Here is a 142,841-nt window from a genome sequence, read left to right as displayed (position 1 = left end):
TCTATTTATAAAGTGCGGTACATCAATATTTCTAATCATGTGCATTTATATTCCTCTCTTTAAAGTGCAGGTTTTTCTGGCTGTCTAACTATATCAGCTCTGACTGAGAAGGGTAAATTTGAGAAATTAGAGAAATAATTACTTGGGTGAAGTGCCTAAGAGAGTTGCTGCAATAAAATTCTCCCTACACCAAAGGACCTGAAATTAACTCCTGGTTAACACACACACACACACACACATTTTCAGAACCGCTTGTCCCATACGGGGTCACGGGGAACCGGAGCCTACCCGGTAACACAGGGCATAAGGCCAAAGGGGGAGGGGAACACACCCAGGAGGGGACGCCAGTCCGCCACAAGGCACCCCAAGCGGGACTCGAACCCCAGACCCACCGGAGAGCAGGACTGTGGTCCAACCCACTGCGCCCCCCTGGTTAACATTATTTTGGAATTTTAGTTTATTAGTTATCATTAATTCTGCTTTGGGGGGCACAATGAGTTGGACCACAGTCCTGCACTCCGGTGGGTCTGGGATTTGAGTCCCGCTTGAGGTGCCTTGTGACGGACTGGCATCCCGTCCTGGGCATGTCCCCTCCAGCCTTGTGCCCTGTGTTGCCGGGTTATGTTCTGGCTCACCACGACCCCGGATGGGACAAGCGTTTCGGTCAATGTGTGTGTGTGTGTGTAATTCTGCTCTGTTGACACTTGTACCCAGAGCAACTTTCAATATAGTATTTGACTCATACTTACAGTTGGGCCTTTTTCCTGAAGCTATTCAGGTACCTTATTCAGAGGTATTAGTGGGACTTGAACCAGTAACCTTTAAAGTACAAATGAACCTCTTTAACATCTGTACTATCTGCTTTTCTGTCTTTGTTGTCATACTGTTGTGATGTTAGTGTTTAGAATGAATGTAAAAGTACATGGGCAAGTTTGTCTATGATGGCCGTATCAGAAGTAGCCAGGCAAGTTTAGTTCCTCTTCCTCTCATGGATTCCATTCTCATCCTGCCTCTGTTATCTCAACTGGCTTCCCCATCGGTTGAAAGGATGGCAGCGTGTCTCATGTTCTTTTCCAACCCTCCGACGGGTCAGAGGTCATGCTGGCAAACCAGTGCCTTAATTGAGCTTACTCACTGAACCGTGACTGAAATTAATGGAAGGACCTAAAGACCAATCTATGCTGCACCTGAAACGGAAAATGCTTAGAGCAGCACATATGTTTTATTTTAAAATTCCTACCCTTCTTGGTGGTTCTGCAAAAAATTACATGCAGTATTACCTTTAATTAGAGGAGCATATTTCCCCTCTCGTGCCTGTGCATTACATGTGTATTTTAGATTCTCCTACACTTTTCATGGACTTCCAGCCTCACCCACACACAGTGTGGAAGATGATGGCTGTGAGCAGATTGCGAATCCTGATCATTTGCATTCCATATGGTCCGACACAAGAGGGCAAGAAAAGGATTGGTTCTTTGTGATGTAGTCCTGTAGTCCTGGCATTTAATTAGAAAAAAAACACCGTTCTGCTCCTCTCTGGTAAAATTGGTAAAATTGGAAAGTCCCCAGCGATCTGAAAGGCTTGATTTTTAATAGTTGTCATTAAGAAAATCGTGGAGATGACAGTTGTTTTTACCACCTGTTTTTGTTTAATCTTTGCTAGTCTTTCTCTTAACATTAGCCTAAAATATGTTTTAGTTTAGTCATTTGACAATAAGATAACACGGTGCAGCAGAGGTGCCGTTCTTAAGGAGCAGCAAAGAAATATTAAGTCACTGTCACCGTTACCACACAGCGAGTAGCGCCTGGGCTGTTTGGATGTACATTTGAATCTGACTCAGTCTGTGTGGAAGTTTGAATGTTCTCCCCGTGTCTGTGTGGGTGTGTTCTGGTCTCTTTCCATAGTACAAAAGCATGCAGTTCAGGTAAACTGGTGATGCTAACTTGTCAGTAGTGTGTGAATGGGTAAGTGAGAGTGTGTGTGGTTACCCTGCGATGGACAAGCAATTACTAAAAATGGATGGATGGATGGGCGGATGAATGGATGGATGTCACCATCGCATTTGTATCCGAATTTGAAATGTATTTGAACATCTTGAAACATTTTTGAACATTCTAACTAGCATTGAAAGTTTATAAATGATACATCTTTATATACACATAAAAAAGAAAGCTTATCTAGTTAGTGTGCCAGCAATATATGGATGTTTTGCTCTCCAGTAACCTTTAAGAAAACCAGGATATTTTGGTTAACTCCATGTGAAGCAGCCACTTAGACATATAAAACATGACAAAGTGTACAAAACCAGCTACTCGAGAGAGTAATTACATCAAAACTCCTTTTGCAGATAGAGTTGTGAAATCATTTTGGTTTCTGGCTATTAAAATGGAAAAAAACTGTCATTTTATGTCTGCATTATACAAATGTGAGTTTACCTAAGAGACAAAAATCTGATTAAGATTAGGTTATATTTGAAAAGCAAACCTTTCAGAGCTATAGTTTCTCAGACTTGAAAAGTTCACTAAATGAGTTTGTTGTTGATCTGCTGTTGATTTCTTGTAATGTCATGTAATAGAGGTACAATTTAAAGTCCACATTGCTGACGTCTTCCCGCAAAACCAGAAATGTCGCGAAAGTAGCTGGAGCTAGTATTCTTTACACTGACTCCTCGCACCACACTACAGTGATATCATGTCATGCATTGAACAGAAAGCATGCCATGTTGTCAGTTCAAATATCCTAAAACCTCTTTCTCATAGATACATAGGTGCCAGGAGCAAGACAAACACCACACATTCCTTGATAGATCTCTTCAGTATTTGCTGTCTTCACGCAAAACAGAAAACGAAATTAGCGCCATTAAAATTTTGCATTGCTCAAGTGAATTCAGATACATGGAACAATAAAACAAAAAAATTATCTTATGAAAGCTTTGAATGTTTTCAAGGTTTACTCAATGATGAAGAGCACAAATGCAAACTACCGTTCAGTTTTTTAATTGGAATAACCTTTTCAGCAGTTGTAATTAAAAAATCTGCTGCATTTCACTTTAATTAAATTTGGGGGGTGGTTGTATTCTGTGGAAGGTTTAAACTGTTGTGTGCTGCAAAGTGTGACTTTTCTTAAGCACAGCAATATATCAAGACTCCTGTTAATGCACACAGCAGCATAATTGTGGTATATAAAATCAAGTAAATTTATTTCATATTTTAATTTTGGGGCCACTAAAACTGGCAGAAAATGATTTTGCTGCATTGCCTCAGCACCCTGTAGCTGTTGTCACAAAGTCTACTATAGGTTCAGAAAAGGAGAAAGGCTTGGGATGTGACCAATGCATGTAGAAATATTACCTTAAAAAGGCAAACAGTATGTCTGACTGTTTTAAATAACTCTCAGGTGAGACTGTAATGACTTACTAATATCAAATTGAAATTTTAGAAAACCCAGAGAACAATGCGGTCTTGAAATGATAGCATATAATCAGGTCTTTTTCAATTAATATTTGGGCTTATGTTGTATTTTAGTGAAGTAAATTAATACCTGTGAGTTGTAATACTTGAGTCTTTCCTCCCTAAATGTAGTTTTTTTTATAAGTCAATGGTGTGGTCCCGCACACGAGAAGTAAGGCACGGAGGTTCTCAGTTCTGGCTCCGTTGTGGTGGAACGACCTCCCTCTTTCACTCAGAACTGCTGAAACTCTGTCCACATTTAAAAAGGGTCTGAAAACTCACCTCTTCCACACTCACTTCGCCCATGATCTCTTACACTCATGTAAGGTGTAAATGTTCATGCACCATAACTTGATGATCGTGTCTGGATAAACCTTTACACAGCCGGTACTCCTGTATTGTGCGTAAATGTTTGCGTATCTCAAAAAAAAAAAAATAGTCGGAATTTGATAAGGATTCGTCTATCCTCAGTTTTATGCAGCTACTCTTGTGATGAACATTTGTGCATATAGTGGAAAGAACCAAACTAACTCTACTTAAGAATCACACATCTGCAACTATGTCTCTCTTTCTCCCAATGTAATGCACAAATTGTATTTCTCTGAGATGTACGATGCTTTGGAGAAAAGCTTCTGTTAAATGAATAAATGGAAATGTAAGTCCTTATATTGTATGTAACTTGAATGTCTGTTAATGGAGTTTAAGATATGAGAATGCTGTTCCAGTGCTGCAAACACGCATAAGTCCAAAGCCCAGAACAAGTTGTTGCAGTAAGGTCTTATATCCAAGGGTTCACCTTTCAGTTGGATGCACTGATGAGTATACTCCTTCTTTTTTCACTGTGACAAAAAAAATTGTGTCTTTCACATGAGGTACGATTTCTTCCAGCTCCACTAAAGTTCTTTCAGCCAGCGAGATGCTGTGAGGCACAGAGAACATTGGTTGGGATGAGGAGTCATTGGTGGGACAATATGGGTGCGAATGCGCTGTTGCTCTGTGCTCAAAAAGCTCCTCCCTTTCTCAACTTCGGAAGGACAGAAACCCCCTGAAGTGAAACCACAGCCAAACTCTCAGACTTTTTTGGGAGCAGGGTGATTCTGTAAGAGGGACTATCCAGTTAAATCAGGACTTGAAGGATCAGTTGTTAATTGTTTGCCTCTTGTTTTGCATGAGCGGACTGGTTTGAGTAGAGTCTCCATCTTGTGTGCCTTTTAGGACTGTCACAGCACCCAGATTCTCTGTTGCCTCCATCAGGGAGCCCTTCTTGTGAAACAACATACCATGCCTAAATCCCACACATTTGCAGTGAGATAAAAAGTAGAAGATGACAGCATGTTAAGTGCTCATTAGGGACGAAGAAAAGAACATGTTTTTCATCAAGTTTCATGCTTAGTTTTTGATTGCTTGTGTGAGAATGTCTTAATTAGGTTTTAATTTCATTGTTTCTTCTACTTCATGAGTCATCATGGACAGAGTGGGCTTGTCGAAATGTCACAAGGCTCAGGTCTGTGTAGAGAGGGACGAAATGGAAGCACCTCTTCACTGAAATGATGGACTTTAACCTTTCCGGCAGCCAGGCCAATTAACCTGATGGCCATTTCCCTTGGCTTAGAAGCCCCTGTTCTTTGCTGACAGCTCCCTGATACTTGGCAACATCCTTTCAAGAAAATGACTTGTCCATTGGCCTCCCTTTTGGACCATTTCCCAGTTGGCCACCGAATTTGTGTTGCATTATTTCCCACTTGGCAAAGCTCCAAATCTAATTTAGATGAATAAAAATGATGGTGTGTGGTTCTGACTTGTGAACTTGCTTGGGTGTAGACACAATATGTTCGTGTAGGAAGATGATTAAAAATCCATTCTATTTGAAGCAGAAAAAAACACACTCCCTTCTGTGGGTACATAATAGAGACTATAAACAGCCTCCTGGAACATCTCATTAGTTTTCAGTATACTAAAACACAAAATAGAAAGCTACATAATTATAATTTCTTTCACACAAAGCATTTCCCAAAGCATATTTTCAAAAGATGTGTCCTGCCTGGAATAAACCCAGGTAGACATGTAGTACTTCCAGCTTACCAACACTCATGTGTAAACTTCATTGAAGGCCTAGGAGTTGTATATGCTCTCCAATCCGCCCAGTATTCCAGTCCGTCATTTGTACTTCTCTGCAGTGACTTCATGTCTTTCACTACATTTATATTAGTTCCTTCAGCTTAAGTATGAATTTTATTCCATTGGTTTTATAATGCATGAAAATTTTTACCATCCTGCTGGTATAGGGTAAGAGAGATAGGGCAGCATCACCTTTAATTTTTCCCAGAGGCTTGCTGGAGTAGGCTCAAAGAGTAGCGCTGCTTCCCCTTTAATTGTTCCTGAAGTCTTGCGGAAGGAGACTCGGAGAATAGTGCCGTTGCACCATGTGCCAGTGGAATCCATCTGGATGTGTTTGCTCAAGATTCATGGGCAACTGAACCAACAGTGAGCCTAATTAAAATGTGGCCCCGATCTGTCCCTCACCCACTAACTTTGTTTACAGGTACCTGTTTAAAAAAAATCACAGCGATGTGTTTCATCACACAGTGGATCACAAACAGGAATTTGCCAGCTTCGCTGTGCTCTAATATCACGCAGTGGAACCCACGGCTGATCTATGAAAATATAATATGCTGGCATAAGTGCATGGTGCAAGGTACCAAGCAGTCACAAGAAGACTTGAAAAGCCATTTGTGTCTGTTGTCACCTTCTTTGCAGTTTGTGGGGAATACCAGTGTGCTTTCAAAATAGCTCCCATACAATTGTGGAATCTCGCTGAGACAACCGTCCCTCCTGCGCCATGTCTAGTTCTTCCTTGTCCCTTGCTTCCTGTCTCTGTTTCCCGGCTCTCAACCCTTCGCTTTGTCCCCAGACCATGTCCTTGAATCTTCACTCTCACTCTGACCGCCGATCAACCGACTGTTCACCCATCCCCAGCAATGAGAACTTGCCTGATCCCTTGGTTCCTGACGACTGAGCCTGCACTTGGGTCCAGCTGCCCCCGTGCCCTCGGTTCCAGGTGACATTTGTGCAGTGCAAATAAAAAATGAGCATATTTAATGTTATTGATTGATCTTAAAGAAAAGTATTTAAGAAACATAGTTGTCGGTTGTAATTTTACATCAGTTAGTTCTATGACTTTAAGCTGTGCCTCCACTTGGAAATGACTTCTATAATAATACCATACACTGATCATTTGTTGAAATTGTAATTGCTGGAAAATGGTAATTAAATGGTTATATTGTAACTGATTATGATACAGTATGCTGCTGATCAACACATTGCTCTCATCGGGATTAGTTTCTCGGACAAATACAGGTATCACTTTTATGGGCGCTGTATGCTGCCTCCTTCACCTGCTTAAAAACAATTAGACATCTGAAAAAAGAGGGGACAGAAAGAATGAAAGAAACAGATCAGTACAGGTATGATTCTTGTGCCACTGTGAGTCAAGACAGCCTGAAGCTGTTAACCTCCACACATCTGGGAATCCAGAAGGCAAGGCTCTCGTCAAGCCTGTTTAATTATCGTCGCGGGACCATGCCGAATAAGACCGCTTGCCGCGACCGTCATCTGCTCTGTCAGTGTAGGTGGCTGAGGGCGGGCGAGGGCCGCCTCGCTCCTGGGTGCTGGCTGATTGAGCCACACTACAGGCACGATGCCGCCCCCACCCCGCCGCCATTGAGGCCAATGCTTCCAAGCACAGTGCCCACACGTGAAGGAGACGGACACCGTTGCACCACAGTGCTGCCGCAGTGTTGGCATCTGTCACTGTCTGGTTCAAAATCGTGATCTGATCAGATTGCAGGTCTCGAGTCTGAAACTTGTCTATTCTGAGTTGGAAGGTTGCACCATGTTGCCAGATACAGGGTGTCTGCACTGCATTTACAAATTATATTCTCTGTATATTATTGCTCTTAATGACCTTTCCTTTTCGTAGAGTACTATTCACATGTCAATGTGTATGGCTATCTGGGTCACATTTGTCCAAACAATGGTCATATTTATTTCTCCCACAAGTCTAATGCTTAATATTATCAGAACATTCTTAATGTTCCCTCTTTAACCTTCATAATGAAACATCAGGTGGCATAATATTTAAGCAACTGGACAAGGACATGAAAATATATCATTGTAAAGAGAAATATTAACTTCTTAGATGTACAAGTCTGGGTACCCAGAAGTATGTACAAGGCTAAAATATTCTGAAAGCAATTTAGACGGTGGTTCTCACTTTGCAGTAGCAAATGAGCTGGGGTATCGCTTGCTCTATGCCGTGTCTCATCAGCAGTCTTGTTCTGAGATGAAATATTTGCATTTGTGGCTCTAAGTTAGATATGTTTGTATATGCTGAAAACTTACTCAGAAAAATGTCTGAATGACTCAGTTAATTGAATATTTCAGTATCTTTCCATTTGAAATGCAGATCCTTAAAATGTTTTGCATGCAGGGTTTCAGATGTAGGCCACTTCTATTATTTACACCTGTGAGCCCACGGAGGCATTTTTCATTAAGATTTTTGAAAATTAGTGGTCTCTGTCTGTGTACCATTCATGTTTTTTTTAAGCCTGTTTCAGGAAGTACAGCCATTCACAGTTAAGATGTTCTGTAAATGGTACTTCTGATGTGTCCTTGGCTTTGCTGGGACTGGAAAGAACACCTTTGCAAATTTATAACTAGCATTAACAAGTTATGCTCCTGCCATATGGTTATTTCTCTGAATCATAAATGGTAGATATCAGCTATAAATGTTTATTATCAGTGTGTGAGTAGCCCTTGTAGATGAAGAGAACAGGGCTCCCGTACACTGCTGTATTGTTTTAAAGAAAAACTGGCATTAGGATCCTAGTCTTGGTCTTTTTCTTAGTCAAAGTATGATGGGTGCAATTACAGCTTTTCAAAGCTCAAAACAACTGCAGTGGAAATGTAAAATGCTTCAGTTCATTCAGTGCAACTGTAAGTTAACCAATCTTCTCAAGTTGTACATGAGCACATAAAAAAGTTAACTGACAATAAATCGAATGCGACAAGCTTGTAAAAAATACTGTGCTGAACCTGACAGAAGTTTATTGTGTTGTCTATTCTTATTGGCATTAAATGTGGCATAGTTAAACTGTTTACACTTAGCGCTAACAAACATAAATAGTTCCTGGTGTTGTTATCGTATGAGTTTGCAAGTCAGACCAATATGAAAGTTAAACTTTCTGGGGTATTGTACTGCATGCTCCTTGAAGAAATGTTGAAAACTTTGAAAAAGGAGTTTGTCTCTTTATCATGTGTAGAGTGACAAATGTAACATATGAAAAATAAAGAAGCAACAGGACAAACAAAGGCATACTTTTGGAGTTCTGTTTGGAAGGTCCTCAGACTTTGCACTTGGGGAGAAAGGGTCTAATGATTTTGTTCCTTGAAAATGTGATGTTACCATAAGGATTTAGCATGTTCTTCCATTCGTTCAGATTTTTGTTTTTTTTTTTTCATCTGTACTGTCACAAATAAAACAAAGTATGGGGGAAACAGTAGCAAAGCATAGAATTGCTGTCAGCCTGGTAACACTGAAACCATGTGTGATATTCAGGTTTGATTTGCAAGGCATCTTCCTGTCAGTCAGCTCCGGTTTTTCTGCAGTTGTAGAAGGCCTTGCCACTGGGATTAGAGCTGACTCATTTCCGGAAAGTTTCTGCATGAGCGGCACATTTAAATATGTATATACATACAGCATATATGGATGTCTTATTCATGCAATGCTGATGGTTGGAAGCCTAGTTTTTCGTTTGGGGCTGTTTGCCCGTCCTTCTGGGCTAGTGGGACATCTTTCACGTTCCAGAAATTTATTCTTTGCGCTTCTTTAAGAAGCTCATCCTATATTTTTCATTCACACAGTAAGACATCATTTTAATAATGATAAAATGGACCCAATACATTCCAAAGCTGTTTGTATGACGGTGACAATTGATACAGTTTAAATTTACTGGCTTGTGCTCAAAAGTAACATACATGCTCAGTTTGTAACATCACATTTTCAATTTTTTCTGTAGCTTCTCAGTCAATAGTACTCATGTTCACAACTCGAGTACAGTGTCGCATGAGATATACTGCATGTCACATTGTCATTTGGAGTCAAACACCAGGTCGAACAGGATTTCACAGGATGAAGCCCTACAAAGGATATGAATAGCAAGATCCTTAAACAAAAATATAAATACTGGATTTTTGGCACTGATGCCTCTGACAAAAATATATAAATAGGGATCAGATGTGTGCTAAAGGAAAGGATGACTCAGTCAGGAAAGGAGGTGATCTGTTTGCAGTGATGTCTTTTCAATTTGAAATTCTTTTATTTCACTCGCTCATTTTTCATTTTTTATCACGGCTTCTGTGGAATTATTTTAGTAAGTCTCCTCAGGTGCAGATGCGGGAGTTGGTGATTAATCATTCCAACAGGCAGCATGGAGAGTTTGCAAATTAATCACTTGGTAATTCACTCACCTTTGACCCTCTCACCTTACCCTACCTTATGTTTGTTTGACCCAGATATAGTTGTTGCCCCATTCAACCCAAGAATACAGGAGACCCTACAGCAATGGTCAGTGTCCTATGTTCAGTGTTCTCATGTGGAAGACCATTTGGTCAGGGTTGATAAGCATCAAGTGTGTTGTTAACAACCCCCTGCTTTTGGAAGAGAGATGAGGACACTTACAAACAACCTCTCCGCCAGCTGTTGCTTTCATAACAACGCCCCCATGAAGCCCACGTTCCGGTCCTCCTGGGGGCTGGACCAAAATAGGTGGGTGCACAGGATGCCGATGCAGGGATGCACAGTTCTTTATTCACGGATGCCACGTATGCTTGTCTGCACCAGGCTGAGCTGCTGTGCGGCATTAGTGTTTACGCTTGAATGGGAACAGGGAAGTGGGGAGAATGGGCTGACATTGCTGTGCTGCACTGCATCAACTTTTTTTAAAAACTAATTTGGTTAGCGGTTTAAATCCTAGGTACCGGCTGGTGTAACTGCTTTCCCAGATTGTTCTTGATGAGAACTCAGAATGGAGTTAATAAGACTAACAGTTCTGTCTTTGACTGGTAGAACAAAATTCTTTAAAATTAAACAATGTGTGATTGAGGTTAAGTTCCAAAAGAAAGTGTCGTTTTTACAACATTGAAACTGGTGCCAGGTATGCTGCTGTGGTAATGACTGGTGTTTGGAAACTGCGTGATGAATGAGTGAAATACATGAGATATTTTGGAAAATACTGTTTTCTGTTATATGCCATAGACTGGGAAAATATAGAGGAATCTGCTTTAGTGAAAAAATCAATTATTTCAAGCTCTTCTTTTAATGGTATGGATGCTGCATCTTCATTTCTATAAAAATAAAGGCAACTGATTGCTTTGCGAAAGAGCTGCAAGAGTTTGCCTTTTTTTCGGTGCTGTGAGATTCTTCTTTTCTGGGAGGAGACATGGGTCGTGATGGTGTTTGCTTGTCATCTAAAGGTGTGAAGAAGGCCCAGCTGTTCTTGCAGGGGCTAAAGCTGGAAACCTGTCAAGTCAAACTGCTCGGGGGTGTGAGCTCTGAGATGAACCAGAGAACATAGGAGCTGCCGACTACAGACTTAACCATAGGAACACATTATTTTTGTGTAGCCAGAAATGCAGCAGAAGGCAATAAAAGTAATTTATTTGAATATGATAAGTCCATGCTAATAATAATACGCCACCATATGCTAGATTAATAATGTGTCAGTGTGTACTGAGTTAAAACATATGTGAGAAGTAATGCGCTTCAGAGTGAAATCGGTATATATTGGAAAAGGCCAAAAAAGGCCATTTTAAGCAAGGAGGAATTCTGCTGGTCAGCAGACTGTCGAGGTCACATCTCCAAGCATTAATTGTGTCCACAAGGGTACCAGTCATCAGGGAAATATGGCCAAGGCACACAGAACCCCCAGGCATGGCCATGTACAAGCAGAAGGGACTGCATTTGTCTGCCTCTGGCCTCTGACTCTGTGAAACTTGCCCTTGTCCACATCTGATCCAAGACCACAGCCTGCCTAAATGCCACTTCTGTCCCCCAGCACCCCCCATTTGCGGAAAACTGCTACCGAAAAGGCATTGCCAATGAAGGGAAAGGGGAATAGACATATGGGTGCTTGTTTTCAATGTAAATAATATCTGCTTGCGTTTGCCTAGCTGCTGACCTGGAAAATGAGCAGAACGTGTTAGAGGAGCTTCTCGGAAATATAGAGAGATCCAGCAAAAAAGCTTGACCGGTTATGAGGGCATCATTCAAAACCTCAGCTTCCAAAATGCTTAGTCAAACAAACCGCGAAATCTTCAAGTGTCACCAAATCGTCAATATGCCTGGGTAAAATGCAATTTTGAAATAGTGGCCTCTTCAGAGTTTAATATGTTAAATTTTCCGTATTTGATGTAGTCCAGTTAATTGCAAAGTGAATGCATTGGAATCAGCCAGGCTGATTTACCTGTCTACTGTAATCAGGTTATTACAATATTAGGATACAGTACTAGGCTGACAATCATATTGTAGGAAATATTTAAGCAGCCATTTTCAACGTGGTGGAAATGAGATGTCACTAAAGGGTGGTTTGTGTCGGACTGATAGGAGGGCGGAGACGGAGCCTGGCTGGTATCCATGTGGGGGGTGGGTACTGCACAGACGGCCTGCGGACTCTGTGGGCTGCTTGGCTCTGCACAAAGACAGATTGGGTTTGACAGGAGGGGCTGACGTGTTAGTGGCACAGGGTGTGCGATGGGGGTCCCTCCAGGCCAGTGTCTAGGAAGGAGGGAAGGGGAGACAGCGAGAATGAGCAAACATTAAACAGCCAAGAAGCACAGAGGCAGCAGGATGGCCGGGGGAGGATGGAGGTGGGAAACACCGAGTGAGCTCTCCACCCAAAACCGGCCCTTCCCAGTGGCTCCTGGTGTCTCGGGTGAGGGAGGAATGCTGAGTATGAGGTTAGACTGACTCTAAAGTCACTGTAAAAGTAAGCAATATGTGTGTGTACAAGATTTCAACAACAGTAAATGATCCACTTGAGTTTGTCAAAAGGTAAATATGCTTTTGGGGTAAACAAAGAGAAGATATGGTCCTGAGCTCCAAGCTATCTTTTTATCCTGTGCAAGGGTAAGGCCTTCCCCGATGTATTTCGTACTGCCGTGTTTAGAAGGATGCTGTAACACAAATATTATTTCACAGGTTCAAATGTCCCATGGACGTGTGTCAAAGGGACTGAAAGAATAAGGATGGGAAACAGCAGGTTAGCCACAATTAAACAGACAACACTGCCCTTGCTGTTTTAAATTAGGTACATTTGCACTAGTTTAGAGCAATTAAAGCAGAAAGTGGATGTGACCTTGCAGTACTATGAGCCCTTTCCCAGTGGGGCCCTCTTAGGAAGCCATTGCCTCTCCCCACCGTTTACGTCCACTGCCAGCGGGGAGCGCAGAAACCACGGGGATGTGATATTTGGCTGATGCCAGCGGATTGAGGCGACAGGAATGCTTAGGTGGAGTTGTTTTGGGGAGGAACATGGAGCAAGCTCAAGGAGAACAGTAAATGACCTTTTATTGAGAGAACTGCAAAATAAAACAAAGGAGTCCTACTTTGTTCAGTTTTCACCATTCAGCACAAGTGTCTTTTTCCAAGGGTATTGTACACCCCATGCCTAAAAACTAGCAAAGCCATATGGCCAGTCATTCATCCATTAGGTCCTCCATAATTAAAGGGGCCATTTCACAACAGCTTGTGTAACGTAAGGTACACCCTTGGCAAAGGTCCACTGCATTTCAGGGTACCTATGTACATAGTAAGAACAAGGCGAGAAAGGTGACAGAGCAACAGTCTCCTCTGAGCTGTCCTGCTTCATGCTCATGGGCACACAAGGTCAGCCTTCCACTGGTTGGTGGTTTTGTGATGATGCAAAAAATATGAGTCTTACACTCAAGAAACAGTTATGGTCACTTATGTAATGCATGGCAGTGTTTCCTGCCACCTCCTTTAAGGTTAGGGTAAGTTGACCTCACTTTTCCACGCACATCTGGACTGCTAAGTATCTGCCATTCGTGAGAAATGTTATGTGGTGTGCAGTGTTCTGTTAGACCATTAATAATAATTTGTAGTCATGAGCTAAAAAATATATTAACATATTATTTAATAATGTGGCTTTTGGCCAAAGTTGCGTGAGTTGTGGAGGTCAGTGTAATGAGAATCAACGCAGAGCCCGTGGCTCGACTTCTTCCCTGAGACGGGTGTATGTGTGGGCTACTGTACGCCTTACTTGCAGAAATCTACTGGTGCTGCAGGAGGTGGAAATGAGGCTCTAAAGCAAGAGCAAGGGTGCAAAAAGCTATTAAGAGCTACTCTGGGCTGGAGGTGGTCTTACACATTTACACACTACCTCAGATCACGCTAATCCTCTAGTGAGTTTTGATTCTGCTCCATATGATCTCAGGCTTTCCGGACTTAAGGAGAAACTCATCTAAATGTACATAATTTGCTCTTCAAGGTATGCACTCAGCCTCAGTGGCCTGTAGGCCTTAGTGAGAAGCAGCAGGGCGAGATTTATTGAAGGATGTCTCCGGTCGTCTGGGAAGACTGGTTCTGTGTCACTTACTGCACTCATTCTCATTTAATAATGTTCAGAGGGATAACTAGAGGCAGGCCAGAACTAGTTGGATCTCTGGCCAAGTTATTTTGCAGCTTTTTCTCTGCAGCTCGCCGGTATTGGGACAACCAGAAAACGGTTGTTCTACGCCGTGTCCTGCATCAGTTGAGTTGCCTGCTTCAGAGGGCGGGAGGCTGGTTGTGGTTTGCACCTGCCTAAGCACCTCAGTCCACACGAGTGTCTGAGTCAGTGCCTGCACTGATTTTTATCAGAAGCGGTGCTGGTACCCCCAGTTGGTACAGCAGTCCACCTGAGACTACCTCCAGAAAGCAGAAATTCACCCAGAGTTTTTTTTTGTAGGTTATTGGATTGTTTCTCTTGTTTAGAGGACTTATTACTGTATATTTATACGAAGATGCTTCAGTCTTTTGTATTCCAGCTGTACTGGTTCCTTTATCATCACCCAGTATCTACATTATATAACTGTCATACTGTAGAAAGCAGACTCTTGGAATGTTTGCTAAGGAAAAGTAAGGTAATAGGACGTGGTGTTTTACGTATGACAACCATTTGCACGGTTTTTGTGGGAAAGGTAAAGAAGTGGTTTACATCTTCTGAGCATGTCTTTGGGTTGTGAACACATGGAGAACATACAAACACCACGCACAGGGAACTGGACTGAAACCTACACCCAAACGTGCAGTTCAACAGTAATGAGGGACTGGCACTGGCCACTGCAGCACAGTGCCACCAAAACTACTTGTGACAGGCAAAGTCTTGATTAAAAGAATAAGGTGCACAGTTGAAAACATGTTTCTTTAGCAATTGCGAGCTTGCTATTCAGTTTTGAGTATTCATCGTTGCAATTATAAACAGCAATTGCTGTCATTTCGTTTTTATGATGGTTGTAGTTTTATATATACGTGTGTGTGTGTGTGTGTGTGTGTGTGTGTGTGTGTGTGTGTGTGTGTGTGTGTGTGTGTGTGTGTGTGTGTGTGTGTGTGTGTGTGTGTGTGTGTGTGTGTGTGTGTGTGTGTGTGTATATAGAGTGGGGTGCGGTGGTGCAGTGGGTTGGACCACAGTCTTGCTCTGCGGTGGGTCTGGGGTTCAAGTCCCGCTTGGGGTGCTTTGCAATGGATTGGCATCCCGTCCTGGGTGTGTCCCCTTACGCCCTGTGTTACCGGGTAGGCTCCAGTTCCCCGTGACCCTGTATGGGACAAGTGGTTCAGAAAATGTGTGTGTGTATATATATATATGTGTGTGTGTTTTGTTTTTTTTTTTTCAGATTTTAATATAACATTGACCTTTGAGCAAAATCTTGAAGATACAAATCATCTGACAATGGATTTAGATGAAAACGGCTCAAATTGATTTCTTTTATTCTAGTTATTTTGATGTAACTCACTGGCAAGCTTGCTGCTTAGAGTGCTTGGAAGAGGAATAAGCAAATCAAAATATTTTACTGGAGTAAACATGTGAGCACACATGTAAATATTGAGATAAGATACAGAAAGTATATTTTAAATTAAATCACAACTTTTTTATGATGTCAAAGTATCACAACTGTCAAAAATTAGCCAGAATCATCTGGATCATTTACAATAAAAAAAAACCCTCAAAACTATTTGTCTGAATACCTTTCCACAATCCTTAATTTGAATATGAATACATTTTCAAATCTTGCTCTTGCAGAGTTTTGTTAATCCATGCACACTATCCCCAGATAACCTGCTACTTTTTCAAGCTTCAGAACACTGATGATTTAAAGGTCAGTGCTCCCTTTGACCCTGCTGCTGTCAGTGGACTTGAGGAGAATATAGAGTATAGTGCTGGGCTACTTTACATTTCAGCGGGACTCTGTCATCCTATCCTAGCCATGGTAGATGGCACAGGCCATGCTTCCCTCTGTTGATATTCATTTCTATGAGCCTTACTCTACAAATGAGGCTTTGTCTGAGTCCTTTTAAAAGAAAATGGTCTGGAAAATGGTCTCAGATGTTGGTCTTTGGGAAGCAACAGGTGTTTTGTGGTTCCAAAATCTTACAAACAGATGTTCTTTACTGCTTCCTGAAGCCTGTTCATCACTCATTAATTGTTCATAAATCCAGTCACTACTTCACTACTTATAATGGAGATTAATTCCTTGATTTATTCACATGTTTGATTCTCTTCTAAGCCATCTCCACAACCTTCTATTCAGTGTATTGTACTGTTTTATCCATGATAATGTTCTTCCTGCCCATCACGTGGTACAAGAGAATGAAACAGCGGAGTAAAAAAGGAGAATGAGGTTGGAGAAAAAATTAAAGAGTGTTTCTACCAAATACGTATCTCATTTGATGCTCAGGACAAAAAAAAAAACTGGCTGGAAGCAGTGACCAATTAAATATACATTTGTTAACAACTGGTTGCTTTTCTGCAGTCAGAAATATATCGTAATAGTCCCATAATACCATAATCTAGCTCTTTGTATTTTCCAGGTAGTTTCTGTAAAGTTCTCTGATACAGCTGTCATAAATAAAAAATAAGATGGCAGAAACTGGGCCGTGAAGCTGCTTGCTCCTTCTCCCCCTCCCTGACAGCAACATCTGAGTTTCAATTCTGGGTGTATTTTGCTGCTGACTAATAGCAGCAGGTAGAAATGCAGACTATTTTTTGATATGCAACAGAGAAACTTTAGAAAGTATAATGGTTAAGAAAATACAATTGAATAAATACACAGACACCCCTCTACTTACGTAAATTTGACTTAAATAAATGTGGACTTGCGTTAAAAATTCCCGGCAGACACGTTATTTATGAATAGTGCTTACGCAAACCATCTGAAATACGTTAAGCGCAAGTCGGCGTAACCAGAGAAGGCAGGAAGCCACATCTTCCTAGTTCCTGTGTGTTTTGATCTCTCCTTAGTGTAGTGCTTTTCTCGCATATTTTTACTCATTTCATTATTCACAATGCCTGGTGGTAAATGAAAAATTTGCTTACTGCTGAATTTCTGTCCACATTTAAGAAGGGTCTTAAAACTCACCTCGTCCGGACTCACTTTGATGATCTACTAAGTTCACGTAACGTGTAAACGTTCATGAACTATAACTTTGAGATAATTCCTGTTAAACAATGGATAAACGGTCATGCAAGTACTCCTGTAATGTAACGTGGAGGGGGAGGGGACACATCCAGGGCGGACACCAGTCCGTCGCAGGGCACCCCAAGCAGAACTCGAACCCCAGACCCACCAGAGAGCAGGCCCCGGCCAAACCCCCGCACCACCGCGCCCCTACACCCCCTATAATGTAATGTAACGTAAGTGTGTATATATACAGGTGGTCCCTGACTTACAATGGGGTTACCTTCCACGAAATCCATTGCAAGTTGAAAATGCATTTAATACACCTAATACACACCTCTGCGTAACAGATTTGGAGATGCAGACCGCTGTCGCTGCCCGGCATCACGAGAAAGTTTCGCACCGCATATTGCTTGCGCAGGAAAAAAAATCTAAATTCAAAATTGAAAGTACGGATTCTACTGAATTTCTATCGCCACCTCACCATTGTAAAGTCAAAATAAATCGTTAGTCGAACCATTGAACCACCTGTATTTATACTGACAAAAAAGAGAAGGAAGGAATCATCGATATTCGGATAGTTTACACCCTTCGTGTGATGTACATATGGTGGAATTATTCATATGGTTAAAGATTCATATGGTGGAAAATAACAAACTAACTGTACTTAAGACTCGCACGTCTGCATCTAAATCTCTCTTTCTGCTTATGTAATGTACATACTGTATTTTCTATGAGATGTATGTCATTTTGGAAAAAAGCGTTTGCTAAATGAATAAATGTAAGCGTACAGCAATCAATTTGGAGATGAAATTGAAAAGATAAGGAAGTATGATGGTGGAGAAAAATTATCGTCTATAGCTCAGGAACCAGGTTTAGTCATATCCACTATAAATACAAAAGGTGAAAGGTGCTGCACGTATAAAGAAGCACGTGAAAGGAACAATTAGCAGGAAAACAATCATAACCAAGAAACGTCAAGGTGCAATAAATGAGATGGAAAAATTATTCATGTTATTATGTTGAATGGTGGGGGAGGAGGAGGGAATCCGACATATGTACATTTTGACTTACGTAAGACCGGGGGTGAAGAACGGTCTATTTGCATAAGTCGAGGGGTGTCTATAGTGGGAAATGTTTGTATCTTTGAAAAATCATCAAGTTTATGCTTTATAGGTTTTACATTTTTTTCATGTAACTTTTTCAACACCATTTGGTGCTATTGCAGCATTCGCTTGAACAAGGTACTCAAAGATATGGCATCTGTTTACTAAGACAATTAAAACCACTAGAACATTTATTATAAAGACATTTACTATTATGAGACCAGTAAACACTGATTATCCAACCTTTTGGAAAATGGCATATCTAGATGTTAAATTTGGCCTTTGCCAAAGTTAGACTGAGCCCTTTTATACAGGAAGATGGGTGAGATTTCTCTGAAAATCATTGGATAGAGCATGGAGATGGATTGTCATCTGGTTGAGATATTGTCTGGCAATGAGACTAGCTCCTAGCTGCACGCAATTCTAGAGAGACTAGCTCCATGGTGATGACCCTGTTAGCACTGAAAAATAACCAAAATATCCAGTATCGCATCAAACCCACATCTATGTAGGTTTTCTTTAAATATTGCATGCTTGCAGATGTAGATAAATTGTGGAAGATAGAAAATCTTCCATTCTTTAACAGGTCTTTACTTCCTTACCTTATAATCTTGAGTAGTTTTTGGTTTATTCCAAGCTCTGATTAATGAGCGAGGACACAAATTCACAGCTCTCACAGTGCCAGAATAAAACACATGGCGTATGAGGAGAGGAGAATGTCCTCGGTAAAGAACATCCTGGATCCTGCTGTCATCCAGCATAAACAGGTCCTGCTGTGTTCCAGAGTCAAATCTAATGTACTAAGTGCATGAAGAGAACATGCCTGTTTCTGTTATCACTATGCAGGCTTTCATGTCATGTCATGTCAGCAGGGAGAAAATACCATGCACTGGCTGAAAGCTTGTACTAAATGTTGATGTGGAACTGGCCTTTAAGGGGTGCTGAGTGACTCTCCTCGTCAGACCCCCAGGCGTGTCTCTATGTCCTCTTGTCACATGCAAGGACTAGATGAATGGTTCACCTTCACGGTCAGTCTGAGAGGTGACCTGCTTCTAGGTGGTGCTCACTGCTAGGGCAGCCCCTCCAGCGCTGTGAGGGGCCAGCCAGCCATGAAGGGTTTCACGTGTTAAAGCACGGCCATGGATAAGCCAGCCTCTCCCTCACACTGTCTGAAGGCGTACACCATCAGCTCTAGGTACAGCCTAATTAAGGGAAATGAAACTTTAGAACAGACTCGGCGAGATAAATTTGCATTATGAGGCCAAGCATTAGACCAAAGGTCGTAAACCTCAGGATGACCTTAAATCAGCATGGACCTCAAACTCAGTTCCTGGATGCCTTTGTGTATAGGGTTTTTCCCCTTAATTAAATAGATTAATCATTTACATATTTGTCTCAAAAATGTTAAATTACATTTTTGTGTTATTTTGCCGTTTAGTCAGATAGTGTTTCCATGTTTTTACAGAAAACATATCTGTGTAAATCGTAGAGTAAATTACCATTCATTACGTACTGGAACAACTAAGCCAGGGTTTAACATGTAAACCAACAGACAGTCAGAGCTGGAACTGAGACCTACAAGCTTCAGGATAACTTTGTCTGGAACCAACTAAGTTAACGTACAGTTCATATCTCACTTCAATAGTGAAAGAGGGTTGCACTACACATGGGTATGCCATCCTTTTTTTGGTTTTAAGCGGTGAATCATTTACTGTAAGAGCCACTTCAGATGAGGAAGGTCAGGGCTTTTCCAGGATTTTGCTTCTGCTAAACAATAAACCCATTGATTTAGCATATTATTTCCCTAATTGAACTAACTTAATCTTCTATTTCAGTGCCGAGGGTTTCGGCCAAGAAAATAGACCCGTACAACCTGCGGCCGTCCAGGCCCTGAATTTTATACCCAATTTGGACTTTGTGCGTACTGTCTCCAAATTCTGCTATTGTGTCAAGATGGACGTATGTTGTTTTGCTTTTTGAAGCAGAATTACATTAGAATGCCACTTACCATTTCCATCAAGTCTCGTCAAGTGTTTAGTGGGCCCTGATTCATGCAGAAGCCCCTCGCACAGATGTGTCTCGCCTGATGGAGGGCTCGAGGTGGTCCTGGGAAGGTCATCGCCTCATAAGGGGATTTTGTGCTTGTGTAACAAACAGGCGGGGGTCTTGGTGGGCCGCAGCTGCAGCAGAGCGTGCTAAAGCAGCAGTCCGCTGTTATGAGCAAAGCCATCAAATCCACGTTTCCTTAGGTTTATGGACTGTGTACCTCTTAGCTGTCTTTTGTAATTCATACTAATAATGTCATTGCTTTGAAGTTCAGACATAACCGGGTCACGATTTGATCACAGTAAGGGGTACAACAGCAGATTGCCGGTTCAAGTTCCAGGAAGAGACCTGATTTCGTAACCCTGAATAAGGCTCTGAATGTTTACATTATATTTATTCATTTAGCTGACACTTTTTTTCTGCAAAGTGTCTTACTGTAATGAGCTACCTAAAATGGTTCACTCATTCTAGCAATTTGGAGGAGGTACCTTGCCAAAGGGTATTACACTTGGAGGTGTGATTCGGATCTCAGTCGAGTTCGAGTCCTAAGACGGTGGCTATGCTACATGTGAATTGCTCCAGTAAAATCAACCACATGCACAAATTGCAGGTGACTTTAAAGAACATTTACTCATTAAGCTGGTGATTTTTGTCCAAAGGGACTTGCAATTAATTACCTATTTATACATCTGGGTAATTTTAATGGAGTAATTTAGGGTAAGTACCTTGCTCAAGGGTACTACAGCTGGAGGCAAGAATGGAACCTGTGGCCTTTGGGTGCAAAGGCAGCAGCTCTAACCACTGCACTACTAGCTGAGCCCGACTAAGGTGTAAGCCAAAAATTTAATATTAGGACCACTTTGACCACATGGTTACAGTACTTAGTAATATTAGGCAAACTAAACTAGAGAAAATGCACTGTTGATCTATATTTGTAGGCACGGACTTTAATTTGTCCAGCTCAGACACAAGAGGCCATGTTGACGGGACTCCAGCCTTGGCAATGTGCCGCTGCAGCAGCATGAGAATGTTGTGGTCCTTCTGGGGTCACGTTAGGGATCAAAGGTGTGACTGGCCCGGCTATTCAAACGCTGCCAAGCTATTACTGCGGCTATCGGTCCTCCAAGCCTGAACTGACTGTAATAATGGGGGAGCTGCGGTACATGGGGCATTGGAATCACTGAATACCCTGTCCGCCTTGCGTATTCTATTTACTTGTAAGGATGGGCACAGCACCGTCTGTGTGTCAGAAAAGATGTGTGGACAAGTGCCACGGAATAAAGACAGACATCACGACGGAGACCTGCTTGTCAAAGGCTTCAGGGTCACCTTTTCCACCAAAGCCCCCATGAATATGGGGTCATGTAAGAATGAGCTCTTCTGCTTCGCTTGACAAAGACCTCTTGCTGATTGTGGCTCAGGATGGACAGGACAGTTTGAAAGTGGCACAATGGCATGTAGGCTGGATTTTGGGAGAGAACATGGTTTTGGAATGGATAGTCCTAGAGAACTGGTGATCCGTTGCAGTGCTAGAGGTTGCACTTTTGTTTTTCATTTTATTTTTGTTATGGATATGACTCCACCGTGTTGGACCTGTAATAGCTCAGTGAAGCTGCACTTTTGTATAGTGGCTTGTTGTGCCATAAACTCCATTTATAAACCATTGCTGGATACAATACAACTGTCTTCATCGGTAATAACATGATTGTTCCGCATGTACATGGAGATTAATTAAGAGCTATAGCTAATTTGGCCTTTCCTGTGACAGCAGAGCACCGCCAAGTCTTTGCCCGCTGCCTTGGCAACCACGACATACTGACATTCTCAACAATGGCATCTCGGCCCCTCTACAATGGGTGACCTTTCTGTGGAGTTTGGGGCACCACAGTGGCCGCTAATACTCTTAACACTTGCCATCAACCACATCTCTGAGCAACACCACCACTCCCCCACCAGTTTGCTCCAAGACTATGTTCATTGCCAGGTTTAGGGCTCATGTTTAATTGAGCACGACCAGATTTAAACGCAGGGACGTATTAATGAGTCTCCGTGCCATTAAGCTTGACACTCGTAATTGAAAACATCGTCAACGGGTGCGGTCCTTGCTTCCGCAGATGGCCTACTCCATTTTTTCTCCCCAACATCACATTTGCCTTCAGCATGTACCCGATGCTGAGAGAGATTCTCCTCTAACATTCATAAAGTGCTTCACCTAATGAGTCCTGCTGAGCCGTGAATACTGGCGGTGATGTTTTATTTCAGCCTAAACAAGCTGTGATAAAGAGTGCAAAGCAGAATCATAATGGCAAAGTATTTGAGAAATTGACTGAGAAATACAATTGCAATCATGAGGTAATATTTCAGACACATTGAACTTTGCACAGGTTGTGCACATGTGCAAAATTTGCATTTCTCACTGTCACTTCTGTTCACTAAGAGGTCTGTATCCATAGTCATTCAAAGCATGTAAATTAGCATTTCTCTGTAAGTGCAGTAATGAGCAGGTAGTCATTAGTCGGTTTAGATTTTCAAAAAGAAATGTGATTTACTGCGTGGTCCTTGATGCAGCTCTCTGTGCTTTCTCTCTAAAAGAATAATTCTAGTTTCTTTTATTTATTCATTATGCTTACGCTTTTATCTAAAGCAATTTACTATGTTAGATTTGTACATTGAGATACTTAAAATGATTTCTACAGTAGGGTAATTCTGAATTTGCATCTTGCAATTCAGCTGCCCCATTGTTATTTTTATTAATATCTGTTGTCATGTTGTATTAAATGATATAATTCTCCAATTGGAGTTGGCTTGTTCAAACTTTTTGATGGTCTGCCAGTAATGCTGCTTATTCTAAGTTATGCACATTGTGTTTAGTTGGAACTGGTCCTTTTTTTACCCATTTCAGTCAGAATGGAAAAGCTCGAAAAAGTAGACGATTGACATTACTTTTAGCCGTGCTTGACTGGAAGTAAGTCTGTTGACATAAGTAAATGCACAATTTCAGGCATCAGGACCCGTCTGGGTAAATGGCCTCGATGGCCTTGATGGCCGTGTTACAACTGGTAGGGTAACAATCACTGCTCCTTTCTGAGTACCTGCTGAAGAGGTAAGGGATGTGTATGTTTACTGCATAACTAAAGCGCAGATTATTCAGAGAGCACTGTGGTGTGTGGGAGAGGAGTTTTAAATGTGTTACTCAGGGTACTGTATGTGCACTTAGTGTTCTTGCACAGGCCCTTCGAGGTGTTTTAGTGAGCCGTGAAGTGCAGGACACCACTATGGAGCGATGCATTGTCACTTGTGTTTGTCTTAATGGTAACATCCATCCCTGCAGAAGCAAGGTCTCGAGTGCCATGGGCAGAAATGTTATTCGCATGGTGTTACACACCACTTTTCAGCCCTTCATTGATCCACCTGTCTGCCTGACTGCCTGTTTACTGGTAACAAGGAGAAGATGGGAGAAGGAAGAGGGTTGGGGGGGCAAGGGTGGCAAACACAGTAGAAATGCATGGTAATCACTTCATGATGATGTGCAATTAGCTAACAGCATCATCCCAAAAGGAGTCAGAGTGTATCTTCTGTGGATTTTAAACTACATTGCTTTTAAAATTACCTAAGAAAATTGTTCAGGCAAGTAGGAAGTAAATGGTGTTCACAGAAATGTTGCAAGCATTACTTTCTGTTACTGTCGGAGCTTTTTTCGAGGTGAAATTGTCCAATTGAACAAGTGAGAAAGACACATTAAAAGTAGTGTTTTTTTTTCATTCTCATTAGTCATTTTGTTGTGCCAGTACTTTTTGTGAGAGTGGCACAGTGGTGTAGTTTGTAGTGCTGTAGCCTCACACCTCTAAAATTTGAGGCTCAAACCTGGCCCTGGTTCTGTTTGTGTGGGTTTCCTGCTGTGTTTTACTGTCCCGTGTTCCAAGGACACTCATGGTAAACATGATTAACTCTCTTTTTTACAATGAATTTCTTCAGACGTATGTGGATTCATTCACACTTGTGTGATTTTAGGACGTGTTCGTGAGGCCTCACAGTGACTGTGTCTCTCGTCTAATGCGTGGGATTTGCACGTAAAAAGGGGAACCGTGGATAACAGCGCTTGCAAGTAGCTGTCAGCCTTTGTAACTCACAGTTATCTACCGGGCGAAGATCAAGATATTGTGCTAATTGAGTTCCTACTCTTTAACCAGATTGGATAATGCATTATGTCAAATTTTCTTTCATTTGAAGTACACGAGTCAGTAAATTCTGGAATTCTCAGTTGTAGTATCTTAATTGTTCGAAAGGATGGGAAGATTACTGTCACTCGGTACTGGCGTCTCCGACTAGCCGAATGCCCAAAATATTAAACAGTACCGTTATTTTATTTAACAGTCAAACAAGCTAATGAGATTTTCAAGGGTTGAGAAACTCATCACTTTTTAATTTCAAATCCTCGCATGTTTTTGGGTTCTTGACATGAATATAAGGAAGTTAAAGGACCAAAATGATTGAAGCTCTCTGTTCATAGGCACTTTCTGCATTGTACTATTAAAACTTCACAAGGATGAAAGGATGAATGCCTTGAATCATCAGCCTTTTAAATGTTTCTGCACTTGTGGGTGTCTTGAAGTGCCTTGAAGCAAGAAAATATCAACCCTGTTTCAAAATGTATCATAGAAAAAATATTTGCATACCGTAATAAGTATTAGGTGGTATAATGAATTAAGACCTGGATTTCAGACCGGAAGGTTGCAGGTTCATATCCTAGGAGTAAAACTACATTTTCACCCTTGAGCAACCTGTCTGACTTGCCTTAGTTCGATGTATTCCTCTGTATAAATGTCTACAAGGACGCAATGTATGCTATGTGAGATAAGACGGATAAAAAGCTTTAGACGATATCCAAAGTTGTTGAATTGTGACAAGTCTTTCTTGAAAAGGAAATGTCAAAATTATGTTTTGGTATTAACTCTGCTTTACAGTAAAGTTTTTGTGCTTCCATACTTGTAGATTTTTTTGGTTACTTGAGAAACTCACGAGAGCGCCCCAGTGGACCAGCGAAGTCTTCCTGCGCTTTCATCCAACCCATAAACAGTCCAGTGGAGGAGGACTTCCTCCCCAGTCACAGTGAGTGCTCGGAAATTGCAGTTGTCCTACTCAGATGATATAACTGCGTGGCAAAGCCCTCGGCACGTTGGTTCATTCCCGCCCCACCCGTCACCGACCTGCCCTCCGGAAGGCTGCACTGAAGAGATGTCGATGAATAGGTACGTGCTTGAGGGCCGTCTAAAATCCACATGCTCTTCTCACCTCCTACTTTTGCGTAGAGTTTATGGCTAAGCACAGCTCACACCTTCACAGCTGAAGGCTGCGTGTTCTGTGACTAACTCACTGGTGGGCTTGCGGGGGGACATATGCATCCCGGTTTTAATTGCTGAGTAATTGGAATATGGCCTTTCCTGAGACTTGAGCTTGAGCTCACAAACCTGAGGGAAACCAGTGGATGAAATGTGGGCATCTTCTGTGCCGTTCTCTTCGTGACTTTGAGCAAATTCTGGAATGAAATGTAGGAAGAGGAGTGAAAACTTGAAACTCTATTGAAACTGTATTGTGTAATCATCAATATTTTTCTGAAGACAACATCTTGTGAAACGAACAGTGTGGGCTTTTTCAGATTAGTTGCGTAACAAGGCCCATGCTGTAGCTCTTAAGGTGTGCAGTCACTTTATGAATGTAGAGCTTTTCAAAGTAAAACTGTTTAACCCTTCCAAGACATTGCAGACCTCTGTCTTTGCACAGTCTTCGGTTAGTAAGATGATATAGAAATGAATGCTGGCAAGTGGGGAGAGGTCTTTCCGGTCTCCCTTCTATATTCCATTACATTAATTTGTTTACATAATGCCTTCATTCAAAGTGACTTAAAATTATTTACCCATTTGTACAGGTGGGTAATTCAAGGCAAGTACCATGCTCAGGGTTACTACAGCCCAAGGTGAGACTTAAACGTACAACCTTTGAGTCCAGAGGCGACAGCTGTAACCGCTATGCTGACCAGCTATCCCTTTTTGTACTCTACTCTCTGACATCTGTACCAGACAAAGAGGGAAAACTGAATAAATGTGTAAATTCACCTCCCAAGTTCTTTCACTCTCAGAGGGTCTAAAGGCTGTCCAGTTCTGAGGGCTTGGGTTTGGTTTAAAAAGCAGCTGTTCTGCTCAGGTATCGAAGCTGGCGAGACCCTTCGGTTGTCAGAGCCATTCTCCCGTGTGTCAGAGCAGCTTCTTTTCAGATGGGTTCAGCTCCATGAAGTAATGTGGCTTGAAGTAAAGATGTGACAAGGAGCTGTAATTATAGCCTTTAAAATGTAACCTTTCAGCCCCCCAGGCAATGCAGAAATTGCATAAGTGCTGAACCCCAAAGGACACGCGACCCAGCAAACCCAATTTCTGCCCCATGTTATATGTGCATTTCATTGTATCACTGGATTTTAATGCCTGCAAATCTTGTAGCATTCTGTTAATTTACCTGAATTTGCTCTGTGTGGCACTGAAAGTGATACAGACTGAATAAGTCAATGGTTATGATACCATTTTCCTGCCTGTCGTCTTCAAAGGTTGTCCTATCAGCGCAGCGTTTCCAATTTTGTCTCCTATCTGTCTCATTACCACCGCGTTAGTCTAATCCCTTTCAGTGCATCGCGCACCCTGACAGGATTTTTATTTCGCTCTCTGAAAACAAGCTTCTCAGTCTGCCAGACACCTCAGCATCACACTTTGGAATCTTTTTTAGCCAAATTGCTCCCTCACAGATGGGTATCTCGTGCTTTTGATTTAGGGAGACTGTCATTTTCTTTCTTGAATCATTTGGCATTTCACGAGAAGTTATATTTTATACCCCCTGTCTTTTTTGATTTTGTCTTACTTTATTGAAGCTGAGATGACTTTATCTGGTCACACACCTTCGCGGTGCGGAAAATGTCCCTCCCACTGGCCGAGGAGTTCTTTTTTTAACCTCTTCCCCGTGTGTATTATTACACAACATATTTAATGGTAAATGGTAAAACAAACTTTTGTTTTATTTGCCTTTATTTGAGCAGCAAGGAGCATGGAGCACACTTTTCATTGAAAATGGTGCTTGGCTTGTGTTCTGAAAAGAAAAAGCATTTACATTTTCTTGAACTCATAAGTAATGATTTCAAAAACTTCAGTCGGCATGTAATATCAAGCGGAATGATTGCACTCTAAACAACAGAATCCTGTGATGCTTTAGGTGGTTTGGGCCATCTGCTCCTGTCTATTTTAATATGGGTTTACATTGAAGATCAAATAAATTGATTTGAGAACTGGAAATATAAAAATTGACTTTAAGACTTTATTATTTTTCAACAATTTCAGAGGATGAACTAAGACAAACGTAACAGTTTGCAAGCTACATCTCGTATTGCCTTCACACGGGCCCCTTTCTGCACTCACAGCAATCTCTTGGGCCAAATGAAAGATCCAAAGCACTTCATGTTACAGGAAACAACAGAAGTAGCCATGGCACATGCTTGCGTTCGCACACACTCACGCAAATACACACACGGAGAAGCATGCACCCACTTTCCACATACATACAAAAGACAGAAAAGGTGAGACGAGACAGACTCTCGAATGCTTATGTTCTGGCCTTGATGGAAAACAAACCGTCTTTCCACTGTTTAGCGATGAAGGCCTAGGTCTGGCACTTTAGCTAAAAGTTTCTCTTGTAACTTGCCCATTTACAATGTGAGCACTTGTTTCCATAATGCACATGCTCTTCTGGATGGCTGAAAAGAATTTAGGTGAAGGCCTTGGAACTGAAATTGCTTTTCATCACTGACATAATTGGCTGGTTCGCTTCTTAACATTCCACAACCCATTTGGTTGAGTCCAGGGGATCGTTGGGTTTCTTCGGCTGTCAGTCTATCAAGCGCGCTACTGTTTCACATCACGCAGCAGCCCAAAACCCACATGATCAGTTACATAACTTCAAGGCTGATAAAGTCTACAGGTCACTGTATATAAACCAGAACATCTAAAACATAGGGAGTCTACCATGAACCCAGGCAGTAATCTCTCATTAAGACACAACAGAACAATCGACAGATGGGTTAACATTGGAAGAGTGGAGGGAAAAGTGCTAATTGACATGTATGTTTTTGAATGACATTGTTATGCAAATAAAACAAAGTTTCTTTGATATGTCCAGCTGGTGTAACATTCAGCCACAGGTCTGCTACCGTTTGCTTGCTGAGATCATATTGAAGGAAAAAGCATCATTGACAACATGCAACCACCAGGTGGCACTGTGCTCAATGCAAATGAGAACAGTTAAATATAGAGGTCCAACAGTTGTGTTTTTTCACAAGGTGAGGGCTTTACACATCTTTATTAACACCTAGCTGCTCATTCTTCCCCTCTCCAGTCTTTAAGCATGCTAATGCCCTCATGAAGAAGTTTATCTTTTTTCACATGGGTCCAGGGAAGGGTACATACAGCAAAACTTGCAATGTTTTTTTTCGGCACATATTAATCGTACATATTTTGACAAAAGAATACCAAAAAGCTAAGGATGACTACATAACAGCGAGATTTCTGTAAAGTCATTCGAAAGAAAGTTTGAACATGGAGGTCTCTCCTGTGAGTGAGAAAGAGGCTGTGTGCCCATTACGTCTGGTGAAGGTGTCTGAAGAAAAAAAGCCTCTGGGAGGGTGAGTCTGTTTGACGGCATCTCTGCAGGTCTTCTCTGACACCCTTGTGACGAGTTCTTTTTTCCCAGAGAGTAGGGGGCCAACAAAGATAAAGAGGTGGAGAGACTGACTGTGACTGATGGGGCTGGCTCAGTCGGCATAAAGGATGAAACCGGAGAAAGTGCTGTACTTGTTGTTGTTGCCACCATGGGCCTTGCCCCCATCCAGCTTGATGTAGACCTCGTCGCCAGCGTCGAGGTGCAAGATGACGCTGTTGCTGGCATAGTCATAGTTTTGGTCGGCATCCTGGGCGATGGCACTGGCCCGAACCTGCGGTGGGAAGTAGAACTGTATTCAGAAAATGTTCAAAGTACCGCTGTAGCATCACCTTAGCCCATTATTCGGCAATAAAATTGGAAGGAATAAAAACACCCAAGATGTCTCTCTTTTCCCTACTGTCTTCTTCTTGTAGGATCTTCCAGAATACCATGACACCGATTCATTGCAGTTCAAACAGTCTAGTAACACTAAATCTTGGGTGGAATTCCTGTCACAGAGAAGCTAACTGAAGCCCTAATCTTTCCTCTATCGAAAAACAGAGGGAAATTGCTTTTCCCTTGGAAGGTTTGCCAAGACCTTCTTTTGAGAGCCTGATCAAGCACAGTTTCTGCCCAGAATGACTACCCTCATGCAAGGTCTACACAAGACACCATGGGCAAAACCCTTTGTAATCCAGCAGACATGAATAGATAATGACGATTGAAAGCCAGTAGTCTGTTCTGCTTGCCGCAGTGATTATTGCAATAATTCAATGATTCTTTGCTCCCTCTGCGCAAATTCAAGGGAACCTCGTTCTTTACTGTAAACATCTGATAGCAGAAGCATAAGGAGGAAATTTAAGTTGAGACTCATTGCTCATGTTTTAATCTACTCTGTGTATCTTATAATATGTTTTGTCAATAAATGGGATCTGTGCCAGCGCATTGTCTCGCTGATTATTCTAATAAATAGTGATAATGAAAACAAACTCTGACATTTATGGTTTATGTTTATTCATAATATAGTGGCCCCAAGTATAAGAAATGCCTAACGTTAATAACGCTACAGTTTGGCTCCTCATGTAAGAATGCGTAATGTCACTCCACTCACCCCTAACGTGTATATTTTCTGAAAAAAATTCAAATGCAGCGTGTTTTAATTTTGAGAGAAACTGTTGTGCTGTTTTAATCCATGCTGTTTCTTGAGTCAGTTTTGGAACACTTGAGCCACAAAATTAAACAAAACAAAAAAAAAATTAATAAGTTGAGATGTGTACCAGCACTTTTCTAAATATTACCACTGCATATTGTTTTTGTATTCATTTGTAGGTTTGGAAACCACCGTAAAACAGTTAAATGCCAATAAAAACTAAAAAAAGAAAAAAAATGTGGAATGTTGTCTCATGGCTAACGTCTTTTAGCAAAATTTTATTATATCCTTGACCCTCAGCAGCATTTCTGACAACACAGAGAGGGGCTGTGTGCTACCTGGGTTAGAGATTCCAGTCTGTACACGCAATGTGAATTTACAGGTCACATAGCATAACTTCTTTTTCCGTGTTGTTTTCTCAATGCAAGCAGTGCACTCTGTAGTCTTTTTTTTTCCACTCTGAACTATGTTAAATGGTTGCCGTGCTGTTTTTTAGCTGCAAACACTTGTGACCTCTGCTTTACTGCTGTTCAGAACAGAGAACCTCAAGGTCATGTGGCTGGACTCTTTCCAAGGCTGGCATTTTCTGTTTAGAAATAAATAACCATACAATAAATAAAAAGTATCCGCTAAATTATGGTCTCTCAGGAGTGCTGGCTTTGAAAAGACACAGAAGCGATCTTACACGGAATATGAATGTGTCGTATCGAATTAAAACAGGCTCAAAATATTAGAAATACACAGCTTGCACTCTGTAATTACTCACCGCGGTATGTGTGTGCGGAAAACAATCTGCTCCTGGTAATAAGTAAGCATGCCCCCAGATTCACAAATAACTAAGCGGACATAAAAATTCACGAGTTGTTTTTGGAACAAATGGTATTGTCGTGTGCTTTGAGTCCTGGACCTGTTTTAGTGAATGGGTTTGGAAAGAGATTCACAAATGAGTAACTGCATTTCTGTGGGTGTGGAAGGGGGGTAATGATCTTTCCGAGCCAACATTTCTCACGCGCCTTCTCCATGGACTAACATACGCAGACACAAGTATGCATAAAGAGTAATTAAATGTCTGAGGAGACCAAATAAGGTAAACAACATAGGATGGCTTTGTATTAGTTTTATGCTATCTTACATTTATTCACTTACCGGACACTTTTGTCCAAAGCAGCTTACAACAGATACTAGGTAGTGTTACTAGCCCACACACCTTATTCACCAAGGTGACTACATCCCTAGATACACTACTTACAAGGGGTTACTCATCCATGCATCAGTGAATCACACTCTAGGGGGGAACCTGAACAGCATGTCTTTGGACTGTGGGAGGAAACCAGAGCACCCACAGGAAACCCACACAGGCACAGTGAGAACATACACACTCCACACAGACTGAGCAGGGATCAAACCCACATTCTCTCACACCACCCAGGCGCTGTGAGACAGCAACGCTACCCACTGTGCCACCATGCCACCCGTCCGCTTTACGTTGCATTTTTAGGGAACAAATTGTGCTACCACATCATATCTCTGTGACCATCGCTGACCTCTTTGTCCGATCCAGCAGTAACAAAAATTGGAAAAAATAAGCTCATTTAATAGAAATTCTTACGCCTAACACCTGGAGACTTTGTAATGTCCACTGAGATGCAGTGCAGGAGTTCCACTGTACATAAACGGGTGTAGAGCATCTCCCTGACTGGTCATCTCCCACACTGCTCATGGCCACACTCCTCTTTCCTCCCCAACGCTGAAATACGTAGAATTCTTTGCTTCCATTTGAAGATCGTTGATTAAACAAGCAAATTCGCTCAAATCAGGTCCAGAGCTCAAAGCCTGTCCCTTGAATGCTGGTAAATGCAATTATGATTCACAAATAAAGGTAGAGGTTTGTAAAGGACCAACGCACAAGGTGCCTTACTGGTTTACTTATACCGGTTTATTTAAGGAAATCAGCTTGTCCCTCTGTGTGAGGGGTTGTACCTCTAGGCAAATCCAGGTGTGTCTGTACAGCTGTTTCTCAAATATAGATTGTATTGTGTCCACAGAGGTTGTTGTATTGGTAGAATGCAAATTGCGCTGTGTATTTTTCGCAATGCAGGCTGTGATTTTATGCAATTTATAACATTTTGAGTGTGTTTTAACTTCACATTGCTGTATCTCCATAGGAACGGGCGCCGTGTGCTGGATGTGTTTGTGAAAATGTTATCATTGCATTAATCCGTTAAGCTGGCAAATCACACTGACCTTTCATAGGTCTCAAACGTGGATGTTGGCATTTATCACAAGTATAAATATAATTCAGAACTTTTTTGGAAGCTTCAATATATATCGTAGTGGACTGAGAGAAGCCTTGGACAGCCTTCCTCAGAGCAGCACACTGTACATCCGAGCCTTCCAGCGAGTTTGTCTTTTCGCACAGGCCATGTGTGGGTGTACAATCTAATGACAGACAGTAGGCCAGCTCTGCTGCAACTTTAAAAGTGGGAAGCGGCACCGGCAGCAGCATGAAATGAAAGCCCAACTATTAAATATAGAACTGAAAAGTTGTGTCTTTTCAACAGACCCGCTGTACTTGAGGATCAAAGGCAGCAATAAAGAATCCACTTTATTAAAGTAATAAAGTAACATAGTGGGAAAATGGATACCACCCACTTCCCCGAGGCTCTAAAATAAAGCTCTAGGTGCCATCGACTCCGTGAGCCCAGCTGGCGGGCCCACACACAGGAGCTCATTGGTCTGTGTCTCCCTCCTCTTCGGCTCTGAGCCCCCACACGAAGGACTCCTGTTTCCATCTCATATGCTCCGAGTGGCAGCATTCCACCCCTCCGTAACTCAAGCTCCTCGATGCCTTCTTAATCGGCAAACGGTCATGGCAGGCCGGCGCCGGAAAGGATCGTGCGGCTCGGCAGCTCTGAAGGCCGTGTGCGCTCCTCTTCCCCAGAAATACCACGTATTCATACTGCTGTGGATCAGACGCATAGTATCGAAAGCAAACCTTAGACAGGATTACAGCTGAATGCACCTGAGTGTGCCGAAAGCCTTCTCGGCTTGGGTGGAGGGAGGGTCGACGCAGCAAATGCCAGCGAGAGACGTGACCTTTGGGAACCTACCTACAAATGAGCTTTTTCTCCGAGCTGTTCTGATTAACAGCCTTGTTACATGGGGCATTTCAGGTAGTTATCAGCTGTTTGTATTTATTCCCATAATTCCTAAACCCTCATACACTTTGGGATTATCAATACAAAAAAGGGGTGAATTTCTACAGTTCCTACAGCTGTATTACATTCGACTCTTTCTTTTGTGTTCCAAGTGTATTTAAATACCATCCACCCATCCATCTATCCATCCATCCTGCGATCCGTTATCAATAACTACTCGAGCAATGCAGGGTCACGGTGCTCCAGAACCTATCCTGGAAACAGAGTGTGAGGCAGGGTACTCCAAATGGTGGGGTGGGATGCCAGTCCATTGCAAAGATTTTAACACCATTTGGCATTAATGCTCTTACTCAGAGAAAAATGATGGATGAAATCCAGAAGTTAATTCAGGAAGCAGAATGTAGGACTCACTGAGTTTTCCGTCTCCAGCTCCAGAGTTGCTATTATTCATTATGCACATCTGCTCTCGCAAGAGTTTGCATCCCGATATTTACATATCTGTGTGTCTGCTAACAAACTGTGAGTGACAGTTGTATGTAAACACGATTTCAGCTGAACTAAAGGTGTCTCGAGGGTCTGGGCACAGACCCAGTTCTTGGTTTCACGGAAGTGTGCCAACAAGCTGGCCCAAACAGGTGGTGTAGTGAAATAGGATAATTAATAGCCCAGTTAAAGAGGACGCACACAGTTGACTTATTGACACATCTGAGCTCCCATAGCCGACATTTGTAAAAACACGTTTTCCAGCGGTTAGCTCCCCGTTATGATTTCCCGTTTATTGATGACTTCAGGTAGGCCCTTAGTGTTTGTGAGATTGATGGGATTTGTTGGCCTGAGCACCACAGTGTCCAGCTGGTGTACAGCTAAGTAGCAACTCAGTTTCAGATGGCATTTTGCTTGTAAAGAACAGCAAACAGGGTTTTTTAAAATATGCTTTATAAAAGTCACATTTTTCCAGTGGACTTGTCCAAGCAGCAAGTGCTGCAGTTGCTGCCGCTGCGAACATTTGGTGAGTTTTTGCGCTTTATTGTACAAGTATAAGCTGAGGAAAAGTTTGTGCAACTTGACGTTGATTGACAGTTCGCCTCGTATCACCAACCCGGTGGACTTCTTCAGAGGCACCTGTAATATGGGAGTGACGTTGAATGTATATGTGTCTGTTCACTTTCCGGAGCATTCTTTTTAAACGGGGACCTGGTGCTCCGTTGCTGGGGTCCGCTGGAAACCTTCGGGCAGAGCCACAGCACCTTCCGCTCTTGATGGACAGTCTTCCCGTTCTTGCGCGAATGCGACAGCGAGAGCGTGTCCCAGGTTCCTAGTGAGTTATTTTCGATTTTCCGACATGCGGCTGAGCCAAAGGCCGTGACAGGAGGGCTCGGCGACAGCCTGAAGTGAAGGCACTATGACGACAGCAGAAACACCGGGTCAGACCCAAATTGATAGCGCTGCTTTTGTTGCTCGTGACGCTCTCCGCTTGCATTCTCTCTTCTCCGAGGGACTGAGGCTCACATCCGCTGCCCTCGGAGGTAGGAACCGATCGATAGTTCGAGGGTCAGCAACTCATGAGGCTGAGAGGAAGACTGTGGCGGGGGCAGATGGAAGACGGAGGCACAGGCCAGACGGCTCGAAATTAGCCTCGGTCCTCTAGGGCAGCGCTTCTGAGTTCCGCGTGGAACTGAATTGTAGCGGCAACTGAAAAGAACGTCTGTTTGTGTCCGTGCTCGTGTGTATACTCTATGTCTAAATATATAATATATAAAGATAAAGGAATTACTCAGTTTAACTATGATTCCATCCTCTCTGCTTTTGTTTATCGTATTCCTCTTTTATGCACACTTGGTGAATTATATTACATTTATTGACTGGTTTATGTATTTCTCAGAGAAGTTAGCAGCTGATGAATATATGTTTCATTAATTTATTATGTGATATATCTGTCTGTATGCGGCTGTCAGCCGAATGTTATTTTCGCAGTGAAGTGCCCCTCTCCACCCCCCAGTTTGCCCTGTGATTCACAGACAGCCTGTTGTTGCTTGCAGCCCAGTATGGTCTCCATCGTTATCATGATTTATATCACAGTCCCAAACAGCAAACACAGCTTCTGGTCAGCTCGCGCTTCGCAAACATTTGTAGGAAATATCCTCGTTTTTAAAACTCCGCTGTTCTTATTTTAAAAAAAATATCAGCATGCCGTTGCCTTGCCAGATATTGCACGCTAATGCAAAATCGAGCTCTAAATGCGGTTGGTACCAGTCTGTGTTAAATGCAGTGGGTGCTCTGTGGAAAAACCGAACTTCATAGCACCCAGCATCTCTTTGGCTTTTGTTATGGTTTTTTGGAATTTGTTCAAATTGAGTTGTCTTCCAAATATTCTGTACTGCGTACGGTTTCCAGCTTACATGCTACACGTATCAAGTCTAGTCTAAGGTCACCTCGGTCAAGCTGGTTAGTCAATGCTTAAAAAAAAAAAAAAAATCCTTTGTTTGTAATGCTTTCTGGAAGATCTAAGATAGCCATTCTTCACCCATGGCTTATTTTCAGCTCGGGTTATTGTGAGATGTAAAGAAGACACTTCAGCTCCCCACTCATACAAATTATTTTGTCTCTGAATAACCGGCACTGGGGTGGATTTTTCGCCGTGTGCGATTTAGATAAAGGGTGACAAACTGCGGGGAAGCGGGTAGTTCAAACTCAGATAAGTGAAAGACGAAAGGAGGAAGAAAAGGCGTGGAGAAAAGTGTAGAGGAGAAACTTTTGCGTGAGAAGTAATTGGTAATCTATGTTGCCGTGGAGACCCGCAGGCATTCATGTTTACCCTCCTGATTAAATCTATCAGGTCTCATATTGATGCGCAAACAGACTGAGTGAATTTGTGGGCCCGTGTGCTGGTCTTTGAGCATGCAGGGATATGAACGGTATCCCCCAGCGCGCAAATGTACGCTGCGCCCGCTTTAAGGAGCCCATTTGCAACGGAGTGTTTCTGGGTTGTGCTCCGTTTCTTCAAAGAGTTTTGTGGCCCTTCTCACAGATTACATCTGAAGATGTTCGGCTGAAAGCAGCTGGAAATGAGTCGCGTGCAAAATGAAAGGAAAGAAGGAGGCTGTCGAGCATGGTAGCGTCCCCTCCTTGTTGTCCTTGTCACAGTCAGAATGTTGGGCACAAAATGGTTCACGTGTAAAGTCCTCTCCTTACGAGGCACAGGCTGCTCGCACGAATGACGCTGTACAGATGAAGCCATTTCACGATTGTGGCGAAAGTGTACCGTAACATTGTTTCATTGCTATCAACAGCGGTGGAAAAAAAGACGTGGTGTTTCTCGAGCTATTATTAGTCCTTGTGCAGCTATATATAGCAGTTTGTTCACACTTGGGATTTCTTAATTACCAGACGAATTCCTACAAACCACATACTGACAAACGAGATGAAATACAACATTGAAACGGTGACACAGATTTCACGTTCGGGAATCGCGCTCGAACTGTACGAATCGGTACAGACGACAAAACCTGGACTGCGTTGTGCAAGCGGTGCATTACCATCATCTGTGATCATGAGGGCTGTGCAAGGGACATAGGTTTACAGCCCTCTCTCCCAACCCCCATGCCATAGGGCAGAAGTCACACCCACATGCTGCTCTTTGGGGGAGACAGGGGCCATCTCTCAAAAGGAAGAAGCCAAGCTCTGTGTGTTTGCCGTGTGCCAGTAGCACAAAGCAACGCTTGATGTCATCTTCTTTGGCTCGTGCACAAGGAGCGGCGAGGTGCGAGGTTAGCGGGTGGTCGTGGGGGTGGTGGAGGTAGGATTCTGGATCCTGTCAGCTCCTGTAAGCCCGTCTTGCAGCCCTCGTGCTGCAGGTAGTGGCTGAGTTGTGTAATGCACTTTCGTGGCTGTGGGAAAACGCGTGTACACGACAAAGAAAATCCCCTGACCGGAGCTTCCGTCTCAAGGATGTTTGCTGACAATCAGTTTTTCACAGCTGTTTACACAGGTCAGGTCTCTGCGGTGCTGATTCACATTGAAAGGAAGCTGGCTCTCCATGGCACAGTGCCGTGTGAAAACGACGATGAGTGCGGATGAATCGATGCGTTTCTTGGTACTTTTCCACATGCTGTGTATTGCAGGGGGGTGCGGTGGCGCAGTGGGTTGGACCACGGTCCTGCTCTCCGGTGGGTCTGGGGTTCGAGTCCCGCTTGGGGTGCCTTGCGGTGGACTGGCGTCCCGTCCTGGGTGTGTCCCCTCCCCCTCCGGCCTTACGCCCTGCGTTGCCGGGTAGGCCCCGGCTCCCCGTGACCCCGTATGGGACAAGCGGTTCTGAAAATGTGTGTGTGTGTGTGTGTGTGTGTGTGTGTGTGTGTGTGTGTGTGTGTATTGCAGGAGGTGCTGAATAGCATTGCCCTGGGCTCTCCGCTTGACCAACAAACAACTTTGTTTGAGAAGGCTCCCTCACCTCAATTAAGTGCATAACCACGCAATGAGAGCCACTCTGATTTCCACTCACTGTTTAAAAACATCCGTCCATTTTCATTAAGAAATTTCGGTTCAGCACCTTAGTCAAAGGTACAAACGCGGCGTCCCTCAACGGAGCTTCGCATGCAGCCTTCAGGTTATAAGTCGGTGGCCTTAACCCTAGTACCGTGTGCTGCCCTTCTCAGCCTTTTCCTCATACCCTTTCGTTCACTTACGGCTCTAGAAGTCAAACTCTATAGACGAGTTACACTGAGAACTCTACTTTCATGTTGATTTTAATGCCTCGGGTTCCAGTTTCCTCATTACGTGCCTGTAATTTGCTGGAGTGGTTTTGTCAGCGATTCGGTGTCCGTGACACCTCCATTTCCCCCGCTTTCTTCCCGTGCGAAATTAACAATTACTGCACAGGGGAGCGTGAGCGCTGTTGTGGAGGAGCCACGGTCCCCATCTGTTTGACAGGGACTCCCTGATTTCAGTTGTTAACCTTTCAGGCTCAAAACCAGTTGTGAGATCAACAGCCAAATTGGAGTGTACAGAGGTCTAATTGTGTTTGAACAGCGAACCGACGGCCGCATGTTAAAGAGGCCCCAAGGTGTTCACCGTTCACTAACGTTGTGAACCTTTCCTGCTGCTTCCATTAATGAAGAAACGGGTCCCGTCAGAATGGCTTTGGGATCCTTTCTTATCAGGGTCCTGTCCCAAAGCGCAGCTTCTCTCGTTTTCATTGTAGAGCAGATGTGACAACATGCACGATTAATTTTATCAAAGTGAAATAAGCAAGAAATGACCCAATTCCACGCCCGTCCTCCAAGCCCTTTCCCATAAGCACACAATTCACGAATACATTTTTAAAACAAATCAGAGCATCTGACTGCCTGCACACAAATGCAGCACTGTAACAATTTGTCACAAGTCAACTCGAAAGGAAACAATTAAGTGAAAAGTTTTTTGGGCGTCCCTCTATTTTTTCGACTTGCAGTCGATATTTTAATAAAAAAATGAATAATTAACGCAAACAGTAGGCAACCCTGTGACGAACCACCTGCGATTGTTTTGGACATTTACATGGTTTCAGCCTGTCGCTTACATACTTGTACAGTTTGGCTTCTTCGAAATACAAATAGAAAGTCGATAACCTCAACTAGAGTGATATCAAAAGTATTGATGACAGAATTAAACTGAACACAATTATAATAATCTTTGTTCTGTTAGAGACACTGCAGGGTAATTCACATGACGCATAGCTCGGCGGGACGCAGAAACAATGTGAGCATAGACGATGGTACAGTGAAGATTACTGCGTTCAAGGGAACAAAGAAGTTGCTGATTTGCGGTGGCGTCAGTCGCTTGTTTAGCGCTCACATTATTCTCGCTGTGCTGCCATTCGGTGTTTACACCTCAGAGGTCGCCAGTAATGACGGGGCACTTTGCTAGCGAAGGGACTGAGCAGCGTTCGGTCTGCAGGCTGGTCATTATGAGAGCTTCTGAGATGTGCGCTCCTCGAACATGCTCGTTCCTCTGAGGAGTGCTGCTAACAAGTCAGTGAGCCCTCCGCAGCACAAATGTCACTCTCGGAGGAAATTATTTGGTAATCCTTCAAAGAAACAACCTCTTAAAAAAAAAAAAAAAACAGGTTTTGCTGCTTTAAAGGGCATATCTCTCAAATGTATTTCAGCAGGGAAAGTAAATTGAGTGACTGATATACAGTAAATGAAATGTCTTCATTTATATTTTTATTTTATAAGGGGGGGTGCTTCAGTTTTTAAGCATTCGTTTGTATGGAATGCATTTAATACACTTATTCATTTGACGTTCCACCCATTTTATATTTTAAGTCAGAGAATTTCTAGCTTTTCAGAGCTGCTGACATTGCTGATGAGTATTCTTTTTTTTAAACTGCTTTAATGTAGTTTTCATTACAATTTACAAGTAAAAATCAATGCTAATATGAAATATAAGTAAGATATACGGAGTGGTTCACAGGATAAATAGTATTGTCTTTTAATAAATGATAAGAACTTGGTGTCCCAAATAATTTTTTCTAAATTAAAAATGTTCCAAGACATGACTGGTCCTTTTTTTCTGTTTTTCAAAGTTTTTGAAATTATTTATTATTGCCAAGATCATGATTTAGGGTTTTTTTAATTAAAAAAATAATGAAATGTGGAAAAAAATCATTAGGTTTCAGGTTATATGCTTTTGCTTTTCTTTGCAACAGGGTGGTGCTGAATTAGTCACTGGAATGACAATATATGAAGTTGTTTACGTAAGAACAGCGCCTTAAGTTGTGTCCCTCCTTATAACGAAGAATGCCCTGTGATTCAGTCGCCCCTGTCATGCTTGAGTCAGCCAGCCTGCCTGAAACTTTTTTGTCCATATGTGCAATGATTATATTGCTAGGAAGACTCCATGTTCACAAAGCCATCCTTGCAGGATGAACAACTGTGTTCCAGTCTGTTTTGGTACAGCTGTTGTGTATTTTGGGAGCGGTGGCTGAATATCTCCACGTACACAACACACAATGGGCTACAGATCAAGAGACTTAGCGGAGGGTTCGGGGCGGTTGCTTAATGCAGCGTATCTACATTCTGAAGACCTTACCGCAAAGTACCTTTAGGACCACCTACTCTTGAGACATCACATGTGAATGTCACAGCTTGGCATTTCCAATCTATTGGTCTTTCTTAACAATGGGGGATCCACGTGTAATAGCCTAGCTGTACGTAATTAGCTTGTCTCTAGTATTCCACTCAGCCGAGTGTCAAATGCACTGTCCAATTATGCGCCAGATCAAGGGTAAAGGTCCGCCTTGGCGCCGTCTCTCCAGATAACGGCGCAAGAGCAATTTAGCGCTTGAGCCTCGCCGTGCCATGCAGCTCCGTTGAATTAGTTACGTGCAGAAGGCGAGACGCCTATCTCTCCCACCTAATGATAATCCAGATGGCTCCTCACTGCACTCTATCGATAGACTGTGCCCACAGAGTTCAAAGGAGGCTTTGAAAGGCATCTGCAGCACTGCGCTGTCCCAGCTACCTTAGCAACCGCAATCAATGACATCTCGGTTCGGAGGGTCACTGATCACGGCAACTGACCAGGCGTCTGGCGCCCAGGAATGCTTTTGTCTAGTCAAGGTCAGCTGGTACTAACAAAGGCAGAAGTTTGCGCAAAACATTTTAAGAATCTCTCCGCATCTGCCTCAGCGCTTGGATTGAAACCAGTTTAATGCACAGCACCATCAATCATGGAGCGTCTCAAGTGTAACCATTGTAAGTCTCCCTCCGTGTCTTGATAATTTGATTGATATCCATATTAAGAGAGTTGCTGAAATTGACACCTTATCCGCTCTATTCAAAGGAACCCTGGGAATCGCGACCTCACTGAACACCTAGCTTTTCCCCATTTGCTTTTTATAGCTGGAATTATGGGTCTTAGAGAAGACTAAATGAAAATACAGAGTGTGTCCCTTGTATGGAAACAATTTAACCTTAACTTTTTTGTTCTTTTTAACCCACTTCCACTATCGATAGTCCAGTAATGTGAGTATTTGGGCTGGATTATGTCAGTTCCCAACCTACTGCTTTCTGACCAACTGAAAGTCAGGACTGCAGAAAGAAAAACGTGGCAAGGGAGACAAGGAAGGACCTGTAATTGCCAATGACGAGACCAGTGCCAAAAAGACAGGCCTTATTAAAGAAGGAGACAGCGTTATTATTCACCTTAGGCCTCTCAGGAGAGAGAGAGAGGCGTCAAAGTCGTCCGTTTTAATTAAGTCTGAAACGGCTTTCAGTTTATTAACAATATTATTAAAAAGGAACAGAGGAGCGAACACAAACATCTCCTGGACCTGGTTCAAGGTTTTTAATTACGACCGAGAAGACTCTCCGGCTCAGCGGAGCCATCTTATTCCCCGGTGCGCAAGAGAGCGGATTTGCTTTTCTGTTGTGCAGCTTTGTCTTCAACAGCATCCGGCTCAGCGAGGTGAGACGGACATGTCTCCCATCCGCCGAACCTGACAGGGATTTGTAGGAATATTTAGCCGGCAGCGGAGCAGAGGAGACATAACCCTCCGCAATGAGATGGAGACTTGATCCTCTGGGGGCTTAGTGCAGGTTGGATGTGCGAAGGGGGTGGCAGCCATTGGTTAAATCAGTTTGGCTGGGTCCTAATTCTGAAAGGGCATCTGCTGCGGCCACCAAGGATGGAAAAGGGTGCAGAGACTTGGCGTTGCAACGGTTATGACACAACCTTTGGCCCGTGAAGAAATCCCAATTCCCAGCTGAACGTACAATGGCCTCCCTCCGAAATCCATCACTGACAGAAGTTCGGGAACTGTAAAGTCTACGTGTGCTGCCGACTGTTGCAGAGGTCAGGCCTCTGTGACACATGGGCCGAAAGATCAACGCCCTCTTGATTCCTCTTAACGTTTCGAGGACCCCCAGGATGCCACTGCGCTGTGTTGCTTAATTAAGCAGAGAGATGCCGTGTAAGTATGAACCCTCCCCGAGATCTGCGCTGCATACGTTCAAGTTCAATGTCTCTGCGTCCTTCTTGGGAGCACAATGAATAGAATAAATAGAAGGTGCTTCCTTACAACATGCGTTCAGGTTCGCCCGTGCCGATTCGTCCACGCTTTGCTCCAGCCGTAAAGCTAACGGCACAGGGCCTCATTGTATACATTCATCTCGACTGTTCCGCACTAGCATGCGGAGACCATAGCGAAAAACTCGTAAGCAATTTTGGGAAAATGTGCTCATTTCTTCAACCGAGCAGCCTTTCTTTCCCACCTCGTTCACAGAGTCTTGTTATGACACCACACACTCCTAGCAGATGCTCCCATCCACACTTTTTTTACTACCTGTTTTATGTGATGGAAATTTAATTACATCAAATCAGATTGCTTGTTCAAGGGTGCAAACGCAGCATTTCAAGTCATTACCAACTAAATCGCTCTGTAGTCAAACTTTTCTTGACACCAATCACTGCATGTAACGAGGCAAAAATACTCTAAATGGAAGTAATGTAGGGACACCTAGTGCCCTTCCTCATGTAGGCTCCCTTTATGAATTGCCGCTTGTGATCTTCTTGTGCTAACTACACGTTTTATTGCAGTTATGGAAGCTCATAATACAGCACTCTGGTGTGAACCTGCCACTAGGAGACAGCCCATCCTTTTCCACACACACAACTATAAAAGTGTGTCTTGCCTATTTCAGGATTTCATTTTCATGAATCCCAGTGACACACAACCTGTGTTTGGAAAGAAAGTGGAGCCTGTGACCAGGGCGCTGCTCTATTACTGTATTATAGCAAATTATAGCAGAAGTGCTTTTCTCTTCACTAGGACAATATTAGAAAGCATCTTCAGCAAATTGTACTCTGTGCAGCCCACGTAATATTCGTAATAAATAATAAACATTTTAACATTCCCATTAACTTTAGGTACCACAAGTAACTTAACATATATTATGATAAAAAGAAATAATTGTTCGCATAATGCTAACAGTTGCAGTTACTATTATTGGGGGAAAATCTGAGATTTTACTGATTAGGAGAAACATGTAAAAGCAAAATTAAAATGAAAAACATTTCAGTTTCCTCAAACATAGTTATATATAATGATCCAGGATCTTCTGCTTCTTTATTGCTGAACTCTGACTTTCTTTTCCATGTTTTAATTAGAAGCATACAAGTTTAAAGACATTTATGCCATTATCATCGTTTTGATGCGCGAAGCTCCATCTCAATAACTTCCAGCTGTAAAAACCAATTTAATTTACATGAATTAAAAAAAAATAAGTGCTTTGACTGGTGGGTCGCTCCTAGTCATATCAGCTCCTGTATTGTACATAAATAAGGCTGTAAATGGAGAAAAATTCCACACTGAAGACACCCGGCGGACATGTGGGAAGAAAGTGAGTATAAGGCTTATAATAAGGCAGAACGAAACCTGTTTTTTATTTATTTGTCGGAGGGACATAAGATAAGAAAGAAGGAGCTGCAAAGATGACCGGCGTATAACCGCGGTACAGCACGAAATTAAGGACCGAAACACGTCCACTGGCAGGATATTCTATTTAATTATTTATTTTATTTAGAAAAGAGCAAAAAAAAAACCCTGGAGGTGCCGTGAAACGAACGAACGGCAGGGAGTCGCAGCGCCGCGCTCGTTGTTGTACTGCTGCGCTAATGGACATAAATAAACTAAATAAAGTCTAAGGCGGCGCGCCTGAAAATCCCGTTCGGTCACTGAGTGAAATACAGCAGTTCGCTACACACACACTCTTCTTCAGAGTCATTATTATACGTGCGATTAAAGACGACAGACTGAGACTGGACTCTCTGCGATGTGGTTGAAATAATAATTGATATTAGCAATTAGGGCAATTAGCGCAGGCAGTGGTGCGAGCACCTCGCGGTACCACAGTAAATTCCCGAAGCCGAGACACGTGCACTGGAAGTGCGGCACTGACAGTCCAGTGTCCACACCGCATGATGGACACTGTCCCCGCTCACATGATGAGCTCAGAAAAGTGAGCTTTAAACACAGCTGTGTTTTAGGGTTTTCTTCCACCTACTTGCTCGGTATCCCGGCTTCAGTCCCCACTGCTCAGTCTTGTTGGCACTCAGTTTTGACGGATGATGCTCTGTGAAAATGAGCTCCTCAGTCCCAAAGTTTGCACAGGTGGCTTTTCCACACTGTCCGCAGTCCTTCCTCTCTCTCCGTTTCATTTTTTATACCTGTACATCTGAGTCCGTACATTTTCCCTCTCTTTTCTGCCTTTCTCTGCGTGCAACTTTTTGCCGTCAAGTTTATTGTCAGCAACAGGTCAGATCTAAAACGACTTGTAATTTACTGAATTTACTGTGGTAATTTAAGTAAACGCTCTTTAAGTCATTGTCGCGGTTACATAATGTTGCATCAGTTCTGCAAAGTTCCAGGAGGTCTATGATGATGTGCATGTCTTCTTCAACACATTATAGACATTAGAAAGATAATTTTCCACTAGTCGAGCCTCGTGGACAAAGTTACCATGGTGTTTGTCGCTCACAGCTGTGCGTCATGGCTGCGTGTCTTTTATTCTTCGGGCACGATAACGGTTTTAGCAGTTTCTTTAGGGGCGCGGAGCCGAGGACACAGTGGTCTTTCAGACACATGCTGGTCTGTGCGGCTCTGGGAAGTTCAGCTGTCGGCCCTTTGGTTTTTTATATGCACCGCACACAGTCTCACTCGCATGCTTATCGTTTGCATCCACAGAGGGAGCATTTATGCCCCAGAGCAGCTGCACAAATTATTTTGACAGACAGCCTGGAGAACGCTCTATGGACAAAGTGGCCATGTCATCACGCAGAACGGGACATGCGAACACAGAGCGGGAGTCGGACGTCACCTACCTGGCCGTTTTTGCAGAGGTCTGCCCACATGCTCGTGCCATCGCCGCCTCTCATTAGCACATGGTACACAAAAAAGTAGGTACCCGGGATGCTGCAGATGAACTTTCCTGAGATGCCGTCGTAGTTGTTGCCCATGTTAGTGACCACATCGTCGAACTTGAGGATCTCGTAGCCCTCGTGCGGGTTCTTAAGCCCAGCGTAAAAAGCCACCCGCGGCACTGTGCTGTAGGTGGCTGTGCTTATGGCGCTATTGCCTCCCAGGCCCAGTATCCCAGTTCGCCCGGGATCGCCCCTGTCTCCCGGGGGCCCTATCGGACCGGGTGGACCCGGCTCTCCAGGGGGGCCAGGGGGCCCCGGAGGCCCAGGCTTCCCGGGCCGGCCCGGCTTTCCCTGAGGTCCCTGCAGCAGGGTGGAGGGCAGGCTGCTGTGGTCGCTCAGGGCCTCAGCCTCCGCCCGGATGCCGCTGGAGCTGGTGGTGGCGGTGCCTTTGTTCAGGTATGGGTCGCACACCATGCGGCAGGTGCCCAGCATCTCGTAGTGGCCAGCGTCAGTGCCAACGGAGCTCACCAGCACAGGGATGAGGACGACCAGCACCAGGATGAGCATGACCCCCACGGCAGCCGCCACCAGGGTCTTCCTCCCGATGCTGAGTCGGGGAAGCGGCTGCGCTGCCAGCGTGGGTCTCCCGGGGGCCGAAATGGTGACGGGTGGGTGCAGGTAACCTGCTGCCGACAGAAGGGGGCCGACGTGTAGATCCCAGGAGACACGACCAGCGAGGGAGAGGTAGAGGGAGAGGGACAGACCCACTGTCACTTTCCCCTACTTGCGCTCACACAAACGCACGCGTGTGCACACACGTTCCAGCCCAGGAGGAGACACAGAGGGGAGGAGGCAGAGAAGGCGCTTGCCAACAGAAGAGGGTACCACAGAAACGGAGAGAGAGAGAGGGAGAGAGAGAGAGAGAGAGAGAGAGAGAGAGAGAGAGAGAGAGGAGGAGAAGATGGGTGAAGAGAGACAGAGCTAGCGATGGAGATGGTCTGAGGAATCACAGTATGTTTGTGCTGATTGATTCGCTGGCTCCTTTTTATAGGAAGCTGAGGAGCACCCCCCCAGAGCGGGCTCGCAGAGATGCAGCGAAGTGCGGAGGCTCCTGCCTCTTCTGTCAGACGAGAGGCGGACTAAGGACTGAGACGAAGGTCTCCCATCACATTGCATTACCTTACAGCATGCTGTGCTCCCTGGGGAGTAACAGCTACGTTGCTCCTCCTTTATTAGCATTCTGTGTTCTTTCTAAAAAGCTTTCTTCAACATCTTTTATTTTAACTCTTTTATCTGATGAGGCACATTCTTCTCTTTGCCTCCAGAAATAAACCAGATGGGCTGAAGGACCATCTTCTGTTTTGGCCACGCTGAAGATGGAAATGCACGCGCACACACACATAAAATGAGACAGACGTACAGGAGCGCACAGAGAAGAGCGTGCGCATGAAAGCGATGCGGTTCTTCATTAGGGCTGAGCTCAATCGTAACTTTCTTGTGCGAAGTGACACGTGTAAAACTGAGACATGTTGGAAGGTTTGCCTCCTGTGCGAAGTGAAACCCAGAAGCTATAAATGGTGGATTAAGTAGTGGGCAGATGTGTAGTTCTAGAGAAATACAATTCAGTATAAAAGTAGCATTACAAGATTTCATGTACAGAAATGGATTAAAAAGGAGAAATGTGAATACAGACTAAACATAATGCATTTAATACCATGGCAATGGAGATCTGTGCCCACTGTATCTTTCCAAAGGAAGGAATTTCGTAGTTAAACCGCAAACAAGATACAGTAATCAGCTATTTAGGGATATGCCTGAAATTCTTTTTTGAGATACAGGACTGTTTCTAAACCCTAAAATGTGAAACGATGTAGTTTTGCTGCACAGAAGCGTGGAAGTTGACAGCAGTCTGTAAAAAATTACACTGAAATTGCACTTAATGCAGAGTCAGCGCACAGAAAGAGTAGGTATGTGCTTGAGGTCCCTAATAAGCTGTACAGCTCAATATCAGCAATACTGCAGTATTCTAATAAATATCGGGTGTACCTTAGGTGTGTGCTTTATTACTCTGAGGGTGTGTGTAAAATGGGCTGCTGGGTTGTACACTAGGTCAGTCTTTGATAGTAAGGGACATAAGGCTGATAGCATATGACTGCATGATTAATTGCAGCTTTCTGAACTGGAAGAATTCAGGTTTTCCCATCCAATTTGTAAGGGATCTGTGTGTGAACTGGTGATGCGTGCAATGGACAGCACTGGCCGGTCGGAAACATTCATGTCGACTCCTCAGATTTCCTGCGTGCTGCCATTGCAAAGTAGTAGAAGTTACCTACATGTCTCTTTAACCTGTCAGTGAAAGGATGACAACAATAAGGAAAATGTGAGCGTAACAGTGAAAAACCCGAGCTGAATAACGCTCCAGGTGACTAGACGAGAACTTGCCGTGTTTACTTTTAGAAAAGTGCTCGACTCAAGTGATGTGGTGTGAAGATCCTGCGGTTGCAAAAGTGCGAAACTGTAAGATGTAAAAGTGACTTTTGATAAATTTGTTCTGGACCGTTAAAGAAACGTGACAGATCAGTTCAGGATAGTGAACGGAAAACACTGCTGTAGGTGTTTGGAACAAAACCTTGAAATAATGGGGGGAAAAAACTGCAGCGATACATTTTATGTTTTATTTATTTTACACTTTTACTGTACAGTGTTTGCTTGGTGCTTTTGCAAAGCACTTCCCATCAGTGTTGAGATTTCAAGAGATTTCCCTTTACCAGCTGCAAAGTAACTGAATAATTTAATGAAATATTATAAAGGTGAGAAGTTTTTGGCTGACAGCATACCTAAAAGGCCGAACTAAGGGACTGTTGAGGAAACATACACCCAGCGGTTTCCCTTCCTTGTCAACGGAAAGTTTCATGACAAAAAAGCCTGGGTGCTCTGATCTTGTGAGAAAGAAGCCGCAGGAATAGGAGAAGATGCTCCATTTAAACAGAATGATTCCCTTGTTGGTGGTAAAAAATGATTCCCCTTGTCAGGTAGAAAGGACCCAACACAAGGGATGGAGTAAGGAGGAGTTCATTTGGATTTTATGTAAACTGAAGTGTAGCGCTACACAGTGGCTGTACGTAGCACAGAAACATTAAATGTACCTTGCAGTTGAACAACGTATTTCGTGTCAAAGGTGTCGGCGTCACCGAGGCCCTTCATGAGCATGATGCGTTCTTGCAATTCTGTCCGTGATCACTTAATTCAGGTTTCGTGGTATCCATGTTCAAAAAAATGACAGAGCTGAGCTTCAGGTCATCTCGCCTCTTCGGAACAATGCAAATTCATGTCTTTGATTAGAGCACTGGCTTTTTTCACGGCGACAGCGATCGCTGGATTGTAAAGAACCACGTAATGCGGTGCTACTGACTTAGAAGTGCACCAGGTGCAGTAGTATATAGACTTTTAATAGCGTGAGTGTGTATGGCATGTTTTTAGAGCACCACACATCTTTTGCTAACATAAACCCTCTGGATGCCTTTGAGACCATCGCTGTTATTGGATTTCACTTATATTTGCTCTTATATTGTGCCAGTAACCTCCCCCCCTACCAACCACCTACAAAACAACACATCAAATTACTGACACTGTAACTTATTGGCCACCTTTATATCCAATATGGCCATTGATTTGTTGCGTTTATTAAGCGTAGATTGCGCTCCAGAAATCTATTGACGCGGGCGACACCCAGTTTTTGACTTCTCATCCTGAAGGATGATCAATGGAATTCTATACAAGGGACATAAATGGCAGTTAGATTTTGCAAACAGATGCATATGAAACTCACATTTCCATGACTTGTTCAGTGTTCCTCTATGCGTCTTTAGCCTTTTATTGCTGCTTTGTTTTGAAGTCACCTGCAGAATATACAGTCACGTTTGCAAGTGGAAGAGTTGTAAATGAGGCATCAAAACAATTAGCCCCCCTCCGTGCTCTTATTTTCTCTATCGATTGGATCTGTGACAGCCTAAGTCATCCTGACTCCTTATGTTCTGATCTTTTTTGAGCTGCACAAGTGCAGATTACTTATTTTTAGATGATTTGATTGCCCAGTACTCCTTGCACTTTTATGCATGCACAGGTTTATACAGCTGCATAGTTACTCAGTCAACTGAGGCACATTTCTTCAAGGTCCAACAGAGGTTCCTGCACTGTTTTCCTCACACTCCAAGTGCAGTCTCGTAACCATTGCATCAGTTGTTGCCCATTTATGCTGCTTAGTGCCTTGGATTATTGCTGCTCTTCTTCTCTTCTATTTTCCTTCCTGGGGCCTTAGACTTTTGGAGAGTGCAGGACCAAAAGGACAGAGAAATACTCCTGACAGGAGGCCCAGACAGCGGGTGCACTGACCCTTGGTGGGCCCTCTCGAGGGAGACGGACGACACTGTCACGAGCAGTATGGGCGCACTTCCAGACTTTGTGGCCACTTCGGCAGGGTGACAAAAGTCAAAGCGGGCTCCCGAACAGTGGGTGGCAGCTTGAGTTCTCACTCTCGCGCTGGCTAAAAGGGTGTCCGCCTGAGTGGTACATCACCTTATCTTCGGAGCCATTTTCTTCAGTCTTGATCAGTTGCAAAAGGATCACCCCAGGGAGCCGCACGCTTGAATCGCCTGCTCAAACACAAATGCAATTATGCAGCTCGCAGCCGTGCCCTGTCAAGGAGAAAATGCCAGCGCACAGGGCTGCGCACTTCTCACATTAGACCCGGCCCCATCTGTCGCTGATCACGTACAAGCATTGGTCCTTTGCAGTGGTGCTGACTTCCAGCTTTTCCTCTTCAGCCTGGCTGTATCAGTTCACAAATGCAAATGATGTGAGCTTCAAAAACTGTTTGATACTACCTCCTGTTTGGTGTGGTTGCAGCTCATTTACTGTTGGCGTTTGGGTTAAAAAAAAACAAAGAATATATAAACTAGGGGTGTAAATGCAAAGTGTCAGTGCAACTGCGTTACTGTTTGTATTCAAATCATGACCATTTTTGCACTTCTGAAACCACACAGAATTGCTACGTATAGAACAGTTTTCAGTGTATTTTTTACCTTGTGGCCTGCAGATGGATTTCTACGCATTTTTTTTTGCATACTTTACATTTGACCGATTGAATATGGTATGATAAGCGATACCTAACTTGGCCAAACACTGTTAACCGTTTTTCTGGGAGAAGAGATTTGTCCTTCACAGCAGCAGCAGTATTTCTATATGCAGCTGAGCTCTCGTCCTCAGCAAACTGTTGTGTATGCTGTTGTCTGTGAGACCTGAGCAGAAGCCTCTCCTTCTCCTTCTCCTTCTTCTTCTCCTTCTCCTTCTCCTTCTTCTCCCCACGTCCTGTCTTTCAAACAGTGGTCAGGCTGTTTGCTTAAACTCGAACCTCCTCCATCATCGAGCGGCGAGGAAATCAATGCGTGACAGAGAGGCCAAACAAAGAGAGAGGATGAGGCATCACCGTGAAGGCCGGTGGCATTCCATCGGAGGGCGGGGAGGTGGAGGGAAATCGATGGACGTCACTGTCATAATTTTATTGCAATTGACCTGTCGGTAAAGGTGATACAACACATTGTGGTCGCGGGCTGCGCACAACTAAGCAGCAGTAAATGATCCGTTCATTTTTACACAAGCCAAGAGCTCGAAGCTGTTGACCTCCCTTCCTTGCCATGCATCATGGGCAATTTTCTGAACCCATGAGAATTTACTGCTTTCGATAAGCAAAGTTTAATGATACAGCACAGAATACATTACAGATTTCATTTTCATTCATTTTACCGTGTTTTTTGCAAACATATCCATGTATTTCCATGAGCGTTTGGCACGTACACAGTGTGTCAAGCTAAAGAGCAGAGTTCTGGAGTACACTTGTATGTGTGAATCTTTAATGTGGCAGGCCAATCAAAACGGAGGGAAAGAGGATGTGTGATGTGCAGATCAGATAGCAGATTATGACACCTCTTCATAATCCGCAAGTCAGACCACTTCCACTTTGATTTTTAGTTGCAAGACATGCCACTCTTAGATTCGTAATGAATCAACAAACAGTCTTTGGCAGATACATAGAAATTTGACAACATTGCCACAACCGTGGAGCTCTGTAAAGATGACCGCCACTATGGTGGAACAATCGTATTGTGTACTGTCAAGAGCAATAATAACGGAGCGCTACAATCGCCATCCCTGTTTAATCGTTATAGTTCTCACATTGTACAGTATCTTGAACGTGCAATCTGTAGACACTAAAAAGCAATGGAAAACGTTACTTTAATAGCCATCTTTTGACGCAGTAATATACCGTGTTGTGTCGCAAAGAAGGAAAGCACACAAATGGTCTGTGACACAGAAACAAACAGTTAGCAGAGGTTAGGGTTAGAGGCAGCTCGCAACACATTCTTAAGTAAGAAACTTTCGCTCACTTCTTCCTTTTGCGACGTGCCGTCTCTTTGTGTTTGAGTTCTCTCCTCTTTCTAGGGCCAAAGTTCAAAGAGAGCCGTCTGGGAAAGCGGTCAGAGATACGGAGGAAGAATTTCTAGGTGACACCCTGTGCAGGACACAGCTGCTTTGCCCTGGAGAAACACAGTTTGACATAGTTTTCTGAAATTCATCAAGTTTCCTTCAGTTAGAATGCCACCTTGGACAAAGCAGGGGGATTTATGAGTGTTCCTGGACTACGTGCATTCTGGGTAAAAGCCCCAGTGGTCAGTTTTTTTTTTTTTTGTTTTTTCTTTAAAACACCAGAGAAGGGTTTTTCATGCTCTAGTGCTGCAGGGGCTCTTAAAGCAGTCTCAAAGGACAGGACATTGTTAGTGATCTCTGTGGGGAACAAAGACTGGAAAGAAATCATTCCCAGGTCCCTACTACCTTATTACCACATCCAGTTCAATTCCCAGGATCCATTGCTCAGAGCCACAGCACAGAGCGATGTTCTGTCACCACCGCGTGGCTTTCTATGGCCTCCTAAATGAATGGGACAAAACCTTTCCCCGTCACATAAACACAGACCTTGGTCTTCAGTAGTCATTTAGTTCTTTTTCTTTACCTTAGAACTGATGTAAAAGACAGTATGGTAAGGCTGATGTCTTCCTGCCATAAAGGTGCCATTTCTGTCTTGTGGCCAAATCCCCCACCCCCCCTCCACCTTTCTCATAAAGGCTTTACAGCTAATTACCTCCTGCCCAGTGGGCATCCTGGAGAGCCACTTGGAAAAGTGCGCCCAACTTCAGCTTCACCGGAGGGAGCTTGCCGATGAAGGCCTTGCAGGACCACACCTCGCTGCTTTTGTCTGTCCATCTGTGAAAATGTCAGACAGGTCAGTCCGAGCCCCAGCGGGCTGCCGTACCTCCCCTCCATCTCACACACACACGATACGCACACACACGACTGGTCATCCGAGATTTAATGTGAAGGGCTGAATCTTTACATGTTTCAAATAGGCACGACTGCAAGCTGGGACAACTGGATGCTTGATGAACACTGCTGAACATCTGTTGAACATCTGTCTCCACTCTGCAACTGTATAACAGGGCATAAATGTACACGGTGGAGACAATATTTCAATAATCCATGGTAATTTTTGTTAGCATTGATCTCTGAAAGAGCCTCAGGCGATATTGGGGGATTCTTGTTGTTCAGACCCGAGTCATAGAGGAAGCGGGTCCTACACCTACCGCTGGCTTTGCATTTTAAAGGTTAACTGTGAGCACAAGGTGCTGTAAGCCTGTAACTTCTCAGACGGGGATTTTGTCACTTTGTCCATTTCTTTACCTCTTCTTTTCGAAGATTTCTATTTTTAGTTTGTCTGTGTGATGGAGCCCTGTCTGGGTCAAATGACAGGTGAGGCTTTGCAGTGCTCTGGATTTGCGGTGCTCTTGCTACTGTCCACTGTGTGGAACAGCCCTTTGCGATTGTGATGGTTTCACTGTTAGAGAAACTGTATTCAAAAAGTTTCATTCATTCATAGTTATCAATAACTGCTTGTCCAGTACTTGGTTGCAGCAGTCTGGAGCTTATACTGGAAATACTGGACGTGAGGCATAAGGCACGGTACAAATTGGACTGCATGTCAGTCCATCAACCAATTTAGAGTCGCCAGTTCATCTGAAATATATGCCCGTCCATCAGTCAGTCCATCATGTCAGTCCATCAGTCAGTCCATCATGTCAGTCCATCAACCAATTTAGAGTCGCCAGTTCATCTGAAATATATGCCCTTGCACTGTGGGAGGAAACCAGAGCACCAGTAAGAAGTCCATGCAAGCACAGGGTGAACATGTAAACCCCATACAGAATGAGCCTGCTTCAAACCCACAGCCAAACACGCAGTCCAGGATTTGTGACATACCAGCCCTACCCGCTGTGCTGCTCTTCTACCGGTTTAAATCACGTTGAACTGACATTTGTTGTGCAAATTACCGCAAATGAGTGACGGTGAGCTGTGTTTGTATAGATGCAGCCCCCCATCTTTGCACCTCATCCAGGTAGCTACGAGGCAGCTGTTATTTTACTATGAGACTACAGGCAGTTTAATGTCTTTTTACATGGTCTGTGTTGCTTACTGCCAAAGCCATGAATCATAAGTAGTATTACCAGCTTATAAGTAGCCAACTGTGTCCCTATGAGTTGGTAATATACCTGTCACTGATTATTTAGCCCAAACCTCAAGCAATGAATTAGGACTTTTATGGCAAGTAAAATATTTAAAAGATTGCTGCTTAGTTACAAATAATGTTGTCAATAATGTTGTAACGTTGTCGTGTAATGAAAACACGAGTTGTTCTCTTGATAGAGATATTTATACATACATTTATTTAGATATAAAATTTAAGGTTTGACCAGTTATTTATAGGCTGACTTTAAAGCGATTTTTTTGTTCTGCTTTTTAAATTCTGCTTTATTTCTTCATGTGGTGTTTTCAAAATCCAGTTGGTCCTATTCCAGAATCATTGCCACGGTAATCAGGGTTTCAAGACACTTTGTTTTTACAGTGTAGGATGAATGCAAGAAGGGAGATTTAGAACAGTAATACTGGGAGTATATAGGGGGATTAGTACAGGAAATTCATGTGAAAGAATGGGACACAACACACCATGCTCCAGGCTCAAAGTCTCTAGACTTTCTCCCTTCTTTCAGTGGTTCTCCCACACCCCCTGGCACTGCTTCCTCTGAAGGAGCTTCTTTCAGAGGCTGCTGGAACGTCACACTGCTGAGGCTGGCACTGAGGTGACAGCAGCACAGCAATGACAGCAGAGCGCCTAACCTAGATCTCTCTCTCTCTCTCTCTCTCTACCCCCGCATCTGGCACCAGCAACCCTTAAAGCAGGTGGACATGGCAGCAGAGAGCAGGCCCGTTTGGTGGCTTGTGTGGCCGTGTTTGTTGTGACCCTATCTTAGAGGACGTAGAATATTTTCTTCTTGGTCAGACGTATTCGTTATAACTAAAACTGCTCCCTGCTGTACACACAGAGGCGGCCAAGTGGTTGTGGCGGTGCTCAGAAGGAACGCTCACTAACTGTGCAGGCCTTTGTTCATAAACACACGCACACACGCACACACACACAGGCGGGGACGGGGGGAGGGGACACACGCCCAGGACGGGACGCCAGTCCACTGCAAGGCACCCCAAGCAGGACTCGAATCCCAGACCCACCAGACAAGAGGACTCGGCCAAACCAGCTGCGCCACCACACCCCCCCTACTGTTCATAAATTCGAGACTTTTATTATTATTATTATTATTATTATTATTATTATTTTAAGGTGACTTAAAGTGTTGCATAATCATGTTTACAGTGATTTACCCATTTATACAGCAAAATGTTCTTGCAGCATTCAAGGTAAAGGTGGGATTTGGACCCGTAGCCTTCAGCTTCTAGGGCAATGCCCTAGCTGGTACACTACCTGCTGCTCTTACCTATTGTTGGTTACAACATCTCATCCTAAATCCCTGAGCAAAACACCGTCCAAAAAATACGTGTCGAGTTATATTTAATGCTGTTTTTTAATTCAGTACTACTTAATACAATTTACCACTATACGCGTTAACAGGTTAGTTATTTCAGCAATGAAAGTAAAGTCAGCTTTTGAAGTTATGTAAAATGGAAATGCTTCTGACCCATTTAATGCAGTCATTTGTCTGGTCCCAGCCCTCTTCATCTGACTGCCGTCAGTGCTTTGCTTCCAACATCAGCACCAGGACTGTGAAAGGTCCCTCCTCCAGCCAGTTGTTGGTCCCGCTGTTAAATATCAGCCTGTCAAGCTCCAGTCCTCCACACAATCCTGCTTTAAAGACTTCTTGGAAGCGTCCTCACGCGATCCTGCGTGTTTTAGGCTTCTCTCATTGTTCGTGACGCGTGTCAAAACAATTTGTAAGCAGCCCTCATTTGTTACATCCGTGTGCTGTTAGAGCATGTCATGATCAACAGAAACGGGAGGAAGTCTGCATGCTCTTTTTCCAGCAGCAGATTCATTGGCTCTGAATTCATTTCACCGCATTTATCGCTGAATTATGTTTACAGTGTCGGAGCCCTTTTGTTAATGACTGCTCTTGTGCCCCTTCTGCGTTCAAGTGATCAGTCAATAAATAAATAATAAATAAATGATAGATACATGCATAATACAAATAACTGTCAGAGATGTAGGGTACGGTACAATACCCGGTATGAATGTAATCTGTTGTCATTTAGAGTTGTTTACCGAGACAAAGTCATGTTTCATTATTGGGAGAGACTTATGCAAAACTGCCCATGTAAGCAGCTGAATTGAAATTCTATTATGATAGACAAGGTGCTTAACCCAGTTCAGGTTAAGTGCCTATCTTAAATTAAGGGTACTATAACAGGGTATTACTAGGAGCTGAACTTGCCACTTTTTGATAACATTCGTGTCCTTAACCACTATGCCACCAGGGCACTAATTGTGACGCCAGTCATTTTCATTCTCGCCATGTCCTGCACGCGTCACTGTTTTGTTTTCCTTAAAACCACTGATGTATGCCACTGCCGTATGACTTAATTGTCAGTCAGCACATTCTTTGACCTCGTGCAAAAGGTGAAATTTAAAGTAAGAGGGCGAGAGCACAGACAAACTTAAATTAAAACACCTCATAACGGGATATTAATTTAAAAAAAAATTTCACTCTCTCACTAAAATGCTGGCGAAATCAATAGAGAAGTGATAGCTGTACCCATGGAAACAGATTCCTTTTAAATATTTAATAGATAAAACATATGCTCATCGGGATAACAGATTATATAAAATGTAATGGGAGGTTTGCTTCTGACTAACTTTTTGAGCACCATTACCTGGTTTTGAGGAACTACAGCACTTTGCACTTGTGTCTTTAAGGGTTCCTAATAGAGGCAAATGGAAGAGCGATAATGATAAAGTCTCCCCTTTTGCTAAATGGGCAATTTGCGTAATGCTGAAATGTGGCGCTTCCATTAGAATGGGGGTCTATTTTTTCATTACCATATTTCAGCCAAATTTTTCCCCTCTTCTCTTTTTTTGAGTCGCGTTTAAGAAATGAGTCATCGTAAATTTCCATAATAATTGTTTTCCATTCGGTTGGCAGATGGAGACTCTAATGTGACCGTAGATGAATGTGAGAAAATGAACGGTTACATTCACCCAAAGCTTTTCTGTGACATGTGTAGCACAGGAAAACCATGTGACAGTAAATTCCCCTAACTGCAAATTACACCTCTGGGGTTTTCATTCGCTGTCTTAGCGAGATGGCTAAACAAGGGAACACAGACAGTTTGTGTGATGTAGTGGCTTTCACTGACCGTCTAGAGGAGTCGTGGCTTTTTCAGTGGGAAAGGATGCTCCATGAGGCTTGTTCTGCACTGGCAAATGTACTTTCTGCTTTGTTTGTAATTATATTTCTCCAAGTCAGATGAACAATTTTCAGCCAACTCAATAATTAAAAAATTACATCTTTATCCCAGCTATTTATTATTTGAAGAGATTTTCTGGTGGTTTTTCTGACCCTGTCTGACTCTGTTATGCTGATAAATTAATTCAAACTTTAACATATTTCTTCTAGAGTACATCTTATAGAATGGATGGGTTATCACATCTTTGTTGCCTTGGGTGTCACGGACTGTGTTCATATTTATTTCTGGTGTTGACTATAAATAGAAAGCTGAATTACATTCATTGTGTTAATCACACATAATTTAATTTTGAACAGTAATAAGCAGAAAATATTGCTGTATTTAATCTACTCTGTTTAGTTACTTAACACGTACTTCTGTTATGTCTTACAATTTTATGTTTGTTCAGAAGCGGACTGGAATCATGAGTGCATGAAGAGTCATAAAGAACCTTTAAATTCTACTGACTTGGATGGATGGCATGGAAATGACCCGGGAGACCCAGGCTGCTGGTGCGTCATTTGTTCTGTTAGGCTCTGTGGATATGCATATGTTGCAGGATCTGCACAAGAGGCATGAACAGTGGACATGAGACTTTACATTATTTATTTATTACTTATTAGTTGGCTCAGCAATAAAATAACCCTTGTATTTCTTTACATAGGGGCTTTTCCTGCATTAAGGATGAGCATTAATATATAGAGTGCAGAGGTGTGCTTTCACCTTGCTTGGCATTTGAACTTTTGTTGTTAGAGGCTCCTAATCCTCTGTAGTGTTGCTTCAGTGGATCGAGATGAACTTGGCACAGAATAATTGCCTGATGCCTTTTGTTGGATCTTGGGAAGAACGTAAGGAAGAGGCCAATGAAAGAAAGATGGCAAAGTACGAGGAGATGGTGGAGCAGTGCCAGTCGAAGGGCTGGACGGCAAGCTGCGTGCCTTACAGGGGCTTTGCATAGAAGTTGTGTACGTTCTGTACTATGCTGAGTGTCAGAAGCATGGAGAAGAAGCCCGTCGGGGCTGTTACTGAGGCTGTGGAGAGGCCATCTCGACCGCTGTGGATCAGAAGAGGTCATCTGTGGGTTCAAAGCAGCCCTACCTGGTCATGGACTCGGGTCTGAACAACCCTGGTTCGGTTGCTTGGGTGTGGGAGTGTCTATTGATGAAAGACCTGAAATACCAAGTGGCCCTATATGACATCACGAGTGGTGTGTCCAAGTGCATTGAATGATTTATGATATAAACAAAAGTATAACACCTCTAATCCAGTCATGCAATCAATTCAGCTTTCTTTAGCAGCGACTTGTGGTCAAGTTGACATAATGTGCCTTTATTTTATGCTTTGAGTGTGCAGTGTGCTGTAATGCTGTCTGCATAGTACTCAAAAGTGAAAACATATGGTTTAATGGCCAAAGCGCTGGATTCTTAACCCTTACCATGATGCTTCTGGTTATTAGAGGTTATTTAGGACACACATGTTGCTCTCCTGAAAAAGATGTTTCAGCTATATGGCCCCTATACATTGTGGAATAAATAACTTTTTCAGAATGTTACAGGTGTCTAACTGAACATGTTTTTTGTAACCCTAAGAAGATCAATAACAACCTGCAAGTCTCCCCTGTTTTTCAAGGTCAGACTAAGTTTAGACTAAAACATGTTGAGAAATGATGAGAAAACAAACAATCCCCCCTCAAGAGGAAACAGCAGACTGTCAGTACTGTATCCTGTGCATCTGATGATTTAACATTAACTTTCTTCTCTCTGTTTTGACAGCTGATTACCCTGATGGGAATCTGAGGTGGCTGTCAGATCTAAAAAAAATAGGCTTGGGTCTCTTTGTCTGGCCTGGGGAGAAGTCCCAGAATGGTCTCTGTCATCCTTGGCTGAGACAAGCCCTGTCAAAGTCCTCTGTTGTTTCCAGCTGGGTCATGCCCCAGCCAGGGCCCGATTGCAGACTCGAGTGCAGTGGAGGAGCACACACAAGTTGGGGAGTGCCTGGGACTCCAGGGAGGTGGGGGATCGGATTTGAGAGGGTGCCTCAGCCTCTTGGGGGTAAGAGGATGGTAAGAAATGTGATCCCCTACTCATATGCCATCTCTCCCAGAGCAAGTCATCATCCTCTTGTCACAGCACATGCTTTCCTCAGAAACCACCTCTCACAGATGCTTCACATTCAGACTGTGGGTCTTTCCCATCCGTCGTTTCGCAGCTGCCCTTTCCTTTGGTTAGTCCTATCTCAGCGGTTGGAGTTGCAATGTCTCAGGGCTGCCAGCGACAGCCTGCGTGCTTCGAATTTATCGCCCGCACTCGACAGTGTGCTCTGTTTCTACCAATATTTTAAATCTAATTTAAGGTTTAAATATTAATCCGGTCGGTCAGCGCATAGATGTATGTACATTCAGGACTTCACACGTGACTGTAGGACAGAGGAAATCAAGAAGCGATGCCTTTTTTGCATATGTCCTGTTAGCTGCAGGGCGAATTTACGCTTTTTTGGCAGGAATAATAAAACATAATTTTTTGTTGCCTCCTCGACATTCTCTATGAGTGGCTGGGCAATCACCAACCCTGCCATCATCCTGTCACTGAAGATAAAATAGTGACAGTCCTGTATCTTTCTCAGTATTTTTCACAACAGCAATGTCCACAAATTTTCTTTTTTCGCCTTGCTGCCGTAGTCGAGCCACAAGACATCGCACAACCTGGGGTCTAGCATATGGTGAGGTTCTCAGTCTGTGCCACATCTCCACCAGAGGTAACATTACGGATCCTCAGGGCTCTTCTGAAAAGTTCTGTGCACTCATTTATATATGTGTATGGTAATTTACTCAGAACAAACCTGAGCTGAATGTAGATCGAGGGAGCTCTTCTTCGTGACTTGAACTCATTAGCGAAAACCCGCTAAACAAATATCAGCAATATAGTTATGATATCGATTGAATGGCTATAAGCGGGAGAATTTCAGTAAACAGGCCAATATTCACAGCAGTGCGCAACGGTTTTGCCATTTTGAATACGTGGACCCAGGAGGCCAATAGGAGCCAACGGCATGATGGGACACTCAGCAAAAGAGGCTCTAATTTGTCCTGAGAGAGGCTATCAAATTAGAGCACAGCATTGTGCGAAAGGGAGCAGCTTCCCCAATGGCGTTTCCCAAGCTGCTCATTTACATTCCGCAGTAAGGCGACCAATAAATCAACCGTGTTCTGACTAATGGAGCTCGCACTGGGAAACTCTCTGCTCCGTACCTGGAGACTCCTCCCCACTCCTAAGAAATATAGGGTACATAAAAGCACAGACGGCAGCTTACTGAAAAAGCCAAATAATATCTCCACTGTGGGCTCGCTAATGAATCCGTTCTGAGGACGTGGGAGACGGAAGAAAGGGGTCTTGACTTTGGGAGGCACTTCGGGAGCTTTTATTGCATGTTCGTCCTTTTCTTGATTAAGGAAACGGTTTATCCCGAGGACGAACCCAGAATACCGACCGGCAGGCTACAAGAAGGACCTTCGCTTTTGCCACAGTCTCACACGCAAACACTGATTCGATGAGAATGAACTGTGAGGACTTGAAAGAAACACAGAAGGTCCACGTTTTTAACACGGTGACAGAACTTTAACGGATTTCAGTTACTGGAGTGTCGCAGACTTCAGACATTTTGCAGTAATTTCCTGCAAAAAAACACATGGCGCCACAAATAGTGTGATAATGTTTATATGCACAGTATGCTCTGCAAGCGATGCTGGGGAAAAAAAAATCTCATTCCTTGTTTTTTGTCTTCAGTAATCTCTGTAAACAGGTTCCTGAAAGCGTATGATGGCCCGCACCCTTTGTTTTACCTTAGCTGGCAAGTTACCATAACATGTAAGAAAACAACACAAGCCATTGCTGTGCAATCCAGCATTCACCCAGATCCAGAATTCCACGTAGGCCAGATGTAGGACACAACATTGCTGGCACCGTGTCCTCCGACGTCACTCCCTCTCCCGCAAAAGGCAGCACCCTTTGTATAAGGACAATGTGGGGGGTTCCTACTGGGCCCCCACGCTCCAAAGTCTCCGTTCCTCCTCGGACTGCTTCTCTTCCCTGCCAGCACAGGGCAACGAGGGATGAGAACTGACGCTTTCGCCTGAGCCCTGTCTCTGCCAGCAGGGATCGGAGGGAATTTTCCGCTTGCAGCGGAAAAACACACAAACGCATTACACGCAGGGGGATACCCTGCTCCTTAGAAGCCCCGTCGCGCTGGCAAATTAGTATCTATCACTGGACTGGCTTGTTGGCAAATAGAGACACAGAACCCCATAAAACATTTACATTTACTCATCAAGCTGACCTTTTTCTCCATAGCGACTCACAACGTTAAGGTATTTACAGTTATTTACCCATTTGTACAGCTGGGTAATTTTACCAGAGCAATTCAGCATAAGGACCTTGCACTGCAGCTGGAGGTGGGAATGGAACCTGCGACCTTTGGGTCCAAAGGCAGTAGTTCTAACCACTACATACCAGCTGTCCCCATGTGAGGAACCAACTGTGATCCTGACTGTGACCTGATCACCAATGAGGGCACTGTTATTAGTATCCAATGGAGATTATTGAATTTATTTACTGGACGAGACTCTTCATTCAGAAAGCAGATATTCAAGCTGTGTGTGAAAAAGCAGTCGCCACAGACAGCAAATGCGCAGTATAAAGTACCCGACCACAAAGATGCCACAGTCACCGTGCGAACGTGCGGGTAATTTTGCGTTACGTTACGACATTATTTAAGCATTTTGAATTGCAACACATCAACAAACTGTGAGGCAAGAAAGAAAGTCACCAAACCAGGACGAACTTCATCAGTTTGTGATTTTTCATGCCTCAGCCGCAACTATACATTTTATGAGACTGAAGGAAGTGTTTGAAGAGGCAGCAAACTTTTCTCCACGGTGTTCTGCTGGGCTCAGGTGCCTTGGGGAAAAGTTGTATTTATTTTAGTGATGACTAAAGTGCATGTCTCATGACACCTTGGTACACCTGCCTTTGACGCCCCCTCAAAAATGGACACAACTCAGGCCCAGACCTTCGATTAGGTTTCCCTTCTTTTTTTTTCTTAAAACTGTTTTAATATCAGGTCAAAAAAGTGAAAGTAGAGACCCTGGAGCTGAATGACAGCAACTCGTTCCTGCAACATCCGAGACCTCGTGGCACTGGGCGTGACGCGAACCGGAGGAGCTCAGCACGAAGGAATGCTGTCCGAAGACTTCTCGCTGCGTCCGTTTCTGTCACCACCTGCCGTCAGACCCCTGCTCTCCCTCCACGTCCTAGAGGTGATTAACAATGAGATGTTAGGGAAGTGTAAAAAAAAAAAAACAAAAAAACAAAGTTCTCTGTGACGGCTGCACATTGGGATGTGTTCATCATTATGGGTTATTTCTTTAGTGACTCCTTTTCCATGTTCCTGTCCATGTTAGACAACGTTTACTTAGGCAGCCTGGGTATTAATGCCCAGCTGAAGGGTACAACAGCAGTCCCACTTCTCAGCCTGAGCCTGTAAACTCCTGGTCACAGGTCCAGTTTCACACCAGCACCGCCATCTGCCGTGATGCGCTCTTGGCAGCCGTAAATTTCCGGAATATCTCTCTTCAAACCAGCACTTTGATGTCTGTGAGGTTACAACGCCGTAGGTGGCCAGGTTGAACGTTAGCAGCTTTGGGAGATGCCTCAACTACACTTTTTATCCATTTGGCTCGCAACGTGAGCCTGGCGGCAGCCTGCTCCCGCTGCTCTGCAGACACACAACCTCCTGTTAGTGCAATGACTTTGAGCCCACACACTCACACACACAAAAAAGCTTTACGGCAAATGCAGCCACACTTCACAAACACTGCATGCTGTAAAAACCAAACAACCCATCATTTCCATCTCTTTTTTGATGCAAGCTTCCAACTGATTTGCCCGTTCTGTTTTTCTACTATATTACGACTATCATGAGCTGTTGACCCGCAGAGTGTGTGGTCACGTGGACACCTCTGGCTTTGCCAGCTGTACGCAGCAATGTGCGCAAATCTCCGGTTTATCGCTTTCATTATAATAACTGAATCTGACCCCCCGAGAGTTGGAATGTTTGGTGGTTTACTGTCATTCTGTGGAATGAAAACCTGTTTTGAAGAATTCTATAAAATAGGATATCGTTGAGGAGACTTGCAATAATATCATATAAGCTCTTTGGGTGTTGAAGTTCCATGATGGATCTTGGCAAGATTATGGGGTTTACAGTGAGAAGTTCTCCCAAGGAGAACTGCTAAGAAACTTCAGGAGAATGAGTCATATCAATCATATAGGTTCGATGAGATGAACTATCAGGTTCTTTTGCGTCCTTTAAACTAGTGGCGTGTAAAGCTAACTTGAAGCATCGCTCTGTGCACGAGGTGTGAGAAGGAGCCACGTTATTTTAATGGATTTCTCTGTGATTGACTCTGTCGTTTTTAAAAAAACAGCTCGGTGTCGATTTAAATAAACAGCTCAGTGCCTTTTATTCCGACAGGTACAGGATTTCCACACTTTGGATACCACCCCCGGTTTATTTTCACTTTACTATGCTTAACATCTCATTAGTTTTATGAACAAATCTGCAGCGATGCATTGCTGTGTCTGACACATAAACACAATCCCATTGCATCCGGATTTATTGTAGGCAGGGCAGTTGATTTATTCATCTAAGACGCGAAAGGTGTTACAGTGAGGCAAGTACTGAATTAGAAGGCAATAAAGGTTGAATGTGGCCAAATTCTTTAAGTGCAGCAATGGGATGTGAGGGATTAATGTCGAGAGGCTTCTTCATGATAATCTCTGGGATCAGCTTGATGATCTCTCCATGTCAGGAATTTCCCACAGTCGTTTCCCATTTTCACATCAGAACTGACTAATCTCACCTTTCAGGGACGACAGAAGAACTGCAGGCTTGTAAGGTTAAGACAGAAGTTTGTTTGTGTCTGTTGTCATAAACTCGAGCCAGTAAAATAGAACAGTAGAAATGTGTTAAACACACACATTTTCAGTACCGCTTGTCCCATACGGGGTCGCGGGGAACCAGAGCCTACCCGGCAACTCAGGGCATAAGGCCGGAGAGGAAGGGGACACACCCAGGACGGGACACCAGTCCGTCACAAGGCACCCCAAGCGGGACTCGAACCCCAGACCCACCAGAGAGGAGGACCCAGTCCACCCCACCACACCCCTGCACCAAAGAGATCAAAAATGTTTTCAATGCATAAGCCACACAGGACGTTTTCTCTATGAAAAATGAAATAATGTCAAGTGTTAAGCAATTAGCACAAAAATAATCTTTACTCAGTAGGATCCATAAATTTGTATTTTTGCAAAGTGTATTTTATCAATAAGAAATTGTAATTATGCTGAAGGACAGTCAGAATTGCGTGAGAGGCAGCCGGTGCGTCACCTGAGCTGTGGATTCGGAATGGGTATGAACATGGCTCAGTCTGTAAGGGGTTTACATGTTTTTCTCGTGTTCGTGCAGGTTTTATCAAGGTGCTCTGGTTTCTTCTCACAATTCAAAGACATTTACATTATGTTTATTCATTTAGTTGATGCTTTCCTCCAAAGCGACTTACAATGTTAAACTTCTAGCAACTATTTACCTATTTACATACTGTAGCTGGACAATTTTTAGGGTAAGTACTTTGCTCAGGGGTGCTACAGCTGGAGGTGAGATTTGAACGCATAGGTCCAAAGGTAGCAGCTGTAACCACTATACTACCAGTGTCACCACCCCGCAGTAGTCTCGTGTCCTGTCTAGGGTGTAGCCTGCTGTACATCATGTACTTCCGTTATAGGCTCCAGGTCTCGAAAACCATGCATTGGATTAGCTCTTACTGAAAATGGAGAATTTTTTTATTTCCTTTGTAAAAAGATCGAAGGTTTCCCAAAGAAGTAGAGAGATTGTCATGTGTAATCTGCAAAGATGGTGTAGTTAGGACCTGATATAAGTGAACATGCGGATTTTTCAACGTGAGGTGTTGAATAATGCGAACCCATGGGTGTTCCACCTGGCTGTTTGAGTAGGTTCTCAGTGAAATGAAGTCCATGTATGATCCCAGGCACCCTTTGACATCAGACCCTTCTGGACTGGAGTATGAGCCATTCAAGCTCTCTTACTCTCTCCCAGAGGGAGTCTCCACAACACAACTGTTCTCCTTTCGCCACGGAAGAGGTCCTTTACTGCGTCTGTCATACACTCTTGGCCGGAGTCACACCTTCAGGCATTACCCGAACCTAAATCTCGAAGTTACATCCTCATCGTGACAACCGCTGTATCCGATTTCAGGCAAAATTATTTGACCTTATTGAGAGCAGGGCTTTGAAGCACAAACCCTGCAGCCTGTGGCTTTTACGGATGTGCTGTTCAGCAGAGAATTCGTAAGAAATGAAAAAATGATTGAAAGATTGCACTGTACACCGTGGTTTTTTGCTATTTATAAAACAGACGGAAGTTTTTAGAATATGAATTACGTGCGAATTGTCTATGTGTGGACCAAAGTGGGGTCTCGTACTTTGGCACCAACATTGTATACTTAATAACCTTTTAATAATGAAATAATGAAAAGGGAATAAGCGAATAATGAAATCTGCCCCCGTTAAAGGTTGTTAGAAAATCACAATTACCCTCTGACATTTTTTTACTGAATGATTTATGAAGTGAATATTGCTTTTTTTCTCCCCTCTGTAGAGTAATAAAAGGCAGTCACGGATCATATTGATCGAGAAATGTCTTCAGTCTGCCGAGAGCACTGGGACTGAAGAATGTGAGCTTGGGAGGGGAGGGGGTCCTTCCAGTGGGTTTTCCTGTCCCTTGATCATCCCGCCAACCACAATCATGAACATGCTTTTTAGCTCAAGTCCAGCTTTAGCCTCTAAATCCACCTTCAATATGCACGTTGCTACCACTGCAAAGCCTTTATCCAGGGCAGCTTATGGCCTACAATTTCCATTTATACTGCTAAGTATTTAGTAAAGTACTTCAGGTTAAGGACATTTTCTGAATGTTACAAAGGCAAGGAACATTCCAGAACTTGAAACTGCAACCTTTGGATCAAAAGTCCAATTCTTTAAAGGCTAAGCCACCAAGCCACTCTTATGGCGAGACGCCTGGCGACGGGACGACGGCGAGGGAGTTGCAGTAGTGAGAAACCCTCCTGGAATACTGATCTCAACAATAGTCCAGCTCTCTAAATGGGTTATATTCCAAATGGTTATGCGCGAAAACATTGATTTAGTTGCTTGAAAACAACTGTAACAAAGTTGTTGTCCCGTAATAGTTATAATAATGTTGTTTCTCCACTCTCGGTGAGTACTGATTCTCTGCATGTAAACAAAGGGCAAGAAACACATGTTGAAAGGTCAGGGTGGGAAATGGCAAGAGTGTCAACAGCTGGTGGCGTTTGCTTACATTCTCTGCTGCCTCTTGATGTTTCCTGCCATCGTCTCAGTGGTGCTGGCAATGCACTGGGTGCCTTAGGGCTTGCCCAAGAAAAAGGAAGGACCGCATGGCATTCGAGGCAGGCACATACAAGCACATCTGTGTCTGTTTCCCCTCTCTGGAGATGACTTTTCCAGCACGGGTCCACAAGCTGGAACACTGTAGGAGTTTAAAGATTGACAGGCGGTGACAGAGGCATCAGTGCCAGTCAAAAGCCGAACCTGCACTTACTTGAAAACATGTGAGAGGCACTTTGGCGCTTGTGTCAGGCTGTCTCGGGGGATCTTAGAGACGCCTTTCTCTGATGCGACGGTTGTTGAAAGACGGCGCGGAGATCATCGTTGTCACAGGAACACAGTGGGACGCCATCTTTATGTGCATGCGTGTGCGCGCACGTGTATTTGTGGGGGCAGTGGCGGGCTTCACGCAAATTCTGGTCAATGAGGCGACCTAAGAGCGAGTCCGTGAAGGGTGCTCCGGCTCGTCCTCTCGGGCTGCGTTCGGTGAAAACGCGCGACAGTGGAGAGGCCCCTCTCCGTGATGTATCGGTCCGCGACAGTGAAAAAGGAAGCCATAATCCCTTTAATTGCAGATGGTGAGACCTTCAGAACGGAACACATCACAGGGAGATTAGACAGGAATTCTCGCTGGCAGAAGAGAGAAAGAAGATTCTCTAGAAAATCTCAGTTGTGCAGTTCATTGCTCTAAAAGGTTAACGTCTTGCTGCGTTTCGCTCCAAGGCTCCAGCAAAACAGGTCTATACATTCTGTGCCTATACATTGTATGCATACAGTCATCCATTACATGGTGGTTTCAACGAAAGCATCTTACAGTTTTATACACCTGCACTTTTTACTGTTAGAGTTGATGCTAAGCACCTAGATTATGAGTTTTGAAACAACAGGGTGCTTCCCAGGACTTGGCCTCACAAACTGGCTCCAAGTCTGTGTTCTTTGCCTCTGTCCTCCCTGTTACCTCATTTCTCCTGTCCCCTGTCATCTTGCTGAAGTTCTTGTACGCTTGCACAAGCATGTGTCCACCCAGAATCAATTTGGGCTTGCTCACAATTTGGGTTTGCTCCCTTGCATGCACTGCTAGGCCTCTAGGCACTCGTTCTCGGTGAGCATCACTATTTAACTGAAACGTGTACTGTATATCTCCTTCAGAAACTCGGATGAACGAGGAGAGCAGTTCAGACACCAATTCCGATGCGGTACAAATGTGTCCACGTTTACCTTCCCGCATGCAGTCTGCACAGGTGTTTCCCACAAAGGTGTGGCTCTCTGAGCTGCGGCGATGCTCACCCGGAGGCAGGACGCTGTATGCGCAATGATGAATAAGCGCTTGCCCTGGGAGGGTGAGCCGCGAGCTGCTAATAACACAGAGCGGACTCCTGGGCCTTACTCCCACAGCAGCAGCGCAATAAAGCTGGGGGCCCAGAGCACCCAGGCGTTTAATGGAGCCTTCCGTCGCAAAACCTGCCCAGGAGCCGGGCTATATTTACCTTTTCTCACGCTCACCTCCTCACCACCGATCCTGCTGCGCTCTGCTTCCCCTTTGCTCTTCCCTTACCGTGAACTCTGCTGCTCAAGCACTAGATACAGTTTCCTTCAGTTCGTGAAACGGTCAACAAAAAGGATCATATGCAAAATGATAATAGAAACATGAAATAAAAAAAAAACACGTGCTCTAAATGGCCTGCTGTGTTGCATTTCTGTTGAGAATAAGGGTTTGCAACTAGAGGGTTGTAGGTTCAAGAACATGGGAAAGTGTCTGAGAAAGGCACTTCAGCTGAGTTGTTTGACTACAATATTAAGCTTTATGAATGAGAAGTGTCAGGTAGACCGTTATATGACTTAAAAAGTACTAGTTTACATTTCTGAAGAAAAGGGCCAGGTCCTCATAAGTAAAATGCTGGTTTTGTAGTGCACAAGATTTATAAGAGATGCGGTAATGGGCATGAAACAATGTGGGCCCTGTTTTTACCTCAATAGAAGAGCAAGATGTTATCAAGGGAAACATGATGCAAATACACCCATTCCTCACATAACAGGGTTTGTTACATGAAATCACCTTGTTAGGCAAATTCCTGTTGTGGAAAGGTAGAACTACCAATTGTTCTGGTGGTAAAAAACATAATTGGCTCATGGATGAACATATTTAAGGTATTTCCATTCATTCATTGTCAAAAACCACTTGTCCATTGCACGGTCAGGGTGGTCTGGAGCCTATGCCATAAACACAGGGTATGAGGCAAGGTACGTTCTGGGTGGAAAAATTTTGATTTGGCACTTGGATGCTTACAACATCAAGAAATAAATTCCATGAGCTCATTGCCTATTTCTTGCACTTTGTGAAAAACATAGCCCATCAGAGGTCCTGTCTAGTGGCAGCAGGGAATGTGGTGGTGAGCACCGTAGCCTTGCCCTTGAAGGACACAGGTTCAAGTTCTCCCCTCAGCTCTAGTAGCCTTGTGCAAAGTACTTACTCTAATACTTATTGCAGTGTGATATTGCCCAGGTATATGGGTTAAACATTCAAGATACCTTAACATGCTGTTGCTTTGAGGAAAAGAGTCAAGTTAAATGTATTATAATAATAGTACTGAATACTCATTAATTTGTGAAAATAAATTTATATGAATTAATGACGGAAATGGCCAGTGTGACAGAAAGTACGGAGCACTGCTCCCATGTTGTCTTGCGTTACTGTGTGGAAGTAGAATGATCTCGGACCAGGTGAATATCTTGTTGTTCTGAATTATAAACCCGTTGTGTGAAGCAAGGGTATACATTTTCATACGCTGATGTTGCAATTTTTCTTTTAATTTAAGGGTTGAGTATTCCACAATCTATTTACGTTTCACAAAATGTAAAGTGTTAATTCTGCTGCTCCTTACCATGCAGCAGGATTCTTGCTGCTTCCCATTGGTCGTTTCTGAGTGACATGTCAGTCCGTATTGGTTTACCCTGCCTCAACGCAGTCACCATGCAAACCTTAAAAAATCCAGTTGTGGCTAATTATAACCTGCTTGTTTGAATCTGCAAGGACTGACATCTGCACACATGCAATGTTTAATTCAGCGTCTCCTTGCAAAGGCTGTTTACCGTGGTGTCACACCTTTGATTGGGTGAAGGGGGTTCGTGGAGACAGGCCAGCAACAACCACTGCCTGCTGAAACAACACCTCCAACAACCACCATCAGCATATTACTACTTTAGATTTTACATGTTAGATTTACAGCTATATTACTTTACCGAAACCATGAGTTCTTTGTGCTGTGTCATGAAAAGCAATCACTTGTTTTTAAAGATGGAGACGATGAAGTTTAATATTCAGGATAAACAGTTTCATTTCACGACATTTGGAAGCTACTTACACGACAGTCGCCTCTTGAATACTTTAACTGAAAAAGATATAGTAGCACACTTCAGTCTGAAATTTTATCCTTACATTGTCTGCATGCGGACATCATAAATCTGTAAAATAGGCCTGGCCTGGGTGGAGGGGGGAAGCTGGACATGACTCATATCAAGCTACATTTGTGTGCGTTTTTGCTGGTTGCGTAATGCTGGTGGCCAGTCTGGCAGTCAGATTACTTTTGATTTTTGCGTTGTAATACCTTAACCTTCTTAAAAGATACGTATATTGTTCAGGAAAGATAAAAATCAACGAAAAGCTGCCTGTTCGTACAAAGGCTAAATTTGAGTGGGCTCAACGTAGGACTTGACCCTACACCAAGTGCCGTTTGGACGTTTTTCCAGCAAACAGCTATTTTGTTTGACGGCCACCAGCAGTTCCTTCCCGGCCAGTTCCTGGAATGTCAGCAGGCGAGCTTTCTGGAGTTTGAAGGTGTGGATGGAAGACTTCCCGCACGTTTTGGCCCACTGGAGTAGGTTCAAACGTCAGTTGAACCTGCAGTGGAGAGGCCCATGCTGACTCCATGCTGACTCTTACCCCTGAGTCTCTGCAGAGAACTCTCATCCTCCATCCAGAGCTAAAACCTGAGACTGAAGGGTGACCTGAAACATGGCAGGGAACCACATGGGCTGTTGGCTAGAGCTGTGGAACCCCGCTATCAGGTTACCTACCGGTGGACAGGCCAAACTGTCATGTGAGTTTACAGCAGGTGCTTTCGGGCAGAAATAATGTGACAGATTTCCTTCAACACTCTAAATTCCTCAAGAGAAAAAGTAAACTCCGCGCAACTCTCAACTTCATTTTGTTTGGGCGTCTTTCTTCAACACTAGATTAAGAACCATTTTGGAAGGACAAGTGTCCACATATGCTACAAAGCACACTGTTCTCTCAGTCCCTGGTTACAGGTTTCATATACTCCCAGATGCAGAATTTTAAACATCATCTATATTCAGCTATAGTCAAAGCACAAGTGCCCACCGCCATCACCACGAGGTCAGCCACGTCTTGACTGCTATAACACAGAGAGCTGCAACGCACATTGAAAGAACCGTTCACATGTAGTCAAGGTGTTCCACCAAGATGTTCCTCGTGCCCCTTTGTGTTTCTGCCGTGCATTTTGGTTTAGGTATACAGATACAACAAAGTGGAAATCGAAAGAAGCTCTTTCATTCAAATCTGACCATTCCATCACTCTGCTGTGTCTTTCTTTCAGAGCAAAGACCAAAGGCTTCTGTTTTTCACTCCTTACAATCAAGGTTTTCTCTTCTCATTGCTCTCTATGACACGCTGTAAAGACATCTCTGAGGATATGAATCATTCCCCTGCCACATATTTACAGAATTCCTTTTTATAAAAAGAATAAAAAGAAAGAAAGAAATGTTACATTTTCCTTTCTTGGTTCGGTTCAAGAGGTTTTCTTACCAAGCACCACTGTCTGTGTATTTCGGTTGATGGCCTAATCTACGTACCGGACCTCTGTTCTCTTTCACTTTCCCTCTTTCTCTGCTTTCTCTCTCTCCAGTGTCCCCTGTCAGTGTTACTTAATTGCAAACGTCTGCCTATCGATTCTCGGTTCGGTGAGTTTTAAGGAAACGAGACTTGACTGACGGCATCACAGCGACTGAAACATCATTATCTCGGCGAAAACGGCGACCCGCACACTGAAATGCCCTTGCAATTCAAAGACGTGTGTTCGTGCGTATGCATGTCCGCACCGGCATTTGCGCGGATCTTAGAGCTCATTTGCAGGACTCGGAGGGGGAGAAAAAGCTGTGTAAGTTTGCAAAAGGAAGGAAAAATAGAGACTTTGTAATAATTAGATGCCCATCACAAGAGCTCCCTAGCACACTTAAATGGGAGAGATGTGGTCGAGCTGCATAAGACATTTTGAGCTGATCGCTATAGACAATTGCGAGCGTTTGCCCCCCACCCCCCCAAGGCGGCCGTTGTGACGGCCTTATACTTTGTTTGATTGTCCGTGCGTTCAACCGGCGGTTCATTAATCAAAGAGGAGAGAGCTCTTAGCAGGCCGGCTGTCTCACACATGCAAATGCAGCCAAGCTTTAAGGTTTGCTGCGTGCCTAGGACCAGCACAGGGGCCCACGAGTTGAACCACCCTTTTCTGCTAATGACCATGAGACTCTGAGCACGGCGTGGGCTCGAAGGTCTGAGACAGCATATTCCAGCCTCGGACCGGAGATGCGATGTGACGTCCCGCGCTCGAGGCACCTATTTGTCAGACAACCTATTTTCATATGTGACTCACTCTTGTAATGAACGCTTTAAACAGCAGCCTTTACCTGGGGATTACTCTTCTCAGGTGAATGAGAATGGAGTTCTGTTCCGGAGGCCGAAGCGAATGTATTTTTCCATCATGCGCTTGCTGACTGCAATAAGTATTTGCTGATGCCACTCTAAGCTAATTTTAGATTGATTGCACGCTATATTTGCAGCCCCTTCCGCTCTGAGTTTATTAGGCAATTATCTGGGGCAACCGTGGCTCAGCATATAATCTTGTGCGTTCTTCGTCCTTTGGATTTTAAGGAAATATTCATTTTGAAATGTTGTTCATCATACTTCAGTTCTTCATTGCCTCTTTCTTAGTATTTTTTTCCGAATCGGTGTATCCGTTTGGGTTTCCTTTTGTCTGAAGCTTGCGAGCTTGATGAGTACTTTCGGGTTACCAATCTCGCAAGGCTTTTCGCGAATGAGCAGTGAACACGGTGTTGACTTCGACATCAAGAACAGAAGAAAACTCAATACAGGAGAGTCAAACTTGACTTACAGCTGGGCAAAACAGGCAAAAAGTGACTTTAGCCAGTTTGGGTAACGTGCACTAGGTTGTTGCCGTAAACGGCTCGGTTTACATGTTGCAGGGAGGTGAGAGCTGAAAAGGAAAGGAGCTTCCTGTGTAACACCTGAAGTGTGCCAGTAGTGCCCTGCAAGCTTTCCCACCCAGATCTGTAGTGACAGTGTCATAGATGCTCACTGCACTGAGGGTAAACGCTGCTCCACACCCATGTGTTTTATCATGGACCTGCTCTCACTTTTCTTTCCAGCACTTCCCCTGGCTGAGCTCCTACACCCCCTGGGGCTCAGCAGCTTGCATGGCGAAGCTCTCTTCAGCGAAACACCGCAATTGAATCGGCGTGATAAAAGTTCAGCGTGCAGTCATGGTGGCAGCTCCGGGAATGTGCCGCTGCGAATGGTTGATCTTCCCAGCACCAGGTGAATTGAATGTGATCTTTTGCAGTTCCACCAGGAGTTTCGAAACAGGATGGTGGAGGCTCCTATTGCTCTCTGCAAATCAGATGCACGAAATATGCAAATAGAATCTCTGCTCTGCTCTGCTACATAGTGGATGGGGTCTGTACTCACTGGAGAACCTGCATACATATATGTTGCCGATATATTTTGTTCTCCGTCAGTCACGGTACAGCAACCTCTGTCAGCTTGTGTCATGCAGTGCCTGGTAAGAGCTGCTGGCTGCTCGTGCGTGCTTCCATGGTTTTAAAACCTTGCCTTGGTCAGTTAGGCCACGGTGTGAGTCTGTGCCCGTTTTCTCTACCCCATGCTCCACACGTCCGCGTGTTTAATTACTCCGAGGCCTGTAAGAAACAGCCACATAAAGGTCTCATTAGCAGATGTCTCGTTTAGTTGTCCCGTTGGGTTACGCCTTCATTTAAAGCTAGGATCCATTGAGGGGAGCATGGCATCCTTGCCAATTAGTGTGCGGCACTTACCACCCAGCTTTACATTGATCATGAGAAAACCCTGTGGGCACCACCACGGCAACAACATCAGGGCGCATTGCCTCTAGGCAAAATTGATGGAGATAATGCGGCAATGTTTGTTTAATTAATATGCTCTCCCCCAGCCAAATTATTTTTTCATCTTGTTGCAATTAAACTGGCAAAGAGCAGCGAAGAAGGGTTAACAGCAAAAATGTGGCCTGTGCACGTATTCGTTTGTTACCATTGTTCCCGTCCTCTTTTTGGCATCAGAGTTGAGATTCGTTGGCAGCCAAGCCGGAGAAGGATTTGACGAAGTAGCATCCTTCCCCGTTCCCCTGCCTTGTCCTTGAACGACCCATCCTGCTCATTGATCGCGCGTCAATAACCCAGATCAAGGCACCGCAACTTTTCCCTTTCGCTGCAGTGTGAGACATAGCCAAACACGCGCACTTCGTCCAGTCGATAAGGGATAAAAAACCGACAATTATTCCCCGTTGACTCGTGAGGAATGCGATCAGGTGAGACTCTTGAAAAGTGTTGTTTACAATATTCCACAGGTTGTGGACTGTGTGAAAGAGTACAGCAGACAGTTTCTTACTAGAGGTGCTTAGCACTGGACAGATTCTATCTACAGATCCTCCGGTGCGACTTCAATGTTTCCTGGCAACGCAAGAAAGGAACGTAATTGGTCTTTCCGTGGCTTTTCTGAAGCAGGTGGGGGGGTATTATCGGAAATCGCTCGGCGACTGCGGCTGTGTGGGGAACGGCACGCGGCTCCTCTGCCCAGATGGCCTGCTGCTTTGCAAGCATGTGCACCGGGGGGTGTGGGGTGGAGGGGTGTTGGGTGGTGTGCCGCTGCTCAGCCTTTTTTCTTGTAAATGAAAACGAATGCCTGTACAGTGGCTCGCAGGCGTGGGACCCGTGCGGAAATCAATAAGCTGGCCGTGGCAGAGACCGGGATGCAGTGATTATTACTGATTGGGGGCCGACGTGAATCGATGACCCTGGCTGCTCGTCCCTGCTCTCTATGTGCATTCCCAGTAATAATTAATCTCCCAAGGCACAGGACACCGGCTCGCGCTAATTGTCTGGTGTTTCCGCTATATGACACAGCCACTGTGGGCTCCAGTACATTCCCCATGCAGTTCACCTCCACATTGCGAGTAACGCTCGTATATTTTACTGACAGGGTAACTTCCTGCTGTACTTACAGATGTCATTAGCTGCTTATCTCGCCATGATTAATTCGGGATGTGGTTGTCAGGGACTCAAGCTTGTAACTTGAAGATTACCTGTTCAAGTCCCCCAGGAGAGCCCAGCAATGTTAGGAGGGAACAAAGAGCCTACATTTTGTGTTGCGAAACATCTCATTGTATAAATGAGCAAAAGTGCAATTTACTCTGGATAAAAACACTAGCTAAGTAATACAGTGATAAGGTGACGTCCAGCGGTAATGATCCAGGTTGGAACCTGGAACACAAGCACCTTAAAGACACAGCATTATTTTCCTGCTCGGAGAAGTGGGCTTAATTTGCACCGCTGTGAGTCTATCGACATCCTAGCTCTCGAAATCCAAAGACTATGGAAGGCGATCACATGAACTTCATTCCACCCCAGCACACCGCCTTCCCGGCTAATCGATAACCACAGGGATGCTTAGCTCGATGTTTGTTTACTGATTAGGAGACAGTGGAAGCATTTGAACAGATTCCAGCAAGAACAACAACAATAACAACATCAGCAAAAACCACGGAAACTATTGCGTGAGAATTGTGGTGTCCAGCTTCTCAAAACTCTTACTGTGCTGGTCCACTTCCATATGTGTACATCATGCAAGACTGGGAAAGTTGTTGATTATTTATGGATCAGACAAGATTTTTATATCTTTAAAAATTGTAGTTCTCAAATGATGAATAACCCATGTATTTATTTACAATTAACATTTTGTGAAACAGTGAATAATTAGTTTTACGTTCACTTCTGCGGCTTGTGTGTTACAGGTCAAAAGTACTATTTTAGTTATATTTTTATCATTGTATCTATACATACATGGTAATATACTGGGGACAGTTGATAGTGTAATGGTTAATAGTGTCATTGAATCCAAAGGTTGCTGGTTCAAGTCTCACCTACTGCTATAATACCCTTGAGCAGTGTACTTACCCTAAATTGCTCCAGTAAAATGACTTGCGTGTATAAAAGTCAATAATAGTAAGCATCTTACATTGTAGCAAGTAGCTTAACACATGTAATGCATATTTTTTCAAATATCCAGCTGGAAAATTTCTAAAGCAATTTGAAGAAGTCCACCTGTAAGTGTTTTTTTTTTTTTTTTTTTTTAACTTCCGTGCTGAAAAAACAATTACTCTACCTTTTAACAACATCAGTTTGTGACAATGTCCATGTCAAGCCACACTCTTGAAGTCGCTGTGAAGATGGGGCTTTCCATTTTATGTGGAGCTGTTTGACCTGAGGGACTAAAATGAAGTACAATAAATAACCAGCTAACATTTTGGGGGCTTGGGGGTAGGAAAGGAGCAGGAAAGGGGGAGGCTGGACGTTTTGTTGAAAGCAGCTGTCGGCTGATGATGTGGCTGTGGATGCACCTTGCATCCCAAAGGCAGCGTCACATGGCGACAGCTGGATCAATAAAGCGCTTTCAGAGGTACCAAGGGGCTCGTCTTGTGCCTGTCTTTGTTTTCCGGAGGTGTGGGAACAGATCCGAAACAGACCGCTGAAATAGATCAAATTGTTTAAAAAAAGAATTCAAAAATAAAAACAAAACCAAAAAAAACAACGGAAAATGGCAGAACATTTGAGCGTGAGCTCAGATAACACCATTATGTCATTCATTTCCATTGCGGATGCTTGAAAGGGTAGCAAAAGGGTACCGTCACACGCATTCCTCATCCAATTCATACTTGAGCGTTCACAAGGGCACATTAGATACAGCAACGTACCGCGTTTGAGCAGACTCAGCATCCGTACAAACAGCGCCAGTTAAAAGTGTGAGTACCCCTGGGCAACCTGGCTAATACTTTTATGGCACAAACTGGACAGAAGAGACAAAGCAAAAGAACCCACCAGTGTCCCGCATCTCTGGCAACAGCAGCAGAAGAGCTGGGAAGAAGTTTCAGCTCATTTCCCGAACAAACTTGTCCTCACAATGTGACTAATACCAGTGGCCTCACTCTTTTGACTCAGACATGGCGGAATCAGTCCCCCATGTCCGCTCACTTTTTCAAGACAAAGTCTTCAAATTTAACCCTACTCTTCCAACCAGGAATGTTATTTAAAAATGCATTGTTTATCTGAGCACTTTTTCTCGCATAGTGACTCGTTCGCTGTGGACTCTTGAGTTGATTCAGAGAAGCCACCCAAACAGAAGCACTTGCATCGCTTTCCCTGCGTTTTCAAGACGTCGTTTCCGATTGATAAGTCGAGCTTGTCGAGCTGATAGGTCGATTGCAGGAGTACACGTTGAAGTTTTTTCTTACTTTTCCCCAGAGTCTCTGTCTGTCCACCATTAACCCATGTTGCCGCATGTTGCCGTCTTGCTCGAGTTGAATATGTTGAATAGGAAGCGGACGGAGTGGGAGTCGTTAGTTATTTGACCTGTGAAACCACCAATGAGCTATTCAGCGTTTGTTCTGCAGGTCTTTCTTCTATAAGACTTGGGCCTTGTCTGTAACAGAAAGAACGAGACCGGGAGAGAGAATGCAAACGTGCGAGCAAGAAGTGGAACGCTCACTCTTTCCATCTCGTGCCGAGTTCATCCGCGGCCAGATGAGAAACATTGCACTTTTTAATCCCCACACTCCCGGCTCTCCGGTTTAATTGCGTCTGAAGCTCGGGTGATCGACCCCTCCGGGGTGTGGGAGAAGGTGTTACAAGTAACATGACAGGAAAGCAATAAAACAGATAAATGATCCAGGCCACTCAGGTTGCGGGTATACAGCACCCCACCTTCTCAGCAGCCCAAGAGTGCTCCACCACCAATCCACAACAGCGCTGTTTGCAGTAGATTGCGTCGCACCGCATTTCAGGTCAATCAGCTTATGTTCTCCACAAAAGCAGGTGGATGGGAGGGGTAAAAAAAAAAAAAAATGTAAAAATAAATACGACAGCCAGTAAAAGAAGGGCAAGAGGCCAGCGATTTAGCTTTGGCAGACACGGAAAGTAAACAGCGACAGGCCTATTCAGACAGACAGGACAGGGGGTATCGACCTTGCACCGGACTTTGGAAAATGAGCGACGTGCTATTTAGAGTTTATATATTAACCCTGGAGTCCAGAGCTAAGCCAGTCTTGTGAAGCATTAGTGTAAATAGCAAATTTTTACATTTTTGCAGCTCAGTATTTTATCATAATCTTTTTTTCCCTGATATTTTCCTTTTGTTGAGAACATTGCTACGCGTAAGACAAATATTTATTAAATGTATAGGAAGATCTTTCATATTCTACCCTTTAAGCTTAGTTTTCCCCAGATGCTGTGTGAACAAGTTCCTTCAATGTGGCCCAGATTCCACTGACATGACCATGACATGACCAGGTAGTGTAGAGGTTAAGGGCATCCGGCCCCCCAAAGGCTCTGTTATTTGTACCTTGACCACAGTGCTCAGGTTTTTCTGAATTGCTCCAGTAAAATATCCAGCTTTATGAACAGTCAAACAACCTCACTTGAAAAGAAAGAGTGACGGCTGATTATATCCATCACATAATGGGGATTATTCATTCTGTGAAGTCACCCCAGTAGGTGAATTACTGTTGTGAAGGAACTGGAATTACCATGGAAAAAAGAACTGGTTCCTGGATGAAAAGCATGTGATGTAAAATTAATTCAAATACCAAAATAAAAGTTATTTTTATGCAGGAAATTAACGCCAACATATTTCGTAAGGTTTGTAACGAAAATCTCTTTTTTTTCCCAAAAATTAGCTTCTCTTTTAATGTAGAATTTTAATTCCTTCATCATCTCAATAACCACTTGTCCAGTTCATGCCTGCAGAGGTCTGGAGCCTGTCCAGGAAGCCTAGGGTGCGAGACAGGGTACAGCCTGGATGGAGACATTTTGATAATTTTTCTCCCAAATGTTTATGATACAAGTTTGCAGGACCACTGTCTGTCTTTTACTGCACAAGCACAAGGACTATATGGGGTGTGGGCACAGGGCAGTAAATTTTGAAATAAATGTTCAGCCCTTGGCCCCGTTGCCGTGCCCTTGCACAAGGTTCTCGTCCTACATCGCTCCGGTATAAATTACCCAGCTGCATAAATGGGGATATAATTGAAAAAACCTTAACATATTTTTGAGAAAAGCATCAGTTAAACGAGTTATTAGTGTTAAAAGTGCTGAATCTGCTATTCCACTCGTGATATTACAATTACCTTAACCGATTTTCAGTGTGATTGGGCGACTGTCAGTGCAATAGGAAGTACTGTGTATAGTTGGTCATTTTATCTAAGAAGTGTCATGAATACACTAGATTTAGCCAAAAAAATAGCCCAACTGACACTACCGAGGGACAAAAATCTTGAATTTGAGACACCAAGTGTGAATCTCTGTCCCGAAATGTCCGATCCAGAATAAAATACCCGCTGGGGCAGTGAAATAGCTGAGTGACGGACAAAAACGCTGTTGCGCTGACTGGCCGAGAGCGTTGTATGAAAAAGTGTGCACACTTTCATAAGCGGTTGAAGCGGTTTTTGGCTTTAGGGACGACTTCACACCAGGGCTGAGCGTAACAAGAAGTACCTGGAGCTGGCCTGTTGTCTGAAGTCGTTGGAAGAAGTCGTGGTTGGTGGTTCGTTGTCGCGACAGCGTATAGGGTTTGTGTGGTTATTAAATACAAACAGCTGCAGTTACATCAACACAAACCTTTGCCTCTCTGTCACGATAATTCTGAGGGAAGCACAAGGACCAGCAGGGGGCGCAGTGGTTGGAACTGCCGCCTTCCAAACAAAGACCAAAGTTTGAATCCTTCTCTTAAACTGTTGTGGAAAGGTAATTTGTAGACTAATTTTAATTTGGTGGCCATTCCAGTACACATAGCTGGGAAAAACGTAAATCCTATGTAAATCCTCTTTTGTCTGGTAGGAACTCTTCAACTCTCATTGAGTATTTTGGGATTTGGGGTCTTCCAGACTTTCGGTGACATTATTTCAAACCCTCAGTGACCCTTTAAATTGCCTTGGATAAAGGCAACAGCTAAATAAACAATAATAATTATTATTATAATGATTGTATGGTCAACAGATAAGTGACTGAGCAGTAATTAATATAATATTTATATAACCCTAAAAAAAATACACTAGGCCCAAGGCAACAGTTTTCCCCTTTAGATGCCATCACTGCTGCCTTTTTTGCCTCACAGCTCCTAGAACATTCCTTCATTTGCTCTTCTGGCCCAAGTTAAACAAGTTAAATAAGCGTATTCTGATCACATTCCGGTATATTGATTTTTGGAAGAACTAATCACTGTGAAGAACACAGAACATTTTACCAGACATTTATTCACACTCAAATCAAGTGCCCTTCAGTTTCTAGCTCTTATTGGATGTAATTTCCAAAGAAGAATGCTTAGGCATGGACTGTCAAGCTTTTTGAAGATCTCGAGAATTTCTGAGGTGCGATTAATGTCAAGGATTTCCTAAATTGGAAAAAGGAGTCGGCTTGGAGACTCACGAGAGCACCTGCTCAGCTGCGTTCTGCCTGATTCCCATGGCCCGCGTGTGCTTTTCCTTCTAAGTGGCACCAAGTGTAATCCTCTTTAATGGACGTTTAATATTTGTGCTTACAGGGTAATCGTTCAAACATTCATTTGTGTCTCGCGTCGGTTGTTCGGGGGCTCTGACAGCCTATTCATCAGCGGCAACGCGCAAAAACGTAGCGCCCCCCACGGCAATCAATCAGTCCGAGCTTCTTCGGCGCCCTGGGAGATACATTTTAGGCCAGCATTAATCATTTCAGGAAGTTTGCATAATCTGTTCCCTTGCCACCGGTTGGGGGTCTTTACCTCCACGACTCAATGGAACTCATCAGGGATTAATCAACATCTTGTTCACCGGTGGGCCCTTTTGATGGACCTCTTTGCTCAGATCTAGTGATAACTCAGCAAACCACCGCTATGCACACGCACCGGCTCGGATGCGTTTGTGTTGTAAAAGGCCGAAGGAGCCAAGGTGGAGCTGCTCTTGGGTCCCTCTTCACCGTCGCCGCAGAGAATGGTGCACAAGTTGTAGAGGCACAGCGCTGCTGTTTCACAGCTCCTGGGCGGTACAAGAGGACGTGGGTTCAATCCCCTCTCAGTCCGCAATGGAGTTTCCATGTTCTCCCGTGTCTGTGTGGGTTTCCTCTGGGTGCTCTGGTTTCCACCCTCAGTCCAAACAGATATTCTGTTCGGGTAGACTGGTGAAGTGACCGATAGTGTGTGAGTGCCAGAGGGGGTGTGTCTCACAGATGTATGGACAAGTAAGCCATTCTGAGTAGTCTATCTAGCAATGTAAGTCACCCTGGTGCATAAGGTGATAAGGTGTGGGCTGATAACACTACACAGTGCTCAGTGGAAGTTGCTTTGAAGAAAAGCATCTGCAAAACGAAGTAATGTAAACGCAGTGAAACAAAGTCACCCACAGCAGGGCGCTGCCTGTCCTCACGCTTAGACAGGAACGAATCATCCATCCGTCCATCCATCGCCCGTAATGCTTTGACCTGGGTCATCCTTACCCAGACTCACTAGAAACTGACGCAAACGGGCGGAAAACACGCGATCCCCTCGCACTGCGCCTGCTGTCTTTTCATAACTATGTGAAAGCCTTGTCTTCAGAGTGCAACGTGAAGCGGTAAATAGAAGGAAGTGTGTTTAATTTGTGCTCAGAGGCACAGGGAGGCCGTGTCATCCTGCTAGCGGAGTCGGGGAGACAGCAGAGCACAGAGCCAGGGGCATGTGATTCACTGGCTACTGTCAAAATCTGTACTGTACTCCAGTGTCCTTTCACTGTTTACATCAGAGGCTTTATGGCCTTTTTTCATGCTTTCATCCACAGCAGCTTGAAAAGTGTGCTCTTTCTACTCATCCGAATGGATGTTTAATAGAACCCCGCTGATTAAGTGTTTTACCTAAGGGTACAACAGTAGGTCACCTGCTGGGATGTGAACCTGCAGACAGCCGCCAGACTGCTACCCATTAGCCTAGATGTTGCAGAGCTCTGGAAAACAGCCTTTCGCAGGGTGGTTTCCGCAAACACTGCGCTAGCGGAACCTCAGGCCGGCGCTTACTGTACTCTCTATAACAGCCTTGGTAAAATTAGCCTTTGATGTCTAAGGGCAACTGTGAAAACGGTGACTCAGACCTTCATAAGAGTTTCCCAAAAACACATGGGAAATACTTTAAATATAGATCACAGTCAGCTTTGATGTTTCACTGCTGCTGGTTTTGAGTATTCAAACAATATAGTTGTTCTTCGGCAGTCCACACAGCTGCGCGGATCATCATGAAGACCAGTGTCCTCGGGATTGGTGTGCGTGCGCGTGTGTGTGTGTGTGTGTGTGTGTGTGATGCCATCTTGTGGACATGTCAGTGTTTCACCTGGTTGCTACACTTCGGAGAAGCGCGAGTACTAATTCCGCTTTGTGCTGGAACAACAGCTTCAGGAACCGAGAAACAGGGTTTCTGTAAAGGTCACATAGCAAAGATGCGATCCCCCAGCGTTCCAGCAACCCTGCGTGCAACGCCTCTGAGAACCATTGCCGAGTTGTAACCGTGCTGCTTTAGAGGTTTCCTGCTCACTTTGGCTGGTGCCCTCTTTCCATGAGGTTGCTGTCAATAATCTGTTTGTGGAACTGTATATACTGGTCTGTATCAAAGAAATGTGTTAATCCTGGGCTCACTCTGGAACTGTGTCGATGTGTGTTTGTCTGTGTAGGACATGGAACATGTTTCTTCAGCTCCTTCCCATTATCAGTATTTCTTCTTTTAGCTGACACCTTTCTCCAAGATAATTTACTAATTCGGGTTTGCCTTCTAAACTCTTCCTTCTTGTTTTTACTGTGTCCCTTCGGAGTAAGTACTCTGCTCCGGTGTCCGTAGCAGAAACACGCGTTTGACGAATACACGCGAGCAATTTAGCTGATATCAATTTGTTAGGGGAGACGCTCAGAAGTATCGGTGATAAATCGTGTCGCCGTTCGTTTTCATCGAAACCGTTGTGACGAGTGGCGCTCGAGCCACTTTGCCGCACCGTTTACCCCGCGAGAGGCAATGGTCGTGGTATTCTCTCCTCTCCTAGTCATGTTAGCGACAAGCGATGTGTGGCTTCTCGAGTTCCCCCGTCACCAAACCGAAGTCACCGCTTTCATGGTTCGCCACGATGACAAACAAGGAACCTTGGGCCTGTGAGGGAACGCTTGCCGAAAGCACTAAGATCTCGCCGCTTTGTCTGCGCACAACAACAGCAGGGGAAGGTCTGTCACTCTGAAGTTTGATGGCTCGGATGCATGGAGCTGCTTCCCGACGCGAGCCGAACGTTTCGCGCAAATACAAACGGGCCATCAAGTTGTCAGGTGCTGCCATCGCAATGCTGCCAGACGGTCTCAAGAGCAAAAGCCTGTCGTGTCAAACACAGTCGACTGAAGTTTATGAACACGGCGAAAAGACAAATACCCAGACGCAGATCTCGCGACGGAGGCACGCCCCTTTCTCTCAGCCTTTCTAAGTCACCTTGGTTGTGGTCGCCATCTTGGGTTCGTCCATTTGGTCCACAAGGAACATTTAAAGTCCTCTTCGCAGACGTTCGTACCCAGCGAGTCCAACTTAACGTGCTTCTGACGTGTTACCTATAACATGATTGTACACGTTTAGTGGCACCGAACACAGACTGACCTTTGGTATTTGGCGGCGACACGTTCTCGTAACATACAACCATTGCTATTCATTTATGGTCAGAAAACTCCTTATAGGCTTTAGAGTGTCTTTCCGACTATTTTTATGAGGTATGAACTAAAATACATCATACATCACACACACACATCATCTGAAACCGCTTGTCCCATACAGGGTCGCGGGAAGTCAGAGCCTAACCTGGCAACACAGGGCGTAAGGCCGGAGCGGGAGGGGACACACCCAGGACGGGACGCCAGTCCGTCGCAAGGCACCCCAAGCGGGACCCAAACCCCAGACCCACTGGAGAGCAGGACCCGGTCCAACCCACTGCCCCCCCTAAAATAATAACAGTTAATTCATAAATACTCATCTCTTCTTGTTGCTGTTTTTATTGTTAATCTGTTTCTTGTTGTTGAGGTTCAGAGATGGATATTAACAATTTACATTTCCTCCGTTTCTTTTCACACTGCTTCTTGCCGTAGATGCTTTCTACTTGGAGCAGTGCCCCCCCATGGACAAGTGTTAATGATAATGGATGAATATGTCATTTTTAATAAGGATGTTAATGAGATGTGATCTCAGAAAGAAAGAGCCAGCGCATTTCCTTCTTCAGTTATGAAATTTAAAATTACCTGTTGAACTTTTTCATTGCAGCCTAGAAGTTATGAATGGTTAAAAAAATACAGCTTATTTGATTTTGAAGTTATCAGCAGAAGGTTTACTCCTGTCAACCGGGAGGCCGCTAAGGCTCCACACTGGCAACACTATTTTTAAAAGACATGCTCTCAGTGAAATATTTTAAAAGGGTCATACTGGAACATGTGGTGTGATATAGTTTTCATGCAAATAGCTGAGGGCTGAGTTGTCATCCCAGTGACCGTTGGCTGAAGAATATTTCCAAGACAGTGCTTTACATCCCCAGCTCTGGTTTTACCCTGTTCACATTTATTTATATAGCTGATGCTTTTTTTTCCCAAATCAAGTTGCAGTGTTAATCTACCAACAACTGTTTACACAGCTGGGCAATTTTACTGGAACAGTTCAGGGTAAGTACCTTGCTTGAGGGTACTACAGCAGTAGATGACATCTGAACCAGCAACCTTCCGATACAAAGGCAGCAGCTCTAACCACTTCACTATCAAGTGTAGTTTATCTAATCCCGGCCTTCCCTGCAGCTAGTTCAGTCAGGATGTGAGCTGATTTCCTTTTTCTCTTTATTATCTCATTGCTCACTGGAGACTTTGTCTCCAAAAGTCTTACAGGTCTGACTGTATTACTGTATGCAGTCTTACTGTTGCGATCAACTGAAACAGCTTCATATTTTGCCCTATCCCTTCAGGGCAACAAGGGTACTTCACTTGTCATTAACTCCTCGCGTCCCATCTGTCTTCAAAACAGCCCACAACTCACTGCTGTTAAAGAAACGCTCTCTGAAGCTACATTCAGTCCAAAACTACAGGCCTGATTTTGTTCTCGCTTTGCTCTCAAAACCCCTGGAACATGCAGCCTGATCCAGCCACATGCAGCTTGTGTTCCTTTTCCAGAAGGGTCTCTTTCAAGGTTCTGTCATCGCCTCTCCTAACAGTGCTCACCATTGCCAGCATTTCTTCTGCTCCTACAGATATATCTTCACGCATTGCAGCCTGCCTCTCGGACATCTCTGCCTGGATGACTCATCACCATCTACAGTTCAACTTCTTCGAGACCGAGATCCTTCACCTCCAGGCAGATCAATCCACCTGCCTGAGAGTAACAACCAGCTCAATTCTTTGCTTCACCCAACACATAGGAGCCTTAAGCAGACCCAGCAGCTACGTCCTGCCTTTATCTCACAACACACCCACGCACAGGTTCTTGTCCAGCCCATGGTGATATTCCGTCTAAGCTGCTGCAGCTCCCTCCAGTATGGTCTTCCAGCCTCCTCCTTCAAACCTCTCCAGGTGATCCAGAATGCTGCAGAAAAAGTTGTGCTTGACTTGTGAGGAAAATCTGGAAAATTCCTCTCCACTCAAGTGTGTGTCTGCATAATTCACCGTGTAGCATCTGTGTCTTTATTGAAAAAAGTGCCAGGGTCAGCTCCTTGCCTTATACCATGTACCTCTAGAATGTTCCCTCATCTTTAGTGTTTGATTCTTTAGTGATCTAGAGAATAAATGTCTGGCCTAAGCAGAGCCAAAACATGTTCTTTTTACACTTTATTGGACCCTTTGTTTCTCCACTAAACTTGATGGGTGAATAAACTCTGACGGTGCAGTGCGCATCTGGGCTGTTTTGGCTTAACTACCCGTCTCGTTTGCTGGGCACCCTGATGCACTTAGTGACTGAATCAGTAAAGTATTTTACCTTATTGGCTGCAAGGGTTGTGGCTGCCTGTTTAAAGTTCTGGACTCTGGTTATGGCCTACAAGACAATCAATAATGAATAAATCAAGGGACATCTGTTTTATTGAGCTTTAATTGACAGCAAAGAGAGTAAAGGAAATTGAAAGCGCTCAGTAGCTGACAAACGTTGATCATACTTATGTGAAAAAATCCGTGCTGCATGGGTGGTTCTGGACATTGTGTTTTTTTTGTCATTTAAAATTAGTTTTCATTTTAATCTATTTCAAAGTTAATAAAATATAATACAATTGAAGCGTTACATTATGATGTTCTAGCATCCCATCCAGGGTCTCCAGGGTAGGCTCCAGGCTCCAGACCACCAGCACCCAGGACTGTGGTTATGCATAATGGATGGATGTAGGTGTTAGAATTTTTTAATTTAATTGCTTTAGCTTTATACATAAGTTTTGAATAAATGAAGCAACATCTATATTACATGCTTCTGACTGATTGAGACTTAGTGGTAAAAGTGACTTTGAAGGTACTAACAAATTGTGTTACAGACAGACTTCCAATCCCAACTGTGTTCAGCGGTTGAGGAGACTGAGATATATGTGCTCATCAGATGTCAACATAAGCAATTCTGCTCTTGCATAACAGATCTGGAATTATGCACATAAATATTATAGGGCTATTTAAAGAACATATTCCAACTTATTTTCACACTCTACCATTGCGCTTCAGTAAACTCAAAAACCTTTTGCCTTAATCACTTGTGAACATTTCTAGCAGTTTCAATTAATTCATATTATATAATATACAAACAAAGGGCTGACATGGGCTGGTGCAGCACCTATATTCAGTAAGAAGTGAAATATTTTCCCTGGGTTCAAGATGTACTTATATCCATGGACTTATCATTATGGAAGTCTGTGTTTCAAGGTAGATTTTCCTTTAAAAACTAAAGAGTTTGTTAAATATACAGATGCATAGGACATGTTCAATCTGATTTTCTGGAGAGGGTTGTCAAGACGCTGTGGGAGATACAGGACTTCAACACCCGAGATCAGTATGATGCCCTGCACATGTTTTCCTGGGGCGTTAACTGGATCTGACTCTGACTGGGCTGCCAGCTCATTAAGTTTGCCCAGTTTAACACATTGCCGGAGGTGGTGCTGAGTCCCGCACTCAGTGACCTGATCTCACAACTGGACAGCACGTGGTTCCACACATGCAGGTTGGTGACCATTCCGGAGCCCCCGTTCTGTCGCAGCACGATGGATCCAACCAGCTGCTCCGTCCCCCACTTACTTTCCCTGTGTCCCTGATCACCGACTCCGTTGAGCCACAGATGCACCATGGCGCTGTCTGCCCTCCACGTGAGGCATGTGTGGTTCCAGCCCGTCGACTGCCTGGGCATGTCTGACACTTGGATTGTCCTGCTCACCCGGTGAAGCGACACCCAGCAATGGTGAGAAAGGCACTGAAAGTGAGCCATATCCCCCTGGCCAGCTGGGGGCAGTAGTGACACTTCCCAGTAGAGGTCAGCGCTATGTGTCAGACAAATGGTGAAGGAGGACAGGGCGCCCACTTGCTCTGGCTGGAATGTGACGTAGCCGTTGACTCCGTATGGAAAATACATAGATTTTCCCGTCAAATCTATGGGAATTTGTAGATGTTAAGAGAAATCAGCGCAGTGAAATTATATCTTATTTTAAAAGTACATCCTGTTTTAAAAACTCACCTCTTCCAGACTCACTTCACCCATGGTCTCTTAAGTTCATGTAAGGTGTCAGTGTTCATACACTATAACTTTAAGTAATGTAGCGCAAATGTTTATATGTATCACCAAAAAAAACTTAATTATTACTAGGAAGGTGATCAGGAATCGTGGTTATTCTGATAAAGTTTTGTTTAGCTGCTTGTGTTCATATGGTGGAAAGAAACAAACGAACTCCACTTTAGAATCACGCGTCTGCATCTAAGTTTCCCTTCCTGCTAATGTAACGGACACATCGTGTTTTCTTTGAGATGTACGTCACTTTGGAGAACAGGGTCTGCTAAATGAATAAATGTGAGTATTTGAAAATCGCATAACTGAATCAGAAAAAAAATGTCACTGGGCTCAAAAAAGTGCAACATAATGCAGTGTTATAGTGGACTTAAAGACAGTCATGAATAATGAGTCCATACATGAGCGAATATTACGTACCATTGTTGCTGGTAATTTGGTGGTGGTGGTGGTGGCCGTGATCTAAAAAGGGGAAAAATGAAATAACTTTTAGTGAACTAATGCTTCAGTGAACTGGTGAGCTGCCACACACCCCAATTGTCCCGCAACTGAGAATGTCCTCTCCGTAAACCTCGCTAAAATAGCGACTTTGTAGATCGATGGATGGAAGGATAGAAGGAAGGAACAAAGGAAGGAAGAGAGCACATGTGTCAAAGGATGCAGATAGTTACTCTTCTGCTTCGAAATATGGCAGAAAAGCCCTACTGATTTATTGGTTAAGGAAGTTCCATTCAACAGGAAACAGTGTGGTGTGCAGCAGGAAGTGCTGTGGGTTCCCCAAAGATCCCTTCTTACCCCGGAACGAGGGCAGTATTGTGTGGCAGTGTTTCTCCAGCGTGGCGTACTGCAGGGCCAAATCATGCTCCTCCGCGCTCTTCCTGGCCACCTCCGAGGTCAGATTGGCTTCCAGGGCCTCCAGATCTTTGACCCATTGCAACAGTTTGGCGTCAGTCGAAGCCAAATCCGCATTGGTCTCCAACAGCTCATTCTCTGAGTGAGACAAGTTGGCGATGCGGCCCTGCAGGCGACGGTTGAGGCCGGTCAGTAGCTCCACGTGGCCTCTCAGGGCACCGTTGGAAGCCGTCAGGTTGGTGTTGATAGCAGACAGGGCTCCGTTCTCTGCCCAGCACAGGTCAAGGCGCTGCGTCAGGTTTTCGTTTTGGCCGCGCAGGACGGTTTCGGTGTCGAGCAGCGCCAGGGTCTTGTTCTGCAGGTCCGCGTTGCGCCGGGAGAGCTCATCGATCTCGTCGCCGAGCGCTGTGTTGTTGTGACTCAGAAAGGTTTCATATTTCCAAAGTTTGGTTTCATTCTGCAGAGCCTCTTGCGTCATCCGTGACTGCTTGATGTCTATGAAAATAAAAAGCATCGGGACACATTTTCCAGCCGTGGACCCTGAACAAGCTGTCCTGTGCCGCACCGGCGCTGCTCAAATGCTTTGACAGACTCTTTCTGCTACAGTAAACAAGTAACTTAGACAGTAAAAGTGCTTTGTCTTTATTTTGTGTCTCTCTTATTGTTATTATGTACTGTACACGTATCAGTATTAAGGATTATTACAGTGTGCACGCTGTTGCTTCTCTGTACTCACACAGGTTAAGTAGGACAACATTGCTGGAAAGCAGGAGGCAGCAGAGCAAGGTCACCGCCAGCAGCGCTTTTGGGCGACAACTCGAGGCATCGCCGGACACTTCCCGCAGTTCTTCTGGCAGAGCCAAGTGCGAGATATTGGGTAGAACTGGTTAGATCACCTGAATTTCTGCCCAGTTTTTTCAAGTGTTACCAGCAAGTGGGTTTGTGGCCGACAGCAACCTGGACCCCATGGACTTTAGGAAGAAATAAGCACCATATGTCTTCAGTCCAGGAGACAGGTGGTAGCTGGCTGCCGTGGTGATTTTTGTACTCTTTCAGAAATTTCAAAATCTTGTTAGCTTGCATTCTCCTTCCTTTTCACATTTGGTGTGGTGAAGGTCCTTTGAAGGTATACACTCAATACAAGTCTACTAAGATTTTGTTGTATTGGACTAATTTCATTTCAGCCGAAGTGCCATTTTACCTATTAGATTAGAACTTTTTTTTCCATTTGGCTTTATACTTTGACCTCCATGGATGGTCTACATCTTGTTACAGTACATCTCTGCAGACTAGCTGTACCTTCAACATCTGCTGGAGAGACCATAGCCATAACCTACAGGTATGATCGCCAGTGATTATACCCCCATCTATCCACTGTGAACTTACACTTAAGAGCTGAACAGACTTACCCAATTCTAGACCATCTTCAGACTCAATCCTGGAGTACTGCTGGGCTGAGGGATTCAGGTCACCAATATATATTGGGTTCATCTCCATAAAGTGTCCAGCAAGAAGGCATGCAGAGATGGGTCTGATAGGTGGTATTCTGTCACAAGTGCTTTTTTTCTGGAGAAGTTCCTGGTTCTTCTCACTAAACAAACAACTCATAAAGCAACTGTGATTGTGAATGTTGATTGCTTACTTCTGTTTTTCCTCCCCCCCCGCCAGATGTGTACAATAGTGGTCATTGATATAATGTTTTCACATGTTCTTTTCATGGTCGTACAGGGCTGTTCAGTAGGCTTTCCGCTATGTGGGGGTGGAATATTGGAAAGCACCTATTGAGTGTCACCGCCTGAGTATCTTACACTTTGATGTAACCAAAAGGAGGAACCGCATGTAAAGAGGTTTTGTATTGTACCAAAATCGTCAATTTGAAATTATGCTCTAATTTTTTGTCGTGTAAAGTGAAAACATTAAATGTTACACCAGGTGGCATAGTAGACATTGTTCCAAAGCTTAGTTCTCCGTGTTCACATGGGTTTCCTCCAGGTGCTTCGGTTTCTTCCCGCAGCATAAAGACATGTGCTTCACATGAACTGGTGGCTCTACGTGGTCCACAGTGTGTGTGCCATATGTGTCTGTTGTGTGGATGGGTAGGTAATCGTAAGTACCGTGATGTAGTGTACCTAGGTGTCAGCTCACTAATAGTTAATAATGTGAGTTCTACAGGGACGATGGCTTTCAGTTTTCACTTCCATATCTTGAGCTCACAGGCAACCAGCATCCTCTGAACTTGTACCGAGACAAGGAGTTTACACTTTTCTACATTCTTGTTTTAGTGTAGAACCTGTCTGTCTAATTACTTCCAAGTACTGTGTCTTTTATAGCACATTGATTTGTGTTGAACTTATAACTAGTTTCATCCGTTCATGTTATATCATGTGTATCATCCATCCATCCATCCATCCATCCATTACCAATCACCACATTGAATTAAGCTGTACACTTTTATTTATATTATTTTTCAAGGATTCTTACTTTTTATTGTCAGTAGGAAACTACTATAAACCACTTTATGACAAGTTACCTTTTGAAATGCTTTATGTTAACAATAGTCTATGAACTTGATTGACACATAGCTAATTATTCTTTCCATAATGACAGAAACCTCAGGTAACCTTATGTGTTATGTGTTCTCACTTCCACAGATACACACACACACATTTTCAGAACCGCTTGTCCCATATGGGGTCACGGGGAACCGGAGCCTACCCGGTAACACAGGGCGTAAGGCCAGAGGGGGAGGGGACACACCCAGGACGGGACGCCAGTCCATCGCAAGGCACCCCAAGCGGGACTCGAACCCCAGACCTACCGGAGAGCAGGACCGTGGTTCAACCCACTGCGCCACCACATCCCCTCCCACAGATACATAGTTTTCTTTATTCATTATTTATTCATTAACAAAAAACATGGGTTAGTCTATTTGTTTTGTGCTAATGTATCATTTAAGAATATTAATAATCAGAATGGTAATCTGCTCATAAAATCAGATGCGTGAGATGAGTAAGTTGTGTGGGTTGATCATGGTCTGATGTGGTTACACTGGAAATTAAACACTCTAAAAATAAGTCTCCAAGTTCAGGGGACTTTTACTGGTGAAATACGAAAAATATATTTAATACCACCCTTCTGGTTACTAAAAACTAGAGAGCTGAGAAATAGAAGTCATGTTCATCAGCAGACTGCTGTTGAGAAACTGGTTTGTAAATAACACTGGTAATTTTTGGGGAAATCATGTTACTAAATTACAATAGCCAGTGACTAAGTCCATGAACTGCATATGATTTGTAGCACAAGGAAAGTCTTGTCTTGTGGTTCTTTGCTGCGCTGCTTGATTGTTACGTTTGTTTTTATTCCCCTAGATGGCAACACTCGCTTGTAAGTGAGCACAAGCGAAGGAAACATCACTCGAGAAACTTGTACAGTTTGGAAAAGGTGCTTTGCTAAATATTGTTCAACGTAGCCAGTAGACTGGAGGAATTAGGAAGAGGCTGTCATTACTGTTGATACTAAACACCTGGCGTTTCAAGCACTATGTGCAGCTGAGTTGGCATTTTTTTTAACAGTGTGCTGTCTGGTCAGGGAGAGCAAACAGGAAGTGCTCTACCAAGGAAAAGGAACTTCTTTATACCTTTGTCCTTGAGATTTTAACTAAGGATGGCAAAGTTGTATTAACCGTATGCGCTTTCCTTTTAATCCGGATGATTCCATTAAAATTACACAGCCTTTCGCTTCAACCCTCTTCCCAACCCTCCCTCTCGAGGGCACACCGGAGTTGCCCCACGTATGTGTTGTCAGCTCCTGACCTCAGTGTACTGGGCCACAGTGGCGAAGGTCCCTAAGCTAACGGTGGGATCGGGCACGATGCCGGCAGGAGGCCCCGCGACGGCTCCTTTGGCTGGAGTTGCCGGGATGTGTCCAGGACACACGGTCGAGGGAGTGACACACGCTGCATGAGCTCACAGAACGGGTGGGGCTGAGGGTGAGCTCATGCTGGGGTGGGGCGGAGCAAGATGCCCACAGGATGAGAGCTGCCCCTCTTCCCTGCCACCGTGCCCCAGCCCCAGAGGGGCAACCGGAAACCCGTTCGAGCTCCTTCTGTTGGACCACAGAGAGGTTCCCACTACTCTCACTGCAATGGCTGGCAGGCAAAGTAGGGGTTAAGACCAAAGCCCCAGCGAGGGGCCCTGCTGAAGTACCACAAAGCAAGATACATAACCTGGATTGATCCACTAAAACATGCAGCTCTATAAAACTGTAACATTTTAAGGTCACATGGCTCTTCGTGTCGGATGCGTGGTTTCAGTGCTCATTTTCATTCTCTCCACCGAGCAGCTGACATTTCCAGACATTTCTCATTCTTTGCCATTACCTTTACGCAACATATTTCACTTTTTAATATACCAGAAGCAGCCGTCTAATGTATGACTGTTCATATAGTGATGTGGTTAGTGTTTTGTAATGACCCAGTCAAACCTGTGTGTTTAAGAGATAACTGGCATGAATGAACCATTTGTCTCCAGAATCAAAACTGATTTTTTTGTTTATTTTTATATTTGAGTTTTATTCAGGGGGGCAGGGTGGTAGGGTCACGCAGTGGGTTTGGCCAGGTCTTGCTCGTTGGTGGGTCTGGGGTTCGAGTCCAGCTTGGGGTGCCTTGTGATGGACTGCCATCCCTTCCTGGATGTGTCCCCTACACCCTGTGCTGCCGGGCTAGGCTCCGGCTCGCTGCAACCCCGCTTGTGACAAGCGGTTTCAGCCAGTGTGTGTGTGTGTGTGTCAGTACTGATCACCTCTTCTTTTGTTTGCATACATGAACCCCCTACACCTCTTGGTCATGTATAATGTATGTAGAAAAAAGAAATACAGCACCTATTGTAACAGCTCCTATTACTGCAGAACAGACTTCACAGTGAGTTTGGAATCAGAAGCATAGTGTCTGCTTTTTGAACACATCTGGTTTCTTTAATGCAAGAGGATGACATCAGTGTATTTCAGTACAAAATTAAAAAAGTAATTCCGTGTAGTAAGGAAACAGCAGAAACTGCATTGTCTAAAAAGGCCAAGTAGACTGCAGTTGCTTGCATTATGTAACGTTGTAATGCCGTGTATTGTAAAACCTTCTGGAGTTTAATGATTGTGAAGTGAAAACCGCATTTTGATAATGCTGTGAGATCAGTGGAAAACTTGGCAGAAAAAAAACCTTTTGTGCGACACACCTATCCATCATAACATAATAGACAATGTGCATATCTCTCCGGGACACACCCCCGCTGGGCCACTCGATGAGGTCATCGCGAGGGAATCCCTGTGCGCCCTTAAATTATGTCCCTTCTCTGAAACACGGCCTACAACATGCTGGAATAATTAGCCTCACGTCTGTAGGTACAGGCTTTACTTAAACAGGAAAGAAGACGTTAGGTTCTGTAGTACCCCGATTCCGAGGAGAGAACAGAAAACAATATCTAAAACATACATAACCTTGCCATAATTACATAGTACAAAGCAACTTTTTTCATTGCTTGTGTAAAATGTTGAAAAAACATTGAAATGTCTCATTAATGCTGTTCATTTATGTTTTTCATGTTTTAACGGCAGGGTCCCTGGCACATTCACGGTAGTCTCGAGCCAGCACCGGGTACAAGAAGCGATACGCCCAGCGCAGAATGATAATGCAGTGAAAAACACCTATTATCCAGTGACACACTATGGGCAAAGTCAAAGTGATTGCTTCATCCAAAGGGCACATCTCTGGGACAGAACTTGGAATGAAGTGGAAGTGGAAACCGACAGGAGCACGGAGAGAACATGAACTTGACAAAGACAGAGGCAGAGGGTAGGTGACAGCAGTACCCACGGAGGTTCCATTACAGTCATTGATTTTTTTTTTATTCTCATCAGTTCACAGTAACCCACTACAACACAGAAAGAGACAAACTGCATATAGCTTGCTGGGAAAATAAAGCACTTTCCCATTGTTTCTTTGTTGTTAGGATGTGTAGTAGTTCAAATATGGAACAAATGCCATCCTATTGTCTCTGGACAGTCGTTTCACAGACATTTCACATGTCCGAGAGTCCCGACAGACACGCTGAACAAGAAAAAATATATGGGTGTATATAACAACATTGTAAAAGAAGCGTACATTGCTTAAATTCATTCATTCCTTACGTCAGTGCCACTGGCATTTAGTTGTGAATATAATGACAATGACACAGTCACATCGTATCTTGCGTTTACTCCGCATCGACATTTACCTTAACCGCAGTCTTACTGGCATTCATTCTTACTGCGGTGAACTCTGGTGTTTGAATCAGCACTCGGGTTGTGAACATAGCAGACCGGGGGGAGGAAGAAGCAGGGGGTGGCAGACAATGGAAGGAAACGTATCATGTTCCTGCCTTTGTCTCGGGCCTCTCATCCCATGCTCTCCTCTTCCCTAGGGCTACGACCGCGCCCCGCTCCGCACCCCTGGGAGTGTCATCACTGGAAGGCACTGACACGAGACTGCTTTTCCTCTAGGTTACTGCCAGATGTTAGACGTAAAGTGTCACATATTGTTCGTGTTGCACAGCTACACTCAAACATTTATCTCTCCAGTTTAAAGGACTATAACGTTGATGGAATGTAGACGTCTGCAGAAATGTTCAAGAAGACAAAATTTCCGAAATCGCAGAGTCGTCATAAATACTACTAGCAAACGTGTGAGCTTTTGTCATAATCATCACACCCAACAATTTGGAAATTTAGATGAGTTACCACCCTGAAAAAAAAACACTGCTGTTCAGAAGTTAATTTCTTCAAGGGAAATTTTGAAGACAGTTGAGACAAAAAACCGATTATGAAGTTAATAAGAGTATATATATTTCCATTGGCAGACACGATTTGGTCACCTCACTCCTTGATTTCTCTTGCGTACACCACAGGAAGAGATCAGCAGCTACACACGCAGTGGTGTGGGGACTGTGCCATATCTCCACGAAGGGCTGTTCACAAAGCGACAAGCCAACTTTGACAGCAGAAGCTGAATGGTACAGCCAAGCAGTGTTTCTTCACGAAAGGCCAAGGTACACTTGTTTGTAGTGTCACTGGAAGTACGCAACTATAAAACATAAAAGTGATCGATAGTGAAGCTTGTGGATGGGACAAAGTGGGGTTTGCTGGTCAGAGTTTGCCTTTGTAGGGTGCTTCCCAGCAGTCAGGAGGCGCCATCCCCATTCTTGGTCTTCAGCACCACTAGGACAACGATGATGGGGATGAGGCATATGGGAGTCATGACCAGGGCGAAAACGATGCTGGGTGGGGGGTCAGAGAGTTCTGTCATGATGCAGTCTCTCAAGTACTTGGCGTGGATCTGCACGAAGGTGTCCTCCACAAACTTGTTGGGCCAGGGGATACGTAGGCAGTCCGCTATCGTCTCAGTACACAAAGTGAAGTTGTTGTAGGAGCTTTGGAGGAGAAGAAGACAGAAGGAGTAGTTAATGCAGGGCTAGGGGGCCACAATGTTGCAGGAAAAAGCACAAACTGTTGGTCAGCTTCACAGAGCTGATATTTATGGCCGGAGTGCTGTTTGAAAACAGCTTGTATCCAAGGCTATGAGACAAAAACACATAACCTGAAGTAATGAGTACAAGAATGGGCAGCGATGTGATGGGAATCATTAGGTCCAACGATTGCTCTCGATTGCTCATAAGGCTAAGAAACATGAAGCCATTGTAAACAAGCAGATGTGCCCTGTAGTGTGAACGATGTTCTGCATACACGCTCCTGAAGGTTGCCATTTCAAACCCCATTCACTGGTGCTCCCACTAAAGTACCATTAAGCAAAGTATTTACCTTGGAATGCTCTGGTAAATATACCTGTGTTGTGTCACGTAAGTAATGAACTGATCTTAATCATTCAGGAGAAAGTCAAACAACTGGATGATAATTATGGGAAATACAGGCAGCTGGTAGCATGGAGGTTAGAGAACTGCTGGTTTGAATCCTACCGCCAGCTCTAGTACCCTTGAGCAAGGTATTTACCGTAAATTGCTCCAGTAAAATGACCCATGTCATACCATGTGTAAAAGGGTAAATAACTGTAATAACATTGTAAGTTGTTTTAAAGAACACACACACACATTATCTGAACCGCTTGTCCCATACGGGGTCGTGGGGAACCGGAGCCTACCCGGCAACACAGGGCGTAAGGCCGGAGGGGGAGGGGACACACCCAGGACGGGACGCCAGTCCATCGCAAGGCACCCCAAGCGGGACTCGAACCCCAGACCCACCGAAAAGCAGGACCCAGTCCAACCCACTGCGCCACCGTGCCCCCCGTTTTAAAGAACAACGTCAGCTAAATGAATAAATGCAAATATCCATCTTGGAAAAAATGGTCTGATATCCCACCGCACAGATTTCAGCACTTGTATGGCAGCATCCCGGTGAGGTTCTTAGGGCAAAGAGTGGTCTTTCTCCTTATTCGATTTTAAATGTACACGTTCAGTACATTCAGATGACCTGTCCTTTGGACTGCAGTGAACTGTCTGACAGGTGGTTCTTACCACACAAAGCAGGAAAAACTGGATGTCTGTGGTGTGTGTGTGAAGGGACAAAGAAATCCTGCAGCTGTGTTACTGTGGCATTGCAGCTTTTAATCCACCCACCTCTTGATGTTATTCCACATGCACTGTCCTGATTGGCTAATGTTGGTCAAATTTACTTCAAACGCCTCATAGCAGAACTTTATAGTCACTGTCGTATAGCATTCCATCATTGTGGATGAAATATTATTATGAAAAAAGCTGTTGCACACATGATACAGCTCGTCACAGCTCTGTGAACAGTTCCAACAACCTGTAAAACAAAATTTTTTAAAATTTTAGAATAATACAGTGGTAAAGATCTGCAAATAAATAAAATGGCACGTTTCTCTTTGTATTTACTGCATTGTTTCAGAAATGAACACCATAGGAATTGCGTCATTATCTTCCTTAAAATGTATTTGCTCAACTTTTACATCCACAGTACTGGTTTCATGTTATCGTCAGCAATGAAAGGAAACCTTTTTATGGCAGCACAAGCTAAGTGTCACCACAGTTAATGCATTCTTTACTGTTTCATTTCCGTGCATCTCATACACTGGTCCAAAGAGGCATAAGTTTTCCATTGGGAAAAACACAATACCTTTTGTTGCATTCATATTTCCTTGGATGAATCCTAAGGGCAAAACGAAAAAAAGACAATTAATGACAAAACTTGTATAATGTCTTTATGTAATTCACATGTAATTCAAAATGTCAGTTTGGAAAAAATGTAAATTGCAGTGGTAGAAGGTGTCGTAAAACAACGTCGATGTATTTTCTCTTCCAACAACATGTATCACAGCAGCATTGCTTTTAACATAGATTGGTCCCTCCACTGCCACATTTGCGAAGCCTGACTGTTTGCCTGCAGAACCAGTGGACCCAATGAACGCAAGAGAAGAGGAGCAGAAACTCACCGGCGAACGAGAGGAAAATTCCCAAAAAGCTAAGCGCGATCCTCATGTCAGAGAAAACAAACTGTTCTATGTTTTTCCAGCTCCGGCAGTCGAGGCGAAAGTGCGAGCGCTCAGCGTTAGCGGGGTCGACGCAAAACAGGAAGCCCGGCAGGGCGAGCGCGACACAGCCCGGCTCCCCCCGCTAAACAGATGTTTCACCCCCAGCGCCTGCTTGTCCTACCCTTCGACAGCCGAGGGAACGGCGCTCTTCTCCTCGGACACGTACTCGTCTCATCGTGTTTCACGTTTCGGGGGGCCGGCGGGGGAGGTGGGTTCCTTCTCTCCCAGTGAGCTCTCTCAGGCCGGACCCCGCGCACATCTGAAACGACTTTTCCACCCTTTCCCCCTTTTCTCCTCTCAAAGACGACGACCGCCCTCCTTCCAGCATGTGATTTATTTATCTGACAAGCAGCTGCGGCCAAATAAGAAACATGAGTAAACACTGGGGCCGCCGCAGCTCTTGATGGGAAACGATTCCGAGCGATTCCGTCTGGGTGTTCCTGCAGATGATGCGTATTAATTTCTGGGCCGCGCTGCCAAAAGAGCCCTTTTGTTCTCCAGAACAGATGTAATCGGCTCCTACGAGCTGTTCTGAGGCCGCTTTGTCCTGCTCCAAGCTAGAAATGATGCGAAACCCACGGCCAAAGCAGACCCACCTACGGAACATCAAACGGCTGGAAACGGGCCCTGGAATAAACCTGAACCGCATGTGCGTTAAGAAAAACCACGGACACCACACTGAAGAGGCGATGCATGTTGTGACTGTACTTTGTGTGCGCTCTTCCAGGTATGCCTCCCTTTCAATTGCGTTTTCACCCACCCGGGTTCCGAGGAACGATACGGTACAGCAGAGAACACGCACGCTCCCCGCAGACTGAGCCGGGGTCAAACCCCATATCGGAACGGCAGCGTGCCACTTGTGCTCCGTACGACGGGAATTATTAAAAGTATGTATCTCACAGGAAGGTACAACAGCGGGAATTCCCTTAAAATGCAAACCAGCAGCCTTCCAGCTTCAAGTTTTTGCCATAACCATCTTACTGCCTATTTCTCAGGGCAAAGGAAGAGCGTTTTCTTTGCGTGTTCTTCATGTTGTTTTTCCTTCCATCTCAGAAGTTTTCTCACGTTCCCAAAGGTTCCCGGATGACCTGCCGAGCCAACCGCTCTCGTGACACGCCAGGTCACTCCGCAGTATGGGAGAGGCGGCTGCTCCTGCACTTTTGTTTGTTCTGCTGCCCAACAGATGTTTTTGGCTGAAAACAACTGCTCGCAGGGTGTCATTCGGCCTCTGCAAAGGGGTTTTATTCCGGGGATGGATTGGTGCAGCGCAGAAATGCGGCGCAGAGAAGAAGCGGCCCAGTCTGTCTGGCAGATGAGCGGAAGGGAAAAGGGGAGCACCGGTGCAGTGTTACTGTTGCCATTTCACAATTCGAGCTCCAGACCTAATTACCGCCACAACAGTGAAAACAAATGACGTAGAAACACAGGAAGTGTTGCCCCACGAGACTTGGTGGCAACGCCGTTCTACTTGTGTATCTCGACAATTTGGCTGTACGACACAGAGAGAGACGTCACACCGCCTACACTTTTTTCCAAACGTCACAACAGCGTGGCGTATCCCGCTTTTCCGTTCCTCCCTAGAGGCAAGGACGCGTCTCTATCAACGTGCTCTTTCGCAGTCCGTGAATTTCTGCGACGGACTGATTTTGTCAGCGTTGTTAAAGTTTTGTTTATTCGTGATTGCTGCGAAAGCGAAGCACGGATGAGAATTGCCGATGCTGAAACCTACCGTTGCTGTACGTAGCGGGACTTACAAAGGTATATCATGAAGAGAGAACAGTAACATGTCAGATTTGTCTTTCAAAACAACTGTCATTACACTGGCTATGAAAGTCAGAACTCTCACCGATTTCATGAGATCACAAAGTTTGGACGTGTCGTATTTACATTTATTCATTTAGCCGACACTTTTCTGCAGGGCAACTTACAACGTTAAGGTACTCACAAGTATTTACTCATTTGTACAGCTGGGTGATTTTACTGGAGTAATTTAGGGTAAGTATCTTGCTCCAGGCTACTACAGCCAGAGATGGGATCAAACCTGCAACCTTTGGGTTCAAAGGAAGCAGCTCTAATCGCTGTGCTCCCATCTGCCCTTGATACTTCGTACCATGTTGCACTCTGTGCCATGTGGGAGGAGCGAGAATGAGCAGTTACCTGGGGTCGTCTCATTGGTGTCTTCCCCACATACCAGACTAACGCTGGTTGCTGCAACAGAGGGAGAAAGCACATCAACACAGATGCACCGCAGAAGCGCTGCTTAGGCCTGGTCTGCTCCAGTGGCCCACAAGGGTCTGAAAGATTTATTGAGACTGTGCGGTACAAGCGGTTAAGGGAACATCCCTACTGATCTCGCACCCACCTCCCAGTGAAGTGAAACAAAGAACAGCAACCGCATTCAAAACACAGCCTGAGCCTGAGGTTTTGCACAGTGGAAGTGGACATAGGCACCATTGCATCTCGCCACTGACGTTTGCCACTGAAGTTGCACACTTTCAGGCACGTTAAATTGGAAGAAAAACTGCTGCAAACCCGAGCCTAGAGCGGAAGCCATAGCGCTGGGACGCGGCTATGTCCGAGTGTCTCTCTGAACACACACTAAGAGCTGCACGAAACATGTGCTTCATATTCTTGATAGTTTACTCAAAAGTGGTCCGTACAATGAGCCCTTGGTTCGAAATCCATGCCCTTAACCCTTTCACTGCTAGCTTCCATCAGTGCATTGTGCCCCTCCGGTTTAAAGCACAAGAAGCAACTGTAGTGAAAGGGTCTCTTCGTTGATTTTCTACACTAACAAGAAATCTTCCGTCCTTTACTTTTTCTCACAGTTATTTAAGGAACAGCGAAGGGGAAGTGATGAAATGTACAAGTCCGTGTCTGAAAATTTGTCTCAAGTCTTCCTCTATTAGAGCCATGCTTTATTGTCATTTCAGTCTGACTCTGTTGTCTTACAACTTGTCATATCGCCATCCTCTCGCGTGGACTGATGTCCGTAATTATAATTTAAAATATGTCACGCTGCAGAAGTACAGAAGAGGATCACTTGTCTGCTACACGTTTTACCCGTTTGAGCAAGTCGTCTCACATTCAAACACACCAAGGAGCACCTTTCCATCTCTTCATTATATGCAGTTATTCAAGCGAAGGGTGAAGACTTTTCCATACTTCATAAATGAATCTCAAACCACCCAAACCCATCGTTTTGCCCAGTTGAGATGTGCGTTTGAGGGATGTGTTTCGGAACTGAAGAGAACACATTTCATGGTAAAATGATACAGCACCCTCTGAGTCCTCGCAGTAGTTTTACCGAAGTGGAGCAAAGACACCCTTTCTCAGGAGGGTTTAATTCTCAGTGAATGCTCAAGCAGAGAGAATATAAAACCCGATCTCATGCAAACATCCTCCTTTGTGATCTCCAACGAAACGACGACTTACCCCAGAGAAGCCCTGTGAGACAAAGTAAAGGAGAAGCTCTTCTCATTTTTGGACAGTGCTTTGGCCCTCTCCAGTGCTTGAATGCAGATGGAATATCACAACCTTTTCTGGGGGAAAGCACTATAAAAACAACAGGAAGCTCTCATTTCCTCTAATGGGCGGATTTTCAGGATGGGACAGCAGCCTGAGATAAGGTTGATTACCTCCCTTCCAGCCCCCACCGTAACTCTCCCTCTCCAGCGCTCTGTGTTTTCTTTGGATAACAGCTCGTAAAAATAATCATAGAAAAACAGAAAATGCTCTTACAACAGCAGGACAGCCAAAGCATGTGACAAGAAGATTGTCAGGCTTTATCACCCTCTGGCATGTGCTTTGGCACAAAGACGATTAACCTTGTCTCACATTGTGCGAGCTCCCCGTTACTCTACAAGCAGCTGGTAGGGCGGAGAACGTCCTGCGTGTGCTGCACATCATGGCAAGTGGGTTCGCATGGAGGCAGCATCCAAGAAGTAGCTCTTTCTGTACGACTCTTCTCAGCCAACTGTGAGAAACTTTTGCCTCGCATCGTCAACAGAGTGTACAAGTAGCGAGACACACGTTTGCATCCTTGCTCCCGCCATAGTGCCCTTCACTTAGGTACTTGCCCTGAACAGATGCAGTAAAGATTACCCCACTATAAATTATCCCACCGTCTCACAGCGCCTGAGTGGTGCGAGAGGACGTGGGCTTGATCCCCGCTCAGTCTGTGTGGAGTTTGCTTGTTCTCACCGTGCCTGGGTGGGTTTCTTCTGGGTGCTCTGGTTTCCTACCCCAGTCCAAAGACGTGCTGTTCGGGTGGATTGGTGATTCTAAGTCACCCATGGTGCGTGAATGACACAGAGTGTGTGTTCCACTGATGTATGGATGAGTGACCCATTGTAAGTAGTGTATCTAGCAGTGTAAGTCACCACGGTGAATAAGGGGTGTGGGCTGGTAACACTACATAGAGTTCATTGAAAGTTGCTGTGGAGAAAAGCGTCGGCTAAGTGAAGTAATGTAAATTATTGTAAGTGGCTTAGAGTGCAAGACTAATACTATAAGTGCCTTTGGAGGGAAATGTAAAAGGGGTAGATGGTAGCGTAGTGGTTGTAGCTGCTGCCTTTGCACCCAGAAATCGTGGGGTTGAGCCTCACCTCCAGCTGTAGTACCCTTGAGCAAGGTACTTACCCTTAATTGCTCCAGTAAAACTACACAGCTGTATAAATGGGTAAATAACTGAGTACCTTAATGCTGCGAGTTACTTCGGAGAAATCGTCAGCTGTGTCAACATTTCTACCGGATGGCTGTCTTTGTCCCGGGGGGGGGCAGTGGTGCAGTGGGTTGGACCTGGTCCTGCTCTCCAGTGGGTCTGGGGTTCGAGTCCCGCTTGGGGTGCCTTGCGACGGACTGGCGTCCTGTCCTGGGTGTGTCCCCTCCCTCTCCGGCCTTACGCCCTGTGTTGCCCCAGTAGGCTCCGGTTCCCCGTGACCCCGTATGGGACAAGCGGTTCCGGAAATGTGTGTGGCTGTATTTGTCTTTCACTTGTGTACATTGTCAGTGAAGATGCTTGATTTGAGCAAGGCAAGTGCTTCTGTTTCAGACCTGGACATTGCAGTGTCCACACACGGTCAGCAGCATGGCTGTAGCTGGAATTGCTGCAGAGGACCGGCGGAGCGGGTGATTGGCGGCTGTGGCTCTTTCCAGACTCTGCATCAGCGGTAGACGGTGAATGAGGTGAGTTCACTGTGAAAGGAGCTGACTTTGCATCTGCCTTTCCATTTGCATGAACTCGATTCCCACCCCGTTTCCGCTCCACTGATGTGATTCTGTGCACGACTCCAGCTCCGGCTGTCCCCGCGGGGCTCACTGGCCACCTGTACCGACGTCCCGGTTCCCATCTCACCCAGAGAGTCAACCAGAGGGAACGGGCAGCTGTCACATCCACAGTTATCATAAAGTAATTCAGACAGAGAGCAGCTTTGCACCTATAATCGTTCTTTGTGCCGCGTCAGTGTCCATTTCTGCCATGCTGTGCATGTGCTGTTTTCATGTAACGTGTTTCCCTTGCACAGTTTCTCTGATTACCAAATAATTATCTTTACTATCTGTGCTCAAATTTTGCATTGTCATCTGCGGGCGCTGAAGTGCTGTTGTAGCCGTGACAAGTACCGTGAACCTCGGCGTGAAATTGCACAGTGATCACTTGAAGGTGGGTCCAGCGTTCAGACGTCTTTGTCATGCAGAGAACGATCCAAAAACGGGCATTTTACTCACCTGCTCTGTGCCAACGCATCAGGGCAAATGTCAGCAAGCGGGGAGTGCAATGGATTAATGTACAGCGGCGCAGCAGGTAGCGCTGCTGCCTCACGGCTCCTGTGCTTCGTGTTCAGACACAGGTTCGAATCCGGTTCAGTCTGTGTGGCATTTGCATGTTTTCCCTGCGTTCACACGGGTGCTCCATGTGTCCTCTGGTTTCATTGCACAGTCCTAATACGTGTTTCTGGTCAAGTGGTAACACTAAATTGCCCATTGTCTGTGTGTGTGTGTTACATTGTTCGGCTGTATAAATGTGTGAATTATTGTAGGGAGTTCAGTGCACTGTATGTAACTGTCGGTGTCCTTGGATAAAGGTGTCCACTTAAATACTAGGCGATACATTGCTTTAGAGAAAAGCATGTGCTAAATGAATGAATGTAAATGACGTATTTATAGCAATCGAAATATATTTGTGCTGTGCTTAGCGGACTTACTTCCCAGCCGATCTCATTCGATCAAGGATATTACTGTAAAGCTCTTCACCTTGTGCACGTGGGTAACAGTGCGCTCAGAAAAAAGTGAGAAACACACACTTGTTTACACAGTTTCTCAAAGTCACATTGCGCTCATGCTAGTCAGGGAGGCGGAATAAAACGGTCAGCTGGAAATGGTCCGCTCTTACGTTTGATCGTAAAACGCATCCTCCCGGCACATTCCTCAAAGTCGGGTGGGCGTGGCGCTCTGGACCAGGTTTCCTGTTACCTGTTAGTGGGCTTGGCAGCACTGTCACTCTGCACTTGACATCCAGGCCACAGGATTTACAGTTATTCATATTCATCTCACACTTTTCTCCAAAGTGACTTACAATGTTATGGTATTTATACTTATTTATCCAACTTAGTGATTTTTTTACTGGAGCAATTCCAGATAAGAACTTTGCTTGAGGTGGAAATCAAACCTGTGGCCTTTGGGTCCAGAAGCAGCTAATCACCCTGCTGGCAGCTGTCCACACATAGTACATATATGATTTTTATACACATATTATGTTTACAAATGTGTGTTTATATATCTGTATAGTGAGAAATGGGAGTTGAACCTACAACCTTTGGGTTGAAAAGTGGTAGCACTAACCACTACACCACCACCTGTCTTTAAAAAAAAGAGACTGAAAACAGTGATCCACAAGAAAGATCGATGTGGCATAAAAGTGACCAAGTGGACTGTGGATTGGACTTACAGTCCGTCAGTAAATAATAACAACGAGATTTGTTTATAATAACGCAGTCAGTCCTCGACCGACGTCCGAGGAAGGAGCCCTCACGCCGGACCACGGCTCGTGACACATCTGCCCCCGAGCAGCGGTCCGTTTCAGCCATTGACGCACGCGCTGTCCTCCTGCCAGGAGAGGCCGGCCGGCTTTCCCGTAAAGAAAACGCGTGATGCAAGAAGGACTTCGCGGAATTCTCCCCTTCCAAAGGGCTCCGCTGCTCAAATTGCTTCCACATTTCCATCGAGCTCACCGCCCAAGTCCGACTCAGCGGTCAGACGGAGCACGTTTACTGCACAACGCACGTGACCCCCCACCCCCAACCCTTTCCTCTTTAACCTCGCGTGTCACTCGTGTTTCAGCAGGTACCTGAAATGCAGCGGCGCTGCTGACCAGTCGGCGCTCAGACACGCGCTGTGTCACTGTCACCACTAGAGGGCAGAGCACTTTGGGAACTGGGCACAGGTCACCGCAACTCCTTCATTCACACACACCTTGTCCAGTGCAGGGTCATAGTGCTCCAGAGCCTGTCCTGGAAATAGGCAGTGAGGCAGGGCGCCGGTCCATCACAGGACAAATATACACACACACAAAATGCAATTTATAGTCACCGATGCACCGGAACCAGAAACCCTACAAGACTCCTGGTGATATTTTTCAGACTAGTACACGTGATGGTAGTTTTAGTAATTTGGTGTTTTGTTAACATTTTTAACATCTGTACATCAACATTTCTCCATTTAGCAGACACTTTTCTCCAAAGTGACGTACATCTCCGAGAAGAATACACAGAGTGCTTTACAGCAACAGAGGGTGAGATCTGGGTGCAGTGATTCTTGAGCAGTCAGTTTGTTTCATGCCACAGTATTAACTAGTGTACATTACATGAGCAGCTGCATATAGTTCATTTTTTACCTGCTGAACCGATAACATAGTAAATGTTCATTGAGCATATAGATCAGAGGAGAAGTGACTAATTATGTCAGCGCAATTTTTAATATTACAGCCTTGTAACCTCAAGGATGTTGTTACAGGTCCCCGTTTGGTAAAACTGCTGAAGTTTTAGATTTATACATCCTTGTTTTTGGGACCTTTTGCTCAGAAATCTATCCTGACCTTATGCAGGTGTGTAAACACTAAAGTGACTTTAAAAATGAAAAATCTTTTTTTTTAACCCAACACTAATTATATCTATGTATATATTTATTCGTGTTTGGGAAATAACTTTTTTCCCTTTCCCGAAATACCAGTTGCACTTCATTAATACTCCTGTAATGGACTTTTTGTAATCACTTCTTGTTTAGTTTTGTGATTGTAACTCATGTCAGCTGTCGTACCACTGAGAGAGGGGGGTGTTTGGGCCAAATTGTCTCCCCTCGCATGTCCAGCTGTGTAAATGGCCTGTGGTGGTGTGTGTACGCGCACACACACACACACACACACACACCTTGGATTATAGGATTACAGTGACATGAGAAGATTGGATTACAGTGTTTCACTGTACAGGCCTTTCTTTCCCAGTCTTTACTTAGTCCAAAAGGAATTACTATAGTAAGTGATCTCAAGCCACATTATTACCTCTTTGGGAGTTTATGTGACTGTAACTGTGATTTTTTTCTAATGTAGTGGCAACGCAAAATCCTTGTTACAGTTACTATGGCAATCACGTGCTAAGTGCTGACTTTGATCAGCTGTGAGACGCTGGAACGTGTAGGATCTCCTCGACTGTGTCGTTCCGCCTCCCTCGGTGAGCAGCGACAGGGCGACAACTGCGCGCAGGCGCCGCCACGCGGGGAAATCGCTGGGCTCTGGCGCCCCCTGGCGGCCGTGCGCTGCGAACACCAACAACAGCCACGACCGCATTTTCGTGTCGTGCGGAATTTGTGTTCACGCTCACAGCACTGGACCTGTGGCACTCGCTTGGTAGCGCAGTGTGTGTGTGTGTGTGTGTGTGTGGGGGGGGGGGAAGCTCAGTTAATTTGCCCGCGTTTTTGAAAAGAAAACAGTGAAGGTAATTCCCGAGTGTGCGTTAAAAAAACGAATCGTTCCTGTCGCCGGGAAACTTGTTCAGTCAGTGTAAACGCGTCGCTCGCGCTCACATGATGTGGGACTGACTGACTGACTGACTGACGCTCCTCTCCCGCTCCGCACGTTCACACAAACACTTGGGTTACGTCATCACGTCCGTGTCAAAATGCGCCCTTCCGAGCGGGCCGCACCACATATTTCATGTTATCGTGAGTGTAGTTCGCCGTACGCGCCATTATATGATGGCCGGCGTTGAGTCGGCGTGTTCCTTCTGTTCCTCAGTCAGCGCTGCACGCGCGGTCCGGCTGCGACTGGTCACGACGCTCGCGACGATCACGTCACGTCACGGCCGCCGCGAGCACAGCGGAGCAGAGCAGGCGCGCGCAGCTCCTGGCTGCGCAACAACAACAGCGAGAAGGAGGAGGAGGAGGAGGAGGAGACGGAGAAGAAGGCGGGCATGTCCACGGCGCCGCGCGGCACACGAGCTTCACAGTGGACCAGCACCGCGAAGCGCGCCTCCAGCTGTCACTGAGGGGGTGAGTGACAGTGGGGGGGGGCGGGGAGACCCCGCTCATGGCGCGCGGGCGTGCGCGCGCGGGGGGAAGCGAGGGGAGAGGGGGGGGTTTCGGAAGTGCGACGCGCTCCTTCGCTGCGCGTCCGCAGGGCTTCCGTGGCGTGGCCGATTTCACAGGAGGACACGCGTGTGAACAGCGTGAGTGCTGAAACTGGAGGTGCTGGACGATCTGCGCTGCGTCACGCGTGCGCGCGCCGTCTCGGGTTGTGTAACGCGTGACGTCGCCGTGTTTACAGCGAGTGCGTGTGTGTATCATGTCCGCGGCTCGCGTTGCTCCTCGGAGGAGCGCTGTCTACGTGGTTGTGTGTTTTCCGCGTCCGGTCGCGTCGTTCCTGCACGCCGCAGTGTGAATTCCGCGTGGAAAGGGACGTGTAAAGTACACTGCGCACTTCTCCCAGGGCGGACACGCCCACTCTCCGCTGCGACACGCGCGTCTCTCGAGCCACGGCGTGGCGCTTCGTGCTCCCCGCGGGGCTGTGGGAGCGCTGAGCGCGGCGGTACACTGACCGATTCAGTGCGTCCGTCTGTGCTCGTGTTCCGTGGCCTTCCTCGTGAGCGCAGCGCCATACACTGCGTGTCAGAGCAGGATGTGCTTCTGGGTCTTTTAAAGACCCTTTTTAACGTGCGGGCCGCAGTGCTGCTCCTCGCCAGCAGGGGGCGCTGCGCGGAGAGCGCAGTCGCTTGTTCGAGTCGTGTGTCATGTGTCATGTGTCGTCTCTGTGACAGCGCGTCTGATCTGTGTGTCCTGCGCTGCGGTCCGCGCTCTCGTCTCCGTTCCCACAGTGTGAAAGAGTGACGTGAAGCAGCATGTACAGCGCAGTAGTGGCCAGTGGATGTGTAGCCAGAAGGTTGCAGGTTCCAGCCCCGTTCCAGTGAAAACGCCGGCAGCTGTACGAATGGCTCACATAGATAGTGTTTCTTGCTTTGTAGGATAGCATCAGCTAAGAAATAACAGCATGATTTTTTAAAAAACATTTAAATTTATTGAAGTAACAAAATTATGTCTTAAACTATTTATTATTATTATGTATGTATGATTTTCTGCAGTGTCTTAGAGTATTAGATTTGTTCTGTAAGCCACTTGATGATTTATTTATTTGTTCAGTTGGCTGTTTTTTCGCCCTGTCATCAGCGTGAGTACTTTGCTCAAGGGCACTACGGCAGGAGCAAGGTGATGGCTTTAACCAGTACACCACCTGCTGACTCCAAATTTTAACGAGTAACATGCAAGTGTATTGATCTTTAAGTGAGAGCTGGTGGACGGGGATGATGGATGGGCTGCCCTGCGCTGCAGGAACATGGAGGAGAGCCCCAGCGTTCAGCCCGGCAAGCCCGCCCCCAGCCTGGCGGAGTGGAAGAAGAGGGTCAAGTCCGAGTATATGCGGCTGCGACAGCTGAAACGCTTCCGGAAGGCAGAGGAGGTCAAGGTGAGTGCCGGTGGTTACGTCAGCCAGCGGTTTATTGGTTGCATGTATGGGCATCCTTCGGATTACAGACTTTCTTTATGTGAAATTTCAGTGCGGTGCCGCTTGACTTCTGATATCCAAAGCGTGTCCAAAAACAAAAAAAGTTGAAGCAGAAATCTAATAATGTACTGTAGTTTCCATGTGTCTGCTTCCAGATCTCTCCCTCTCCGTGGTGTTAGACGTGTCATAGTGTTGCTTGAAGAGAGCGGGGCATTACGGGAAGTGTATTAAATTCCGAGAGTGTGTCTCCCGGCCATATTGGGTGCGTTGTTTAATTCAACGATTGCAGAGACTGCGGAGCAATTAGCAGGAACAGTTTAGATGGTAGTTTTTTTGGCGCATGTGTGCATTTTGTCAGTAGTGCGCAGTTTTAGAAAGGTGTTCACAATAAACGCGGTGTGTTCAGGATCCCTGCTTGGTTTATTGCTGATTCTGTGGAGAACTGGTCAATTAAAAATAAAAGTGGGAATTACCCCAGAGTACAAAGTTTGTGAATGTGTTTCATAATTTGCTGAAATCATGGCGTTTTACTGTGTTCTGCAGTACTTCTGAAAATTTTTGGGGGAGTTTTGGAGGGGCTGGGAGCGCATTACTGTTATTATTTTCCTTATTTAAAATAATTGGAAATAGGCTTCAGTGCTTATAGTATATTATTAGTTTGACTGATACTTTTTATTATTTTTAGCTTTAAGATATGAGCCCGTTATAGAAAAAGATTGTCTAGTGTAGGATGACACTGGTCCAGAGCCTATCCCCTGTCTCTCTCACGCCACCCACATTAAGCAGTTTAACTTTAACACTGTCTTTAGACTGTGGGAGGAAACCAGAGCACTCAGGGGGAACCTGCAAACTTCACACAGACTGAGCTGAATTTGAACCCACTGAGCAAGAGCTGTGATGCACCGGTGCTACTCTGTGCCGTCCAAGATTACGGTCCTTTAGCATGCATGCATAGGGTCAGTGTATGTGGTTGTGGGCACTTGTGTGTGTGTTTGCATGCACAAGGCCCTGTGAGATTTGTTTTTCTGACATCAATTTATCCTGCATCCCCACCCCCCCACCCCAGCTGCTCTTCATGTCCAACCGCAGGAAGATCAAGGGAAGGACGGACCTGCTGAACGAGGAGTGGTCCAAGCTGCGGGTGCAGTCCATTCCGCTGGCCTCCTCCATCGGCTCTCTGCCCAGCAAGAAGGTAGCTGGAGCCCTGCATTCGCAGCCCATTGGAGAGGTGCCGCGAGCGGGTTTTTATTACCCACTTGTGCCCTGAGATGTGGTTCGGCGATTTCTTGACAAGCTGAGCTGGCCGGGGCTGCCGACAGCCATCGCCAAGAGCCCGGCGTGGCGTTCTGATGGCGAAAAACTGACTGGTGGGGTGGGGCAGCCTGACCAGCGATGGTGTTCTGGGGGCAGAAACTTTAGATCTGCCATGCTGATAGAGTAGAGCGACTGTTAGTGTAGTGGTTTGAGCTGCAGCCTTTGGCTCCGAAAGTTGCCGATTTAAATCTCATCTCCTGGTGTAGTACGCTTGAGTAAGATACTAACCCTAAATTGCTCAAATGAAGTTACCTAGCTGTATAAGTGGGTAAATAACTTGAAGTGGTTTGACATTGTAAGCTAAATGAATAAATGTAAGTATGTGCTCTCCTAAATTATTATTTACTTACAAATTCAGTTTTTCCCTCACAATTTATACTTGCACCCAAAAAAAAAATTTCTTACATATATATGTGTGTGTAGCTTTATTAACGTAGAGAAAGCGGTCTAAGGGGGCCAAAAACCACAGTACAAGCCCAATGGTCGAGTGTGCAGTCTCTCCACCCGTCTGTACTTTGACTGTTCCCCGTCACCTCCCTGTCTCCGAGCAGCAGTGCGTGGTGGAGTTCGGCTTCCCCGCCTTCCAGAGCCAGACGACCGCGATGAGGACCCTGAGCACGGTGGCAGGAATCCCCTTCATGTACTCCTGGTCCCCACTGCAGCAGAACTTCATGGTACGTCCGCAGTCCGACGGCAACCCGGCCGAGTTGTGGCGCCGCTTCGTGCCGAGTGGCCGTCCTCAGAGATGCGTTTCTCCGCAGACGCTCGTTAGATGTTCGCGGAACGTTCCGGGTTTTCCTCAGTAGGTTGCTGTCACCGGCAGGCCGACGCGTCGAAGCATTATTACATACGTGATCGCGAGCAGCCTTTGTCATCTTGCATCCCGAGCAGGAGGAGGCGCGTGCTGTGCCGCACGTGTTCACAGGTGACGCCTCGGCGTTGTCGATCCCGCAGGTGGAGGACGAGACGTTCCTGCACAACATCCCCTACATGGGTGACGAAGTGCTGGAGCAGGATGAGGCCTTCCTGGAGGAGCTCATTGACAACTACGACGGCGTTCACGGAGACCAAGGTGGACGACCGCTGCTCACTTCGGCCCTAGCGCAGACTCGAGCTGTGGAGTTACGTTATTCCTGGCCCCCGGGCACACGGTCGTTGCGATTTAAAGTAACAGTCGTAGAAAACGCTACGCTGAGATCATAGCGTCGGCTGTGGGTTTGAGGCCCCGTTGTTGTGAAAGTCATGGCGAGGGGCGTCCGTCATCCGCTTTGGGCGCTAGACGCGGCAGTGCCGACTTTATCGTCGCTGAGGTGTAGCGGCTTTGTCGTCCCACAGAGGGCGGCTTCATCAACGACGAGATCTTCAAGGAGCTGGTCGAGTCCCTCAGCCAGCACTCGGATCACGAGGAGGAGGAAGCGGGACGGGGGGACGAGGAGGGCTGCATGGAGAGGGAGGAGGAGGAGAAGGAAGAGGAAGGAGTCAGGAAGACAGAGGGCAAAGTGACGGTGGAGACCCAGCTAGATCCATCACTTGGTGACAGGAAGAAGACGATGGAGGGTAAGAAGCCACACCGGCTACCGCAGTGTGGTTTTGAACCTAAAGTATAGTGGGAGATGCAACACGCTGACTGTGCATCGCAAACCAGTAGGGTTGGGTTTGAGACCCGCGAGTGGAGCAGGGGCAGCGGGTGACGATTAGGACCGTCACCTCTGGACTTTGAGAACGCAGGTTCAGGCTTATTCTTCCTGCCGGGGCCGTGGGGCAGAACGAATCCAGCCGGACCTCCAGAGAGGCATCACGCGGGCCAAGTCCCATCCGGACTGTTATGTTAGCCTCGGCTCGCCGAGCCGCCTGCTCGTATTTCAGGGATCGCTGCGGGGGAGCTTTGTGAGACGATGATGCGGAGCGCTTGTGGCGTGCAGCGCCACGCCGAAATCAAGCCGTAGTCGTGGAGACGACATACCTGAGGCTACAGCGTCACCGAAAGCGTGCGCAACTCGATAGCGCCGCGCACGGGCGACACGTTCCATCCCAGCCCTTTTCTGCTCTCTTTGTTTATCCGTTGTTGTGTTTGTCTGTGGGGTCTTGCCCTGAGGGGGGTAGGGTTCGGTGCGGTGCAGTGGGGGGTCTCGCAGCTGCGTCTGCACGGCCTCTGCTAGCGTGGACTTGTAAGAGCAACGGAAGGAATGCAGATGCTGTAGCGCTTGTGAGGTCACGCCAACATCCGCACGGGGGCCTGGCATCCCGCCACCACCCAGAGGGGTGAAGCATGGGGAGACCTGAGCATCCCGAGCAGAGGAGCACATTTGCGATGGCCGAAGAGCTCCTTCCTCTCGAGGAACCTCATGAGCGAGCGTTGGGGACTAGTAGAAGCTTCTAATGAACGTCCTTAAATTGCTTACTTTTGTATTTCAGCAACAGATTGCTGTGCCAACAAGAAGGTCCCCGACGATAAGATCTTCACAGCAATCGCTTCCATGTTTCCCTACAAGGGCACCACCGAGGAGCTCAAGGAGAAGTATGTTTGTGCATCTCGAGGTGCCAAGTCGTGGTGTGTGTGTGTGTTTGGTGTTCTGCGCATCGATCCTGTGCAGCTCTGAACAAACGAAGATCTTCTTTAGAGAGTTGAACTTCGGCACTTAAAAAGTTCCTCTACCTCTGCAGTGAGAGTCAGAATTAAAGCAGCTCTTTGTTCCTGCCCGCCCCTCCGCAAACCCCACCCCCCCGAGTTCTTTTCAGTGCAGGTCAATGCACTCACTTTGCTACGTGTTGCCTGCAGCTCATACCCGTGAAAGGCGGTCTGTTCATGCTGGTTTGCCTCTGTCCCCCCCCCCAACTTGACCACAGATACAAGGACCTCCTGGAGCCCCCCAGTCCAGTCAAGCTGCCCCCACTGTGCACCCCCAACATGGACGGGCCCTTCGCCAAGTCCGTGCAGCGGGAGCAGTCGCTTCACTCCTTCCACACCCTCTTCTGCAGACGCTGCTTCAAATACGACTGCTTCCTCCACCGTAATGTCACCCCCTTGTCTCCGAGTCCCTCGAGTCCAGTCGCTCCTTTTTTCATTACTGCGTACTTTCACACATGTTTTCGTCCGACTTGTTACGCTTTTATCTCTCGATGAAATGTGTTGAATATGTCACTGCAGCAGTCGAGGTTCTCATCTCAAAGCTGTGTTCTCTAGCGACACTCCAAGCGGTAGCCTTTACGTTACATTTGTTCACATAGCTCACACTTTTCTCCAGAGTCACTTACGATGATTTACCTATTTGTACAGCGGCAGACTTTATCCAAGCAATTTGGAGTAAGTACTTTTTTTCACCGGTACCACGGTGGGAGGTGGGATCCGAACCCGTGTCCTTCTGAGTCCGAAAGCTGCGGTTCTAACGTTACGCCACCTGCCGCCTTTACCTGGCAGTCGGTGCCTTTTCACCACCGCCGTGTCACCGGGTCATTTTCCGCAGTGCGCGCTTCTCGCTGTCACCAGCAGGCGGCGCGCTTTCGGCTGGGACGGACGCCTTTGCGCTGTTCCGCTCAGAGCTCTTTTTGTCTCCGTGCGCAGCCTTCCATGCCACTCCCAACATGTACAAAAGGAAGAGCAAGGAGATCTGCATGGAGACGGAGCCGTGCGGCCTGGACTGCTTCCTGCTGCAGGTGAGCCGCGTCCTCCCTTCTGGCTGCTTCCTGTAGGCGGCGCCGGTGAGCGGGGCGCGCAAACGCTGCCCGCTTTCGCCGACGAGGCAGGGAGGGGCAGAGGGGCTCTTAGTGCTTCTTACAGGAAAGTCCTGCGTCACCGTAGGCTCTTTTCCAGAATGTTGAGAAAACATTACTTGTTGGGAGCTGAAGCGTTACGTCTTAGCAAACTTGCCGTCCCGTCTGCAGAAAGGGGCCAAGGAGTTTGCGGACCAGAACATGCTGAGGTCCCCGCGGTCCCGGCGCCGACGCAGGCAGCCCCGCTCCTCCAGCTCCAGCTGTCCCGGCCCTTCCGCTCCCCCCGGGGAGGGCAAGGAGGGTGAAAGCGACCAGGACACCAACAGCTCATCGGGTAGAGCCACCGCTACTGCGCTCGGCACCCTGTGCCCGAGACCCCCGAACGGGCTTCGAACCCATCGAATGTTGGCGAGGAAATGTTGCCGGATTGAGTTGAGCTCGGACGGTTCCGAACGGTTCCCCGAAAGTGCCGCTCTCTAGGTTGCGTCGAAGGGCTCGGTTTGCGTATTTTCTAAATATACTTTTTTCCTCTGCTGTCGGGTGTTTTTCACACTGAATATTTTCAGGTCTTCAAGCAAAATGTAACGTTAGATAAAGGATGTCTGAGTGAACAGGTAACGTTAATGTCATTTATGCTCATTTCGTTGAAACGTTGCTGACCCTCGCCCTTGGCATCGGTCGAGGGTCGAGCGAAAAGATTGGACGGGCACCTCCCACCTCGATGAGTGGAGATTGCTGAATAAATCAGAGGAGAAGCTCTAGGTATCTATGATTGCGGAAAGGGTTTCAAAGCCTTTTCATCATGGCATAAATTGTTCTGGGACATCCTGTAGTCATCGCTTATCTGGTCCACGTAGTAAGACGCGTCTTTCCCTTGCTGTGTTTGCCGGCACGCGGGTTTGTGGCAAGTGAGCTATGAAAGGGACGAGTTCCGCAGCTCACCGTAACCCCGCTCTTTTGCCCCGGTAAGAGTCAACAAATGTGCCAGAGTTGGATCTCATTTAAAGGGAAATGAAAAGGCAGCACTAGCAGAAGACAGCCAGGACATGGAAACATCTGCAGAACCGTCGCTGTAGAGTAACCGAACCGTCAGTGCTGGACGTTGCCCTGCGGACACGAGCAGGGGGATGGGATGGTGAGGGAGCGCCGAGCTCCGTTCGGCAGCAGGTGCGGGCCCGAAAGCACCCACGGTGCCGTACGCCAGTGGAGATGCGCCCGACGGGTGCCGCGGTGCCTGTACGGAACCGTTGCACGCTCACACACGCTCACGTTTCTGGCTCGCTGACGTGTCGCCGTGGCCTCGCCGCCTTCGGCGCGCGGATCCGGAAAGTGCCGCTCGACACTCTTCCTTTGCGTGTCTCTTTTGTCCTGTTTAGATGGTCTCCTTTTTTGACACACTTCCAGAGATCCCGTTCGCTCTGCATAACATCCGTTCCGCTGTCCCGATGGACAAGCTCGACACTCGGCTGTCATCCCCAGCGCAGCGCCGCACACGCGGTCCCTCCAGCTCCCTCCACTTGGCACTAAACGCTTTTGCGACATCGTACGGGGTTTCGAAGAGCGGAAGTTGCGACGAGCAGCGCGGGCGACGGGAGTCTCTCAATTTCTCGGCCAGCTCTCGCTTTTCTGTACCGACACCTGCCGATGGCGGCGTCGCTGTACCGAGGCAGCTGTGTTCTCGAGATCTGGGAAGTAGATGCGAAGGCTTTGTCTTAGTCCCGTTTCGAATGCGCGGAAAAAACTTTTCCGAATTTCTCCGCAGCCTACGAAACGAACGTTTCCGCGCCAGGGCTAAGTGCACCGGGAAGGCTCCGCTGACGGCGGTGTTGTGTTTCCGCAGAGGGGAACTCGCGCTGCCAGACGCCCACCAAGATGCGGCCCGTGTCGGATGCGGGGGAGGAGCCCGAGGGGGAGGCGGAGACGACGGCGCTGCCGCCGCCGCCGCCGCCTCCTCAGTGGAGCGGGGCGGAGGAGTCGCTCTTCCGGGTGCTCCACGGCACCTACTACAACAACTTCTGCTCCATCGCCCGCCTCATCGGCACCAAGACGTGCAGACAGGTGGGATTGCGGCCGCGGCGTTTCCCGTTCACAGCGTAACTAACCGCAGGGCGATCTTGAGGGCCGCGTGGGCCCTCGATGGCCTTTAACGAGCGTACGCGTTTGGTCTGTGGACCGTTGGCAATATTTGACAAACGCTGCGGGCGTAGGAAGTGGCTTCGGCGCCGTCTCGGCCAGCCTTCCGGTCGAATCCGTGAAAACCGCCAGCGTCTCCATCTGGCCCAGACGCAAATCCAGGGGCGAAGGAGCAGAAGAACCCTCTGTTCCCGTGCGGAGTAACCCAAGCCCGCGATTACGGCGCGGAGGTTGTTTATGGCTTCTCCGTCCCGGCTCTCCCCAGCCGGCCCCTTTGCACGCAGCGTGCTCTCTCTCCAGAAGGCTGGCTCTCTCCACACGCACAACCGCTTTGCTTCTTTTAGAGTTACGCCGGGTGGCAAAGCTTTAAACTCCCCAAACACGCGCACACGCAGCTTCTCTTCCGCTCCATTTAGCGCGCAGCCGTGCGGCGTTTGACTTTTCTTGTTGTCGGCAGCGAGACTAGAACCCCTCGCACTAGCGGCTGCCGGCCGCACGGGCACCGGCGGACAATACCGCAACGCCGGCGTATTTTGTATGTATTTTGGGAGGGTTGACAGGCCGCACAAGGCTAACCCGAGCCTACCTTTCGCAGAAAGCACAGGGAGGTGAGGAAGGCCGGGATGTACGTGTGTGTGTGTTGGGGGCTTCTGGCTGTGGCCCTCTGTCTTTACGCCGCCGCTGTCATTAATGAAGCGAAATACGGGTGTGTGACGGTGTGCCGTGGATTGTGCGTGATGAGCCGGGTCCCTCTCTGCGCTGGGACCGATGCGGTGACTGAGTGAGTGCAGGGATTTTACACAGCTGATCAAGCGGTAGTTCGACAGGATGGCTCCCTCTGGGCTTTCTGTGTAACGCTCCCGCAGAACCAGCGCAACCTCCGGATACAAACAAAGGATTCTTAAAGCACAGCTTGTGTACGTGGTACCGTAGTTTCCCTGGCGCACACATTCGAGTCGCTGCCCCATGGTAGACGTTTGCGTTGCGAAGCTGTCGGGAGCTCGGGTGCGAAAAAGATGTGTGTTGACACCTTTATTGAACGCTGGAAGGGATTCAGCAGCATTGAAGGGAAGAGGGAGTTTGCTCCAAGAGCCGGTGGATTTTTGGGACTCCTCGGAGGAGGTGGGGGGTGAAGAGGGAGTCGTGAGCTGTCGGATGAGGACGCCGCCGCGCGGGAACTCTGCGGTGCGGGTGCACGATCCGATCGCCTCCTCGTGTGTTGCCCCACACCCAGGTGTACGACTTTGCGGTGAAGGAGGCCCTCATCCACCGGGTGCCTGTGGAGGACGGAGGCATCTCCCCCCAGAAGAAGAAGAGAAAGCACAGGCGAGTGTTAAGCCGAGCGGTAACGTTTACGCTTCACCGTGATTATGCGGCCACCGTATCACCGACGCAACAGCGTACGTGAGTTTTGCGGCAAGAGAAGATTCTTCACGCGGGTTTTGCGGGAAAAGGGAGAACCCCGTGTGTGTTCTCTTGCAGGGGTGAACATTTAAACACGGCTCATTTCCCCGTCTACGTAACGGTGCCGCGCGTTGCTTGAGAATGTACATGAACAAAACTGTGCCTACTGCAGAAAATCTAAGCTGATGTGTGTGTGTCTGTGTGTATTTCTTTAGGCTGTGGGCGAAGATTCAGCTCAGGAAAGGTACTGTAAGTGAAGCGTTTCCTGCTGCTTCCAGTGTGTTTCACTTGCGTGCGTGTGTGTGTGTGTGTGTATGGGAGAGAGAGAGAGAAACTGCATCCGTCAAATTAATTTGTTCTGCGAATCCTTTGCCGTGACGCTCATTAACTTGGCCGACCTCTTCGCCAGCGGAGAGGAAGCCGGAGATGCGGAGACGCGGTTCTCCGAGTGCCGTCACGTAGTTCAGGAGCAACGTTACGTTACCGCTTAGCTGCGCGTGCAGTCGACAAGGTTGTGTAGCGAAGGGTTGCGCACCAGGTAGGAGCTCAGGAGGGAAGAGATGTGTTCAGCGGTTCCGAGGGACCGGAGGAGCTCATTCCGCCCCCGTTGGAGCCGAAAGCAAAAACCTTCAGGCTTTTGATTTTCTGCAGAAATGAACTGTTTGCCTTTCGCCGCTCATATTTCCCTTTGTCGTCTTGTCCCCCCCCCACCACTCACCGCCACCGTGTCGCCAGACAATTCGTCCAACCAGGTGTACAACTACCAGCCGTGCGACCACCCCGAACACCCCTGCGACAGCTCGTGCCCCTGCGTGATGACCCAGAATTTCTGCGAGAAGTTCTGTCAGTGCGACAGTGCGTGTGAGTCGCCTCTTCCGAGCCGGTGTCGTTGCGCCGGCGAGACGCGTCGGGGCCCCGGGGGGGGGTCTCCGGTCTCCGCTCCCGGGCTCTTTGTCGCGCTCGGGCGCTGGAGCTTCCGTCTCTGTGGCTCTGCGTCCAGGTCAGAACCGCTTCCCGGGCTGCCGCTGCAAGACCCAGTGCAACACCAAGCAGTGCCCCTGCTACCTGGCGGTGCGCGAGTGCGACCCGGACCTGTGCGTGACCTGCGGCGCTGCCGAGCACTGGGACAGCAAGACGGTCTCCTGCAAGAACTGCAGCATCCAGCGGGGCCTCAAGAAGGTGGGCAAGGGAGGAGGGGCCTCGGGGTGCGACTCGTTGGGTCTCGCGGCTCTGTGCTGATCTCGCGTCGGTTTAAAGGCGTTTGCCGGACGCTCCGTGGTGGGCTTTACCTCTCTACAGGCGTGTCTCCTCCTGTAGCCTTTGCGCTGAAAGGTGGAAGCGCACGGCGGGCCTCCCCTGGAAATGCGGGATACAGCAGCGCCGAGTAACTTTTCTTTAAGTGTCAGCTGTTAAAAAGTCAGAAGGACTGAAGCTGAGCGGATGCGACCGTCGTTCCTTCGTGCTCGGCGAGAACTGCTTGTTCGGCGGTCCGGAGTTTATCCCGGGAGCATGGGGTGCGAGGCAGGCGAGGAACACCTTTACTGCGTACTTCTACAACTCTATACAGCAATACCTCAACTAGCCATCTGGATGCGTCCTTGTGAAGGGGCGGGGGGCTAAATGAAACCACTCTATAAGGGGAAATTACAGCAATAAATTACTCCGAGGGCTACGTTAAAAGAGCGCTATATTCGGCCGCGCTAATTGAGGTACCGCACCGTAATCGTGCCGCACTGCAATGTTTTTGCGTCACGTTGCCCAACCGAACTTGCATATCCGTGACTTCCGACCCCTCCAGCACCTTCTCTTGGCACCGTCGGACGTGGCCGGGTGGGGCACCTTCATCAAGGAGGCCGTGCAGAAGAACGAGTTCATTTCGGAGTACTGCGGAGAGGCAAGTCCGGCAGAGCGGCCGCGGCCGTTCGGCGTCCGAGTTCTCGGCTTGCGTTTCCCTCGCCGTGCCGCGGAACGGAAGGAGTAGAGCCTCTCTGTGTGTCCGCAGCTCATCTCCCAGGACGAGGCTGACAGGCGAGGCAGGATCTATGACAAGTACATGTCCAGCTTCCTGTTCAACCTCAACAACGGTAAGGAACCCTCCTAAGCACGTCCGTGTGAGCTGAAAGGCGGTGGTCAGAAAAGGAAGCCGAATTTTTTGAGTAATTCGTCGACGTTCTGAAATGAAAAGGCCACCAGGGGGCGTCGGGTGTCCGTTGGCTCCGGGGCCAATGACAGGTGTCCTCGAGACCTACCGGAGATGTGCTGCTGTCTGTAGAAATGAAGAGCGTAGTGTCTTCTACTTTGCTCTTCTGTCCTGTAGACTTTGTCGTGGATGCCACCCGCAAGGGGAACAAAATCCGCTTTGCGAACCACTCGGTGAACCCGAATTGCTACGCTAAAGGTAAGAAAGCTCTCGGGGAAGCCGCTTGAGACATCGACCGAACAGAAGCGCAAAGTTCGCTGACCGATGGCTCTCCTGCTGCAGTGGTGATGGTCAACGGGGACCACAGAATCGGCATCTTCGCCAAAAGGGCTATCCAGCAAGGAGAGGAGCTCTTCTTCGATTACAGGTGGGTGGTGACGTGGGAACGCACGGGGGGAAGCCGAGCAGACGCTGCTCGTTCCCTAAAAGTAGAGGGGACTCGAGCGGAGTTCTGAGCTGGAACGTGAGCGCCGCCAACCCTGAACGAGTCCCGCGGGGCTCTCGAAGAGGTCCACACTGGCTCGCGTGGGGAAAAGAAAGCGGCACACGCACGCCCGAGTAGGCGCGTGCAAAGAGCATCGTATGTGTTGTATTAATCGTGGATCGGCATGTCAACGATTCGCACCTGAAACATCTCTTCTCGCTTCGCCGTTGTTCAGGTACAGCCAGGCCGACGCCCTGAAGTACGTCGGCATCGAAAGGGAGATCGATGTCATGTAACCGGCCCTCCCGCCGTGCGTCATTCCCACTCCGTGACTGAAATACCGGTACCCTTTCCCACAATGCCCGGGGCCAAGGAGACCGTCACCGGCCGGAAAGCTGCGTAATTCACACACCCTTCCGCAGCCGATTTTGTGGTTCCTCTCTCCGTGTCGCGGTCCAGCTGTTCGGTGTCAGTCTGCCGCCGCAAGTGAATGTGCCGAGATGAGCTCTTGAAATAGTCAGATAATCAGTACTTTTCCAGGTTCGTTGCATAGATGTGTCGCTTGTTGAACTTCTCGAAAGCCGACGCCTGTAGTCGCATCTCTCCTTCCTCCTGTCGCAGCGGTCGGCAGACATATCGCACTTTGACCTGAGCGTGTAAATTGCTCCGTTTTAACACTTTGTCTGCAGCGACGGCTTCTGCTCGCAGCCCAAGAACCTGTTTTTAATGCTGCTTTTTGCCGTTCGGATCAGTCGCCAGTTCGGCGTCTGCGGTTTCCTCGCGCCTCGGCTTCCCCGCAGGCTCCTCTGGTTCACGTGGCCCGTCAGGTGGGGTGATACGACATTTACCAGTAATAACCAAAAAAAAACTCAGCCGCCTGATAAGGTTGCGAGCTACAGGAAGGCGAGGATGACGCTTTTTCTCCCACCTCAGCGGATTATTCAGTGGCTCGTGAGCTGTTCTCTCTAGCTGTCTGACACTCGCTCAATGACACTCGATGACAGAGTCGCTCCTCGAACAAATCGCTCAAACCGCGTCGAGTGATGGTAGCTGGAGTCGCACATTGGAGTGGTGAAATCTCGGTAAATCACGTCGGCTGAGGACTAGAGACATTCGAAAACCCTCCGTGTTGCAGTGGAAACTTGTGTTAGGAAATAGTCACATAGCGGACGGGTGGTAGCAGGTTACAGGTTCAATCCCCCCTCCGGCTGTAGTGCCCTTGAGCACGGTACTTAGCCTGAATTGTTCCCGTAAAATTGCCCAGCTGTTTAACTGCGTGAGTAACATTTTAAGTCGCTTTGGAGAAAAGTGTCAGCCGAATGAGTAAATGTAACTGTGGTCCCTGGTCACTGGTGGGACTAAACACAAATTAGCGCTGAAGACCCATCAGTCTTGAATTATGCAAGTGATCAGTGTTGCTTTATTTTCACTGATTGATCTGTAACGACAATGAATGATTCCTCAATAATTCTTTTCATTCCACAAAGCAAATGGACAAACCTTCAGTATGAATCTTTTCAAGTTGTACAAGATATTCAGGCTGTAATGAAGAAAAAAAAAAAACTGATCTCCAGGCTAAGAGAAGAACAGGTCAGTCAGAGCTACAGAATTGAAATTTCACCGCAAAGAAAATATCACGGGTGTTCGGGTCCAGGGATCTTGCTTCAGCTTCTGTCCTTGTATGAAATGGATACGTTGGACGACTTGTCAGCTTAGTTCCGTGAAACCGACCAGCCGAATGAGACCTTTTCCCCGCCGAGCCAGCAGAGTAATTTGGGGGGAAAGGTCGTTTGAGACAGAATGACCCACTGGATGGGCTTGAGGCATCAAGAGGCACCTGCTGCTGTAAAGACATGAACTCTAAGTATAAGTACGTTTCACTTCTTGTTGCATCCAGTTTTGATTTTGTAGCCATGAATCATACCACGTGTTGCCATTTTACCAGATTTTTGCCTGCTTCAGAGCAGGTACGTTTTAATACTTACTGATGTCTCAGCATTTTGAAAGAGCGTTTACTACATGTCGTGTTCAGACTGCTGTTTATTTTAGGAAACATCAGGATGCCAGTAGCTGTGACCGACCGCGACGTGTTGTTGCCAGGATGAACCGATTCAGTTTAAACGAAGCAATCTCAGCACTTGCATGACTTCTCAGACAAGTGCCGTTAAACACGAACCCGCGTATGTAACTTTTATTTTCCAAAAAAATATTAGTCTCTTTATAATTTCATGGGAAAATGATAAAGTGTCCATTTAAAACAAAAGCGTTCCTTGGTGAAAACTGTTCCAGTGACCAGACTGAAATGCAGATCGGCACCCTTTGGATTTGCCCTTTGACTTTCCACCAGGCGTCTCAGGCTTAGTTGCAGCTTGTTTTTATACACCAGCCTTTTCCTCTGCTTCAGTTAATCCGGTTAGTAGTTATTTTATTCCTGTTTTTTTTTCTCATAGTAAGGCAACATTTACAGCGTTTCCTCAACACAGTAAACAGAGATTGGTGTTGGTATAGAATTAACTTTTTCCATTATCAGGAACATTATACCAGGCCCGGGGGTGCGGTGGCGCAGTGGGTTGGACCGCAGTCCTGCTCTCCAGTGGGTCTAGGGTTCGAGTCCCGCTTGGGGTGCCTTGCGACGGACTGGCGTCCCGTCCTGGGTGTGTCCCCTTCCCCCTCCGGCCTTACGCCCTGTGTTGCCGGGTGGGCTCCGGTTTCCCGTGACCCCGTGAGGGACAAGCGGTTCTGAAAATGTGTGTGTGTGTGTATACCAGGCCCTAGTGCTGAAAATAAGCAACATCCCTCCCTTTTGTGTTGCTGTCTGACTACGCTTGGTGTTCTGGGAATAAAAAGATTTTGGGGGCAGAAATTGCTCCCCCTTTGCCTGTAACTCCCCCCCCGTGTCCTCGACAGCAAGTAGTTGGCTGCCATAGAGCCTCCACTGAGCTCGGATAAGGTAAAGAGAAAAGAATTAGCCTTCTGTGTTAAATATGTTGTTGTAAACCATGTGAGCACATTGAAGTATGTAAACGGTTATTGTAGATCGAAGGTGTCCAACCAGTCCTTCTGTCCTCACTGTCTTGTTATTTGTGCAGAAAGTCACATGACCCGACAGTTTTAATGTAGAATATTCAGCTCTCCAGTCTATGAGGAGCAGTGTTTGACACCCCCTGGGCTACATTAGACAGCACTTTATGTTGGAGGCTATGTAATGATTCATGTAAATCATTTGTAAAATTTAATCCAGCTAGTATTTTATGGTATACGATGTACTTCTGTCAATTCGTGTGGAACTTTCTCTGTTGCCGGTCCCCACAACCTCCAGGTGACATCACATGGTGCCACTGAAATCCCAAATGTGTTCAGAAACTCTGAAACTGGCGAGTACAATTCGGTTTAGTACATCAGTAGAGTGTGCTACAGCAGCACGCAGTGTCTATTACAAGCGTACTTTTCCCCGTCGATCTGTTTCACTTTGGCGAAAACCGGCATGTGGAGCTTTTCTCTTTGTTTTCGGGGGGAAGAGACGTAAGGAAGGTAGACACACAAAGCAGGATCCCTTTACTCCCCGGTCCTGAAAAGGAAGTACTTAGATGTGGTTTTTTCCCCTTTTTTTTCTTGCTTTTCGATGCACATTTCTGCTGGTCTTGCTCACATTTGAGATGTGCGCTACGTGAGGAACGTTCTACCGAAGTCCGCCGGTATTTTCGGCTATCGTTTCGGCTCCTTGGGCTCCCTGGTGTTGCGATCAACTGAAGCTTGTTCACGTGTCCATTTAAGCTGTCAGAGCACATCCGTTACCCAATGTAACACATGGCATTTGTAATGTAACGTGGATTGACATAACCTACTTGTAAGCCGGTAAAACATTAAAAAAAAAAAAGAAAGAAAGCCATTAAAAAATTTTATCCTGTTTTTGTTCTCATTGAAGTACAGTAACTTTGGACAAGTTAAAACATACATTTTTATATGTGTCCTTTATATGTAACCTTTCACAACATTTAATAAACAAAAATATAGAAGTGAATGTACAAAACTACTTTAACCTTCAAGGTTAAGTGTTTTTCCAGTTGTAATGTTGTAATGATATTGCTGAAATACTTCAGAACAGCCTTATGTACATTTCTTTGATTGTGAGTGAACAGATTTTCAAGCAGTACTTACCAGTGTGTCCCCATCTTACATCTGTCAACATTTGTGTGTATTTGACATCCTCCAATTTAAATCAAAATTAGAATCTGACCTTTTGGCATTTGCTCTGGGGCAAAACACAGATTTGAGATTATTACAATGGTACAACACTGAAGACTTTAGTTTGTATTTCCAAAGCTAAACCCATTGAATAACCCACATTTCCCTGAAGATTTATGGAACTTTCAGAAGCACAAGGTCTTTTTCCATGTCTCATGTTTCGATTTGAGTGGTGCTCGTCTGTCTGGAGCCGATTGGCATTATACGGTATTTTGCAAACTCTGCTCACCTCACAGAGGAGACGGGAAAGGAGGTGTAACTCAGTTTGTGTTGACGATTGTATTTTAATCCAAATATCAGTGTCAGCTGGTATCCAGCCAGGAGCTGTGGACAGATGGATGGACATTCATGTACAGCGGTGAAGACTGGACCAAAATGCCCTCTCCCACAAGCAAACCATGTGAATAGTGAAGCCCCTCATGAACACTGCTAATTAGGAGCAAAAACCCTTATTTAAATACACCTACATGTTTGTCTGACTCTCTGTGAACCGTGTGTGGAACCATCAGCCACAGCCATTGACAACCATGTCTGCTTGTAGTGCATTCATTTCCTTTCTGAATTTTCTAATTTGGTCCAAAGCACAGGGCTCTAAATTAATACAAAAGTAATCCTAAAATACGTGACTTTTAGCTCAGATCCCAGCGCAGAGATTGCATTGTCATTGTGAGACGCATTATGATTATAGTGCTTAAGAGTCAAAACAAATTTGAAAACATCATGGATTTCAGTGCCTGCAAGCTGAAGATGAACCTTGTACCCAGAACAGATGTCCCTTTGCCACAATACAAAAAATGTGTCTTTCATAATAACTGGTAAGATAAAAATTGGTACTTGGTAAAATATATTGAAATATGTCATTGTTGTGCCGCATGTGTTTCACTGTTGTACAGACATACTGTTATTTTCTGTCACTCCATTACACAGGAAAAACGGCACCAGTTCAACCAAAGACGTCAGTGAAGTCAGACAATTCTTAGCAAACTAAATGCCTTTATTTTCTTTATGTGAAGTCTCTCTACTTGATTTAAAGTTGATTCTTAGACATGTGTTATACACGTGTGCCAAACAGCATAACTGTAACCGTATTTATTTTTATTTATACTTTTGCCATTTTTTACATACTATATACTTAATTGCTTGCTGTACTCTTCAGTAATGCTATTCAAGAGATGAGAAAAACAGAAATATAAAGCGAAAGCTCACGGTATTTCACGCACTTCAGTCGGACCCCTGCCGTCCAGGGTGAGACTGGTATTTCACTGAAATAGGATCTCAGCTTTCCCTGCTAAAACACTATAAAACACACAACATAATGCCTCGTATTACTGCACTGTGCACAAGCGTTCCATACGATTGGCTCACACACAAAAATGGGAAAGAAAGATGCTAAATGAATATTTGAAGCACAGTGACTAACAGAATATAAAAGTTTAATCATCTGAATGATTTAATTTATTTAAAAAAAAAAAAACCACCACGCACAACAAGAATTGTTCTGGTTCCGGTCCCACCCCCATCCATCACAAGTTGGCCCACCAGTCCTGCTCCTGCCTGCTCTCCTTGGACCCTCCGAGGTCATCATTCGCTCCTTGGCTCCTCCTGTATTCTGGGCAGGCTCCTGTCCTTGCGGGGCCGTTCCGTGAGAGCCCTGCCGCTGCACGGGGATTCCATGCTTTTGGGCTCGTTCGTGCGGTAGCTCCCTTTGTAGCGGTACAAATACGTGTAGAGGCCAAACAGAGTCCCGAATGTTAACACCAGCAGGAGGAGGACGATGACTGGAAAAGCAGTGCGGCGAAAAACACCCACGTTAGCAGCTCAGTCGTGGTGTCACTAAAAATCATTTTCCTTTTCCACTTGCTTAATGGGTCTCTAATGAGGTGCAAGATAAGATGATAGATTTACAATGAGAGGGGGAAAACTGACCTAAAGGTGTAGTCCAATCCTGGTTTTTAATAAACAGCTGTACAAAATAATATTTTACAATGTCTTATTTTCCATGCATCATATACAGTATAGAGGCTGACAAAGCAACTGAGTTAGACTTGGTTTTGTATAATTTATATTTTAGTGTCTACTTCAGTAGAAAAAAAAAACATGACTTGGATGAGACCTGCATTTCAGCATAACCATGATCGTCTTATTACGGGTGAACTATTCATCAATGGGGTATTAATGAAAATGCACCACAATAGGTGTATGGGCCCTTCTACAGGAAGGTCTTGCAGTGGAATGGAGAAGACGGAATACAACTATGTACAACCATTCTTTGTAATATTTTCTCTTCCACTGTTTTGCAATGTGCTTAATTCCAGAGGTCTTTCTGCCTCTGCAGAAAGTACAGTTCCTCTGCAGGCATGGTGAGTATCACTCCTAACGGCACTTTATGCATACGATGACTGACAACAGTCGAAAAGGTTTCAGTGACGTGAGCAATAAAGTGGAAGTTCGACTTACAGGCCATCACTGGTGGACTGGGGAGGTCATCGTGGATATAGAGGAACTCTGAAAATACCAGACAGAGAGTTACAGATAAGGTCAAGATTGTGTTACCTGTGATGCTTGTTGCATCTGTTGCATTATGATTATTGATATGACTGATGGCAATATACTGGTACAACAGGCCAGGGGGTCTGGGTTGGCACTGCCATCACACCTCAAAGAATCTGTGAAGGGGGCCTGATCCCACCACCGGCAGTTGTGGCTAAACGTTCACAGAGCTGCTCTGAGCCCCGGGAGTGTATGAGCACTGACTAGACATGGGTACTGACCTGACGCTACTGCTTACATCAGTATACCTCTGCAACCCACCTGGACCTGTATACCATGGGTCTTCCTCCAGGGGTACCACCCCCATTATGGATGGGTAAGCTCCACAGTTTGACTCCTCCAGGAAGCCCATTGCTGTTACGGGAGGATCCGTCTCGTTGGGGCGGAAGTAGGCTTTGAGAGGAGCATAGATGTTGTAGCGCACGCCTGACATGCAGCCCACAAACCCAGGGCTGTTGTGCTTCTTGATCTCATAATCGATGTCTCCCACCTCTGAAACAAGGAGAGAGGCCTGAGAATGTGAAACCCGTTTGCCTGAAAGAAGAGCTCCACTGGGGTGTAGGAACCTTACCAGTTGCACTGTCCTGCAGTCCTCCTCCATGCTTCCTTTTTCCATTGACTCACTAACTACACATTACCAATGGCATGTACTAGCAGCACATAGTGTACTGTAGCTTAGGCTTAACAATTTGTATCAAAGTATTTCCTAAGTATCAGGGAGGGTCTGCTCTAATTCCGGTTCTTTAGGTAAAAGTGCGTGAATTGCTTGAGCCAATATGTAAAGCAAATGATGAGCTTTCTGCAAAAGCAGCACACACTGTGCTTCCACTAGGACTAGTACAGCTGCTCTAAACAGCCTCTCAGCCTGAGCCTTGTGTTTTTTTTCCCCCCACTCTGGCTTGTTTGAATTGGGGAAAAAAAAATGTAGAAACCCAGCTCAGTCTCAACTCACTTAGAGAGGCACAGTTTATGTAAATGAAGAACTACCAGCTCCAGCAGTTCCAGGACCCTAGTCAATGGGACAGACCTGGAAACCAACCGACGCAGCTAGAATCAACTACGTGAGGTTGTATTATATTGCTTTGCCTGATTACTTTTTGGCTGCACCTGAATCACAAAGCTGTAACTTACCCATCACTCTCCCCAGGAAGAAGGATTTGGGAGAGTCAAATCGGTTGTCCTCCAAAATGGACATATGCTGTTTGACAGGTTCCATATAATCCACCTGCACGGGAAACAGCAGTGCATGTGAATGTGACACAACGATACCTCTCAGATGGACACCGTATAGTGACGTGTGGTAAAAGCAGGTGACTAGGAGTCAGAGCTCCGGTCACTTCAGTAGCCTGCACTTTTACAGCACAGGTACACAGAGGCATGTTTTTGAGCACAGGGTTGTGTCGCACCTGTGTCCGCAAGGTACGGTTTTGCCTGGTGATGTTGACAAAGTGAGGGTATCCATCTGCCACGTTCAAGGAGGTTATCTGGAACTTGTCGGTAAATGCGCTCAGTCGGTACCTCAGGTCTAAGCTGCCTGAAAAGGGATGGACAGCAGTACCTCAGTGGGCGAATTCCTTACCTTAACAGTCACACTGGGTACAGCAGCATTTTGAAGCATAAAATGCAGCCATTTTTGGGCACCGTCTGCATACCGTCTCTCTTGAGGATCACAGCAATGTAGTCCCTGACAAAGGAGCTGATGTAGAGCAGCACCGCAGGGGTGTGGGTGGTGCTGAAGCTGAACTCGATCTCTTCGCCGATGTGGTTGTACCCCAGGCTGAAGTTGTGCGGATCTACCCAGTATGCCCATTGCGCCTCTTCTGAGACTGCCTCTCTGCGGATGTTATAGCGGAGCCATGTTCCCTCCTCGAAGAAGGCACCGATGTCTTAGCGTGAGCAAAACACAGACCAGCCATGAAACACACCCAGACCGTGTGAGATGCTTACTTGTTATTGGCAGAATGACCAGATGCTCAATATGAAACGATAAACTATTGTGTGTCCAGTCCAAAAAGTCCAGTGTCGGCAAACTAGTTACTTTGCATTGATGTAAATAAGTTCGCATTTTTGCGAATTGGATCGAATCCATTGCATGTCCTGCACCTGCCTGCCACATCACTTTCTACTCGTATTAGTAACAGGTGCAGCAGCGCTGTTCAGAACCTACCTTTGTGGCAGTAGTAGCCTTCGAAGGCCGTGTTGTTGCAGTCACAGTAGTAGGAGGCGTATCCCTCCATGCAACGGCCGCCATTGCGACAGGGTATCGCCGCATTCACACACTGGCCTGTGCAGTTGCGTCTGACGCCTTCCTCCGCGTTCGCTTTTCCTTCCAGGTCAAGGGGCAAGCCGTTCATGCGCAGCCCCCGCAGGCAGCCCAGGTAGGCCCGCTGTTTGTCCTTGGCTGCACCTAACAGTGGTGACATGCCAACAGTCTTCAGCAAAAAATAACATACTGTAACATAATGTAATATATTGGTATTATATACATGTATCTATATCTATATAGAATTGTTAATATTATATTTATAACTTTTTAACATAGGAAGCTGGTCAAAATAGTCAAAACCCAAAGCATTAAGAGCCAGTGTAGTGCCATCTCATAAGTGTTTAAGAGTTTTATAATAACAATATTTTAAAATAAGCTTTAAGACTGGCTGCCGTGTGGCACTGCTGTGGCTGCAAGCCATCGATGCACGTGGAACATCACACAGAGAGACAGACGTTCCTCACTTAGAACTCAGTGAGAAATGACACCACTACAGGTCTTTCACCAAAAAGAGCAAGTACTGTGTGTTGATTCAGTGTCTCGAGGATCATCCTGCTGTGCCTATTTTTGCGAGTGATGGCTGCCAGTGAAGGAATTGCTCCATCCTCGGTCACATACCCACAAGGAGCGGCTGGGTGAACTTCATGGTGACATAGGTCTGCCCAGGGAAGTGGCACACGGACCAGGGCTGGTAGTCCACTTTAAGCCGTGCCATTTTCACATTGATTTCTGCCTTGACGTGGTGCCACTCGTCGTCATTGAGGGGCTCCGGAGAACGCAGCGTGACATTGAGGATTCCGTCCCCCACCATGAAGACAAAGAGCAGATCGGTGGTGGCTGGGAGGACACATTCCAGGGAGGTGGATGCCAAGGGGAAAGCGAGAGGGGATGAGGGATGGATAGAGAGCAATAGAGACAAAAAAATTTTAAAAAGTAGAATGACATTTTTTGACTGAAAGCTTCAGCGCTTATATCAAATGGCTTCCTGGTGTGTTTTGGGTTACAATTTAATCCCTCACCTTATACTTTCAGAAAAGACCTTAACATACAGTATGGACAACATAAAGGTTATCAGTTGAGGCTCTGTCAGCACTTACAGTTAAGCTCCACTCGAATGAAGCTGCGATGGCGATCGTCAGAATTCTCCAGGAAGACTCCGTGGTCGGCGGTTGTTTTGAAGTAAAAGCTGATGTCGGCGCTGGTGCCAGGCCTGAACGTGGGGAACTTGAGGTACATTGGCTTAGTAAAGGCCACGGTGTTCCAAGTGCTGCCTGTCACATGGGATCATTTACGCCACCAAGCGGTCAATACTGGCAGTGTTAAAAACATCCTGCCTGCTAGAGGCCAGATCCTCAAGCACATACACCTCTTCTGCAGAGTATGAGTAGTTATTACCTAAATTATGTCTCACACATGTATAATACGCTTTTATTCTCTGAACTGGTGACTTTATTTCAGTACATTATAAAACACTGTGTTTTAATATTGATAAGACCAGCAGTTTTGTACTATAATTTATAGTATATCATTGTGTTAAAAGAGATACCAGGCCTGACCACTTTAAGCAACTACTTTTACATTCTGTTAATATTACATTTGTAATTAACTAAAGTAATGTACTTTAAATTGGCAAGATAGCTTGGATAAAAGATGCCTAGTAACCTTTGAGTCAATACTGCCTTAATATGAAGCATCCCTCAAGTGCCATTTCTGACCTACGCTCTGACCTATTTACTGTAGTCAGAGGCACTGAACCCCCTCAGAGGATGAGAGGATACTCACTGTCACCATGACAACGCAGGGCCCCAAGGCTGAAATGGGCTTCTGACGTAGTCCGGTTGGTGTCCCCCACAACAATTCTTCTGATGGGCATGTGGTCCCGATAGTTCAGCCACCCCTTGTCCGAATACCTGTTTGCCCACCACAGAGGTACGTTCATCCAAATGCAATGCAGAGACATGCCAGTGGTGATTTAATGTGAGTACTATAGGTGGGGGGTTGAGCAACACCACTGTCAACATTCGACAAAAAATGCCCCCAGCGCAAAACCCGCCTCAGCAGGATTCACACAGGATTGGAAAAATGTCCTACGTTAACGTGCACAATTGCATGCAACGTCCTGTCGTTTTGCCACAAAAAGTAGCGTGTCCTGTCGCTCACCACCGACGGTAGTCTGCGTCGCAGTTGCAGAAGAACCTCGGGTCCACACAGGTGCTGTTGATGGCGCAGGCGCAGCGTTGGACCCCAGGAAAGGAGCCCCCCCAGTACACCTGGCTCTCGCCATGGCGACCGATCCAGTAACTATACGGTCTTCCACCTAGTTTAGGGTACATAGCAGTAAGTGCCTGGTTACCTACAGAACCTACACTTGCTATCGGATGTACAAGCCATTCTTCACTTAACATAGACGCATTTGAATTTGAACGCAAATGATCTTTTGACAACTGATATAAAGTTTCAAAGTCCCTGAAAATGGAAACTCGCATGACGATAGGTCAACTCAGATGAACCTGACAGTCCACTTCACGCAACTGTCAGCGCTGCTGTCCCACACTGACATCAGGTGACACTGTTTGGACCGAAGTCAGTGTTGCGCCTGAGCCGACGACACACTCAACTGGGTGAGTTGAGGAGGCGAGACTTGTAGCAGGCAAACTCAATCCACTGCTCGCAGTACTCCGAGACGTTGGCCAAGGCAGTGACTTCGTCCCATGATGCATTGCAGTACTCCACACTGGCCAGGTATGGCTGGTCCACAGAGCTGCCCGTCACTTTGGTGACTTCCATTCGGTTATGCCTCACCACCGTCCAGGCTTTGGTGGCTGGAGATGAACAGCACACAGGAAGGTGGCATCCATTACACCATAATCAACTGGAGAATTTTAATGGATTACAGCTGCTAATCCTTCAGGGGATCACAAGACACTAATTGCCTTTGTTGATCGGATTGAGGCGACTTTAAACTTGAGCCCTGATCTGGTTTTACTACCAGTAACAGGAGCTTATTGCTTTACTCATCTGTTTTTGGCTGCCCATTAAACTAAAACCTTGAGAAAGGTTCTTGGTCCCAAAAAATATTCTATCTTAAGGGAAAATCTTCGCAAGGTTGCGGTCGATAAAGGAAACTGGTCCAAAAAAGAGAAGTTGAACACCTTTCATATTACAGTAGACAGAGAAGGGTCTCAAAGGGCCGCTGAGGTCAGGATCAATGGTGTAGTCGCCCGAGTAGAACTTTCCACTGAGCCGATAGGCCTCGCACGACTCCTTGTAGACCGCTGTCAAAGAAGGCAACACATTCAACAGGCTGTTTTTTACACACACACACACACACACACACACACACACACACACACACACACACACACACACACACACACACACACACACACACACGTTACACCGGAGACAGCAAGATGAGATATTACATCTCGGACCGAGATCAAGTCTGGTTGTAATTAAGCTGTTCTGTGAAATAATTACTGCAAAGTGGCAAGTTATGTCAGTGAACATGCATGAATTTATATACTAGGAAGGTAATGAAGGTTTAACCGTGATACTCGCATTTGTGGCACACTTCTCCTTTGTACCCAGTGTTTTCACACATGCAGATGAAGTCATCCCAGGACTGAATGCACCTCCCCTCATGCTCACAGGGGTTTGGCGTGCACCTGGACACATGAGCAGTACAAACACTGTCTTCATGACATTCGCAGTATGATGAGAAAGGGAGACATGCACACACACAGGAAGATGCCTGTGATATCACATCTCCTTTTCTGGCTGTCTAGGAAGTGTGAGTCACTGCTGACCCTAAAAACCATCAGATTTCTGCGTTCCGGGGTCTGGGTTTCTTCAGAATGCCTGTGACCACACCATTCCAGACAAACCAAAGAGCCACTGCCTCTTTTCTTTTTGCCCACCCAACCAGTCAACACTGAATCATGCATGGAACACAGCTGCTCACAATTAGAACTCTTGCACCCAATGGTTAAAAAGCTGTTTTTCAAAAATCTATATTGAAAAAACTGTTCTGCATTTTTTTTGCTAGCCAGACTGGATAAATCTAACTGTCAGAGACTGGATTTGCATCCCTCTCCTTCACTGACAGCCAAGTGAGGACAGTGAAACATGCACAGAACTGCAGTTCCCATATAGCCACAGTGCAAACGTTCCCTGAGGACCCCACTCTGGCCATGCCAGGCCCACCTGTCAGTGATGCCACAGGTGCCCAAAAGCAGCTCAGCATAACGCCCCCAGCGTTGCTGCAGCATGGTGTCGATGTCCACAGGCTCAGAGTCAATAAAGATCTGCTCCATGCACCCATGAAAAGCCTTCAGCGTGGTTTCACACCTGGCTGTATTATTAGTCTTGGGGCAGCCTGAGGGGTGCAAGACATGGGACAAAGGTGAGACTTTCTGCCCCAACATGGACTCTTCCAGCCAGAGAACAACTGCAACGATACATTACTGCTACTCCACTGCCGCAAAGTTATTCCAGCATTGCCGTTTTCAAAAATGCAACCAAAAATGGACCACAGGTTGGTTAATCAGTATGCAACTTTAGTTCACTTGAATCTCTTTATGACAACAGCTTTTTGGTAACGGCAGTCAAGCAACTTGACAAAATACCTCCAAAGAAGTAGCGGTCCCCGGTGCGCATGGCAAACACGTTGGTGATCTTGAGGGGGGAGCCTTCGTCCTCATCGATGGTTACGACCAAAAAGTTGTCCCGTGCTGCCAAATCCACCGTGTGCCAAAACCCGTCATTCAAACCGTAACCTGAAGGAGTAAGTCATTGTGTAGTCAGCATATCTGTGGTCAGCTTTTCCTAAGCACACATTAAGCGACCACTCGAATCAACACCCATCAACAAACTGTGCGATGGATCTCCTCTGGTGTCATCTAATGTCTAAACCATAAAAATTGCCAAGTCATGACACATGTGAGTGTTGGATGTTTTTTTAACCAAAAGTAAACTTTATATGACTTTAAAGAGGCCTTAGTCCTGTTGAGCTGATGCAGACTGGTGAGTTTCTGGTTCACAAGTTTCCACTTCCATTCTTACCTGCAGCAAATCGCAGTTTCTTGCCAGGCTGCTGAAGGGTAATGTTCACCTGGCCCTCGCTCAGGCCCAGCTCCAGGGAGCCCAGGTCATCAGCAAACCTGGTGAACATCAACAGGCCCATGTGGTCCCATGAGCGAAACGAGAACTTGACGGACATGCGGGACTTCCGCAAAAGGCCCGGCACCTGCAGGTAGTTGTTGGGCCCAGTGAAAGACATCGGCTTCAGCTGCAGGTCCTGGCAGGCGTACTGCACAGGTTTCTGCGGGAAGGTAAGAGGTCACAGACTTGAGGGTTTGAACTCCATACACTCATGATAAATTACTGCCTGAATTATGAATACAAATGGAAAACAGAAAAAACAAAACAAAGGAATAAATATCACGTTTTAACGCAATTCAGGATAAGTACGTTACACAAGAATAGTAGAAATCCACTTTCTAGTATGCCTTTAAATACTACCTGCTGTCCAGGTGCATGCTCAGACAGGAACAAGAGGCATGTCATGTCTTTTCAAAACCCCAAACATCTACAAGTGTAGAAGTACATAAGTACAAAAGACCTAAGCATGGCGATCCAGGAGGATTATGAGCCAAAAGAGCTTGCTCAGTGAAGTATAAATCTACAGTCATAAGTGAACATGAGGCTGCTGAGGAGAGAGAGAAGGCAATGCAATCACACCTGGTGATGAGGAAAGCGAATCTGTGGGTCCTTCTGCTCAGCCAGGTTGATAATGTTGACACCATTGTAGAAGACGTTCTCCAGGCAGCCCCTGAAGTTGCTCTTGTTTGGAAGGTGAGGCATTTTGGGCTCTATCACACCTCCCACATACACCTAAGAGGTGACAGAAGCCTCTGTTAAACTGCACAGGAAGACTTGAAGTACAAAACTGGGCCTCCAGTACACAGCATCATCCCATTCACTCTCCTGCTCTTTTCTTTGAGTCAGACATTCCACTTATGAATTGAACAGGAACACAATTTTTTGCGGAGAAAGTACAAAATCTCCGGCTGCCGAATGGAAGCTGGAGTTAGAATGAAAGGGGAGAACCACTTTCCGCTTTCTTCACCAAATTCTGAATGCAAATAGGTGCAGTGACCTGCCACAGCGACTGTACATTCTCTCCCATGTGAATGCTTCAGCTAGAATCCTTGTCTCCCACCTGGTCTTCGAGGTCCAGGTAGCTGAACTCCCCATTGCAGATTGTGCTTTCGGTGTGACTGTCCACTGTCAAATTGACCTGGCGACCGTACCGCTTGATGGTCACATAGTGCCAGTGCTGGTCATCCAGGAGGTTGCCAACAGTCAGAGTGGTCATGCCCTCCACCACTTGCACCGTGCTGCTGCCTGTGAGAGATGAGCCCAGCTGAGCTCTGCAGATCCAGCTTTCAATCATCTGCGCTGGAATAAATGGCACTGTGTGTAATTCTAACCCTTTTCACAGAATCTTCCTGGGTCACTTGAAATTCTATTAATGAAAATAAACACAGCAGTATGGATTTTGAGGACCTTGCTCTTGTAGGGCCAAAGTTCATGATTCTTTTCTTCAAACTCCTACTCTGACTTAATCACAGCACCTTACAGTAAAATATGATTGTTTTTAGCAGAGGAAAACTGCTTATGTTTACCACTTCTGCTGCTGACTAAAGAATTATCTTGCTACTATTCTGGAGCATGTCATGTTAACATGCTAAATGGGGTGGCACAGTGGGTGACACTGGTGCCTGACAGCCCTTGGGCTTTTTATTCACATGTAGGTTTCAATTCGACTCAGTCTGTGTGGAGTTTGCATGTTCTTCCGTTTTAGTGCGGGTCTTTTCCAGGTAGCCTAGTTTCCTCTCACAGTCCAAAGACATGTATTTCAAGTGAACTGGTGACTATAAATGGGGGTGCGGTGGCGCAGTGGGTTGGACCTGGTCCTGCTGTCCGGTGGGTCTGGGGTTCGAGTCCCGCGTGGGGTGCCTTGCGACGGACTGGCGTCCCGTTCTGGGTGTGTCCCCTCCCCCTCCGGCCTTACGCCCTGTGTTACCGGGTTGGCTCCGGTTCCCCGCGACCCCATATGGGCCAAGCGGTTCTGAAAGTGTGTGTGTGGGTGGTGACTATAAATTCCCTGTAGTGCATGATCGTGTGTGTGTTACATTGCTGTGTTGTGTGGCTGAGTGGATACTTGTCAGCAGCTTAGTACTGTGCGTCTAGCATTTTAAGTCACCTTGAATGTAGACGTTAGCTACGTGTGAATTAATAACAATAATAAATAACTGAACACAGATGGCAAAAATTAAAATGTAATGAGTAGTAATGGTAACAACAAGTATTAGGTGTACTGGGTAAGAGGAGTCCAAGAAAAATCTGTGCTTTACCCTAAATTAAGGTTTAAGGTTTTAAAGTTAAAAAATTACAATATATTGTTGAGCAAACTGATAAAGTTTAAAACTGTAAACCACATGCAACACACTGCACAGAAGCACCTGAGAAGCAACCAAAATCGTGAATATTAGTACACATACTGCCTTTTCAGGGCATTATTAATTATTTAGGACCCAGGCAACCTCTGACCTTTGACACCCAATATGGCCATCCATGACCCACCCAGGCTGATGTGCAAGTAGAGACGCGTATCCCTCAGCTCCAGCATCAGGACATCCCCCTGCATCCCCTCACTGTGCAGCAGCACCCCATCATGCTCCAGTGTCTTGAAGTTCAGGGCGATGTGGTCCTGCAACGTGCGAGACCTTCCCCCAGGGAAGGCGTAGGCGACCATGTCGTCCCCATCATACGCCATCACGTATGAGTCTGGCAGACAGGTATGCAGCATGTGGAAAAAGTAACAATTTTCCCTCACCACAGTGTCTGTCACTATGAAATTAAACCAGAAAATGTAACACTTAAGACGTATGGTTTAGGTCTGTATTTATGCCAGCATCCCAAGTGGTTCCTCTAGGACAGACCGTTTCTGGTGATGTACCGAGATGTGATGCAGTGTAATACATGTACAGGACAGGATAACCTCACCGTAGGCACAGCCATACACCTCCAGCCGCACGCCAATCTTGCCACCCGACTCCGTGTTCCAGCCCAGGGGGAGGAAACGCAGGTGCTTGGCAGTGAATGCATAGTGGAACACGTGCCTCTTCACCTGGTAGTAATTCCAGTTCCCCGACAAAGTCTGCGCAAAGAGCACAGTGACTGATGGACACATCTAGAAACTGTGCAAGTATATCTATAGCATGTCCTTTACTTTAAACATCTACAGAACGCAGACAGTGTGGAAAATGTGGTCATTGTAGCCTTCATGCAGTCATCACTCTGTGAATGTTCAGCCATGTAAACCAGGCCAATGGCTCAACAAAAACTCCGCCCAACATGCTGTCTGGGACGGGCACGGTCTTTTCCAGAAGCTCTGTCCACGTTACCGAGTTCCCCCCTCTCTGGATGTACGGGGTCCATGAGTCAGGGCGGTCTCCATAGAGAATGGTGTACTTGGTCACCCAGTCGTTGGAGTTGAACGTGCCCTGGGTGGAGATGGCAACGATGCGGTACTTCCTCTGTAAGTCGATCTGAAGCCACGGCTGACGGTCCCTGGGGGACGGAGACCACCCACTGCTTCCTGTCAGAGAAATACACATGCTGTAAACATACATGGGGAGTTCTTACATGCTCACGTGTACATGTCATTACATATGTAGGTGCATTTTTTCACACATACATTACGGACTGTAGATACACAGAAACAGACATACAGTATGCACTTGTATACAGCACATTACAGCAGATACACAACATTTTCAAAGTGTTATATGGTGCAGATGTGTACATAAATGTTTTACACCTATTCATATAATCACACAATCCTATGTTTTTTCACAGTCTGTAGTTGCAAGAGAGGAAACTCACCGTACAACCTGGCAAAGTTGGCGGAGGACATAAAGTTATATCGGGAGGAGGCCAGGAAGGAGGAAGCATAGAGAGGTGACACCAGGGGATCAACACACTCTCCTGGAGCCAGAAATAGAGCAAGGTCTTATTAAGTAGCCAAGGGCATTTCCATCAGTTAAAGTTACTGCTTTAGAAGACCTGTGAGGAGCCTTTACTGCTGATGCAGCAAAACTGAAGGTAAGGAAAATTGTCCTTGCTCTGCTGTTTCAGAACTGAGTCTCTTGATGGGCACAGCATGTACAGGCTGAGCAAACTGCACAGCTGTTGTGGGTCCCGACTGTACCACTGGAATATTTGACCACTCCAAATTTCCTCATCATTTCTCCTTTGAGCAGCACAATGAAAAGGACTGATCAGTTCAAGCTTTCAAGCTCCTCGGAAGACAGATGCATGTTCTACTCTGTTCTAAACAAGCCTCGCCTTGTTCAGAAGTGTCTCGGTCAATAGGAGGCCTGTTGGTAGCTCGAGGGATTTACTCATCCTCAGACTCATCCTCTGATCCACCAGACATTAAAAAAAGAGCAAAAAGTCCAAAAATAAAAAAGGCCAGTTTAAAACACAATGCAAAGCAAACCTTGTACAGGTGGTCCCCAACTTACAATGGGGTTACGTTCCGCAAAACCCATTGCAAGTCGAAAATATTGGAAGTTGAAAATGCATTTAATACACCTAACCTACCAAACATCATAGCCTAGAATATGTGCGATAGCCATTACGGGCTTGCCGCCTTCATGCTGGCAATTATCTTGAGTTTCTCCTCAAGAGTAACTGCCCTCCTCTTCTTCTTCCCACCAGTAGCAGGAGACACAGATGTAGATACAGGGGGGGTATCTGTATAGCCACCGCGTGACAGAATTTAAGATGCGGATCACTGCCGCTGCCCAGCTTCACAAGAGAGTATCGCACTGCATATCACTTGCCCGGGAAAAATTCTAAATTCGAAGTACGGTTTCTACTGGATGTCTATCACCAGCTCACTATCGTAAAGTCGAAAAATCATAAGTCGAACCATCATAAGTCGAAACGCATCTGCAATAAGCTCGGCTGAAACCATTTCTGTGTGGCACTCTTCCTGGTATAGTGACCGCGAGCATTCATAGCAGCTCTTCACTGCACTTTCAGTGCAAAAAACAAGTTTTGAACAAAGGACTTTATAGACCGTTTCTGAATTAGGTGAGTACTTCAGTGGAACCTGTGGCTGGACTGGGCTAGGAATGCACTGAATGGCCGTTGATTAAATTCCGACAAATCACGGCAGAAGGTCACGCATAAATCTAATAAATATAATTGCTTCACAATTATAGGGATATGCAGCACGTTGAACACTTTTCCAGCCTTCGAAACTCTGAATTTTTTGGTATTTCTTGGTAAAATTATTATGTGTATTTAAGTCAGTCACCTGAGGCTACAGGTGCAGAGGCAAACTGCACTGGGTAAAATGCCCCTGATGTATCCGTTCTTCATAAAGTAATGTTGTTTATACATACAATTCATGTAAATGCTGTAGTGTAATAAAAGTAAGTCCTGGTTAAAAATGATCAAGGAGGGCTGACATCCTGAGAAATAGAAAGTTAACAGAGAAGCACATTCTCTCTAAAAAAATACACAGTATATGCACAGTATGTCCAATCTTTTATAGTGTAACCCTCTCACTGCATTCGGGTTTAAGGGTTTTATACTTAGCTCAGCATGGGATGTAATTTCAGATAGACAAGGGAAGCTCTTAAAACTGCAGATAAAGCACGTTAATATCCCCCAGTTAAATACCCAGTCTCTTCACATAGAAACTCAAATACAGTATATATCAACATTCTAATCAACATCCTGAGATTCTCAGCAGCAAATATGTGACATTACTGGACAAAACATGCAAAGATGTAAATATCAAAAAGGTCTTTGATTTGTGCTCCATGTTAACAAACACAGAAAAATAAGCTACAGTCTTGGGTATTATTATTGTTTATATTCACTGATCACAATTTGCCCACAAATTCTTGGTGATGGATTTAACTTTGCATTGTCTTGCAACCTAATACAGTAGAATGCTGTCATCACAAGCAATAAAGTCATGTATTCAAACCTTTTTCAATACCCAGAGGTCAGGGTACTGTTCATTCTGCTTGATCCTTACATTTCATTTACATTTATTCATTTAGCAGACGCTTTTGTCCAAAGCGACGTACATCTCGGCAAAAGTACAATTTATGCATTACATTGAGAAGAGATCCTACTCCGTAAGGTACTGAATTTTTCACATTATGATTTTGTCCTCACTCGGCAACATGGGCACGAGAACAAATGTAAGGTAAGAACCCATGTAAGGTATGACAGAGGAATAAACTGGGCTTTGCATCCAGTCATACAACCCCTCCATCACTACACCATTACGTTGCTTACCCAGCACATTTATGCAAAGTATCTTTTTTTCCTCCTTTATCATATTATTAATGCAGTGCATATTTTACTTGGATAATTCAGGTTACGCGTATGACAGATTTTTTTTTTTTTTCTACCTATGGATCAGAATGGATCACCAGCCCACCAAGGGTGTCTAGTTCCACTCACTGTCCAACTCGACAAGTAAAAATTTCTCCATTCATCATTTCCGATGATTAAAATTTTTATTCAATAAATAAATTAATCCTAAAAACTGCCATGCCGATAATAAAATATTATATTAGTTGGTCTTATTTATTTTTATTGTTTTATTTTAGATTTTATTATTGGCATGGCAGTTTTTAGGATTCGTTTATTCAAGTGTACGACAGATTGGCACTTTAAGCGACCGGAATTGCTAACCATCCGGTTCGACATCTGAGTCCTTCACCTGATGAATTACCTGGTGCCCTTATTCCCTCTTAGCACCCTCCCTGGTGGATGTCACAGACTCAGATGCAAAGGCAGTCTTCTTGGATGTAAAAATAGAACTGCCAGCTCTACATATCTGCCCCCCAGCCCCCCTCCGCATGCCGTAGCATCACTCGGCGGTGACTCACCAGTGCATTTTTTTTCTTTGTGCATAAAAAAACGCACAGGTAAGTTACCAGCGAGCGGAAGTAGCTGTCTAGCAGAAGACTCACGTGCGGCATCTCTGAAAGTAAGGAAAACGCAACTTTCTTATCCTCGTAGCATCCCAGGCCTTTAAAAGCCCAGCAGCTCCACACCATGTCCCCCCAGCCCTGCCCTTCCGGTTCCCTCCCTGTTCGTCCCGTCAATCACAGTACATTGTCCAGCACTGGGAGCATTACCCAGAAACGTGTGCTTTACACTACCTGTCCCGTGATAAAGTTCACTTGACCCATTTCGAGTTGGGCCAGCAGGTGGCGCAGTGGTTAGAGCCTGCAGCGGTAACCCCTGAGGTACGTACCTTACTTGGTGCAGTAAGAATACCCTGCTGTGTACAAAGCTAAGAAAAGCGTTAGCTTAATGAAAAAAAAAGAGTGAAATTGATTTAAAAGCCCTGCTGTCGCCTTGAGGACACGTTCATCTGCTACTTCGCCCTATTTTTCGCGGTGTTTCTTCTTCAGCACGCGACGCAGAAATCTTCCTCAAACCGTCAGCTGCACCCGTGCAATTGATTCTGACTCTTCTTCTTTTTCTTCTTTTTTATCCAGCAAGGTAGGTAGAATATTGATGTACATCATAAGTACACGATAGGTGAAGTGGAATATTACTTACGCGAGGAAGAGCGCTGACAGGAAAGAAGTAGCACTAGCAGGAAAAAGGTCGCGCTCAGAGTTCGGTAGCTCATCCTTTCTATAATATTATATGCGTTTGAGTTTATTACTCCCAGGGGAAGTTTCCTTCGTTTTTCGGACACGGACAGCATGTTTTAATAATTCCTTCGCGCGAAATGCAGCTTTCACACATTTTATTCTCCTCTTTTTTTCTGAAGCGCGCGGCTCGTCCCCTTTAGAGAGAGGGCACGCGCGCCTCTGACTTGCAGCTGCTGATGCTGACGGTGCGCGCGCGGCTCGTCGGTGTACATGTCCCCCCTCCCTCCCCTTCCCGCGCTCCCGCCACCCGGCTGTCCTCGCGGCCGTCGACACCTAAATCCGCGCTTCCTCTCAGAGGACAGAGCAAGAGCTCTTTCTGTGCCACGTTTGTTGTTCTTCTGTTCCTTATTTAATCATTCAGTTTTAGAGGAGTGAAAAATACGTGGAAAATTAAAAAAGGAGAACGTATATTTATAAATATAAGTGAAATGTAGGTGAAATTTGATTTTTCACTCGTCAGTGTTGCAAGGCCTTGCACAACTATGCAAACTAGAGAAAACACAACTTAGGTCGACTTTTCCCACCCTAAACATGTTTAT

The 142,841-nt window shown here is 45.6% G+C and overlaps 5 protein-coding genes across 11 annotated transcripts; 1 reads left to right on the top strand and 4 right to left on the bottom strand.

The window, feature by feature from the left end:
• Nucleotides 1-27,387: 27,387 nt before the first annotated feature.
• LOC108941550 (C1q-related factor-like) lies at nucleotides 27,388-46,025 on the bottom strand. The gene is made up of 2 exons (XM_018764302.2): nucleotides 45,231-46,025; nucleotides 27,388-29,355 (listed from the first exon to the last, which is right to left on the bottom strand). Exons 1-2 carry the CDS (start codon nucleotides 45,834-45,836, stop codon nucleotides 29,176-29,178), a joined length of 786 nt encoding a protein of 261 aa, XP_018619818.2. The 5' UTR covers nucleotides 45,837-46,025; the 3' UTR covers nucleotides 27,388-29,175.
• A 40,092-nt stretch (nucleotides 46,026-86,117) lies between these two features.
• Nucleotides 86,118-90,434, bottom strand: LOC108941742 (uncharacterized). The gene is made up of 5 exons (XM_018764544.2): nucleotides 90,056-90,434; nucleotides 89,383-89,496; nucleotides 88,590-89,141; nucleotides 88,215-88,256; nucleotides 86,118-87,661 (listed from the first exon to the last, which is right to left on the bottom strand). Exons 1-5 carry the CDS (start codon nucleotides 90,252-90,254, stop codon nucleotides 87,069-87,071), a joined length of 1,500 nt encoding a protein of 499 aa, XP_018620060.1. The 5' UTR covers nucleotides 90,255-90,434; the 3' UTR covers nucleotides 86,118-87,068.
• Nucleotides 90,435-93,618: 3,184 nt separating this feature from the next.
• On the bottom strand, nucleotides 93,619-101,770 carry ramp2 (receptor (G protein-coupled) activity modifying protein 2). 2 transcript variants are annotated; one of them, XM_018764545.2, is made up of 5 exons: nucleotides 101,674-101,770; nucleotides 100,396-100,446; nucleotides 97,824-97,856; nucleotides 97,304-97,493; nucleotides 93,619-96,100 (listed from the first exon to the last, which is right to left on the bottom strand). In XM_018764545.2, the coding sequence occupies exons 1-5, from the start codon at nucleotides 101,717-101,719 to the stop codon at nucleotides 95,851-95,853; spliced, it is 570 nt and encodes a 189-aa protein (XP_018620061.1). In that variant the 5' UTR covers nucleotides 101,720-101,770; the 3' UTR covers nucleotides 93,619-95,850. The 2 variants fall into 2 exon arrangements, with proteins under 2 accessions (XP_018620061.1, XP_018620062.1); XM_018764546.2 differs by lacking the exons at nucleotides 100,396-100,446; nucleotides 101,674-101,770 and adding an exon at nucleotides 98,140-100,173.
• A 5,517-nt stretch (nucleotides 101,771-107,287) lies between these two features.
• LOC108941744 (histone-lysine N-methyltransferase EZH1-like) lies at nucleotides 107,288-122,701 on the top strand. 6 transcript variants are annotated; one of them, XM_029254362.1, is made up of 20 exons: nucleotides 107,288-107,778; nucleotides 109,064-109,243; nucleotides 110,349-110,474; nucleotides 111,148-111,270; nucleotides 111,551-111,668; nucleotides 111,932-112,153; nucleotides 113,012-113,114; nucleotides 113,444-113,607; nucleotides 114,159-114,250; nucleotides 114,479-114,641; nucleotides 116,148-116,365; nucleotides 117,675-117,766; nucleotides 118,060-118,088; nucleotides 118,580-118,705; nucleotides 118,845-119,023; nucleotides 119,643-119,738; nucleotides 119,847-119,928; nucleotides 120,162-120,242; nucleotides 120,327-120,411; nucleotides 120,704-122,701. In XM_029254362.1, exons 2-20 carry the CDS (start codon nucleotides 109,115-109,117, stop codon nucleotides 120,762-120,764), a joined length of 2,289 nt encoding a protein of 762 aa, XP_029110195.1. In that variant the 5' UTR covers nucleotides 107,288-107,778; nucleotides 109,064-109,114; the 3' UTR covers nucleotides 120,765-122,701. The 6 variants fall into 6 exon arrangements, with proteins under 6 accessions (XP_029110195.1, XP_029110194.1, XP_029110197.1 ...); XM_029254361.1 differs by having other exon boundaries at nucleotides 107,289-107,778; nucleotides 109,111-109,243; XM_029254364.1 differs by lacking the exon at nucleotides 107,288-107,778 and adding an exon at nucleotides 107,868-107,954 and having other exon boundaries at nucleotides 109,111-109,243.
• An 847-nt stretch (nucleotides 122,702-123,548) lies between these two features.
• LOC108941828 (contactin-associated protein 1-like) lies at nucleotides 123,549-142,469 on the bottom strand. Its single transcript, XM_018764696.2, has 24 exons — nucleotides 142,205-142,469; nucleotides 138,485-138,586; nucleotides 138,004-138,197; nucleotides 137,603-137,756; nucleotides 137,180-137,383; nucleotides 135,753-135,937; nucleotides 135,272-135,424; nucleotides 134,594-134,852; nucleotides 134,158-134,307; nucleotides 133,736-133,907; nucleotides 133,091-133,197; nucleotides 132,682-132,804; nucleotides 132,148-132,351; nucleotides 131,690-131,846; nucleotides 131,312-131,439; nucleotides 130,627-130,800; nucleotides 130,148-130,366; nucleotides 129,431-129,670; nucleotides 128,916-129,149; nucleotides 128,670-128,797; nucleotides 128,395-128,488; nucleotides 127,525-127,755; nucleotides 127,171-127,218; nucleotides 123,549-126,491 (listed from the first exon to the last, which is right to left on the bottom strand). The coding sequence occupies exons 1-24, from the start codon at nucleotides 142,353-142,355 to the stop codon at nucleotides 126,295-126,297; spliced, it is 4,008 nt and encodes a 1,335-aa protein (XP_018620212.2). The 5' UTR covers nucleotides 142,356-142,469; the 3' UTR covers nucleotides 123,549-126,294.
• Nucleotides 142,470-142,841: the final 372 nt, after the last annotated feature.

The sequence above is a fragment of the Scleropages formosus genome, chromosome 8 (genome assembly GCF_900964775.1).
Source record: "Scleropages formosus chromosome 8, fSclFor1.1, whole genome shotgun sequence".
Lineage (NCBI taxonomy): Eukaryota > Metazoa > Chordata > Actinopteri > Osteoglossiformes > Osteoglossidae > Scleropages > Scleropages formosus.
This window is presented reverse-complemented; position numbering and strand designations above follow the sequence as displayed.

Coding starts and splice junctions, on each gene's coding strand:
- LOC108941742 (XM_018764544.2), bottom strand. CDS start 90,254: ATGAGTTGTTTGTTTAGTGAGAAGAACCAGGAACTTCTCCAGAAAAAA. Junction 89,497..90,055: donor TGAAGATGGTCTAGAATTGG/GTAAGTCTGTTC, acceptor TGGCTCTGCCAG/AAGAACTGCGGGAAGTGTCC. Junction 87,662..88,214: donor CCAAATTACCAGCAACAATG/GTACGTAATATT, acceptor AAATTCCCATAG/ATTTGACGGGAAAATCTATG.
- ramp2 (XM_018764545.2), bottom strand. CDS start 101,719: ATGAGAAGAGCTTCTCCTTTACTTTGTCTCACAGGGCTTCTCTGGG. Junction 100,447..101,673: donor TCTCACAGGGCTTCTCTGGG/GTAAGTCGTCGT, acceptor CCTCTGTTGCAG/CAACCAGCGTTAGTCTGGTA. Junction 97,494..97,823: donor AAATATGAATGCAACAAAAG/GTATTGTGTTTT, acceptor TTTGTTTTACAG/GTTGTTGGAACTGTTCACAG.
- LOC108941744 (XM_029254362.1), top strand. CDS start 109,115: ATGGAGGAGAGCCCCAGCGTTCAGCCCGGCAAGCCCGCCCCCAGCCTG. Junction 111,669..111,931: donor CGGCGTTCACGGAGACCAAG/GTGGACGACCGC, acceptor GTCGTCCCACAG/AGGGCGGCTTCATCAACGAC. Junction 120,243..120,326: donor CCCGAATTGCTACGCTAAAG/GTAAGAAAGCTC, acceptor CTCCTGCTGCAG/TGGTGATGGTCAACGGGGAC.
- LOC108941550 (XM_018764302.2), bottom strand. CDS start 45,836: ATGCTCATCCTGGTGCTGGTCGTCCTCATCCCTGTGCTGGTGAGCTCC. Junction 29,356..45,230: donor ACCTCTGCAAAAACGGCCAG/GTAGGTGACGTC, acceptor TTCCCACCGCAG/GTTCGGGCCAGTGCCATCGC.
- LOC108941828 (XM_018764696.2), bottom strand. CDS start 142,355: ATGCTGTCCGTGTCCGAAAAACGAAGGAAACTTCCCCTGGGAGTAATA. Junction 133,908..134,157: donor GGACCGCTACTTCTTTGGAG/GTATTTTGTCAA, acceptor TGCACCCCTCAG/GCTGCCCCAAGACTAATAAT. Junction 126,492..127,170: donor CAGTCCACCAGTGATGGCCT/GTAAGTCGAACT, acceptor CTGCTTTTCCAG/TCATCGTCCTCCTCCTGCTG.